The sequence below is a fragment of the Lissotriton helveticus genome, chromosome 1_1 (genome assembly GCF_964261635.1).
Source record: "Lissotriton helveticus chromosome 1_1, aLisHel1.1, whole genome shotgun sequence".
Taxonomy (NCBI): domain Eukaryota; kingdom Metazoa; phylum Chordata; class Amphibia; order Caudata; family Salamandridae; genus Lissotriton; species Lissotriton helveticus.
This window is the reverse complement of record NC_136057.1, coordinates 1,103,976,489-1,104,120,667: the sequence shown is the minus strand read 5'-3', so window position 1 is coordinate 1,104,120,667 and position 144,179 is coordinate 1,103,976,489. Positions and strand designations below refer to the sequence as shown.

Below are 144,179 nucleotides of genomic sequence, written 5' to 3'. Positions count from 1 at the left end.
TTGGCAACACCCCTGACAGTTATTTTTTTTTCTTGTGCCTCAGTCATGATCATCTTCAGAGCTGCCGCCTGTCTGCCCTGTAACAGCTGAGAACTGTACATTACATAGCAGTCTGTCTTCTCACTGACAGTAAGATGTGTTAGTAGTTGCTTGCACTAACCTGTTTTGGGTCAGGTGACTGTGAGAGCCACTGTGGTGCTTGCCAACGTAACTTTTCAGCGCGCAAAGCAACACAGAGTCAGAAGAGCATGCCGGGTAGCTCTGTGTGACAGGCTGCAACTGGTGTGATGGGGCCACCAGCGGGGCTTGGCAAGCAGTGGGCAATATTCAGGACCGGGGTGCACCGCTCAGTAATACAGCTTGTGGTTTATGATGTGACTCGTCTTAGAGTTCCTTGTTGCTCACATGGTTGTCATTTCTGATATGTATGTTTCCCTCGTCTTCATTGCTTGAGTTTGCCTGCGAGAAATTGTTACTCATAGCCCTTGAAATGTCACTCATAATTACACTGAAATTAAGAAAATGTCACACACAGCAATCTGAAACCTTGGCAGCTATGTTTGGGGGGGGGCTATCCTGGTTAATTCCTACAGCTGAAATGCTTTAGCTGCAGTGGGAGGCAAGGAGCCCCCTTTTCTAAAACTGAAAGCAACTATTTTGCAACTATTTACTGCAAGTGTCTGGGAATGTACCCTGCATTCAGACAACTTGCTCCTCATTCTCGCCCTTCACTTTCATGCTCACCCTGCACTCACAGCGATCACAATTCCCGCATACTGACCCCCATGCACTCACACCATTCACCCTGCATTCAATGATCACGCTGCTCTCACAATGCACTTCCGCGGTTTTCCCTGTACCTCAACCTGCAGCCACACAAGCACACTACCCACCCTGCACTCATGTGACACTTCACTCACCTGTCCCCCTCACTGCTCAATCTGCAATCTCACTTAAACAAGCCCATCACTAACCATACATTCATTAGTCCTACTCTGCACTAACATACACATCCAAATTCATATGGTCACCTCACTCACCCTGCAGTCACTCCACGTACCCTACTCTCACACTGTCGCATACCTCACTGTGCACTCACATGAGCAGTCCTGCCACCCTCACAGCACAGAGGGTTAATGTGCCTGCTACAAAGAAGGTGTACCATGCAGATCAAAGAAATGAGGGTATATGTTCAAGGAAGTTGCGGAGTGAGGCGTTTAGCAGTCATAGGTTAAAGCCTCTCTCCACCACTTCAGAAACGGAAGGCTGCACAATATTTACAACAATATGGTGCAGCCTTGCGTTTCCCCTTAGCAGTGTAGTGCCAATGCAGACACCATTGCACCATAGTTCAAGGGTGTCTGGGTGCAGGGAAAATATTGTTTATGTTCAGGAGGGGGACCTTCCTGTACATAAACAATCTTTAAATGCCATTTGTCTCACTTCCATGTGTGCTGCTTAATGCAGCACACACAGAAATCACAAAATGGATTTTTTTTTAAGAGTACAAATACAAGGCATTTTGCTTTTTCCATGTGTGCTGCACAAGGCAGCACACATGGATGAATAAAAAATGAGGAGAAATAATGCATTTCTCCTAGTTTCACCAGCTTAAGACCAGGTTTTCCCTGTTCTTAATTTTAACGCTGCCTCACTTTTACGCTGCCCTTGTAAATAGGGCGCAACATCAAAATCAGTGCCTGTTGCAGTGGAACGCCCACTGCAACACCCACTGCCCACCATTTCACGCTAAGCATAGTATGAAAGAGGGCCGTATTTACAAGGCAGCGTTAAGCCAAGTTAAGTGGCTTAACTCTGCCGTGTAAATACGGCAATGCCCCTGTCACCACCACAACGTCGTAAAAAGTGACGGTGTGGTGTCTATAGGTGCTTGTACATATGCCCCTATAGGTCGATATTTTTTCCGTCGATATTGTGTCAGTGATCTGTGCTTATTAAATTATTGTAAGAAAAACAAAAGAAGGGCCAATACTGAGCCTGTTATTCAACGTCCTTATCGAAAGTACCACTATGAATAAAACATACCGGTCTGTGATTTAGCTAACGTCACTAGTTGTTTTATTTCTTTAACACTAGTATGCATTTAATTTTTGATTTTTGAACTCTTTTTTCGCATGTACAAATATTTCACCAAAAAGCAACACAATAGGTTTACATATATACAATATTTATACAAAACACATCCTACCAAAACCATTCATACATCTCACATTCCTATGTACACCAAAAAAAAACAATGTAAACTCCTGTCAAAAAAATATCTACAAGTTGCTACATAAATAGAATGAATTACATAAATTTTGCAGCTATTTAAATTCAGTGCAACGAGAATTAACTTCACTAATTATCAAATTCAAAGTGGTGTTAAATGAAGTTTGACAAGAGAGTACTGTCCAACTTAGGGCAAGTCAGGTCGGTCCTGACTTGCCCTAAGTTGGACAGTACTCTTTCGATAAGGACGTTGAATAACAGGCTCAGTATTGGCCCTTCTTTTGTTTTTCTTGCATTTTTGGCTTAGCCTTACTGTTCATTAGCCAAAGCCCTGTTTTGTTTTTCTCTCTATTAAATTATTGTGACAGGGACTTGAAAGTGGATAGAGAACATGGCCCTATTACCCACCAAGGTAACAATATTTCTATCTTTCCGGACTTCACCCCCACGGTACAGGCCGCACGGAAAGAATTCCTGCTAGCAAAACTCTGCCTCGAGCGCACTGAAATCCCCTACGCAATGCTTTATCCGGCAAAACTGAAGATATCCCACAATGGCCAATCACACTTCTTTTCTGATGCCAAATCAGTGCTTAAATTCTCTAAACATATCTGCCCAGGGCGATCACCCCCCATACACCCATGCAAGCAAAGGCTAGGGTCAGTGACAACGATTGAGCATGGAAACTTACTAAAATGACACTAACTGCCGTGCCTCAAATCCGCTCTCATTGTTGTCGGACTCTCACTATATCCTAATACCCTATGCTTCGTCAGCTGTAACATACTGCTCCTAGGCTGCGATCTGCAGCTGCCCTCCGGCGCTGGTGTGTACGCCTGGCCACCCTGCCTTCGCGCAGGGCAGTTCGCCGGCAACCCATGCCCCCACAGGGAGAACTCCCAGGACTTATTGTGTCTGCTCTTGGTTTGGGTATGTCTGGGTGGGGGGAGGCAGGTGGCTCTCAACCTAATTGGGCAGTTGGAGTGGGTGGGGGAGGGACGCAGGTTTATGCATGTATAGTTTGTTTGCAACCGCTGGGTGTGGTGTTATATTGTTATGTCTTTTTCCAGCAGAAGCACACAAACTACAGCTCTCGATGCACAACAGAGATTCACAGCGCATCATGCTCCTTGAATGTAAATTATGGCAATTAGTGCATCGTATTCACAATCAGTCCTCCATCGTAGGTCCTCCTATCACAAGGGCAACACTTGCACTCCATTTGATGCATCTCTATTATGCCACAAATTACTGCACCAGCTCAGTATAATTTTTTAACTTGGAATGTCTGAGGCCTCAACAATCATAAAAAAGCACGACTTATACATGCCTACCTAGCGAGGCAACAAGTGGACATTTGTTTCCCACAGGAAACCCACCTCCAGCCTGCAGACACCAATAAGCTGTGACATAAGCGATGGGGAGAATATCAGTCCTCCACTTACTCTAGTTATGCAAGAGGAGTAGCGATCTTCAAACGCAACGGTCTGGATTGGACATTATCACAGGCACATATTGACAAGGAGGGATGGTATATTATCCTAAAATGTTTTCTTGGGGTACACAATTGATCCTGACCACATGTATTGCTATAGGCACTCTTGTGGTCTGACACCTTGGAATGACCTTTGACTACCATTATTTTAACCAACTTTGGTGTATTATTTTATCCTAGCCTGAATGTACACTATCCTGCATATGACTTGCTTCTTTTAAAGGTTTATTTCTTGTACTCTTGCAGTCTTTCAGTGGGAGCTGCTCCGGAGTAGAACAGCCTTGCCAAGAACAGAACGTGTGGGATATGAATTTGAAAGCATGAGAGAGAGAGTGAGGTGTGGACTGTACTTTTTGGTCTCGAAGTGCAGTGTTATGAGCAGTAGTGCACAAATGTGCTCTGTGTTGTACATTGAGAGATGAAGTATGTGATGCTATAAGCGGTGGTGCACAAATGTGCATTGTGTTGTACATGGGTAGAATTATTAAGTTCTTACTATTGACTTTGACATGGCCTCATGTCATCCTGAATTTTGCCTCTGCCTCACTTGAGCTTTATCCGCGCGTACAGCCATGCTTGCAAGTTGTTTGGGTTAATCACGTTCAAGGATTATTTTTGTGAGAGATTGTTTAATGTACCCTGGAAGGCTTTCGTTAGCTTTGTCAAGATAAAGGCTGGAATATGCGAGGCTGTAGAGGGAATGTGGGAACTCCTTCCTGCCATAGAATGCTTCCTTGGAAGCTGGCCAGTCCTGGTAAGATTCCTTTGGTGCGGGGGAAGATTTCTCGAACCTTCTAGTGTGAGTTTTGAGACTATAAAGCTGGTGTTTGTTGACAGTTGGGTCGGGTGCTCACTTACAGAGTAGACGTACTGTTGTAAGACAAACGGAACTTGAGTCCCGGTCGAGAGCCCAAGCCAGCTGTGAATGGGCCCCCCAGCAAGAATTGGCAAGGATGTCAAGTGAACGATCGGGTAAGGTGATTGTTGTCTGACTAGTGCCATTGTGATGTCTGTTCCAGTGGCTGTGGTCATTTGAGGTCTTTGAACTTTGAGTATTGCCATTTGTGATGTGTGGCTAGTGGCTATGATCATTTTAGGTGTTTTCTTTGTGATGTGTAACTGAGTGAGGTAGTAATTTGATGTATTCAGTGTGTATGTCAGGGTTTAAAGGCCGGTTACGCGCTGACTGTCTAAAACACGTTAACCAGGAAGTAAAAACCCCATTGCAAACTACATTTCCCGGGAAGCCTAGCGAAATCACGTTGCACGTAATTCAAGCGCCACGCCGGATACAGAGTAAAGGGAGACCGGTGACTGCCAACGCTGCCGTTTATCCTAACGGATAGCTTTGCAGACAACTCCTACAGACTATGGTATATAAGGCGGTAAGAGTGCCTAGTGCACCTATCTTTGAGCTGCCTTCTCGGGAGAGAGGCAGCGGGGTTCGATAACCTCGTCCTCCTCTTCCGAGTGCATCTCCTCCGTTGGTCGAGACCCGCATTTCGCGGTCTCTTGCAGGGGAGGTTTAAAGCCCACATGGGCTCTAGGGATATTCTTTGTGTTTCTCCTCCGGTGGATGAGACCGACTTCTAGTGGTCTTTTAATGTGGAGAGTTTCATTATCACGTCGTTTTCACGAAGCTGTTTGGTTCGTTTTGCTTCCTTCAAAAGAACAGTTCTCGCTTGGAAGGCATTGTGATCTTTAACAGAGCAGTTACCTAGAGCGATAGAACATTTCTGTTCTCCCTCGTCTGAGGAAACTGAGGGAACTGTGATAATACAATCAAACCTATGAACCTTTGCATTATAGGCTAAGTTAAGACTGTGATAACATTAGCCTGTTATTACTTTATTCACTACTAGCAGCCCGTCCCGACGTTGTCCGGGTATGAAATAGAACGTGTGTAATGTGTGTATTTGGCAAGGGCAATTTATTTTAAAATCTCGCGTGAGACAACATTTTTCGTTTCATTAGAATCGGGACGGAGAAGGCCCAGCTGCAGCCCTGGTTGATGTTAGCAGGCGCGTGTAATTGGTGTAGTGATCCGCCGCCTGAGCCGGGCTACAGCCCTGGTTGATGTTAGCAGGCGCGTGTAATGTCGTCGGATTGGTTGTTCCTTTTTCTCTGTTTTCATTCCCAGGAAAGAGATATAGAAACGGGGTGTTGCAGTCAGTCTCTGCCTTGTATCTACAGTTGCTACCACATGTATTCTTAGGTATGTGATAAGGGGGACTATAGAGAGAGAGAGAGAGAGAGAGAGAGAGAGAGAGAGAGAGAGAGAGAGAGAGAGAGAGGGAGGAAAGCAGGGAAGGATTTGTTTCACCTGTGTGTTCTCTTTTCTTCAAAGTTTCATGTTGGGAACTTTCATCCGCCCTACTCTCTTCTGGCAGCAAACTCTCACCCTTTTTACTTTTCAGGTAGGTTGTGTGAGGTCCAGTTTTATAAGAATGTGGTGATCTCTCTTGATTGTGATACACGTATATTGGTTTACACTTACCCTGTGTTTCTGTGTCCCCCTCAGATCTCCCTCCAAGCTGTTCCTACCCTTTCCTTCCCTCGCTTGACTACCCCAACAGTCTGTGTGTGTTCACATTCCAGACTTGGGGCAGTCGAGAGGTGGACCCCCTTTGAGCATCAGCACAATCCCGAGAATTCTGGAAGGAGGAGTCTGACAGAATAATCGGCCCAAGAATTATTTCCTCCTGATTGTGCTGAGACCAAAGATAGCCACCTTGGAGGATGTTATGGCGGCTTTGGTGTTGGTACAAACGGAGCTTGCAGCTTCGTGTCAGGAGACAGCAAACATGCAAAGTAGAGTAGACAGAATGCAAAGAAACCCTCAAGCAGTTGTACCATCCCTTCAATAAAACCTTTCTCCGTCACAGAATCAGAACATTTCTTCATCTCCTTGGATGTGGGGATTGATGAAGAGCAGAAATCAATAAGGCCATGGTGGATTCAGGGGCCACAGGATGCTTTATGGATAGGGACAAAGCACTGCGATTAGAAGTACAACTTCTATGTAAACCCAACCCTGAATTGGTGTATGCTGTTGACTGCAAAGAGCTGGAATCAGGACCCATTAGCCACAACACCCTAGAATACGAGCTCTCCTTTGATGGCTACCACCATGAATGGTTATCCTTCAACATAATTCAAGCCCCGCAGTAAGGGGTAATATTAGGCCTCCAGTGGTTGCAAAAACACAAACCCACCATAAACTGGGCAACAAAAACCTTGCAGCTGAAATCCCCCTACTGCTAGAGCCATTGTACTCAGTCACTTACCAGACCTTCTCAAGCATTGGCCTCTAGGCACCACATCGCAACGGTTGCAGAGAAAGATGTGATTTTTACACAAGTGCTATGAAGCCTATGCCGATGTATTCAGCGACACCCAGGCAGAAGTGCTCCCTCTGCACCGAGAATATGATTGTCGGATTGACTTGACTCCAGGAGCAGTAATCCCATGTGGCCGGATATATGCCCTTACCGTACCAGAGAACGAATATCTATGGGCCTATCTGAATAAAAACCTAACATTAGGATTCACCCATCCCGCCAGGTCGCCTGCAGCATCTCCCCTCTTTATTATCCCGAAAGCAAATGGGGACTTACGATGCTGAATAGACTTCAGGGCACTGAATGCCATCACCATAAAAAACAATACCCGCTTCGTTGATCCCGGTTCTTTTAGAACAGGTGAGAGCGTCTGGCATCTATACAAAGTTGGACCTGAGAGGGGCGTATCATCGGGTCCTTATGCGCCGAGGCGATGAGTGGAAAACCGCCTTCAAGATGTGGTATGGTTTATTTGAATACCTCGTTATGCCTTTTGGGCTATGTAATGCCCCTGCGGCGTTTCAATTTTCCTTAAACAATGTACTCAGGGAATATCTAGACCACTTCGTTGTGGTTTATATCGACAACATACTGATATATTCTGCCAATGAAGAGGAACATGCCGTCCATGTGTGCCAAGTCCTGCAAGCCTTACGTAAACACCAACTATTCTGCAAGATCACAAAATGCGAATTCCATGTGACCACGGTTGAATTCCTAGGGGTGATGCTCACCCCTTCCAGCCAGGTGATGGAGGAAAGGAAAGTCAAAGCGGTAGTCCATTGGCCACGTCCCCACAACGTTAAAGACATTCAAAGCCTGCTAGGATTTGCAAACTTCTACAGAAGATTTATTTGACAGTTCTCTGACCTGGTAGCACCCCTGACTCGATTAACAAGAAAGAAAACGCCAGAAGTCCGCCCACCCTTGTAATCAGCCCCTCAATCTGTAAAAAAACTGCAAACATTTTAAAAAATAAATTCAGCAGTTCTGTTCAGAAAGTTCAATATGGGCTCAAAAGTATCTACAGCTGGATAGCTAAGGTAGTAAATTAATCTTCTTTATATGCAGGCATAACTATTAAAAATACAGACACAAATCTTTAACTAAGACTCTATTCTAAAAGAGTTATGCAGGCCCACTATGACAAAATACACAAAAATCTTTTTAACGATTAAAAAATTCAGTTTTATTACTCCATCAGGAAATTATTCAGTGTTGATTACCTTCGTTTTCAGCTCATGTCTATTCATGGTGGTTCCTCCAACAGAAATCAATATTCTCTTACGATTTAATCTTTGCCAAATATGCCCATTCAGGAGCTGAGCACTTTTTATTTGGCACACTTACTCTTGTTGATCTCCTGATTTCAAGCTTTTCAGAGTCTTTGTCATTCAGATCTGTCACTGTTTGAACTGGTCATACAATTTTTCTTCAAACTGCCAACTTCTTTGCAATGCCTTTTTTCCTTCTGTCTCACCACAGAAAGGGAATAGCACCTAAAGTACTTCCAATCACACCAAGATAGGTTCTCGGTTATTCCTTAACCTACCCTTAGAGTCGCTGTATTTGTCCTCATGCAGAAAAGAATAAACACCTCTGCCCCAATTTGTTTGTACTCAGCTAGACTATTGAGGGTCTTACAGGACTTCAACTTATAGGACTTTGAACTATAACTTAACGTGATGCCACACTTCTATTCAGCAGGCAACCATATAATATTATCTTGAGATTTTGGATTTCTATAAATTCATAAACCTTATACAAAAATATTTACAAATAGATTACATTAAATCACAACATCTCTTCATTAGGAGCACAAATAAAACAGCTCCAGCAATTCACTCAACACATTACAATGCAATACAGTTTTCCACGTATGTACAATACAAAAACACAAAACTCTATTGAAAACAAATGACCTACTCAAAATCACACGTCGCAATGCAACATACGTTGTCACAATCTGCATAACACAACTCACCATATAATACAGCTTATTTCACAAAAAGCTCTATTGAAACTCCTGTAACTCAACTCCAGACAACCTCACTAGGTATACAATCATTAATCCACGCGATTTATAGGTTGTTGTAATAAAATGATGATTGCTGAGTCCACTTGATAATTAAGATCCTTTATTCAGGTTCCTTCCAGGTTAGACAGATAGGTTACTTTATAATGTAAGTAGATAGGAAAACCCCACCAGGAGCTCGCTGTCGTTAGCTCAGCCTCAGGTGATCAACTGCCACAACAGGGAATAGAGAGGTACTATCAGCTAGAGAGACATCCTGGCATTCTATGATGTCATATGTATTGTAGTATTGTCTAGCCAGAGAGGAACAGTGACGATAGTATTTACTACATATCCTATCTCTTTATAGAGTTATATCAGAACAAAGGAATATTCAGTAACAATACCTCATATGTCTCAAATAGTAAGGAAGTACACAATTTAGAACAACTATAATTAGTAGTGTACAATAAAAGATGACTTTAACATGAGGTATTATTATTTGAGAAAAGAACGAAGATTCAATATTATGACATCATACTATGACATCATATACCACATCCCCTCTCCTTAACCAAAGAGTGAGGATTTTGAAACAAACCAAGACTACCCTCAACACAACTCTTGATGAAGAAATGTCGACACTTAATGTATGACAAGATTGTAACTCGAAATCTCACCTAAATGTAGCTATGGCCATTAGCCACAAGAAGGTAGACTCAGATAAAACATAGTGTACACACAATCTTTACCAATAACAGGAGACGTTGAACCTCTCCTGAGAAGGGTATTCTGCAGGACAGTATGGTTACACTGCAGGGTAGCATGGGTGTTTTTTTTTTTTTTTTTTTTTTAACAAAGTTTCCCCTGAATAGGGTACACCGCAGAGCAGACTATGTATCTCTGGGAATTAAGGCATTTAGTAGCCATTAATACTATAGGCGTTGACTACCCATCAAAAACACAAAACCTCCTTTGAAAAAGGGTACACCGTAGAGCAGACTAAATATCTCTGGGAACTTTGGCATGGAATAGCCTTTAATACTAATTAAACTTACTATGAGCGTTGACTACTCAAAAAGAACACATAACATCCCCTGAAAAAGGGTACAACACAGAGTAGATTAAATATCTCTGGGAAAGAGGGGTATGGACTAGCCATAAATACTTATGGAACATACTATGGGTGTTGACTACCCATCAACATCCCCAAACAACCAACCATGGCATTGACTATGACAGACACTAACGTCACCAGGAGAGGGTATAGTGCAGTAAGGACTATAACCCTGGGACAAGAGACGGGCATGTACTATCCACAAACATCAACATCTCCAGACTAAGGTATAACTATGGGCATGGACTACCCACATAAACCAACATCCCCAGAAGAGGGTACAACCATGGGTATGAAATACTCACAAAGATCAACTTCCCTAAAAAAGGTACTCCACAGGATAAAGACACTAATCTTGGGACAAGATATGGTGCATGTACTACACGCAAACACCAAGTACATGGGGCATGGACTACCCACACAAAAACATTTTCTCTTAGAAACAGTATATGTTAGAAAACTAGTCCTGACAGTAGAAGAGCACTCCAAAACGTGGGAAATGTACTACCGTCACAGACACCTCCACCAGTATTGACCACCACCACACTATATTACGGCACACTTTACAATTAGGCACAATGAAATTTACCATGCTAAAAATATACTCCTAAACAAAACAAAACTGTGTTATATATTGCACATTTAAATGTAAAAATTAACATTAGGCGTTAAGAACTGCTACATGACTAGATTAATAACATTAGCTCCGGTGAGCAACTTCTCACCCGGGTTCTTTGTACTCTGATCCTTGCATTCGCTGTGGACTTACATCAGCCAAAGAGAAAGTGAAGAATTCCAAGAGTAAAGTCCTTTCCACTCCGTTGTTCCACTCTTCCCTTAAACAAGACGTCATGGTTAGGATCATGAAGGGAATGCAGAGTTTTCAAAATATACACAGGTGTGTATATCACCGTGAGTTTTGTGCTTTGACTGCAATCGCTACAAGTGTTAATTGTTGTTAAAGCGATTTAAACAACTCAACGTGTGGAAAAGTTATTCAAATTCCGAGATCGAGAACAGCATAGTTCTGAAGAAGTAGACTTACTTATATGCTCACGCGAAGAAATGCGTCCCGGATCAGTTACTCTACTTGAGTAGTATAGTCATGGCAACCTAAAATGGCTTCTCGTGCGTTGCGCGCTGACGCATGTATGAAAACTGCTTGGAGACTGGTGACAACAACTTGCGCGTCAGGAATGAAGAGAAGCGCTGTAATTGGCCGTGGGCTGAAGTGTCACGAAGGAGTTCACCAACACCCTCTGTACATTCCAGTACGTCATCAAAACAACACGGACAGAGGCACGAAGAGACTTGGCGAAGAACGAGGTTTTCCAACGGAATCACAGGGTTACAGTTGAAGCACTCGTAACGGGGTAAGCTACTGAGATATTTCATTAAAGTCACTTGTGAACCTTGGCAGACTGAGAAGACGAACTGTAACGGATGTGTCGATCTTCACTGCGCACAGTAAATGAGTCTCTCAGCTTTACGGCAATCATGTAAAACCGCGCATAAAACAGGCTTTTATCTAACAGTACACGGAAGACTTTACAAAACGGCTCTCTGTTCAACAATGTCGTTGGAGGCACGGACCAATTAACACCTCGACTTTAAAATTAAAAAAAAAACTTTTCTTCCACGTAATTACGCTTGCCCAGACACACTGTAGATTAACTGAAGCAGTTCACTCACTTGATGGTAATGTCCCTCAGGTTGATCATCACGAGCATATACCAAATAAAAGACATACCCAGGGTGTAGGCTGTCCGGATGTGATAGGACACTGGTGGGGTCAGCTGGGTGTTATCTTTTGTCCGAAATTAGGTTTTCTTGTTAATTCTTGTTTCTTTGAGTTTCTTCCTTTAACTTGAAAAGTCCTTTATGTAGTCTTTACCACGCGTAGATTCCTCCTTTTAAAATCGTCGCCAAGTTGTAATAAAATGATGATTGCTGAGTCCACTTGATAATTAAGATCCTTTATTCAGGTTCCTTCCAGGTTAGACAGATAGGTTACTTTATAATGTAAGTAGATAGGAAAACCCCACCAGGAGCTCGCTGTCGTTAGCTCAGCCTCAGGTGATCAACTGCCACAACAGGGAATAGAGAGATACTATCAGCTAGAGAGACATCCTGGCATTCTATGATGTCATATGTATTGTAGTATTGTCTAGCCAGAGAGGAACAGTGAAGATAGTATTTACTACAGTTCTCTAACTCGTAGAAGAACACATTTTCAATTACATTTTGCACCAAAATTCTTATTCTAATTCTATTCCATTGTTTCTTCTACTATTACCCACATTACTCTGCCAAAACTCTGTGATGTTCACTAATAGATGCAAATGGCCAATGTGCAGGATCGGGACTGGTTCGTCCCAGAGGGTGGTGCAAAAAATAAAACCTTTGCAGAGCAAAATTCTAATTCAAATCTATAAAGGTTTATTCAAATTTTAAGAATCTTTACAGAAAGCAAAAAGTAGTTAGTAAGGTTCAAATTAGCATCAATAATACATAAAATTATGTCCAATTGCTAGAGATCATCACATAAGGGAATTAGCCAGAACCAAAATATAGTTCAACCAACAAAGAGATAGCCTACTTCTACTAAGTTCACAAGGCAAGGGATAATCCAAATATAAATCAGAGTTGAGTCCAACATAGAGACTGCACGGTGTGAAAGGCAGGGAACGTCTAATTATAAAATCAAAAAGGAAACTGACATAGGGGCTGCTCAGTTTAAAAGCAAGGAAAAGCCTCGCACATCCCAGAAAGACCACATTTAACAGTTTCAAACAAGTGGAAAATGACCCACTGAAGTGAAATCATAGGTCTGGTCTAACAAAGATACATGACATGAACCTATCAGCTTTGAAAAAATGGTGCTACATAAGATACTTTAGAAAACTCCTACATCAAGAATACGTATTGGATACCCTTTACCCTACAAACAAAAAGAATGTGATTGCCTTATTGACACAAACAAACAATAAGCATTTAGAAATAAATGAAATACAGTTGGTCCTGGAGGAAGCAGGCTTTGAAAGTGTGTTACTTGTGCGGCACATCTCCTAGTACATAGCTTTTCTCTTGAGGGAAACAAATTCATACAATGTATTTAACCCCTTCGCTGTTAGGCCTCCCCCACCCCCATGCTTAGCCTTGTTTTGGCTATTTGGGTTGGTCTCGCTTTGGCCCCTGTAACCTTATTTACAAATAAGGTATCCACATCAAATTTGCGTCTTTTTGTTTCAACATCCTGAGGATTCTGAAGGTACCCAGGGTTTGTTGATTCCCCTGGAGGGAACCGAGAAATTAGCCAAAATACAGCTAAATGTTTTTTGGGTAAAAAGTGCTGCAGAAGAAAGCATCTTTTTTCCCCCTGCAAATGTTATCACCAAAGGCTTTGTGTTGCTAAAATCACCATCTTCCTAGCTTTTAGGAACAGGCAGCGTTTGTCAGAAAACCAACATTTTCTGCACAGTTTTGGCATTTTATTAGGACATAGCCTACTATTCCTATTTTATTTTTTATGCTTTCAACCTCCTTCCAGTTAGTGGTAGAAATGGGTGTGAAACCAATAATGGTTCCCGGAAAGCTATACATTTCTGAAAAGTAGATAACATTCTGAATTCAGCAAGTGGTAATTTCTGTAGATTCTTCAAAGTTTTCCTATAGAAACTAACAGTTGAAATAAAATAATATTGAAATTGAGTTGAAAAAAACAGCCATTTGTGCCAACGGTTTCACCTGTAATTTCTTCTAAGTATGGTACATTTTTTAAAGCAATATACCGTTATATATGTTGGATCCTTCTGGTTGTGGTGATATATAAGAACCCGAGGTACCTAGCGTCAATAACGGAGCTGTGCCTTGCAATGAGTTTTCAATGTCTACCGAGAAAATCATTATGTAAAATATAAAGAGTGAAAAATAGGTATCAAGAACACCTATGTATTTCTGAAATAGGAATTTAGAAGCAGTAGTTATTTGCACATCTCCCAATTTGTGGGTACCCATACTAGCATGTGAATTAGAGGACATTTTTCAAAATGACTTCTTTTGTACACAAAGGGGTATATTACCAAGGAATAGCGATATTTATCGCAAAAAGCGATTAGCGCATTTTTTTATCGCTGCCTATCGCTGGATATGTTAGCGGAGAAAACATGCTATTAGCAAAGTTTTTCTCCATTGTGCTAAAAATATCCAGCTATAGCGCCGAAATGCGTGAATATCGCTGAGAATACAGCGATATTCACGCATTAGCGACGAAATGCTCTTAGCCATGTTATCCACCTCCCATTGGATAACATGGCTAATAACTGGTCTGGGCAGGTGTTAGTATTTGGAGATATTCACACTTAGCGCGAATATTTCCATCGCTACACCTGCCTTGCTAATAGGCGAAAGAGATGTTAGCGACTGCTTTCAGTCGCTAACTGGTTGGGTACGCCCACTTTGCATGTCATTAGCGATAAACATCGCTGATATGCAAAGCGGGCCCCAAACCGCTCGCTATCGCCTAAAAGCTGTCGCTAACATCAGTTAGAGGGGGCGTGGCCGAGCCAGCCATGATGGCGGACGCACTTCCCTAGTGCTCCGGTCGGCTGCCCGCAAAGCTGTTGCCTACCATCGCACAGACGGCCATGAACCGGCCGAAATACATGCTGATCCTGTGAAGGACTCCCGAGGACGCCTCCGGTGCCCCCAACAGTCGCAGAGCCACTGCTACAGACCCAGGGCGACACGCGGCACCTGGCGCCGGGGCTCACCTAAAATGGCGGCGCCCAGCTCCTGATACCAGGGAGTCCGGAATGGTGGAACCCGACGCCCGGTGACACTGTGCGGCGATCCCGATGAGCACCGGGGACACCCTGAACGCCGTATATGTACTGCCGCCCCAGCTACAGTGAACACGTTGATGTGGGGTTGCATATCCGGCAGTGACAAGCCTTCCATGATCCCGGCCCGCCCGGGCGGCCTAGTGCGTTGCCGATGGCCATGAACCGACCGCAGAAAAGGCTGACCCTGTGACGGACTCCAGAGGACGCCTCCGGTGCTCCCAGCGTCGCCAAGCCACTGATGCAGGCCCGGGGCGGTGCGCGACAACTGGCGACCAGGCTCACCTAAAATGGCGGCGCCCAGCTCTTAATACCGGGGAGTCCGGCAAAGTGGATCCTGGTGCCCGGTGACACGGGGCGGCGATCCCGGTGGCTCCCGGGGACACCCTGGGCCCCTGCCACAGTAAGTACATTGGTGCGGGGACGCGCACACACCCTACGGCGGCAAGCCTTGCTTGATCCCGACCCATCCGGGCGGCCCTGTGCGCTACCGACGGCAGTGGTGCACCCCGCAACCCCGTAAGTGGACAGAGAGGCAGCAGGGGAACACTGCGATCACCCCCTGAAAGGTAGTGGGGCGCCGAATCTACCGGGCACCCCCGAGTGAATAACCCCTCCCCCCACTTGCGGCCTGCCGGGGAGGAACTCGGGGACGCCATACCACGACAGGCGCCAGTGAGGGGGCCCCATGAAGAAACTGCACGGCGCAATGCAGCCCAGTGTGCCCCACGTCAACCCGCTTGGGCACGAAATAGGCGGCGGCGATTGAGGCCAAGTGTGACGACCACCAGTAAAGGGCCCGAACGACCACTCTCAGGAGTTGAACCCCTATGGGTGCGCAGGGCCGGGAGCAGACAGGTGCCAGAAGTGAGACCACTATGACGCCCTATGTGAAGGGGATCCCGCCTCCCCCACTTAGACGACAACGACAGCGCTGACTCACGGCAGAGTACAGGAGGCCACCCCGACATAACCTGCTGAGCCGGCGGCCGGGTCCGGCCCCCCCGTGGCTCCCACCTCAACGGCGACTCGGGGGAGCTGGGCCGAACCATGTACAAAATGGCGGCAGATGCGGGATGCGTCTGATGGCCGAGCGGCGACACACGACCTGAGCCGGGCGATTCCCCCCAGCGACGCTGCCGCGGAAGACACAAGCTGAAGGGCTGTTTCGGCATTGCAAACGCAATAGAGCCCCTACTCATCGGGGTCCTCCTCCAAGGACACACCACCTCCGAATACCACCCATTCGGAGGGGGGTGAAGAGAGCCACCAGTCCGCGAACAGCAGCGTGGACCCTCCACAGCACACGGAATCGGAGACACGCGGTCCCATCAGAGAGGCGGAAACAGGACGCGCCATCCCGGAAGGAGCCCCAAGATCCCGGGAGGCAGCGGAGTTATCGCCGAGCCAGTAGGCCACCTGTGACAGCAATGGGGAGACCACAGCGGGCATCGACCACGTCGCCAGCACCGGCCCGAGTCGATCACCCTCCCCGGGCCCCTCGAGGATGCCGCAGACCGGAGGGCCGCAACAAGACGAGGATATGTCGACCAAGCTGGATAATGTACTAGCAGCCATCGAGCACTCACGGCTGTCCATGGAGAACAAATTCAGCTGACCACAGGAAACTGGCAGATAGAGTGGGCCAAGAAGAAAAAACGCTACAAGAACTGAAACCGCAGGTCCAACTACACCAAGAGGCCATCAAAGAACTCCAGAACAAAGTCAAATTCTTAGAACACAAGGCAGACGATTTGGAGGGTCGCTCCCACCGGAGCAACATCCGTGTCCTCAACCTGCCGGAAGGAGTGGAGGGGGCAGACCCCATACAATATATCGAAACCTGGATAAAAACATTCACTCAGACTCAGGACCTCACACCCTTCTTCTCAGTGGAGAGAGCGCATAGGGCTCCAGCCTGACGACCATCTGCAGGCTCCCCACCCAGGCCGTTTCTGCTTAAACTGCTGCACTACCAAGATCAGGATGCAATCTTACGGGCGGCCAGGCAAGCGAGAACACTCAGAGTGGAAGACAAGCACGTGATGCTGTTCCCAGACTATTCTCAAGCAGTGCAACACCAACGAGCCACATTCCAGGCGGTAAAACAAACCCTGCGACAGCACAAGATACAATACGCGCTCCTCTTCCCGGCTCGCCTTAAAATGATATATGGAGGCTCTACGCACTTCTTTACGGATCCAGCGGAGGCACGGCGTTGGCTGGATCACCACAGCAAGGACCTACCGGACGAAGGGCCACACCATCGTGTCCCCTATCCAACAAACGGAGACTACGCTCCAAGAAGATGGCCCTCACACAGCAGAACCGCCCGTCGGTTCCCAACACCAGAAATTCTCCGGACCTGGAACCAATAATAGCGGACAGGCGGAAGGCCCTACATGCGGCGGCAGAGACCCGGCATGCGATGGATGGATCGGAGGAGGTCCGGGGCCCGCACCTCTTCACGTCCGAAGACGAAGAACGTAGCAACACGCGCACCTCAAGGGAGGGCTCTGTCTCCCCACCACTGGTAACCCCGCAAACGGCTGACATGCTCCTTTGAATGACAACGAGCAGAGAATGCGGTAAGACCTGGACACCCCAACAAGGTGGACGCCGGGGGGCATTGCAAATCATCAATGAAGGTAATGGCAGATGCGAATCCACCTACAGATACACCGCGCAGTGGGCAGCCAGACCTTGAGCCCTCGGCAGCGACACCAACCCACCCCCACACAAAACGAACTAGAGACAGTACGAGATGTACAGTGGAGAGGTGTGGCGCCGCGGCCAGGGCGACTGACGCTGGAATCTGGGGACCACGGTTCGATCCCCGGCTCCGGCGGCAGGTTAGCCCAGCACCATGTGACTCTGGGCAATAGCTCGCTTAATCTTCCCGACGGCCCCCCAGCGCCTAGAGACCCTTACGGGTGATTGTGCGCTTTACAAATGTGGACTTTACTTATTGTGCCAAGCAATAGGCCCCTTCAGTTCGGACGGTTTCCCAGACATTGTTCTTAAGTTCCCCCTTTTTCCACCTGTTCCTCATACCACCGCGGTAAAGAACAATTGGTCTGCGATTGGACATGTGGGGAGGGATTATACGGGAGGAGGTGGCCCTAATCATGGGCCCAGGGGTAGAGGAGTGTTGACCTGTGAGACTAATCGACGGACATGACGAGAATCCCAAACACAGACATTACATTCATCACACTAAATATGAGGGGACTATATATGGCGAGTAAGCGCTACGCAGTATATGATTACCTGAAAAGACAACAAGCACATATAGCCCTTTTGCAAGAGACCCACTTGGCGATGACAGAGGCTGGGCAACTACAGAGAAAATGGAGGGGCATTGTCTGTGCTACTGGGTACACCGCATTTGCCAGAGGGACACTGATCTGGGTCAGGCCGGGTATTCCATTTAAAGAACAGACCAGGGTAGTGGATAAGGAAGGGCGATATGTGTTGCTGGAGGGACTATTGGATGGGCAATCAATTCTAATAGGCAGTATTTACGCCCCTAACATAGAACAGAATGTATTCTGGAACCGCCTCACAACAACACTAGCGCATCACGCCCACGCCCCGTGGATATTAGGTGGAGATTACAACTGCGTCCTAGACACGACCCTAGACCGCTCCCGCCCCCCACCAGCACACTCACCACTTTACAAACAGACAGAACTTTTTAATATATGGGTGAAACACTGGGCATTGATCGACACATGGAGGGCACTACACCCCGCCTCGAAACTGTACTCATTTCATTCCATTCCTCACGACCTCCGAGTGCGCCTGAATAGATTTCTTTGCTCAGCGGCGTTACACACTAAGGTACAACATGCGGACTATCTGGGACGGGTGCTCTCGGACCACGATGCCCACTCACTGACTCTTAGGTGGAAACCGCCACACCCTCCAGTGCCTACATGGAAACTCCCTCTGGAGTGTCTTACGGATCAGGTATTCACACATGATCACGGGGGACACCTGCAGGAGCACTTTACACTTAATGCAGGGACGGCATCCTCTAGGCTCATAGAATGGGATACACATAAAGTAGCGGCGAGGGATCACTGTATACAGCAAGTAGTGGGTGTGTGCAGGCTCCTAGAGCGAACACTGCAGGACTCGGAATGCACTTTAGCATCCCTACTAAAAGCAGACGACCGCGGTGCGGCCACCCCGGAACGCGTAGCCGAAGCCAAAACAAGATACACGGAAACACTGAGAGATCTCCGCAAATACAATTTCAGGGTCTACGCAGCCAAGGTACACCGGGAAGGCAATAGGGGAGGTACACTTTTGGCCAGGCTAGCTAGGCAGGACCTCGATCTGAAACCCGTCACAGAAATTAGAGATCAGACTGGACGGCTCCAAACCTCCCAACTTGCAATCCTACGAGTCTTCTACACATATTACTCTTGCATATATAAGGCCCCACGACAGGGAGACCCCCAAGCAATGGACAGATTCTTCCGCACTCTGACCATCCCCCAAGTCTCGCCGGAAGATAAGTAAGAACTAGAGCAAAAGATAGGTCCAACCGGGGTAAAAAAGGCGATAGGAGCATTAGCCAGAAACAAAGCCCCAGGGATGGATGGCTTCCCCCTCGAGTATTATAGTCCCTTCTCGACTCACCTGATCCCACTAACGGTCACCATGTTTAATGACGTGCTCGAGGCGGGGGTGTTGCCGCGATCCCTTAGGGAGTCGATAATAGTTACATTCCTGAAACCACACAGGGACTCCACACTCCCGTCATCCTATAGGCCGATCACGTTACTTAATACGGACTGCAAAATCTTAGGCAAAATACTAGCGGGAGATATACCCAAGTCCGAACTCCGTTAGTCCACCCCGATCAATATGGGTTTGTTCCAAACCGCAACACGTCCCACAACCTCCGTAGACTATTTCATGTCCAGGACATGACACGGGAGCAGTTCCCCAACGCAGCATGCCTCATATTAGACCTCGAGAAGGAATTCAACACCCTCTTATGGCCGTACTTATTCGAGGTCCTTAGAAAGTATAATATTGGCCCAAGCCTATCAGCATACACAAGGCTCCTTTACACGAGCCTCACGTCCCGAGTCCGGATGGGAAGCTACATCTCGTCAGAGTTCGCGGTGGAGTGAGGGACGAGACGGGGGTGCCCGCTGTCGAACCCCTAGCAATACGCCTGCGACAAGAAGGCAAGGAATGGGGAATCCCCCTGGCAGACACGAGACACTGCGTGTCCTTGTACGCGGACAACCTCTTAATATATGTTCGGGATGCTGCCAGCGACCTGACCAGTATCTGGAGAACACTGGAGGACTTCACGGACTTCTTGGGCCTCAAGGTCAACTGGGAGAAATCCTCATTGTACCCGCTAAGCCATCATATGGCCCCATTCAAGGCCCGAATAGGCCCCCAATTACTTGCGTGGACTGCAGAGGCCCCCCGTTATCTGGGAGTGCGGTTATATCACACCCCAGCGGATCTATATGAAGGAAACAATCGTAAAACCCTGGCTGGGCTACGATCAGCAGTAGGCTTTTGGAAAACGCTACAGTTGGCGCCCATAGGCCGGGTGGCCCTGGCAAAAATGATCATGGTCCCCAGACTACTGTATAATTACGTAAACCTCCCGGTAGTTCCGCCGCGATCATTCTTTAAGGAACTGGACAGTCTCCTCACAGAGTTGGTGTGGGGCGAGGGACGACGACGAGTTGCATTGTCAACACTTTACCTACCCTCCACGGAGGGAGGATTGGGAGCGCCGGCCTTTGAAGCGTACTTCTTAGCGGCCCAGCTCCAATGGTTGTCATATTGGACAGCGGGGCGACACGTGGGAGAAACCATCACTGCAGACGACCCCATGCCACAACCAGCAATCCACCGAATGCTGCTCCCAGGTACCAAACCTATACGTACTCGACCCCTTCAGTTATCCATAGCCCGCACCTGTATGATGCGTATTCACCGCATGTCCAGAGCACAGCCACCGTTCTCACCCTTGCTACCACTGGTGGGCTTCCCACGAGGAGACACATACTACACACAGGAAACACTTCAGGTCTGGACTGAGTTGTCAGTCACAGAGGTGGAATCATTCTTCGAAGAGGGACAGTTGAAAACATACGACCAGATGATGGAGCAATATGATCTTCCCCCCGGGCAATTCTTACTCGACAGGCAATTAATAGAGAGCAGTCATAAATACTGGAATCCCAACACAGGGGAACCTACGCCACACCCAGTGATACACACGATCCTGCACATGGGAGTGGGGCGCCACCTGGTTACTTGGCTGTACAAGGCAGTGCGTACACTGATCCTTCCATCCCTTCAACCCCTACGTCAGAAGTGGGAGACGGACATAGGCAGAGTGGTCCACGACAAAGAATGGAGCATGGCCCTGGAATACCCCAAAAAGGTCTCTAGGAATGCAAGATTCCGTAACATACAGTTTAATATCCTCCATAGAGCCTATCTCACACCACACCGACTGCATCGCTTCTTTCCGGATATACACTTTGCCTGCCCCCACTGTCAAACCCCGGTAGCATATTTTAAGCACATGTTCTGGGACTGCCCCACACTCCAAGGGTTCTGGAATACAGCTCATCGGACCCTCGAGGAGGTGACTGCCATCACAACCATGTCTACATGGGAAGCATGCGCGCTCGGAATCTTCCGCAGGCGGAAAACCGAGAAAGTGAAGTATCGTTTCCTATCACTGGCCATCCTCCTGGCAAAGAGGAGATAGCCATGCATTGGAGGGCCCCCGCGGGACCACCGGAAGCAGCCTGGATAGGCGCCGTACATAAATGGGGTAAACGGGAGGAGGAGATACTCCGGGAGGAGGAAGTGAAGGGGCACCGCAAACACCCTATATCCCTAGATTGGGCCCAGTTAATGCACGAATTCACACGGGTGACAAGTCCACCAGAGACACAGACAGCCTCGCAGTCCCAGACCCGAACAGCCACTCAGGTCCCTACACCTCACTGACACAGTCACAAAACTTCCCAAGCGCCGCATGGCTCCACACCCCGTGACCCCTGCTATCCAGCACACGCTACTGACTCCCCACATGCTACAGTGCTATGCACTCTAAGAAAGATACAGCCCCACCCCAGCACAGCAGATCACCTGCCCCCCCCCCCAGACCCTCCACCCCACCAGGTTAACCCCAAAGGTTGAAACAGTTAGAAATTTAGACTGGAGGGGATATTCCCCCTACCAATAGTTTATTGGAAAGACCTATAGACAGAACGTCATGACGACACATGCAGACAGGTATCATGCCGGCCTCGTCGTCACTATCTGGGACGACTGAGTAAAGATCAACGTACCACAGGGTCATTACTACACTAAGCATAGTAGGTCGATCACCACGGACAGTCTCTGCTCGCCTCAGGGGTAAGCTACTGACACTACAGGGGACTATTTGGTGAATATTAACGGACCGAACAACTTGAATAGGCTGATCAGCACATGTACACGGTATGAGAAAGGCTATTCGGCGTGTACTGATACTGTGTACCTACGGACATGTACCACTGTACTGCATAATCACTGTCATGCTGATTGTAAAATGCAAACTAAAACCCAATAAACAAATTTAAACAAAAAAAATAACATCAGTAAGCGACAGCTTGCTAATAGGGCGATAGAATTATCGCCGCTTAGCGGCCGCAAAACAGCCGCTAAATCGGCGATAATTACCTATCGTCGCCCTTGGTAATATGCCCCATTGTCTAATATTTGGAAGGCAGAAAGGCATAGAAAGTCAATTGTTAATAACACTTGTTCTACGATTCTGTGTTCCTCTAAGTCTCCCAATAAAAATGGTACCCCACTTTTGTGGGTAGGCCTGGTGCCAGTGACAGGAAACAGCCCAGAATGCAACATGGGAACATCCATTTTTCCAAGGGAAAACTGACCCTTTCTTCGCAATGTACCTAGCTGTGGATTTTAAACCTTAGCTCAGCCAGTACTTAGGAAAACCGAGCAAATCGGTTCATTTGTTTAAAACGAGATATCTAGGGGAATCCAGGATGGGGTGACTTGTATGGCTTTCATCAGGTTCTGTTACCCAGAATCCCCTGCAAACCTCAAACTTAGTAAAACAATTACCTAATTTTCCTCAATTTTCTGTGATGGAAAGTTCTGGAAACTGAGGGGAGCCACACATTTCCACTCACCCAACATTCCCCCAAATCTCCCAATAGAAATGGTACCACACTTGTGAGGGTAGGCCTAGTGCCCGCAACAGGAAACGGCACAAAACGCAACATGGGCGAATCACATTTTTCCAGTGAATAAAGGCCCTTTTTTCGCAATGTGTCTAGCTGTGGGTTTTGAACCCTAACTCAGACAGCACCTAAGGAAATCTAGCAAACCTACAAATGTTTAAAAACTAGACACCCAGAGAAATCCAGATGGGGTGACATGTGGCTCTCACCAGGTTCTGTTACCCAGAATCCCTTGCAAATCTCAAACTTTGGAAAAAAAAAGAATTTCCTCACATTTCTGTCAGAGAAAGCTCTGGAATCTGCAGGGAGCCACATACTTCCACCCACCCAGCATTCCCCTAAATTGCCCAATAAAAATTGTACCTCACGTATGTGGGTAGGCCTCGTGCCCGTAACAGGAAATGTCCCAAAATGCAATGTGGACACCACATTTTTCCAGTGAAAACTGACCCTTTTTTTGCAATGTTCCTAGCTGTGGATTTTGAACACTAGCTCAGCCGGCAACTAGAAAACCCTTGCACCCCTAAAAAAGTTTGAAAACTAGACACACAGGGGTATCCAGGATGGGGTTACTTGTATGGCTCTCATCAGGTTCTATTACCCAGAATCCCTTGCAAACCTCAAACTTTGCAAACAAAAACACATTTTCCTCACATTTCTGTGATGGAAAATTATGGAATCTGTGGCATGCTGCAAACTTTACCCGTCCAGCATTCTCTCAAGAGTCCCAATAAAAATGGTACCTCACTTGTGTGGGTAGGCCTAGTACCCGCAACAAGAAACGGCCCTAAAAGCAACGTAGGCACATTTCATTTTTCCAGTGAAAACTGACCCTTTTTTCGCAGTGTGCCTAGCTGTGGAGTTTGGACTCTAACTCAGCCACCACCTAAGGAAACCTAGCAGACCTGTATTTTTTAAAACTAGACACTCACAGGAATCCAGGATGGGGCGACTTGTGCGGCTTTCACCAGGTACCAGGTTCTGTTACCCAGAATCCCTTGCAAACCTCAAACTTTGCAATCAAAAACACATTTACGTCACAGAAAGTTCTGGATTCTGCAGGGAGCCACACATTTTCACCCACCCAGCATTCCCCTAAGTCTCCCAATAAAAATGGTACCTCACTTGTGTGGGCAGGCCTAGTGTCCACGGCAGGAAATTCCCCTAAACCTGCTGTTGACACGATTGCAAAACGTTCTGGTTTTGTGAGAGAGTCACCTGCATTTTTGGTCCCGGGCTCGGCGGCCTTCTAGGGAAATCTACCAAACCCAGACATTTCTGAAAACTCGAAACCCAGGAGCGTCCAGGGAAGTGTGGCTTGCATGGATCTCCCAATATTTTCCTACCCAGAATCCCCGGCAAACCTCAAATTTAGCTAAAAAAAATCTAATTTCCCTCACATTTCTGTGTGAGAAATTTGTGGGAGGTTTGTGGGATAACTGGGCTGACACACATTTTCTACCACCCAATGTTCCCCTAGGCCTCCCTGGAGACCCGGGGGAGTCCAGGGAGGTGAGGCTTGCGTGGATCCCCCAATGTTTTCCTACCCAGAATCCCCTGCAAACTTCAAGTTTAGCTAAAAAAAAATCACATTTTTTGAATATTTCTGTGTGGGATCACCTCACCGGCACAAATATTCTACCACCAAGCATTCCCCTCGGACTCCCAGTAAAAATTATACCTCACTTGTGTGGGTGTCCAATGCAGAGCCAGCCTAAAATGTATATAAAAAATGTATAGCACTCAATCTCTACATTTCTGGCCCTTTTCAGTCGCAGGCTCTTGGCCCACCCACACAAGTGAGGTATCATTTTACTGGGGAGACTGAGGGGAACACGGTGGTAGAAAAATTGTGACGGCGCAATGATCCCACACAGAAAAATGAGGACAACTTGATTTGTTTAGCTAAATTTGAGGTTCGCAGGGGATTCTGGGTAGGAAAGTGTTAGGAGATCCATGTAAGCCACACCTCCATGGACTCCCTTGGGTCTAGTTTTCAGAAATGTCTCGGTTTGGTAGTTTTCCCTAGTTAGCCGCCGAGCCCAGGACAAAAAACGCAGATGACTCCCTCCCAAAGCGAGGTAGTTTTGAAATCGGTAATTTTTAAGTCTCCAGAGTACGTTCGTTTTCGGCTATTTCTTGTTGTGGGCACCAGGCCTACCCACACAAGTGAAATACTGTTTTCATCAGGAGACCTGGAAGAACGCTGGGTGGTAGGAAATTTGCATCGGCAGGGTGATCCCACACCTTTCGCATACAGAAAAGTGAGGGAAATTAGATTTTTGTAAGCTAAATTTGAGGTTTGCAGGGTATTCTGGGTATGAAAATGTTGGGAGATCCATGCAAGCTGCACCTCCCTGGACTCCCCTGGGTGCCTAGTTTTCAGAAATGTCTTGGTTTGTTAGGTTTCCATAGATGGCCGCTGAGCCCGGGACAAAAAATGCAGGTGACTTCCTCGATAAACAAGGTAGGTTTGCGATCGATAATTTTGAAGTCTCCACAGTACGTTCTGGGCCATTTCCTGTCTCGGGCACTAGGCCTACCCACACAAGTGAAGTACCAATTTTATTGAGAGACCTGCGGGAACGCTGGATGGTAGGAAATTTGTAGCGACCCGATGATCCCACATCCTTCTCACACAGAAAAGTGAGGTAAACGTGATTTTGCTAAACTTGAGATAAACAGGGAATTTTGGGTAGGAAAATGTTGGGGGATCCAAGCAAACCCCACCTCCCTGGACTCCCAGGTCTATTTTTCTGAACTGTCTGGGTTTGGTACGGTTCTTTAGATGGCCACCGAGCCCAGGAATAAAAACCCAGGGGACCTCTTTGCAAAGCCAGGTTGTTTTATGCTAGATGGCGGGGCACCTGTGTTTTTGGTCTTGGGCTTGGTAGCCATATAGGGAAACCTACCAAACCCAACCATTTCTGAAAACTAGACACCCGGGGGAGTCCAGGGAGGTCAAACCTCAAATTTAGCTAAAAAGGTAAATTTCCTCACATTTTTGTGTGAGAAAGTTGTGGGATCACAGCAACAGCATACATTTCCTACCAGTCAGCATTCCCCTTGGTCTCCCGATAAAATAATACCTCACTTGTGTGGGTGGGCCAAGTGCCTGTGACAGGGAAGGGCCAAACACCTGTAGAGATTGATGGGGAACCAACGTGGGTCCAAAAGGGCAGTTTCTTTAATCGATTTTAGGCTGACTCTGCTTTGGGCACCCACAAAAGTGAGGTATCATTTTGATTGATAGACCAAGGGGAACACTGGGTGTTAGGAAATTTGTACTGGTGCGGTGATCCTACAGCTTTCCCACACAGACTTGTCAGAAAATATGACTTTTTAGCTAAACTTGAGGTTTGCAGGGGATTCTGGTTAAAAAAAACACTGGGGGATCCACACCGCCTGTCCACGCACACCCATGCGTGTCGGGTGTGCTGGATGAGCGGTGGGGTGGGCGGGGCTGGAAAGAGGGAGGTGGGGTGGGTATAGGTTTTAGGGGTTTAAGGGGTAGATAAGGGGTTATTGCCCCCATCTGGGGCAGAAAGATTGTGGCAATTTTTTTAGGGAGTGGGAGAATTGGCATGCCCATTCTGGGCATCCCCCACCCCTTAACTACAAAAAGAATTGTCCCTGGCTGCCTAGAGGGCTTTCCACCCGAGGGGACAGATAAGGGGCTATTATCTGCAAGGGGGGGTAGAAAGACTGTTGAATTAGCAGGGGTGGGGGCTACCGAAAATGGGCATGCCAGTGCACCCACCTCTATGTATAAAAAATAAACATAATCCCTGTGGCTTAGTGGGCTTTCTGCCCCCCCACCGGGGAGGGGGGGCTGATCAGGGACGATTGCCCCCATCTGCCTCCCAGAGCGGGCAGAAAGACTGTGGCAACCACCACCTCTCTATGTACATAAGTCAAAATCCCTGGTGCCCAGTGTGCTTTCTGCCCCCATTTTGGGCAGCCCCCACCCCTATAGGCACACATAAAATAAATCCCTAGTGCTGATTGTGCTTTCTGCCCCCCGGGGGGTAGAAAGACGAAGAAAGATTGAATTATGTCCAAAAAGTGGGGGGAGCAAATGCCCTTGCCCAAGGGACCGCTCTCCCCTCCCTGGTGCCTAGTGGGTTGATCCCTGCTTGGTGATCGACCAAGGATCCACTAGGGAGGGTACCACTGGAAAGGGGAGATTCTTCAACTTTCCAATTATACTTCTCCTGTCTTGCTATGTGCTCGGGGGGCTGAGATAGCCCCAAGAGCACTTGTTGGTAAGAATACCCGAATTCCCTTCCTGAGATGCTGTAGTTTGCTTTAAAGAAAAGAAACAAACAAACCTGGTGATAGTGAGATGTAACAATCCAGAAATGTAGTCCACAATGAAGTACAGGAGGCAGCAATTTAATTTAAATTAGGATGAATTCTAGTTACTCTTAATCTGCCTCAGTGTATTTGCTTTATGCTCTTTCAACCACTTTTTATGTAATATTTCAAGTTTCTAGAGCCAAGGCCTGCTGCTGCTAGATAATAACGATTCAGAAAAGGGGGTGGTGATGAACAGAGTGTCTGAATTAAGCAGACCACTCTTACCCAGTCCAAAGATCAGGGCTTGATCCATCACCGTTATTTAGCTCACTGCCCCATCCCAGCTCAGAACCTGGCTATATGCAAATTAGTCTGTCCCTGGCCCAGTGCATCATGGGAACAGGGCAGACCAAACTACCAAGCCAATTCTTCACCAGAAAGGATACAAGCTACCGGGGACCGGTTTCTGGCATTTCAGCCTCGTCGGCCCGGCTTGCTTGAATCCTGATGGAGCAGTGAGCAAGGGACTCATGTCTGAGTATACCCTGCCACACCTATAGTGGCCAAAAACGATTCAGAAAAGGGGGTGGTGATGAACAGAGTGTCTGAATTAAGCAGACCACTCTTACCCAGTCCAAAGATCAGGGCTTGATCTATCACCGTTATTTAGCTCACTGCCCCATCCCAGCTCAGAACCTGGCTATATGCAAATTAGTCTGTCCCTGGCCCAGTGCATCATGGGAACAGGGCAGACCAAATTACCAAGCCAATTCTTCACCAGAAAGGATACAAGCTACCGGGGACCGGTTTCTGGCATTTCAGCCTCGTCGGCCCGGCTTGCTTGAATCCTGATGGAGCAGTGAGCAAGGGACTCATGTCTGAGTATACCCTGCCACACCTATAGTGGCCAAAAACGATTCAGAAAAGGGGGTGGTGATGAACAGAGTGTCTGAATTAAGCAGACCACTCTTACCCAGTCCAAAGATCAGGGCTTGATCCATCACCGTTATTTAGCTCACTGCCCCATCCCAGCTCAGAACCTGGCTATATGCAAATTAGTCTGTCCCTGGCCCAGTGCATCATGGGAACAGGGCAGACCAAACTACCAAGCCAATTCTTCACCAGAAAGGATACAAGCTACCGGGGACCGGTTTCTGGCATTTCAGCCTCGTCGGCCCGGCTTGCTTGAATCCTGATGGAGCAGTGAGCAAGGGACTCATGTCTGAGTATACCCTGCCACACCTATAGTGGCCAAAAACGATTCAGAAAAGGGGGTGGTGATGAACAGAGTGTCTGAATTAAGCAGACCACTCTTACCCAGTCCAAAGATCAGGGCTTGATCCATCACCGTTATTTAGCTCACTGCCCCATCCCAGCTCAGAACCTGGCTATATGCAAATTAGTCTGTCCCTGGCCCAGTGCATCATGGGAACAGGGCAGACCAAACTACCAAGCCAATTCTTCACCAGAAAGGATACAAGCTACCGGGGACCGGTTTCTGGCATTTCAGCCTCGTCGGCCCGGCTTGCTTGAATCCTGATGGAGCAGTGAGCAAGGGACTCATGTCTGAGTATACCCTGCCACACCTATAGTGGCCAAAAACGATTCAGAAAAGGGGGTGGTGATGAACAGAGTGTCTGAATTAAGCAGACCACTCTTACCCAGTCCAAAGATCAGGGCTTGATCCATCACCGTTATTTAGCTCACTGCCCCATCCCAGCTCAGAACCTGGCTATATGCAAATTAGTCTGTCCCTGGCCCAGTGCATCATGGGAACAGGGCAGACCAAACTACCAAGCCAATTCTTCACCAGAAAGGATACAAGCTACCTTAGATAATAAGGCAGATCAACCCCTAGATTTTAAAAGATTCTAAATGATAATACTAGCTTTGTTAAAAAGATTAATTGGATATTCACTGCAACCTCAGGCCTACCTACAAAGTAATGCTAAGTTTTCAACTTATTTTAATAGTTCCATTAGGAAGATTATCTTTGTTTCATATATTGCAAGTTCCTCTATGGAATATTGGGTCTCTCCTTCCATTTGATAGATAACAGCAAAGCTGACATTCACCAGGGAAGCAATGAAGAATGGCAGAGTCCGAAGTGATGACAAGTTAGCAGAACATCTTAGTGACTGAAGCCTCTTCCTACTCGAGTTTCTGGAGACAGAGACTCTCTGGAACTGTTCCCCTGGAATAACAATTTGAAAATCTGGTTTGTTTACAAAATGAAAAAAACAGCATGTCACCCAACAAGTATAGCAACTGGTTTGCCTGCAGTACTTTACTACTTTAGGGATATTGGGCCAGATGTAGGTGGCCAATTATCGGTCGGTAACGGCCGAATTCGGCCGTTACCGACCGGTATTTGGCTACCGAGATGTAGGGGGACTGTAACGCTGCAAATCGGTAATTTTACCGGTCGGTAAATATACCGGTCGGTAAATTTACCGACCGGTATATTTACCGACCGGTAAAATTACCGACCGGTATATTTACCGACCGGTAAAATTGATATGTAGGTGGGACTCTTCTGAGTCCCACAAGGCCTACAAAATCGGTATTTTACCATCAAATTGTATTTGATGTTACAATACCGATTCAGGTGTGCATGCACATGTGTGCATGCACACCTGTGCCATATGACAGGCAGACCTGCCCTTAGGGCAGGTATGCCTGCCATATGGCCCCCGAACCTTTTTTGGGGGTGCCAGAGGGTGTCAAAGTGACACCCCCTGCACCCTTGTCAAAATCAGTATTTACCGATCGGTAAATACCGACCGGTAATGCCCCATTCATTCCTATGGGCTTCAAAGCCCATAGGAATGAATGGAGCATTACCGGTCGGTATTTACCGATTCGGTAAATACAGATATTTACCGATCGGTAAATTGGAACATCTGGATGTTCCTACATACCCCCCCTTCTTATTTACCGATTCTTATTTACCGAATCGGTAAAATTCGGTAAATAAGAATCGGTAAATAAGTTTTACCTACATCTGGGCCATTGTGCTGAACATGAGTGATCTTTTTTGATGGTTTTTGCAAAAGAAACTAATGGAAAATATTGCCAAAAAGCTAACTTCATGTAGCAGGAAGAAATATACGATGTACAAGTTAGAACTGTCTTTAACATTTGTTTCAGTCTAAATGGATCTTCTGTGAATCAAAGGAGGTGGGGAGGTTTGGTCCCTAGACATGTGCTTGCACTAAAAAGGTCTCCCCACCAATACAGATTTTGGAGAAGCTGAGAATACAAAACAACATGGTTGAGGCAGAGCACAGATTTTCAGAAATTGCATGGGGCTTTTCTCTATAAGATAAGAAGTCTTTGGGCTATGCCATAAAATTCCTTATAAACTATGCACATTGCTTTCATTTGTACCTGACACAAAAGGGAGAGCCAGTATATAGTTATGAGCACTGATATAATGTGCTCCCTGAGTCTTGCATGTGGGAATGAATGTGCGGCCGCTGTGGCTATCATGCATCTGTCAAAAAGTAGGCAACTTACATAGGTATGGCACAACGGTACTAAAGGGATGACTACCTGCATACAAACTAGGTGGGTAGTCTGATTCAAACACTTCTTTGTGGTTCTCTGATTGAAGACACATATGTATTGATATCGGGCACCATCTTTGGAATCAGGGAACACTCATCATTGATAAGCACTCCTGTCTCGTTTAGCACTCTGCCAAATGTGGGGACTCTTCCATAGACACAAACTGAATGGTACAGTTTCTGCATCCATAAAAACACCACTGTAAGTAAATGTGTTATCCACTGCAAGGTGGTTAACAGTGAGGGTGAATTAAAGAGACAAGGGGCCTAGATCTTTTGGTTAACTAGCAGGTTTGTTCTTACTAGACACTCTTAAGCACTGCTTAAATAGGAAAACCATAAATCATAGAGTACGTTTGAAAGGTTGGAGCATAGTTTGGCTTAGCGAAAAGGTGACATTATTGTGAATACTAGGAAGAAAAGCAGTCACCCAGAGTCAACATAATCTCAGAGTTGATTTGATAAACATTTTAATGCCATTATGTGAGAATGTAGAAATCAAAGTAAACAAATACAGCAAGAATGAATTCATGTAATAAATGAAATAATGAAGAGAAGTGTTAATAAAGAAAAACATCTAAATTACATTAAGGCATTGTAGCGTAAAAATGCTTTGCAACCATTAAAGAAGGGGTTAGAGTTAAATTTAGTATTAAGATACAGGTTACAAATATTGCTAGGGCTGGGGTTATAAGTGGGGCTAAGGAAAGAGTTAGAGTTAGAAATAAAGTTCGGATAAGGACAGCCTTATCAGATTCGGAAGCAGAGAAGGAATTCAAAGTCAATCCACCTCATGCTCTCCAGGGTCCAACCATCCTTCATTCACAATTACAGATCCCTGACTGACTTCCAAAAGAGAAAAAATGAGAGAAGACTGAGAAACAAACAACCTTTGGTGACATAGCCACAGATACAGGAGTGTTGGATTGCCTTGAAGGACTGGTGATGATGGAAAAATACTAGACTATGGAACCTCACCTTAAGGAAGAACAAAAAGCGGGAACATATGCAGTCTGTAGGCACAATAAAGAAAATATATATAAGAACACAGGAGCTAACCAGCACTGGTGGAGAGATGTATTGTGACTAGTCAATGGGGTATGCATGGAATTCTTACTCAGTAACCCAGTCAGTGCAGAGTTGTGTAGCTTGGTCTTGCACGTCTGGAACGTATGTAGAAGTAACTCAAAAAATGCCCTGAAGAAGTAGAGCATGACAAAGAACCTGCCACCATAGGGGTGTTCGAGGAGGAAACAGAGCAACAAATGAAGGGATGCCAAAAACTGGGGGGTGGGGGGACGTGAGCCAGAGAAATGAGCCTTAACAGCTGCTGTTTTCAGATATCGTCCTGGAAGGGAAGTGGCTTCTTATGCTGACTCTGCTCTATCTTCCCTGGAAGTGTGACACACTGGAAAGGCTTGGAGTGGCTGGTGCAATGGAAAAAAGCCTGATGTGACCCAGAAGTATTAGTCCTTAAGCATTCTTGCCCTTTATTACTCGTTTGTGCTGTTATTCTCCACTCCTCTGTGTGACACTCTCTCCATCTCGTCTGCTGCTGAATCTCTCTACCCTCTTACTTGGGCGTAATCTAAGCTTTTGTACATTGGATAGGTCAAATACACCCTTGCTGCTCCTTTGGAGACCCGAGGACCTGCCAATGTGTAATGGTTAGTCAAACGGTTACGGTATGTGAAATAGGTCAAAGGTTTCAATGGGGATTAGAAATGATGCCAAACTTTCAAGATTATTCTTGATTATCTGTTCTAATTTCTTACTTGTGATTTTTGAGCCAGATGCACAAAAATTCCATTTACAAAAAGTGGTTGCAAATTGTGCGCCCCCCAACTTTTTACAAATATATTTAGATTTTGCAAACTGACCTATGTACTAAAAGGTTGGTTAACAAAATCACCATTTGTAGGGGGTCGCAGAACGACCTGACTCATTAATATTTATCAAGCAGGTCACAATTTGCGAACATTGTTGATTGGCTGAAATCACAGGGATGGTGGCTTGCAAGGGCATCTGACCACAACCTTTGTGATTGTGTTTCAAAACAGATGTTATTTTATATGGCAGCCCTTAAACGAACCGGCACTATTTTAATAAAAAAGTTTCCAGTTTTGGAAAACTTCAGGGGGAGCAGACAATGGTTCTCTGAACCATCCCCCTGAGGCCTCCACCCAGATTCCCAAAGTGGAAGGGGTGCCAAAGAGACTGCTTCATCTTTGTGAATCACTTACCATCTCCTTTCAGGAGTCTGTACCTTTTCAATAATTTGCAACCAGAATTAAGGTTGCAAAAGTTTGAAACATTCTATGCTGTATCACAATTTGAAAGGAAGCCCCCTTTCAAATATCTTCTAAATTTCAAATCGGTATTGGTTGCAAAACCAATTTTATAAGTCAGAAACCTCTTGTTGACTCATTAAATTGATTTTAACATTACAATAATGGATTTTGTGGTGGCAAATGCAGTAATTTTGCGAATGCGGTAATTTTGTGAATCGCACAGTTTCTGACTGCAAAATTGTTTTGTGGAACTGGTGCACTGCTTGATTATTGGGTAGTTATTATGGTGTTGTTCGAATCATCATTATTCGTATTTACATAGTTCAGTTTTAATAGCCTCTAGGCTTCTAGCACACTGCGGGATTTTTAAAAACCCTGTTTGGGTGATTTGAACTAATATTTATTTTGTGTGGAAAAGGTTTTTGTGTATATAATAAGAGATCAAGATAGCACTTGAGGTGACCGAGTATTTTAGCAATTGACCTATAAAAAGTAGTGGCTTGTTTTTGTGTGAGATTCAAGTAGTTCACGTTTGGGGTCACCATGAAACACACAAAAGTTGATGCGGGGAATGCTTGCAATTCACCTAACCACTGGCCATCCTGCCTTTGCTCACCATGCCACCTCAGTTTGCACCCAGTCATATGTAAATTAGCCTTGACCCTGCTCTTTCCATGTTCAGCCTGAACTGCAAAGCCAGGTCCTCACTGAACTGGAACGCAAGCAAACTAGGACTGGTTTTGCCCTGATAAGGGCTCATCAGCCAGGTACAGCTTTGTTCCAGTGGCACAGTGAGTATGGCACCTCTATCTGGGCATAGTCTTGCCACTAAGGGCGGTACAGCAAACACACAAAAGTTGATTGGAGGATTGCTGGCAATTTGTCTAACCACTGGCAATTGCTCGGGGTAGCATTCCAATGCATTGTATTTCTGCCCACCTCAATTTGAACCCAGTCATATGCAAATCAGCCTTGACCCAGCTTCTCAAGGGAACAGACAACCCTGAGCTGCTGAGCAAGATCCTCACCGGAGTTGAACAAAAGCAGCCTATGACTGTTTTTTAACTTGATAGGGGCTCATTAGCCAGGTGAAGCTTGGTTCCAATATCAGTAGGCACAGGACCCAAGTATGGGCATGCCCTTGCCACTACGGGCGCTATAGCAAACAAAACTTGATGGGAGGAATGCTTGCAATTACTCTAACCACTGTCAATCGCTCAGGGTAGCATCCCAACCAGGTCCACAGCTAATGCAAACCAGAAACAAAGCAGGATAAAACTATCATGTTTGTTCTATAAATGCATACTATTGTGATTCATTCGAATAACAAGACATCCCTTTTACACAATGGTAAGGCAAAATCTATCTGGAATCTACCAATTCACAGGAATAGAAACAAGATGTATTTAAGCTATATAAAATGGTCTGCTGCACAACAAATGAAACATTGCTTTCCATGTGTGCTGTAAAATATTCATAATGCGTGATGAATTATTATATAAGCGCCTACCTTTACATCAGATTCCTGTTGACCCACTTTTCATCAGAATAACAGCTGGACACACTGCTTAATAAAAACCTTGATTAGTGGCTTTCTTCATCAAGCACTGCAATTAATCCAGTGTACAAATAGCTTACAGTCATAGAAAACAAGACTTGGCAAAATCAAAAGGTCAGGCTTGCATTTTGAGTCCTGGCTAATACATTTAAAATAAACATGCTGCAGCGAAGAAGCAAAAATTATTACTTTCTTTATAAATGCAAATAATTTAATGTGTTATAATTCAATGTACTTTTGATATATATAATTGTCCTGTTTGCATTACAATAAAAATTCCGCATAGGGGGCACAAAATAGGCAACTGCATGAGATGAGAGAGAAGTGAGACATATTTACAAACAGCATAAATGGCGTTAGTGTCTATCACGCACCACCTGTATCAACAAAGGCGTGCCCCTTTTCAGATCACTAAATATAAGCCTTGTCAAAAGCTGCACTTGGACAAAGTGGGGCAGATTGCATTTTTTTTTTGTTTGCGAATTAAATAAAATATTTGATATTTTGTGCCTTTGTTAGATGTACACTAGCTTCCATAATTATGATTCATAAAACCTTAAAATCCATGTTTAATTTACTCCTCTAAAAAATAATAAATAGCGAACATGTGACTATTGGCCATGTTTAGAGTTTGGGGGATGGGATACTCCATCACAAATATGGCAGATATCCTTTCCACAGTAATTCAAGTGCAGTATAGCCAAAGGCACTTGTATCACTATCTTTAATGCATTTGCAAGTTCAAAGAATAAAGCTGCACTGGGGCCGAGTCACAGAAAAGCGGGAATGTATGGCATATGCATATTTATTACACTGATTTATGCCTGCACATGCAGTTCACAAAACTTCCGGTAGTAGGTGATGGAAATGTCCAAATTGTGCTCCTTTCCCTGTATAGGCCTGTGTTCCCTATCCCTTTTATGTGCAGATTGGGTATTTTGCAGGGATTCCACAGCTGCAAGTTTAGGGTGTGGAAAAATAGCAATTTTAAAACTATCATTTGAGTTTCATTTAAATTTTGAGAAAATAGATTTTCCATTAAAATTCCTCTCTTCCTGCAACCAGGTGCAACAATAGTGGAAAATGCACTGGAAATATGTGCACATGCACATTTCCAACTGTGTGAGTTCTTCTCTTTGGCACTGAATTTTACTGTCCACTCCCATAGCCCTCGTCTTTACACCACAGCTTCAACATATCTGGGCCCTCATTACAATTGCAGGCCTAGATTTCGAAATTTCAAATTTGTGTGATAATGAACACATCCTTGCAATTTTCCCTTGACAGATTCTGGAAGGACAAATCTGCCGGAATGTGTTTGGGGGCGAAATAACTGTAAAAAGACAACATTAGCGGACTTCAGGGGCATAGCAGAGCAGCGCGAGTAAGACGCTGGCAGTGTGATTGTGAAACCTGCAATTTTTAACTAACTGTTTTGTGTGATTTTACGCTTTCAGAAGTGTGTCACTAATTTTTAAACTTACCGCTGGTGGGAAGCTTGATTTCTTTAGGGGGATACAGATATTGTTGGGTTGATTGTGCTAACCCCTTGCAGTGTCCCGGTCCGTCCCCGTTCCGCCACGGCTTTTGTGTGCCGATTGAGCGGAGGGACGCGACTCCTCCCCCAGCTGGCACTCAGAGTTAAAAGCCACACCTGATCCCGCCGCGCTTGGTGAGAGCAGCGCGAGTAAGACGCTGGCAGTGTGATTGTGAAACCTGCAATTTTTAACTAACTGTTTTGTGTGATTTTACGCTTTCAGAAGTGTGTCACTAATTTTTAAACTTACCGCTGGTGGGAAGCTTGATTTCTTTAGGGGGATACAGATATTGTTGGGTTGATTGTGCTAACCCCTTGCAGTGTCCCGGTCCGTCCCCGTTCCGCCACGGCTTTTGTGTGCCGATTGAGCGGAGGGACGCGACTCCTCCCCCAGCTAGCACTCAGAGTTAAAAGCCACACCTGATCCCGCCGCGCTTGGTGAGAGCAGCGCGAGTAAGACGCTGGCAGTGTGATTGTGAAACCTGCAATTTTTAACTAACTGTTTTGTGTGATTTTACGCTTTCAGAAGTGTGTCACTAATTTTTAAACTTACCGCTGGTGGGAAGCTTGATTTCTTTAGGGGGATACAGATATTGTTGGGTTGATTGTGCTAACCCCTTGCAGTGTCCCGGTCCGTCCCCGTTCCGCCACGGCTTTTGTGTGCCGATTGAGCGGAGGGACGCGACTCCTCCCCCAGCTAGTATCACTTCCGGGCCAGTCCCTACTTGAGGCGATGTGCTCCCGGCCGCGCAGCGGACGAGCGCAGCGGGCGCGACGAAGGCGCGCCGAAGTCGCGCCTAAGTCCAGCCCGTCTGCGCCCGTCCGCGGCCGGACTGCGGCCAAGGCCAAGCATGCTGCCCCTGCGGGGGCGGAACCCGATAGGACTGTCTGGTCGAGGCAAGATCTAATGGCCATTAACCAAGGGGGGTCTTGTAAAACTCACTCTCTTGTGGAGGCCACGCTCCCACTTATTTGCTCAGAATGTGGTAGTGCGTGGGCCAGGGCCGCTTCTCCTTCCAAGCAGACTCCAGGGGCTGCTTTAGCCCAAGTAGCTAGAGGTCTCAGAGCGGGACTTGTGAACTGTAGATCATTGCCTCAACACAGCACTGACATCTGGCTGCTTTTAGAGAGCCAAGCCTGGGACTTGCTGTTTTTAACTGAAACTTGGTTGAATGAGCATAATGTAACAGCCATTTTTCTAGCTGTACCGGCGGGCTTTTCTATGTGTATCTCTAATCGCGATGATGGCAGGCGCGGGGGTGGGGTGGCAGTAATTTTCAAAGACTGCTTCTCCTTATCTTCCGCAACACCAGTTGTAATCCCTGGAATGGAATGTTTATACTTCTGCCTTCTCCTTAGCCCTCAACTAGCCATTGCTGGGATGGTGGTCTATCGTCCCCCGGACTGCGCTGAGAGCAGCACTGCTCGACTTTTAGATGTAATTACGCTGAATGCGCTGAAACACGAGCACTTTTTGGTCGTGGGAGATTTTAATGTCCACATTGATAAGGTTGACAACACAGCGGCAGAGCACCTGTTGGCAGAAATGAGTGCTGCAAACTTGATGCTCCATAATAAAGGTCCCACACACAGATCTGGACACACACTGGATTTAATTTTATCCACATTAGAAAGCATAATTGTGGATGATGCACTTCCAATAGCATGGTCAGATCATTGGCTTATACCTTTCACACTGGTATTAAAAGATGTAGTGCCTAGGAAAAGCAAACACTCTTATATGAAGAGGCAATGGAAAAATCTTACTCCGGCCACCATGAGTTTGATGCTGTCCCATGATCCGCCTAAGCGTACTATGAGTGCCAGCGTGGATGCCCTGGCACTAAGTAACTGGATTAGTAATATGGTAGAGGCTGTAGCGCCAGCAAAAAGGGTGACAGCGCTGAGATCCTCCCCCACTGCCCCATGGTTCTCAGCTGATTTACGACTGGAAAAAAGAGCTTGTAAGAAACTCGAAAGGCATTGGAGATTAAACTACTGCCCTCTAGCAAAAAAACAATTTAAAGAGGCTACCAAGCTGTTCCATAAGCACATTAGGAAAGGAAAAAAGAGCTACTATGCTTCCGTTGTTCAACAGGCAGAGAACCCCAGCAAAGAAGTGTTTAAACTGGTTCAATCCTTTGTGAAGCCCCAATGTATTGAAAGGGACATTCCCTCATCTGTAGCACTCTGTGATAAGATCTCTATATATTTTGATAACAAAATACAGATGGTCTATGACTCCTTTGGCCCGCACAAACTTACGGCCAAGGAGGATAGAGAGAGTGGGGGTCGGTCCCCAGTCCCCTTGAGGAAATTTCTACCAATTCAGTTAGATGAGGCAAGGCTAGAGATTACCCGGTGTAAGTCTGGCTCCCCTGAGGACCCATGCCCACCCAAATTGTGGGTTCCTTTAGCGGACGCTATCGCACCTATGCTCCAACATATCTGGAACACATCCATAGATACTGGGGAATTTCCGGAGAGTTGGAAGCATGCGACGCTCCTGCCACTGAAGAAGAAGCCAAACGGGGATGCGGAGGATTTAACTAACCTCCGTCCTATCTCTCTGCTGGCAGCCCCCGGGAAAATGCTGGAAAAACTAATTCAACGCCAGCTGAATGCTCATGTCGAATCTAATAATATTCTTCATGAGACTCAGTCCGGGTTCAGACCCGGCTTCAGTACGGAGACGGCGCTGATTGAGGTGGCTGATTCTTTGAGGTGGTCGTTAGATGCAGGAGACTCGGCTATGCTGATGCTCCTGGATCTCTCGGCCGCGTTTGATACGGTGGATCATGTTAGGATGGTCCAACGTTTGGCAGAGATTGGCCTGCAAGATCAGGCACTTGGCTGGATGCAGTCCTATCTGTCAAATCGCACGCAGAGAGTCACTCTAGGTACTTGCACTTCAGAGCGTAAGCCTTTGAGATGTGGGGTCCCGCAAGGATCTGCCCTAAGCCCCCTTTTGTTTAATGTCTATCTTGCCCCTCTTTTTTCCCTCATTGCCAACTGGGGAGTCACTGCAATATCCTATGCTGATGACACCCAGTTGGTTTTCCCCTACTCAGAGGTTTCAGAAGCGGCATTTGCAAACTTTAAGGGGTGCCTTCAGGATGTGGCATCCTGGATGAATACTAATAAGCTGAAACTGAATCCGGGAAAAACGGAAGTGATCTTCTTTGGTAAAGGCAGTCACCCTCCAGCTGAGCTATGGTGGCCGATTGAGATGGGTACCCCACCCCCCCCTCCCAGTGGGCAAAAAATTTGGGGGTCAGGTGGGATGAAAATCTCTCTTTTTTGCCCCAGATCCATCAGGTTACAGGATGCTGCCTGAGCAAAATGAGGAACCTTCGCCCAGTCCTGAAACTCTTGCCTGAGCCTTGCCGGAAGATTGTGATTCATGCCACCATCACATCGAGGCTGGATTATGCTAACGGTCTGTACAGCGGTCTTCCAAAATACTTGGTCCAAAGGCTGCAGACGGTGCAAAATGCAGCAGCTAGGCTGCTTAAGCATATTCCTTTTAAAGAGCATATTTCCCCCCATCTTCGAGCCCTGCATTGGCTCCTGATAGCCAGTAGAATAAAATTTAAAATTCTTACTCTGGCCCACAGGTCCCTTTATGGTACCTGCCCTAACTATTTGAGAGCCCGGCTGCCCAGATATACACAGACTCGCTCCCTTCGCTCAAATGATCAGGTGCTATTGAGTGTGCCACGAGTTAAAAGGGCCAGATTAGGAGGCCGGACCTTTTCAGCCAACGTGGCTCGGCTATGGAACTCCCTACCTCCTGAATTGCGAAAGGCCCAATCAGAAACAAGCTTCAGGAGACAGCTTAAGTCGTGGCTGTTCTCGGTGCCTCTCTAAGCTGCAGACCCTCAGTTGTTTTTTTTCTTGCTATGCCCTCACAGCGCCGGGACGCCTCCTAGCTGAGGCAGCTGTTCGCGCTTTAAAAATACTAGTATTATTATTATTATTATTATATTAACAAGACAGGAGATAAAATTATCGCCGCTTTAGCGGCAGAAAACTGCCGCTAAAACGGCGATAATGGGCTTGATAATATGCTCTATGGAATTCAGATTGAAGCCCATGTTAGATGTGAAGGACATCTAACATGGGCTTCAATTGGAATTCCATAGAGCATATTATCAAGCCCCTTATCGCCGTCGGCGATAATTTCATCGCCTGTCTTGATAATATGCCTCTCACTTTGTTAAATACTGATGTACATGTTATGCCTCATTTGCAAGTTGACTCGAAAGGTGAAGTATTTATCACACATGGTAAATATCTCACTCCTGAGGAGGATATTTAAGGACCCTCTTTTCAAGTTGCCTGGTTATTTGCAATACGTGCGTAAAACTCATGTTACTGCACATATCATCATTAGAAGTTTGGCAACTAACACCACACACCTGCAGTTTCGCCCCAGTAAATTTTAGCAGGTCAAACCTGAAACTTTTTTGGAGGGTGAAAAATGTCTTAAAATTATTGGGACATGCAGATTTTGGTGCGTTAAGCATCAAAATCTGCCAGTTATCCTCTTTCTCTTGGTCAAACTCCTAGGGCCCCATTAGGATGTCGGGCGGATCGCCACCGCCATGCAGGCGGTGGCGATCCGCCCGACATCCTTCCCCGCTCACCACCCATTTCTCCCCGCCATATTACTATGGCGGGGGAACGGCGGCGGAAGGAAAGACCGTCTGCCGCTTTTCCGCCCGGTCAACAAGTTGACCGGGCGGAAAAGGGTTTCATATGGTGGCAGTGTCTTTTAGACACCGCCATCCATATTAGGATGTGGGTGGGAACATGCTTTTCTGTGACGGCGTTGCCGCCACAGAAAGGCATGCAGGAATGTCTTGTGTGGGCCCGTTGCGGGCCCCCAGGGACTCTGGGGGAGTGGGGGGTGCACATGGGGGGTACCTATGGTACCCCCCCTTGCACTTCACTGTACAACGTGGCAGGCACCGCCCGCCACAATGTTAAAAATGCGGGATGCGCCTGCCAGTGTGGGGGGCGCATCCTAATGGCCCCCACGGGACCGCCGCCCTTATGCGGGCGGTCCCGTTTTACGTAGGGATGGGTGGCGGATCCTAATGGGGCCCCTAGTGAGGAGCTATATATCAGACCAGAAAAATTCAGACCTATTGTATTTAATTGTATCTGATCCAAATACTATCAGACACACACCAAACCACTAGTAATGAGGGCCCAGGTGTGGTAAATGCCTCACCCTATTCCACCTAACTTGTAATGAGGATGCTTGTGACATAATATGAAAGCTCATCACACTTTGTGGAAATTACGTATGCATAGAGGATACCACCTAACTACATATTACCCAAGGTACAATGCAAAGTATGGCATTATTTAGAATTTGGCGTTGGACGAGCGAAACCAACCCAGGAGCCAAGAGGAAGACCACTGCTGCACTGGAAAGAAAGAAGTCTGGACTGGAAAGACAAACTAACAAAAAGGTTAGAGAAGTAGGTAACATGTCAGCAAATGTATGGCCTGTGAGGAACCGAACAGGGAAAAAAGAACAAAGGTGAAGTCAAGTCGGGTGGGGATAGCAAGGAGTCACATCAACAAATGTTGCCAGACAAAGGAGCTCAATTTTACTCAGGCCAAAATACTCTGTTGCCGTTATTCACCTAGCAGTGTGACTGAGTGAACTGTCCTCTGTGGTTGGGACTGCAACTCTGAGTCTGGGAAATGTAGTCTTACGTACAACACTGTAATTTCCTTTGCCCTGTGTGTCATTTCTCCCATCCCATGTTTGCTCTCTGCTGTTTCTTACTTTGTTTTGTTACCTAGCACCCTTCTTCTTCTGGCCCCTACAAATGATTCTCTTCTCTCTTCTAGATCTTAGGCTTAGACAGGTATCTCTTATGGAACTTTGAGATAAATCGAGGTGAATGTACAAATGAAGCTGGTTCCCACCTCACACCCCTTACAAGTCACCAAATACTGAAGTTGTTGTTTGTACCTTCTAGAGTCCAAAGGCCAGATGGACCAACCGCCAATTTGCGAGTCGCAAATTGCATCGTTTTTGCGACTAATAATTTGCGACTCGCAAATTAGGATGCACAACAGTGTCTGAGACACTGTTTGCGATTCCCAATGGGGTCGCAAATTGCATACCTCATGCATATTGATGTGGCTGTCGCAATTTGCGTCCCCATTGGGAATGGTTAGCACTCCCAGGGATGGTGGCCTGCTGGGGTCAGCAGACCACCATGTCTGGGACTCCTTTTAAATAAAGCAGTCTTTTTTTTTTTTTAAATGTGGCCCGTTTTCCTTTAAGGAAAACAAGATGCATTTAAAAAAGAAAAATGAAACTTTTCAGTTACATTTTTTTAATGGCAGGCAGTGGTCCCTGGGACCACACTGGTCCCTGGGACCACTGCCTGCTCTTAAAAATATTTTCTCATATACTCACAAAGAGGAAGGGGTTCCCTGGGGACCCCTTCCCATTTGCGAGTGATTTAACACCTACTTGAAAAAAGAGGTCGCAAAACAATTGTAAATGGCGTGGTGACTCGCTATTCGGAAGGGACGCCCCTTCCTAATAGCGGGAGTCGCAAATGCAATCTTGTGAGTCAGTAACTAGCAAAATAGCATTTCTACATATCATAACCCTTTTTTGCGGTTGCAAACGGGAGAATCTCCCATTTGCAGCCGCAAAAAAGGGTTGTACATCTGGCCTCAAAATAATCATCTACCAGCATAGTGGGAGGAGTACAAATGGTATTTGAACATGTATTTTTAATGTGGGCACATGAAAGGGCACATGAAAGACTGGGTGAACCTTCACATTAGGAGAGTGAGCTTGGCTGTTGCAGTGCCACTTTGCTGCTTTTATCTTCCAATTGAAAAAGGAAGTTCCTTCTGCACATTACAACACACTCAATGGAAATCTGCAAAAAAGTGTGAAACATCCAAGTAGAACATACGTATAAGTATAAAAAGTAGTTGCATGATTTTATATGTAAATAACAAACTTATAAACATTTTAAAACTGTGATTATTTATACTATTATACTACTTAGAAACACAATGACAAAAAAAGCAAGAGATATAACATCCCAAAAGAAGGAAAAGCAATTACTGGGACCGCTGTACTAGCGGTGGCGGTCCCACCACCACCACTGGTCCACCGTATTTCGAGTGTGGTGGTGGTACCGCCACAAAACCGCGTTCCTGCTGTAGTAGTGGTCTTTAAAGGGCCTGAATATGCTGGTGGTGCCGATGCGGGCACCACAGAGCATATTCCGACCTGAATTTTCACCACCCATTTCATGGCGGGAATTTTACAACCAAAGGTGAATTGGAAATGTATCAAATATTATTCTAATGAATGCTATGGGAGGGCCACCTCAAAAGATGATGTTGTAATTAATGTAAGGGAAAACTATCACCTCCCAAATGTTACAGAAATAGAAGTAAGGGAAGTATTGCAGGGTATAAGAGAGGCAAGCACTAATTCCCAAGGGTCCACAAACTAAATCTAAAAAAGAGATACTCCCTAAAGTCCCTGGACACATCACAGGCCAGCTATATCCACCTCACTATACCCACTTTAAAACTTATAATTGCATGAACTAAAAAAGCCACCAGCGATACTCCTCCAGACCCTATGAGATACCAAGATATAGAAATACCTGAACTCTTAAAAATTACACATAATGAGGAACCTTTCCTGTTATATGACAACCTAAACAATGATAGACGAATCCTAATATTTTCAACAACTTACTAAAACTAAGCCAATGTAAAATCTGAATGATAATGGGGCATTCAAAATATGTCCTTTACCCTTCACTCAGATATACACCCTACATGGGGAATATCAAAACACTTAATATCCTTTTTATATATGCCCTCATAGCAGATAATAAAATAATCAAAGTAGCACTGACTACGAACTCATAAGACATATTAAACAGAAAACAAATGACTACTACCCACAAAATATAATCATAGAGTTGGACAAGCCATGATTCAAACTATTTTTAAACATTACCCCCAAACAGACATACAAGGCTGTTACTACCATTTCAATCAAAGCATATGGAGACAGTTCCAACAATCGGCACTAAGGGTCTGATTATGAATTTGGCCGTCTAAATAACGAGTTGGCTTTCCAATGAGATGAGCATGGCGGTGGGACCGCCTGATTCAAGTCGACTAAATTGAAGGATTTGGGGAGAATACTCACCAGTTTCAGTTTCCTCCCTTCAGTCACTGACGTAGATACCTTCCTGCAGGGTTTGCCTTCACAGCAGCATGAAGATGCCCCCCTGTTAATCCCAGCACCATGTGGCAGGCACCTTGAGGTGCCTGCCACATGGTGCAGGGATTAACAAAAACTCCCAGGAGTTTGTGCTGCGGCCGGTTTCCGATCACAGCACAAGCTCCCATAGAGAAATGGGAGCTTGCAACCACACCATGTGCGTTCACATAGTAATTGCCGTGTCAGGAACGCTGGCCGGAGTTGGTCGGTCCCAAGACCGCGACAATGTCAGTCGGAGACAACTCCGACTGACATCGTAATAAGCCCCACAATTTACAAAACAACCACAAACAGTATTATAACTAACTTCTGGACCTCCCCACTAGCACCTTACTGTGACCAGGATCCCGGAAAATAGACTAAAAATGACAGAAATAGACTACAAAATAGAAGGTAGCGGTAAACAAAAATGGCAGCTAAATGAAACTTAAAAAGAAAAATCTCCCAATAGAAATTATTGGGAAAAGAAGTTAGAAATGTCGAAAAATGTCAAACAAATCGTAAAGTATGAATTAAATAATATACAATTATTTAACATATGCTAAAAAACATTATGTTGAAAATATGTATATGAAAAAATGTAAACATTTAAAAAAAAAGTTTAACAATAGAAAAAACCCGGGAAATTGAACCTCATACAATACTATTTAAATATGATTTACTTTGTTTATTTAATCTTAAAAATATATCAAAATTGTTTTATCTCTATATAAATATTTTTTTCATTAGAAATATATGTTTAACATTTTTAAAATATGCATTATTACATAAACTGTGAAAAATGTGATGAAAATTGCAAAATGTGTTGCTTTTGTTTATTTTATGAACATATGTAAGTAATAATGTTTTTATTACAAATTTACAACTAACTACTTTTTTAACCCATTCTGTGCAGAGGACGTTCCAGGCCTTCCTAGCATCTGAGTCAGGAAATCCCTGTGGTACAAGCATCAGACAGATTTGCTTTCAATTATTTCAGCCTCGGGAGCTAGGGAATAGCTTCCTCAGCTCCTGAGCCTATTTTTTTTCTCTAAAAGGATGATCGTCGGGCGTGGTGCGCTGATGTCATTTCAGAGAAAGTGAAAGTGAAATGAGCCGATTGACTCATTTCACTTTCTCTGCTTCGGTGCTGAGGGGCATATCTCAGCCCCTTGAGTACCAAAGCAGATGGGAGAGGTATTGTTGGAAAGTGTAGAACCTCCCCTTTCCAATGGTACCTTTCCCTAGTGGATCTCTGCATAGAGATCGATGCAGGAGGGTGAACCCTAAGCAGGGAACCACTCCACTAGACACCAGGGACTCTTTTATTGAGGGGGGAGCTGGCCCCTTGCAATGGGTTAGTGTTCCCTCCTCCCCTGGACCAAAAAGGTTTTCTGCCTAATACTACTATACTTGTGTGACATGGCCTAGTGCTCACGACACACACAAATCAAACCGGGGTCAACAAGAGTCTCTTCACGAGACTCCCATTGACCTTGGTTTCATGCTTGTCTGTCGCATTTACTAGGCCTAGCCACATAAGTGACGACCGACATGAAAAGGCTGTCCAATAGGGATATTTGATGCCACCAAACAGGGCCCCCGTCTGTGGTGGGCCATGGCCCAACTGTTTTTACTACAATCTAAATATTTTATACAAGGTGCTCCTCAGTAAACTGTTATATACACATTCAATAGTCTGTATATTTTAAATTTGACCAATTTTTTTATAAATTAAATAATGTTATTATTTATACTAAAATATTTTAGTACATTTAATATAATATATACATTCAAAATAATTATTAACTATTATTTAGGTTACATTTATAAAGGTCACAATATTAATTTGCACACCATTAACATAATTAACATTACATTTAAATGTTCACTTTTTTTAAATCTCCCCACACTTATCCCCTAATAACCCAACACCCCACTACTACACATTAATACAACTGAAAATGCAAAATTTCAAAAGTTTCACAAATTGTAAAATATGTCATTTAACACACAAATAAAAAGAATTATTAAACATATAAAATTAAACACACTACAATACATAAAAAAAATACAGTTTCAAATTATATATATAACAATATTTTCTATTTCAATATTTTTTAAAACAACATTTAAAACAACACATAAAACAATATTTCTTACCTTTATTATTCCTATCAACAATATTTTTAAGATCCCTATATTCTTGACCCGATATTTTGTATCACAATATTTTTTATTCAATATTTTGGCAAACACCCATGTATGCATTAGTCTGCGATAAGCCACCTTCAGCAGCGTGCAATGGACAATCCTCTGATGTTCTGTAATCGAAGGGCTCATCCAATTGAATAGACCGACAAAGAGAATACGGCATGGGTAACCTCCAGAGGGGGTTATGACCCTAATTTCAACAAAGATTGTGAAAAGGGTGATACCTATAATTGTAAAATACAAATGCTTACTGGTTTGCAGCATATGCCTGTCGGACTCAGACATTAACTATGATAATATGGTAATTATGAATGTTTACATGCATTGAGGGAGCCCTGAAGAATATGGGATAGAGATGGGGAAATGTAAGAAGATGTGGACAGCCTGTGCGGAATTTATGACAATGATATGCTTATACTGATAAGAGATTTTAATCATAAAATTAACCCAAAAAGGATAGATCCCTAGTTTTCAGAAATATTGCGTTCATATAACATAAGGATGGCTAATTTTCCCGATAATATACCATCCCGACGTGAAATTGGCAAAGTACCTGGGCACAAAGGGCTTGTTTGGTTTGAATGACAGGATAGAGACTGACTGCCCTGCTAAGCAAAAATTCAAGGTTGGCACACAATGCTGTCCAATTGATTATATTTTTCTTCAAGCCTGGAACTTTGAAAAAAATAAAAGGGTTTTGCGTAACTCAAAGCGGGGGAAGCAACCATGACTCTATGAAACTTGAATTAACCAGAAGTACAAAGAGCCCCCAAGATGTAGTAATCCCTTTACATCTAGATTGCCTTAGGTGTTTAACAAGATTAACTGATGAATGTGTGACAACATTAGCACATTTTCAACAGAATTTAAAACTGGGAGAAGTCAGGATACGGAAATTGGAATGGTACGAAGAAAGTATTGGACAAGTGGTGTAATGTCTAAGGGTAAATCTAAATAATAAAAAAAAGTCCAAGGAGATTCAAATTACCCACTGAAGGAGTATGAAGTGGGTTAGTGAAGAACGCAGGAAATTAAAAAGGTTGATAAGAAAAGGAGAGAGAAGCCCCAGAGTTAGATATGATATGGGCAGTCATACTAATCTTATCAAAATGTGGAAAGCATATAAAACGTTAGTGAGAAATCAAAAAAGAAATTGTAAAGAGAAGTGTTGGGAGATCCTGCTGGGTGTAATCGTATAAAAAAACGCACCGAAATTTTGGAACTTAATACAAAAAGCTTCAGGAAAGATTCAAGGGGCTATGAGTTGTGTGGTGGAAGAAGCTGCATTGGAGGAGTATTTAGGGGACCTGTATGACAAAAGAATAGAGCCCAAAGAAAGAGATACAATACTGTGGTTAGGGGTGGATGCAGATATAAAAAGCACTCTTTACAGTAGAAAATTTTAAACTTACTAGAGTGAATCTAACTTTTGCAGCTGGACCAGACAATCTACCTGCGATCATAATAAAGACACTATTGGAGAGGTGGGCTGAAGTGTTATCCCAAATGGTCTTGATTATATTAAACACTGGCCAAATCCCTGATAGTTGGAGGGGAACTATAATTTGACCATTACATAAGAAAGGAGCTATGAAGGACCCGAACAATTATAGGCTGATTAACCTCCAGGATGTGGGAGAGAAAGTATTAGTGAAAATAACATTGGGAATGCTGAAGGATTGTGCCTGTGGAACAGTGTGGTTTAAGGAGGGCCACTCCACAATTGACCACTGTTTCACCTTATGGTCGATTGCTTGAATGTCAGTCGAACAGAGAGGGAAGCTGTATTGCTGTTTCATAGATTTCCGAGCTGCCTTTGATTTGGTAGACCGGAGGTGCTTCTGGGAGATCGTGAAAAAAATGATATCGCTACGGGGCTACTGACTATAATGCAGGAGCTACATAGGCAGAACTGGGCACAGGTTATTAAGGATATGGAAGGGACACTGACTCGGAAAATAGCAATTAATAACGGTTTAAGGCAGGGCTGTGTGCTGGTCCCCGAACTCTTTGCCATATTCTTAGCAGATTTGCCTACTGTGTTAGAGGTGGATAAAAGCGCAAGTCCCAGAATGAACAGAAAACAAATAATGTGTTTGCTGTACGCAGACGACTTAGTTATCGTAGACCAGACAGAGATAGGCCTCCAAAGAAAGTTGGATGCGTTTAATTAATATTGTAGGTCAAAACACTTAGGGGCCGATTTTGATGCAGTCAGAAACGGCTCCGACCATTGGTCGGAGCCATTCCGAATGCATCGAAATGTCCTATTTTAAAACCCCCATTTTGATGGGGTCAGTCGGAAAGGAATCCAAACCAAATTTCTGAATGGCCTCTGACAGGCTCGTAGAGCCTGGCTGTTATTTGGAAATCCTCCATCAATCCCTCGGGTGGCTCTTTCCGGCCGAGAAATTATGATGGAAGTTTTCCATAGCCTTTCTGTGCCGGCCTTTCCGACACAGAAAGGCTGTGGGAATCACACTTTGGGGGCCCCCAGCAGGGCCCCATGGGTGAAAGGCCTCTGGGGGGGCTGTGCCCCCTGTTGATCCCTGCACCCGGTGGCAGGCACCTTGAGGTACCTAACAGAGGGGTCCAGGGATGAACTGCACCTCTACTCTTTACAATGATAGCATGCATTCTGTTAGGAATGCATGCTCCCATTGCAACGGGCTGGAACAGACGAAAGGAGGACATTTGGTTCCAGTTCCCAAACAATGTCGGCCAGACTCCGGTCTGGTTTGAAAGGTCCCTGAAATGGCAGACACACAGGGAGGCCCTTAAAGTTAGGGCCCACATATCTGTGTGTGGTCTGAAAAAAATGTAATTGTTTTTATGGAGAGGTGTCCCATAGCCCATTGATGAAAGCTTTTAATGCCATGATAGCCCCACAATTACAATATGGAGCAGAATTACTCTGCTTAAGTGGCAAAAGTGGGTGGGATACAGAGGAAGGGAAATGTTTAAAGACCCTAATGTCCTTACCATGTTCATCCATGGTCCAGGCAATAAGAATGTAGCTGGGTATGATTTCATGGAATATACAGGCCCAAGCGGCATTCAATCAATCAATCATATAATTTATAAAGCACACTATTTACCTGTGAGGGTCTCAAGGCGCTGGGGGGTGCTGCTACTGCTCGAAGAGCCAGGTCTTGAGGAGCATTCTGAAGGTTAGCAGGCCTTGGGTCTGCCGTGGGTGAGTGCGGAGGGTGTTCCAGGTCTTGGCGGCGAGGTGAGAGAATGATCTTCCGCCGGAGGTCGTTCTTCGGATGCGGGAGACGCAAGGTCTGCGGAGCAGAGGTGGTGGGTGGGGGTGTAGAAACTGAGTCGTCTGTTGAGGTACGCTGTTCCGGTGTTGTGGGTGAGGAGCTTGAAGGTTATCCTCTTGTTGACGGGGAGCCAGTGCAGGTCTCTCAGGTGGGGTCTGATGTGGCTCTGGCAAGGTATGTCAAGGATCAGGATTGCAGAGGTGTTTTGGAGGCATGGGAGCCATTTCAGGAGTTTAGCCAAGGCTCCTGCTTAGAGGGTGTTTCCGTAGTCCAGCCTACGCTGACGAGGGCCTGGGTGACCGTTCTTCTCGTCTCGGTAGGGATCCGATAGTAGATCTTGCAGAGCATGCGGAGGGTGTTGAAGCAGGAGGAAGAGACGGCATTTACCTGTTTAGTCATGGAAAGGGTGGAGTCGAGGATGATCCCTAGGTTACGTGGGTGGTCGGTGGGTGTTGGAGCTGTTCCCAGTGCGGTCATTCCAGGCCGAGGGGGTGGATCCAAGGATGAGGACCTGGGGTACACCGCAGATGATCTCGGTGGCCTTGGAGCGGAAGGGGGGGAGGCGGACGCTCTGTGTTCTGCTGGAGAGGAAGGAGATGGTCCTGTCTAGGGCCTTCTCTTGGATCCCGGCGTAATGGAGGCATGTGCATAGTGTGTGGTGGCAGACCGTGTCAAAGGCAGCTGACAGGTCCAGGAGGATGAGGACTGCGGTTTCCCCATTGTCTAGCAGGATCCTGATGTCGGCGGTGGTGGCGATGAGTGCGGTTTCGGTGCTGTGGTTGCTGCGGAACCCGGACTGGGACGGGTCTAGGATGCTGTTTTGATCGAAGTAGCGGGTCAGTTGTTTGTTGGCGCCCTTCGCGATGACCTTCGCCGGGAAAAGGAGTAGGAAGATGGGTCGGAAGTTCTTGAGATCATTGGGGTCCGCCTTGGGTTTCTTGAGTAGGGAGTGTTTCCAGCTCTCCGGGAAGGTGGCTGTCTCCAAGGAAATGTTGATGGCCTTTCGGAGATGGGGTGCGATGGTGGTGCTGGCTTTGTTGAAGATGTGGTGCGGGCAAGGGTCTGACGGAGAAATGGAGTGGACAGTATTCATGATCTTGATTGTGTCATCGTCATTTATGTTGGTCCAGGAGAGCAGGCGGCTGGTGCAGATGGTGGTTGTGGGGGCGGAAGTCTCAATGGTTGTCGGGGTGGTAGTGATGTTGAAGCTGTCGTGGATGTCTACGATTTTGCAATGGAAGAAGGAGGCCAATGAGTCGCAAAGGTCTTGCGAATGTGGGATGTCATTGGTTTTGGAGCTAGGGTTGGAGAGTTCTTTCACAATGTTGAAGAGCTCTTTGATGTTGTGTGCGTTGTTGTCTAGGCTGTTGTTGAAGTAGGCTTTTTTGGTGGATCTGATGAGGTGATGGTGTCTGCGGGTGACGTCCTTGTGGGCTGCATAGCTGTCCGGTGGTCGTTCACGGAGCCAATTCTTCTCTAGCTTTCAGCAGGTTAGCTTGGAGTCCTGGAGGTCTTCAGTGAACCAGCTGGCTTTCTTGCTGATATGGCTGTTGGAGGGTTTCTTGAGCGGGGCGAGGGTATTGGCACAGTTGTCGATCCACTGTATGAGGTTGCGGGCAGCGGAGTCGGGGTCGATGGGGTCGGCGGGTGGGCTCTGGGCAAGGATGGTGGTTAGCTGGTCTTCTGTGACTTTGGTCCAGCAGCGGTGAGGCATCTGTTGGGTACAGTGGTATGTGGTGGGTTTTCGAAAGGTGAAGTGGATGCAGCGGTGGTTGGTCCAGTGGAGTTCGATGGTGTGGTTGAAGGCAAAGTTGGGGCTTGCGGAGAAGATGGGGTCAAGCGTGTGGCCAGCAGAGTGGGTGGGAGTAGTGACGAGTTGTCTGAGTCCAAGGTTGGCGAGGTTGTCTATCAGGGTGGTGGAGTTGGTGTCGTTGTTGTTCTTGAGGTGGAATTTCAGGTCCCCAAGGAGAATGTAGTCCATGGAGGCAAGGGCGTGTGAGCTGACGAAGTCGGGGATGGAGTCGCTGAACTGAGGTCGGGGTCCGGGAGGTCTGTAGACAAGAGTTCCTCTGAGGGTGGTGTTGGGGTCGGTGTGTATCTGGAAGTGTAGGTGTTCGGCATTGCTGAGGGTGTCGTCGGTGTTGGACGAGACTCTGAGAGGCTTTCTGTGGATGATAGTGATTCCCCCACCTGATCCGTTGGTGCGGTCCCTGCAGGTGATCTTGAAGCCTTCCGGGATGGCTATGGCGATGTCAGGTGCAGAGGAGGGGTTCAGTCAGGTCTCTGTCAGGAAGGCGACGTCAGGGGAGGTTAAGTCGAGTAGGTACCAGAGTTCAATGGCGTGTTTGCGGGTGGAGCGGGTGTTAAGGAGAATGCATCTGAGGTAGTTGGGTTCTTTCCTGGTCAGTGGATTGGCGGGCTGGATGCTGGTGAAGCTGCAGCTCCGGCAAGTGAAGGGTCCTTGCGTGCGTTTTGTGGTGGCCAGGAAGCAGGGGTGCGATCGTCCGGTGTTGAGTGCAAGGAGGGTGCTGCCATCGTAGCGGTGATGAGCATCATGGCGTTTGCGGGGGCCAGGGGTTCTGGCACTGGGCCCGGTCCAGGCGCGGATGAGCGCAGGGGGGCTTGCCTTAGGCGTGCCTTCAGCACCCATCACTGCTACGATGCCAGCATCCTCCTCGCACTCAACACCGGACGATAATAAGATAATAAGATTTTGGAAAAGGCTGGGCCTGGAAGAGGATCAGAAAATTTCCCAATGGTGTAAGAATGAGATCCAGCACAATTAACTAAAATGGACCAAAAAAGTTAGAAAGAAATCGGAATTTCTATGTGGGAATTTAAAGTGTGAAAATACGCCAGCAGACATTACAACCAGAAGTTAGTAAGGGGCTGATTACGATGGTGGTGAACCAGCCACTGACAGGCTGTCAGTGGCAGGTTCACCGCCATCATGAGGCGGTCGGAAACTCCAACCAGCACGCATCCGATGGGAAAGAGCCCATCGGTGAGGTGGAGGGCCTCCCTATCCCAGAAATGGTGGCGTGCCTACCAGGCACCGCCTTAGGGATTACGATGGTCCATCCCCGCCAGCCTTTCCATAGCGGTTCACCCACCATGGAAAGGCTGGCGGGGATGGACTTTGGGGGAATGTGGTGTGCCCCCCTTTCCCTCTGGCACTATGCTTTCGGGTTTGTGGGCACCGGTGGTGCCCCGTACATTTCTCTGCAGCATGTAGTGCCGGCCACATAGTGCATTTCCCTACTGTGTGGTGCCTGCCACATAGTGCAGGGAAAGCAAAACCTGCTGTTTTTCCATTGCGGTGGGTGCTGCAGCCAGCAGCAACCACCGCAATAGAAAAAATGCCTTCTGCGGCTGCCGTGGTGGCAGACGCATTGTAATTTGATATGTGGGACTGCTGGATTATAGACGGGCGATCCCCATCTCCGGGAAGATGGCAGACAGACATAAGTACTTCTGCCATCGTAATCAGGCCTTAAGAGTGAACTAAGAATGTTAGTGAAAAAGCGCTCTCGGGAAGATTGGCAGTATCTGAGAGAGAAAAAATTGGTGGAAGTTATGTTAAGTGGCTGGCAGAAGGAAGCCTGGTTCTCATATTTGGATAGATTAAATAATTGATGGCTCAAATGTTAATTATTAAGATTAAGAATTGGTATCAATCCATGGATAATAAATGAGAGAATAAAAATGGAAATGATGCAATATGATGGGAATTGTATATGTTTGTTCGGTACAAAATGTGATAATCTGTACATACTAGTGGATTGTTTAAAAGTTTTACCATTGTGGAAATTGCTTCTATGTTGCATCTTTGTAAAATATGGAATCATGTGCCACACCGAAAGCCATAGAACTTCTTGTTGATATGTGTAGTCTTGATATTGCAATAGCTATTGGAAGGTACATGGCAGCAGTAAAAACGTTTTACATGGAGAAATGAGATGAACAATGAAAAGCTATGCTGGAAATAAGGAATAATAGGAAGGGGGTAGGATATAACAGAGGAATTTTAGATAGGATAACTTTTATAGGAATTTTCAAATTATTTATCCTTTCATTAAGTAGGTAAAGAAGTGGTGAGATTATAACTCATATATAATATGGGGTATGTGCAATGAAGTGTTATGAAAAATTGTGCTCTTCCTTTTTAAGGATTTATTGCTTTTATAATGATTAATAAAATTATTTATGATATAAGAATTGTATAAAAATTGATTGTTTTGTGTTGTTTAAAGACATGATCTAAATAATCATTATCTTGACGTGACATGAGTGGGTACATGAGTATCTGAGTGGATCTGTGAGTGCATGGGTCTCTCAGTGGGTTTATGACTGGCAGCGTGAGTGTCTGAGTGGATCTAGGAATGGGTGTATGAGTGTCTCAATGGGCCTGTGAGTGAAGTAAGTGAGTGGGTAAGTGAATGGGTGCATGCATGAGCATCTGAGTGGTCTGTTAGTGGATGCATGAGCCTTGACTAGGGGAGGGAGTGGGTGCAGGTATATCTGATTGAGTTTGTGAGTGGGTGGTGAGTTTCTGAGTGTGTGTGACTGACTGAGTCCATAGTCTCCGAGAGGGTCTGTGACTGAGTGTGGGAGTGACTGTATGAGTCTGTAAGTGGCTGTATGAGTGTCTCAGTGGACCTGTGAGTGGGTGTATGAGTGTCTCAGTATATCTTTCAGTACATACGTGAGTGTGTAAGTGGGTCTATAATTGGGTGATTGCCTCTCTGAGTGAGTCTATATATGGGTGCATGGCTCTCCGAGTGGGTGCATGAGTATTTGAGTGGTACTGTGAGTGGGTGCAAAGGTGCCCAGGTAAATCTGTGAGTTGGTGTAAAAGTCTCTAAGTGGGTATGAAACTGAACGCATGAGTCTATGACAGAGTCTTTGAGTAGGTGCATGAGCCTCTGAGAGGGTCTGTACATGGGTGCGTCACTGTCCGAGTGAGTCTGTAAGTGGGTGCATAAGTACCTGAATGGGTTTGTGAGTGGGAGCATGAGTGTCTGAGTGGGTATGTTACTGGATGTGTAAGTGTGTGAGTGGGTGTATGAGTGTCTGAGTGGATATGTAAGTAGATAAATAAGTCTGTGACAGTGACCGGCAAGTGTGCACATATCTATATATATTTTATCTATATATTTTCACTAATGTTCTCAATGACTTTGTGATATTCGCGATGTCCCTGCAACGCTACATGGGGGCCATGCTGGCAGTCGCAACGTCGTCGCGAATATTGTGCATGATTAAAAAAATACTTTTTGTACACATAACTTGTGTCACTAACACACCCATTTCTCTAACAGGGGGTCAGAGTATCTCCACCCTGAACCCTTATGTTAGCTTTCACGCAAATTTTCAGCCCCGGGAACTGTTTCTGGACGATAAAATGGTGGGCACAACTTTCTGTTCAGGTTGCGTCCAGCCAATCAGTGCATTCCCGTTGGCACGTGCATTCATGATTTATCGTGAAACCACAGCGAAATATCCACGGTCAGAGGTATATCTATACATTTCGGCTTACATTTCTCAAAAACTACTGGACGGATTTGCACCAAATAAAAAAACGCACAATCTACATAACAACATCTACCTTTCTGCCTAATTTGGTGTAAATATGTCCAGCGGTTCGTGCTGTAGGATTGACTTCTTTCCTATGGTAATTACCATTACAATGGAACACTTTTTTATGGCCCCTATTTCTCGGTCCCCAATGCAGGGTTCCCCTCCAAACTTTACATGACACACAGAACCTACACTGCCACTTTTTGGGGAAAATGTCATGAAGATTGGTCTAACGATGCCAAAATTATATGCAAGTCTAAAAAAACTTTTCCTATGGAAACCAAGTCCTAACGATAACTGTCTACTGGCGACTGCCAGTAGGTTAAATATATATTGTGCACTTTGCTGAATAAAGAAGCCTCCCTGCACACCCCTGTTGTGGCCTCCGCTTCTTCTTTGGAGGAGTCTTGGTGATATATATATACATATATATAATATATATATATATACAAATCAATTCTCTTTCCCAAACGGCAAAGGAGATCAAAGGACACAGCAGGGTATTGCAGAGGTTTGCTTTATTGGAGTCTCGCATAACCGATTTCGGCATTTGCCTTCGTCAGATGCCCCTTTCCAAAATGCATGCTCCCCATCTCGTGTTGTTCAGTGGGCTCCTCCTCCTAGTGGTTTAGAAGCCTCACCTGCTTCCAATTCTGCCTGCTTGCGCCAATATTCGGGGACTACCAGTCCCACAGTGCAGAATTCAGACAGTTCGGTGCTCAGGGAAACCACAGCGTTGTTATGGCAATGCCCTCCTCTGATCCCATTCTTTCTGCCTTGAACTTTCTAGGCACACCAAGTGGGAGACGAAAATGTTGTCAAAACGTCTCACCCAGCAATCTGGGTCCACAGTACTACCGCAGCTTTTGGGCGCCTGGTAAGTGATCGTGGCGGGTCACGGTTTTAGTCCAATACCTTGGCTATCGTCTGAGTTTGCCCATGTTTCCGTGTCCGCTTTTTTGAAAGGGTCCTTTGTGCGCTCACAGGCAGGGCACTCTATATGCAAATCAACTTCTCTTTCCCAAACGGCAAAGGAGATCAAAGGACACAGCAGGGTATTGCAGAGGTTTGCTTTATTGGAGTCTCGCATAACCGGTTTCGGCGTTTGCCTTCATCAGATGCCCCTTTCCAAAATGCATGCTCCCCATCTCGTGTTGTTCAGTGGGCTCCTCCACCTAGTGGTTTAGAAGCCTCACCTGCTTCCAATTCCCCCTGCTTGCATCAATACTCGGGGACTACCAGTCCCACAGTGCAGCATTCAGACAGTTCGGTGCTCAGGGAAACCGCAGCGTTGTTATGGCAATGTCCTCCTCTGATCCCATTCTTTCTGCCTCGAACTTTCTAGGCACACCAAGTGGGAGACGAAAATGTTGTCAAAACGTACACCCAGCAATCTGGGTCCGCAGTACTACCGCAGCTTTTGGGCTCCTGGTAAGTGATCGTGGCGGGTCACGGTTTTAGTCCAATACCTTGGCTATATATATATATACGACGACGCCTGGCTGGCGAGGGGGCTCCAGGCGATCGCTTTCTAACCACAGCTGGAGATTACAGGGATAAAGGAGAAAAAAAGAAAAAAGAACAAATAACGCATCATGCGATAAAAAGAAGGGGCAGGAATACAAGTACCATCAGGCACTGTGACATTAGCACAGCCCATCCAGGGGCGTGTCACTCATTTAATGAAAGGCGCTTCCTGCTACCATCCTGTGAATCAGTTCGTCGACCTTTGAGAAAGAGGGCTGTTGCCTTCGAAACGCGTCAGGATTTAAGACGAAACAGGACTACTCCTAATCATATTTCCTTGTGCCTTCAGGCTACCCAAGCGTACTGTTGGGAAATAAAGCTTTCTGACCTGGAACCCCCGCGAGTGTGACCTGTGTTTTTGCACGCGAGCGTCCATACATGGAATGGTCCCATCACCATTCTCTGCCGCACCCGCCACGGAAGAGTGCAAGAGCGCCTTGATGGGGAAATGAGCTGGGCAGTAACACTGCATAGCGCGGAGCACCGCCATGCGACGACCTGGAAGGAATCGTGAATCGACAGGCATCCAGCTGGTTGGGATTTGGATATTGATCCGTACCCTGTTCCTTCACCACGACGCCGCCTGGCTGGCGAGGGGGCTCCAGGCGATCGCTTTCTAACCACAGCTGGAGATTACAGGGATAAAGGAGAAAAAAAGACAAAAGAACAAATAACGCATCATGCGATAAAAAGAAGGGGCAGGAATACAAGTACCATCAGGCACTGTGACATTAGCACAGCCCATCCAGGGGCGTGTCACTCATTTAATGAAAGGCGCTTCCTGCTACCATCCTGTGAATCAGTTCGTCGACCTTTGAGAAAGAGGGCTGTTGCCTTCGAAACGCGTCAGGATTTAAGACGAAACAGGACTACTCCTAATCATATTTCCTTGTGCCTTCAGGCTATCCAAGCGTACTGTTGGGAAATAAAGCTTTCTGACCTGGAACCCCCGCGAGTGTGACCTGTGTTTTTGCACGCGAGCGTCCATATATATATATATATATATAAATACATATATATATATATATATATTACCTACTGGCGGTCGCCAGTAGGTAGTTATAGTTAGGACCTAGTTTCCATAGGAAATCCGCAACATTCTATTGGGAATAACTTTGGCGCCGGTGGACGAATCTTTGCGAATTTCTCAAAGAAGAAGTCCCGTCCGCTCCTTCCCTGAAAGTTTGAGGGGGATTCGTCAAATGGGGGCTGAGATAAAAAGGGGGTCCCAAAACGTGTTTTCCCCATGTTATTTTCCATAGGACGATTAGACAAGGCTACAGCCCGAACGGCTGAATGGAATTATAAGAAATTTGGCAAAAAGGTAGAGTCCGGCTCACAGATTACGCTTTTCTTTAACCGCATGCGTGTGGGCGGAATTCCGCTCGTACGCTGAGATTTTTAAAAGCGCACTTTACGTGACGAGCTGGGCTCGTCATCAGCGTGCGAGGAGGCTACCTCATGACGAGCCCAGCTCGTCATCAGCGTGGAAGGGGTTAAATGGTGTAAATCCCTCCAGTAGTTGCTGAGAAAATTAAAGTTGAAATCAATGATATATCTATAAGCACGCACAGGTGCGCGCGCTAGTGCGCGCACCCCTGTGCGCGAGGCGGAATTCTGATTTGCTGTTTGACGTCTGTCAACATTCGATTCGGAGGAAATCAGGAAGTGTTGACCGCCATTTTGTCAGTGCGAGTCAACATATTGTAGAGAACAAAGGGACAGAACATGAAAAGGGGACAAGGTAGAGACTCCCTGACCCCCTAGGGTTTCTCAGGGGGTCCATTAAGGACCACCAAGGCCAAAAAAAAAAATTTTTTTTTTTTTACAAAATCGCGAGGTGCGCGCACCTCAATTTACAAGACTGTGAAAAACTATAGTGGAGATCTTGGAAAGGGGGCAAGGTAGAGACTCCCTGACCCCCTAGGTTTTCTCAGGCGGTCCATTAAGGACCCCCAAAGCTAAAAAGAAACATTTTTTATTTTCTAAAAAAGTTGCGGGGTGCGCGCACCCGATCGCGCACCACTATTTACAAGACTGTGAAAAACTATAGCGGAGATCATGGAAAGGGGGCAGGGTGGAGACTCTCTGACCCCCTAGGTTTTCTCAGGGGGTCCATTAAGGACCCCCAAAGCTAAAAAAAACATTTTTTATTTTCTAAAAAAGTTGCTGGGTGCGCGCACCCGATCGCGCACCACTATTTACAAGACTGTGAAAAACTATAGCGGAGATCGTGGAAAGGGGGCAGGGTGGAGACTCCCTGACCCCCTAGGTTTTCTCAGGGGGTCCATTAAGGACCCCCAAAGCCAAAAAGAAACCTTTTTTTTGTTTTCTCCTTGCAAAAAAGTTGTGAGGTGCGCGCACGGTGCGCGCAAGGCGACAAAAAAATGGAGTTAAATTACAAGTTTGAGTGTTTAGATGTTAGTTGGCTCTAAAAAAAGCTGTTGTGTTAATTGGGTGTTTTTTGTACCTACAAGTAAGTACCGATGCAGAGTCTTATGTTACAGAGGAAGACTCTATTCCCCTCATCGGTGAAATGTACACCATCTCTCCTATAGATGCCTTGCATGTTGTAACGCAAGTTGTTGTGGTATATAGGACCCATGCCATAGTCTCTGAGGAAAGCAGAAACAGATTTATTCACATGTTTACTTGCTTTCTCAATCTGTGGACAAAATTGGTTGGACCAGTTCCATTTTTGCCTTTGGCATACATTAGAATATACCAAGGCAGTTTTTGGAAAAAGGGACATCAATTGCCCAAAGATGTCCTTTAAAAGCATTTCCAGACCTACCCCAGTCAAAGTGCCCAGGTCATTGCCACCACAGTGCACAATTATGAGGTCAGGGTGTGGTAGATGCATAAAGGATTTTACCAATGGTATCAATTGGTGACTTCTCAATCCTCTCTGTCCAATCCATACAATGTCCACATTTGGTAAATCAAGGTTGTAAATACCTCTGATAGCTGCATATTTTTCACTCCAGTGGACAAAGCTATGACCCACAAATCAGACTTTTGGCATCTTGAAGGTAGATGTGCTTGTATTCAGATGAGTTGTGGAAATGAAATGGCAGTTTGAAAGTAGGAGTTATGAAAAAAAGTCGTTGAGATTCAGTGCACTTGAAAAACAAGAAATGATTGGTGCTTTCTTAAAATTCAGCACTGAAATTTAGGGTGCATGCTTTTTTTTTTGTTGAAAGAAGTCATTTCAAGGGTTGAGAAAAAGTAATTTCAAGAAACATTGCACATGATTAGCTGGTACATTGAGAGGTCAAACACCCTTGCTGCATTCTTTTGCAAAATAGTATATTGAACTTTTGAACTGTGTGCTGGGTTAGGAGGGAGTTACCATGGTAACAGGGTGAATGAGCACTGGGGGGATGGGTGAATATTATGTGAGTTTCAAAGTGTTCAAATGTACAACCAATTAAAATGTGCACTTTGGTTTTGAATTTGTGTGGGAAGAATTTTGATTGGTTATGTACAAGAATATGGGTCTGAAATGAGAAAGAATCTGTGCCATTATTCTGAGGCTCCAGTGAAAGAAGCATTATTCAGAGATTCTGCTTAAGAAAATCTGTTGTGTGTGACTGACACTGTTCTACATCTTCCAAAGCATTTTTAAAGGTGATTAATGATTATTTTAATAAAGATAGACTGCTTTATGCACTATGGGGAAGATTAAGAAGCATATTGTGCTTCTTTATACTTGCATTGTGTGTCATGTTTTTATGTAATGCTGTTTAAAAATAGAATGGTGCATATTGGAAATGTATTTTGAAAATGAGTTAGGTTTTTGCTTTGTTTTTGTAGTGGTCATTTAAATGAGCTGTGCTTTGTGTCAAAAACGATTTACTATGGAAAATGTTTTCTGGTAAAAAGTCAGTTTTTTAAATTTTGGTCAAGGATTACACTGAGTGTCTGTTTGAAATATGAAATTATATTTTTATAATTTTCAATAATGTCACCTGTGCCTTCTAACAGTTTGCCTCTCTTAGCTTAAAGGGTATTCTGTGCCTGTGTCTCATCTTACTCTGTGCCTGTGTGTTATCTGAAATATGATTCGTTTAATGAAGATACACTGCTGTATGCAGTATGGGGAAGATTAAGAAGCATATTGTGCTTCTTTATTTTTGCATTGTGTGTCATGTTTTTTTGTAATGCTGTTTAAAAATTGTATGGTGCATATTGGAAATGTATTTTGTAAATGAGTTAGGTTTCTGCTTTGCTTTGTAGTGGCCATTGAAATGGGCTGTGCTTTGTGTCAAAAACGATTTACTATGTAAAATGTTTTCTGGTAAAAAGTCTTGTATATATATATATATGCTTATATATAGGTGGGCTGTTTTTGGCCAGTAGAGACAGTGAAATAATATGAGCAGAGACACACATACTGCTTGTAGAGACAGACATGGTAGATTATATGTAACATCCTGGTCAAGTGCCTAAAATCACACTGTGAGTCAAGCTTGATTTTAAATGGATCTGGGTGAATAATATGCTTAGTTGATGTCTTTAAAAATATGGAAGTACATGTTTTTTAAAGACATGGTAGATTACATGTAACATCCTGGTCATGTGCCTAAAATCACACTAATGGGTGAATCAAGCTTCACTCACAGTGTGATCTTAGGCACATTACAAGCATGTTACATGTAATGAGAAATGAATGTTATGTCTTGCTTATATATAGGTGGCCTGTTTTTTGCCAGAAGAGACAGTGAAAGAATATGAGCAGAGCCACACATACTGCTTGCAGAGACAGACATGGTAGATTATATGTAACATCCTGGTCATGTGCCTAAGATCACACTGTGAGTTAAGCTTGATTTTAAATGGATCTGAGTGAATAATATGCTTAATTGATGTCTTTAAAAATATGGAAGTACATGTTTTTTTAAAGACATGGTAGATTACATGTAACATCCTGGTCATGAGCCTAAGATCACACTGTTAGTCAAGCTTGATTCACCCATCAGTGTGATCTTAGGCACATGACCAGCATGTTACATGTAATGAGAAATGAATGTTATGTCTTGCTTATATATAGGTGGCCTGTTGTTTGCCAGTAGAGACAGTGAATTAATATGAGTAGAGACACACATACTGCTTGCAGAGACAGCCATGGTAGATTATGTGTAACATCCTGGTCATGTGCCTAAGATCACACTGTGAGTCAAGCTTGATTTTAAATGGATGTGGGTGAATAATATGCTTAGTTTAGGTCTTTATACATATGGAAGTACATGTTTTTTAAAGACATGGTAGATTATATGTAACATCCTGGTCATGTGCCTAAGATCACACTGTGAGTGAAGCTTGATTCACCCATCAGTGTGATCTTAGGCACATGACCAGGATGTTACATGTAATGAGAAATTAATGTTATGTCTTGCTTATATATAGGTGGTCTGTTTTTGGCCTGTAGAGACAGTGAAATATTATGAGCAGAGACACACATACTGCTTCCAGAGACAGACATGGTACATTATATGTAACATCCTGGTCATGTGCCTAAGATCACACTGTGAGTCAAGCTTGATTTTAAATGGATGTCGGTGAATAATATGCTTAGTTGATGTCTTTAAAAATATGGAAGTACATGTTTTTTAAAGACATGGTAGATTACATGTAACATCCTGGTCATGTGCCTAAGATCACACTGTGAGTGAAGCTTGATTTTAAATGGATCTGGGTGAATAATATGCTTAGTTGATGTCTTTAAAAATATGGAAGTACATGTTTTTTAAAGACATGGTAGATTACATGTAACATCCTGGTCATCTGCCTAAGATCACACTGAAGGGCGAATCAAGCTTCACTCACAGTGTGATCTTAGGCATATGAGCAGGATGTTACATGTAATGAGAAATAAATGTTATGTCTTGCTTATATATAGGTGGCTTCTTTTTGGCCTGTAGAGACAGTGAAATAATATGATCAGAGACACACATACTGCTTGCAGAGACAGACATGGTAGATTACATGTAACATCCTGGTCATGTGCCTAAGATCACACTGTGAGTCAAGCTTGATTTTAAATGGATCTGGGTGAATAATATGCTTAGTTGATGTCTTTAAAAATATGGAAGTACATGTTTTTTAAAGACATGGTAGATTACATGTAACATCCTGGTCATGTGCCTAAGATCACACTGTGAGCCAAGCTTGATTTTAAATGAATCTGGGTGAATAATTTGCTAAATTATATATAATTAAGTCTTTATATTTTTTTGGAAGGACCAGCAACATAATATTATTGGTACAATGGAAGAGCATCAAGAAAACGTTGCTTTGAATTTTATTTGGACATCTCAAGTGATTTATTAGAGGAAGTGAAAGATGGACTTTTTCCAGAGGAAAATGATACTGGAAATGAAGATTTCTATGATGAGAGTTTGGACAGTGCTTTTGTTGAAGTGGTAGAAGATTTTGAATTGGAAGATGAAAATTTTGTTTATGATGAAAATTAAGGGCCCTATTATGATGGCGGACGGACTTGCGTCCGTCCGCCACCCCTGCGTAAGAGGGACTGTACGCATGGGCAGCGGCGGTCCATCCACGGCAATTAGGATGTGACCGCCACCCTGGCAGTCACATCCTGTATTTTTTACATTGCGGCGGGTGCTGCTTGAAGCAGCACCCGCCGCAATGTAAAAAATGAAAGCAGTGCATTTACATGCACAAAGCAGCAGGCACCGCGCGGTGCCTTCCGCTTCGTGCTCGCAAATGCAGGGGGGTACCATAGGTACCCCCCATGTGCACCCCCACCCCCCCCTTCACCCAGGGGCCCGCTACGGGCCCCCGAGGTGAAGATCCACATGCTTTTCCTCGGCGGAGCATCCACCGCGGAAAAGCATGTTTGCACTGCCATCCTAATATGTCTGGCGGTGTCTGAGAGACACCGCCACCATATTAGGCCTTTTCCGCCGCGGTTGTAAGCCAACCGCGGCGGAAAAGCGGCGGACAGAAACCAAGACCCACCAGCCATCCTAATGTGGCGGTGGGTCTTTGGTGGCTCCGCAGAGGATTTTCCGCATCCTCCGGGCCGGCGGTGGCTTCCGCCGGCCCGGAGGATGCGGAAAATCCTCCATCGTAATGTGCCCCTAAATACCGGATGAAGTCATGTTGGAAGTTATTTTTTTAATATTTCTTTTTATTAATGTTGGAAGTTTTATTGGAATATGAAATGTTTGATGAATACATTTATAATTTATAATAAAACATTTTTCGAGTCAGTCTTCTTGTAGTATTGATTGTTCATGTGTTTAATCAAAATGAGAATAAATGTTTTGAAGGTGTGTGTTAGAGATTAGGGTCAGAAACATTAATTCCACTATGACCCCCTACACCGCCTGAAAACCACTGTACTGTTCTTAACCCTGAAATATTATTCTCAGCAAATACGTCTATAATGTTGACACAGCAATGCACTGCCATAAAGTCAGAAACAGCACTCACTACATGATTTCCTACTCTGTTCAGAGACTGTTGCTATGCCTTAATTTTACTTATAAAGTGAACCAGTGTTTACATTATTTAGTGGTTATAATTTCTATGTTATATGTTAGTAGAGGTCAATAATATTTTTTTTCTTTATTCACAGCAGATTATAATTTTGAACAGAAAGAAAAATCAACATGCCGAACAAAAATGAAAAAAGAAAAAAACAAAAACAGACATACTATTCCAAGAGAAAACAATTAGAAGAATTACGTAATCAACAAAGGACGGACCAAAAGAAGAGTGCTCCTGGTAAGACAACCAAGGATTTTATAAAGAAATTATCTCAAAGGAAAACAAATTTGGATAATGTGGGAAAGGAAAAACACTTGTCAGTATCTACAAGGAGAAATCAGAGAAAAAAGAAAAATGTTTCCCAACTCTGTGGTGAAAAAATTAATAGACGTACTAATCAGTTTGCGGAAGTCAGGAAGCGCATGTTTTATAATAGAATTTATTATAAATTTATTAAAAAATGTAAAAATTTCTAAAAGGAAATCAGCTTTTTAAAAGAAAAAAATATATATTGAGAAAATTGTTGAACGCGCGTTTGAGACAGTTATTTGTTTTAGTAATTAATAGAATAAATACACTGAATAAGGCAATCAAAGTTTTAAAAGCTAAGAGTAAATGGAAAAGACAAATAAATAGAAGTCATTTTTGTAAAGTTTTTTCTGGAAAATGGATGCATAGTTCAAGTTGTGAGCCATTTTTTAATGAAGAGAGTTACTTTCAAAGTAATGATTTGTTGCATGCAGTTGACACCAGTGGTCGAGCATATTAGGTGAAGGACGGTTGTCCTATTGAAAAAGAGAAAATTGTGCCTAGAAAATGCAGAAGAGGTGATAGCTGATGAAGTTTTAGGGAAACGTCCTAAGGCTCCTGTGTACACTTGGAATTGTAGTAGTATTTGCAGTGTACGACAGGATTCAATTGATTCCTTTTGCAATTTCTTACGGAAGTATGCTAAGGAAAGTAAAAAAAAAAGATTATAACCCCTTCCAGGCTGATGACGAGCTCAGCTCGTCATGAGCGTAACCTGCCGTGCGCTCATGTAACGCGGTATTTTTAAAATTACCGCGCACAGCGGGGAAAAGCCGCCGCAGCGATTGCGATAATGTTGCAAGAATTAGACCGTTGCAGAGTGAGAGAAAAAACAGGTCTGCAAGGGCATTCTCTCTTGTCTTTCTAAAAAAATATGCCAGAGTGTTTTTCACCATTTCAGGATGTTAGCAGTGCACCATACGGAAGTGAGGAAATTAGTGAGAAAGTTGTATTATGCAAAAAGTCCAGCACTTAAACTCAAACAGTTAAATAGTGCTCTTTGCATGGATCTGAATTAGATGTTAAGAAGATCTGTGAAGAAATTGAGGTTAGTTACTTTGGTCCAGAAGAAGACAGTGCAGAAACTGATACAGTAATAGATGGAAATGTGGTAGAAAATGTCCGGAATTTTAATACTGAAAATTTTGAACAGGAAATAACAAAGTTTAAGGTCATTGCAGGTGAAAACCCAAATTGTCCTTGTCTGTGTTGTCGACGCACTCATTACAAAAATCAAACCAGGTTAGTTGATTTATATTTAAAAAGTGAAGAGGAAAATAATAGTGAGTGGAAAGATTTTGCAACTTATTTGTTGGTAGAAAATTGTTTTGATTTGGGTTCGTATTTGTAAATATTGTTATAATAAATTAAATGATAATAGAATGCCTGCTAGAGCTGTACATAATAATCTTGAGTTGGTGAATATTCCATCTGAACTGAAGGATTTAAATACCTATGAGACTATTCTGATTCAATGTGTGCATCCATTTCAGGCTATTGTTCGTATGGAGCCTAAGACAGGGAAATTAAATCCTTCAGATTTACAAAGAGGATTAATGGGAAGAGTTGTATATTTGCCTCTTGATTTAAAGAAAAACATTGAGACAATTGGTGTTGAAAATGTAGAAGAGGAACCTCTAGTTATTCTAGTTAATGGTGTGCCTACAAAGAGTAAGAAAATCTGGCAAGATTTAGTGGATGTTAGAAAAGTCAAAAAGGCAACGTTGTATTTGGTCAAAAACAATAAATACTATAAAAATGTATACATAGGAGAAGAGGAAATAAATGAAGAAGAGGATAATAATTTGTCTGCTGGACAAATTGAAAAAGTGGATGTGTCCAGAAGTGAAGAAATTTATGAACATTACAGTGTTCCTCTACTGCATTCCAAAGAAGCAATGGGGAATGCTATTGAATTTTTTCAGCTGAAAAAAGCAAAAGGAAGTCCCATTGGTGTATGGGAAGAAAGCTTGGAAGCTCGTTGTTTTCCTCAGTTATTTCCAACAGGTCAAGGTGCACGATATGATGACCGACCTATGCAGATTCCTGCATCTGAATACCGGACAACAAGATTATATGCAGAAGATCCGAGATTTTGTCAATGTATTTCATATTTGTTTCATCTTCTGTTTGAGAGTGACTTATCTGGACTTTCTTATGCAGTGAACCATATACTAAAAAGTGGAGTAAATCTGCAAAATGTTTCAGCTAGGGAGTTTATGGATAAGTCCAACAGAAAGACACTGTTTTGGATTCTCACCTAATTAATCTAATGGCATGTCAGCGTGGTACTAATGTGTATTGGTACCATCGTCATGGGGATTTGAAATGTATGCTAAGAAACTTAGGAGCACCTACATGGTTTCTAACTCTAAGCTGTGCTGAGTATGCTTGGGAAGATTTACTTGAATTTCTTCGAGAGGCAAATGCAAACATAGAAAATATAGAGTACAAGACACCTGGAGAACTGTGCTCTTTGGATCCAGTTAATGTTTGCAGGTATTTTAATCATAGATTTGAAGCTATGATGTCTTTTATTACAAACAAAAAAAACCTCCTCTTGGCGAAGTTCTGGATTTCTTTTGGAGAAAAGAGTATCAAGCGAGAGGTGCTCCTCATATTCATATGCTATTATGGATCAAAGATGCTCCCAAATTTGGAACAGACTCAGATGACACTGTACTGTCTTTCATTGAAGAATATGCAACATGTGATATACCCAAAAGTACAATTGATAAGGACTTAAGAGGGAAAGTGTTACGATTTCAAAGCCATCGTTGTGGCAAATATTGTCGACGAAAATTCAAATCAAAGGATAAATTCTATAACAAATGTCATTTTGGATTTCCACGACCAGTAATTTCAAAAGGAAGAGTGAACAATTTTATGTCATCTTTGCGACATACTGTCACAAGAAGATCACCAAAAAATACCTACAATTTAGGAAGAAATGAAGAGTCCAAATACATAAATGACTATAACCCAGTCATTTTGTCCATGTGGAATGCTAACATGGATATTCAATATGTTTCAGACAACTCTATTGCTGTGGCTCGATATGTAACGTCTTACATCACCAAATCTGAAAAGACGGAACTAAAGGATATGTGGGAAGACATTTCTCATGAAAAGAGCCTAAGTAAGAAATTGTATACCTACAGTTTGAAGATGTTATCTCATTGAGAAATTGGAGCATATGAATGTTGTGATCGATTATCATCAGCAAGTCTTTATGCAAAATCTAGAACAATCATTTGGGTGAGTTTAGGTCTTGCAAGTACACGAAACCGAGTTTTGAAACCTGTTCAAGAAATTGAATATTTAGCAGAGAAAGAACCAAACAGTACAGACATTCTGAATACAAACATGTTGGATACATACTATCCAAATAGAAGTAATATGCTTTAAAACATTTGTCTGTATGAAATACTACAAAACTACACTTTTAAAAGGAGTATTACAGAGGATATCGATAAAGGTGTATATGCTGTGATTGGATATGAAGGATGTCTGGTGAAACAAAGAAAAGGATATTTGATTAATCACCGAAAACTGAGTGGCGAAACTCCTGACAAAAGAGAATTTTACTATTGAGCTCTTTTGCAACTCTTTAAACCATGGCGTAAAGAAGAGGAACTACTTGGTGACTTTGACAGTTATGAAGATTCATTCAACGCATCTAAAAATAGTATAGAATGTCCTGTTTTTAGTAATTATCTGCAAATGTTGAACGACGAAATAGAGCAAGAAGCAACAATTGCAGCGGAGATTGCTAGAGACAGTTCTCAAGATAGTCAAAGTTCTGCTTCGTTGAGTCAAGATCCACCAGGACAACCAATTATCCAAAATGAAGCAGCCACTGCCATGGATGAGGTGGAAAGAGCAATGGAACAAGTTCAAGAGGATGTAATAAACTTAGAAGAATTGGAAAAACAACTTAATCTTGAGCAAAAACAAATATATGATGAAGTGACAGAGCAGATTGAGCATGGTTTTCGTCATGAGAAAAAAGAATGCTCATGTATGTCATTTCAACCTGTCCGACTATATGTGAGTGGAGAAGCTGGAACTGGTAAAAGTTTTCTAATTAAAGGAATTGCTACATATCTACAGCAAAGAACTGAGTCATCACTCTCTTGTGTTGTTACTGCTCCAACTGGGTTTGCAGCACTCAACATTAAAGGCATTACTTTACATCGTTTATTGATGCTGCCAGTTGAACATGAAAATAAATTACAATACCACAAGCTATCTGGAGAAGCTTGTTGTGAAGTTTCTAGAGTCCTTAAAAAATGAAACTTCTCATTATTGATGAGGTAAGCATGGTATCAAATTTAATGCTTGCCTTTGTGCATTTAAGAATGCAACAGATTCTTAAAACAGAGTCTGATGTGTTATTTGGAGGCAAACACGTCATAGTTTTTGGAGATCTACTGCAGCTAACTCCTGTAAAAGGACAACCTGTATTTAAAACTGTTACACATGAAGACACCAGAAAGTGCCTGGGAAGTATTGGAAATGTTAATATATGGTCACATTTCAAATATACTGAACTCATTCAAAATATGCGACAACCAAAGGATGCTAAATATGGAAATATTCTTCAAGATATAAGAATTGGAAAACTAAGTGAACATGCCAAAGAAACTTTACAAACACAATTACTTTCCAATTTGTTTCCAAATGAAAATAATGTGGCAGAGAAAATATATAGTAAAGAGGCAGAAGATAAGTCAGTTATATGCTTGATGCCAACTCTAGAAGAATGTTCAATGAAAAAATGTTGAAGTTAGAAAATCAAGAAATTAAGAAACTGGAAGCTAAAGATAGAATAGAGCATGAAGGAAGTACTATTATTTTGTCAGAAAGGTTGAAGTTAAAATTGGATTCTTTAGAGAAATCAATATCTAAAACTGCTGGTTTAGAAAAGAATCTGTATGTATGTTTAAATTGTCAGATTATTTTACGAAGAAATTTACATGTGGAAAGAGGTTTGGTGAATGAAGCAATGGGTAATGTTGTTGGTTTTGTGAATTACCCAAATAGAGATGAGATTGAATTTTTAAAAATCAAATTTGATGGAATTGAAGAGGTACAACAAGTCAGTCGTTGTTCAAATCGATTTTTGCTTGTGAAAGATTTATATGCCCGACGAAAACAGTTTCCTGTTTGTTTGGCATATGCGGTGACTATTCATAAATCTCAAGGTTTAAGTGTAGATAGTGCTTTGGTAAATATTGGAAGTACTGTGTTCAAAGAGGGTATAGCCTATGTTGCTTTATCTGGATTGTATTTGATTGATTTTGATGAGACAAAGATTAGTGCAGATCTAAATTGTGTGAAGGAGTATAACAGGTTAAGAAGAGAATATGCTCATAGTTTACCTCAATATCCTTTAATTGAAAACTGTGTGGTAGGTCGAAAAAGGAGATATGAGGAAAAATGTAGTGAAGTAGTAGAGAAACTAAATAAAATAGATGAACCTGTGATTGGTAGCAAAAAGAAAAAAGTTACTACTGAAGAGATTGTTGGATTTAAATTTGAAAACAGTTCTGGTGTCAACTGCTCTGCAAATTTAGTGGTTAATGTTGTTTTTTTTCTTAAAAGTTTACAGCAACAGATTGTTGAAAATCGGGACCAAACATTTTGTTGTTCATTAAATTCTGTGTTTCCGAAATGTAGCAGTGATAATAGTGAAATAGCAAATGTTTCTGAACTTCGAAATGTTTTAGACATATGTGCTGGACTAAATACATTTTCCCAGAATATTCAGCAAGATTGTCAGGAATTTATTATGTATATGGTTACAGTTTTACAAGATGAAGGTGTACATATTGATAGTCTTTTTGGCCTTTCTTATAAATGGCAACATCAGTGCGACAATTGTTCATTTTCAAGTTTTACTGACATACTCACTGAAAGATTTATATATTTAACATTACCAGACTGTAAAGCAGTGTCTTTCAATAATCTAGTTAGAGATGCGCATCAAAACATGGTCTGTTCTCAATGTAACTCAGAAATGTTATCAACATTATTTATCCGAAGATATGGACAGTATGTAATCTTAATGCTCCAACGATGCAGACCTGATGGAACAAAATTGACAACTTCAATTAAAAATGTTGTAGCTTCTCAACTATCAATTTCTGGAAGAACTTTTGTAACTGTAGCAATTATCTTCCATGATGGTCCTTCAACAACATCAGGACATTACACAGTTTATTTGAAATCTCCAACAGGCTGGACACACTGTAATGATAGTCAATTGACTTTTAAAAAACGTGTGCCTTTTGACTTACCAAATTCTTATCTGGTGTTTTTGCAACCCAAATTTCAGTAAAATTACTTGGCGTAGGAAGATTACTGCTGTTAAGAAAAGATACTCTGTTGTTCAGAAGTATCGTGTGAGTGAGGGTGACCAAATTTAAAAATGAAACTTGTATTTGGCATAGTGATAGTATCAGGTACAGGTTTAAGTAATGTTTGATGGCACAGAACACGTTGGAACTTTTTATTCTAAAGGTCGGGAAAAGAATGGTTAAGAGTACACTTAAGTAATTTGCAAAAAAAGGACTTTACTCATACTACAATGACTACTTCAGATAAATGTTGTTAGAACATGCTTGTACGGAAGTTTAATGAGAGGTATTTAAAAATAAGTGATATTATTTTATTACTTTGTGATTGTTGAAGATGTAGCATTCTTACACAAGAAATTGCGATTTAGAGAAAAACATTTAAGACATGTTTTTTTCAAATATTTACATTATGTAATCAAATGTTGTCTGGGCTTTTTAAACAATCATTTTGATTGTGGGTTTTTTCCCCCTGCTGTCATATGATGAGTAGTATTGAAGTCACTGTTTATAGTGAAAATCAATATATTCTGAGAACAGCAAAAATAAACCATATAACATATTGTACAAGTTATTTTGTTTTTGTATTCAGAAATATTTATTATAACTGATTTGTTTATTCTCTTCCACAGATATTACATTTATACGGTAAGTATGACTAATAAAAAATACTTTTTCATTACTTTTTTAATTCTGTTTCTCCCTATCCTACCCTCACTCCCTCTCTCTTATCCTCACTCCCTACATCCCCTCACTTTGTCAGTCCCCTTCTCTCACACTCACTCCCTTTAACTCATCCACATTTCGTCATTTACCTTTCTTTGCTCCTTCCCTGAGTCCCCTTCTGTTACTGTTTCCTTCACTCCCTCTGTCTCTTCACTTTCTCACTCCCCTTGTCTCATGCTCACTTGCCTTTATCCACCCTCTATCACCCCTCTTTACTCACCCTCCCTGCCCTTCTCTCACTCTCCTTCACCCCGTTCCCTTACTCCACTTCCCTCACTACCCCTCATTCCTCATTCCTTCACTCCCCTTTCCCTCTCTCCCCTCCACCACTTTCCAGCTCCCAGTCACTACTTCACTCCCCTTCCCCTTCTTTTCTTCCTTTGCTCCCTCAGTAATTCCCCTACCCTCACTCACCTTACTCCACTTCACTCACTCCTTCTCTCACTCCTTCTGTCCTCTCACATCCTCACTCCCCTTCCCTCACTCTCTCACTCTTCGCCTCACTCTCTCACTCCTCTTCCATCACGCTCACTCCCTATAACTCACCCACACTCCCTCACTTACCTTGCTTTGCTCCCTTACTCAGTCCCTTTCTCTCACTCTTTCCTTCACTACCTCTATGTCCTCACTCCCTCGGTCCCCTTGTCTTACACTCACTCGCCTTTAACCACCCTCTATCACTCCTCTTTCCGCAACCTCACTGCCCTTCTCTCACCCTACCTCACCCCGTTCCCTTACTCCACTTCCCTCACTTATCCTCATTCCCCATCCTTAACTGCCCTTCCCCTCACTCTGCTCCCGCAGTCACCTTTTCACAGTCCCTCTGCTTCACTCCCCTTCCCCTTCTTTCCTTCCTTTACTCCCTCAGTCATTCTCCTTCCCTTACTCAACTTACTCCACTTTACTCACTCCTTCTCTCACTCCCTCTGTCCTCTCACTTCCTCCCTCCTCTTCCCTCACTCCCTCTCTGTTACCCTCACTCCCTCTGTCCCTTCACTCTCTCACGCCCCTTTACTCACCCTTACTCACCTTCCATTCCTCACTGTTGTGAATGCACCCTCACTCACTTCCCCTTCCCTGTCACTCACTCCCCTTTCCTAACTCCCCTTTCTTCCTTTAGTTTTGATAACTCACATTCCTTTAGTATCTTACTCACCTTCAGTTAATTTCTCCCTCCCCCTCTTCCTCTCTGTCACTGAATCTATCTGCTTCATTATCCACTTAGTAATTTGCTCTCCCTCTATTTCTTTTTCCCTCTCTCAGTCCTTCACCATTCCTTTGTTTCCCTTTCTGTGTCCTTCACTCCTACTTTATCTCTTACTACCATTTTATGACTTTTAATCTCCTGCCTTGTTTCTTGTATTTTGAAATATATATTATAAATATTATAACTTACTTTTTTTCTCTTCCACAGATATTGAATTTAGTAAAAATATGTAATTAAGTTAACATTACTTATAAGGTAAGTTTGACATAAATGACAACATTTACTTTCTCATCACTCTTTTCTTTAACCTCACTACTGTTCTTTTACCCTCCCACACCTCCATTCCCTTACTCCGCTTCCCTCACTTATTCTCAATCCCCATGTTTACTTCTCTTTCCCTCACTCCCCTCCCACACTCACCTTCTTTCAGACCCCCTGCTTTATTTGCCTTCCCCTCTCTTCCCTTCCTTCGCTGCTTCACTCTTTTCCCTTCCCTTACTCACCTTACTCCATTTCACTTACTCCTTTTCTCACTCCCTCTGTCCTCTCACTCCCTCACTCCCCTTCCCACACTCCCTTTCTCTTAGCCTTAGTCTCTCCGTCCCTTCACTCTCTCACTCTTCTTCTGTCATGCTCACTCCATATAACTCACCCACACTCCCTCACTTACCTTTCTTTGCTCCCTTACTCAGTCCTTTTCTCTCACTCTTTCCTTCACTACCTCTATGTCCTCACTCCCTCAGTCCCATTGTCTTACACTCACTCGCCTTTATCCACCCTCTATCATCCTTCTTTCCTCAACCTCACTGCCCTTCTATCACCCTCCTTCACTCCTGTACCCTTACTCCGGTTCCCTCACTTTTCCTTATTCCCCATCCTTAACTGCCCTTCCCCTTTCTCCCCTCACACACTCACCTTTTCCCAGTCCCTTTGCTTCACTCCCCTTCCCCTTCTTTCCTTCCTTTGCTCCCTCAGTCATTCCCCTTCCCTCACTCACCTTACTCCCCTTTACTTACTCCTTCTCTCACTCTCTTTGTTCTCTCATATTCTCACTCCTCTTCCCTCATTTCCTCTCTGTTACTCTCACTCCCATTGTCCCCTCAATGTCTAACGCCCCTACACTCACCCTCACTCACCTTCCGTCCCTCATTGTCATGAATCCTCCCTCACTCACTCCTCCTTCCCTGTCACTCACTTCCATTTCTTTACTCCCCTTTCTTCCTTTAGTTTTCCTAATTCACATTCCTTTAGTATCTTACTCACCTTCACTTCATTTCTCTCTCCTTCTCTTTCTCTCTGTCACTGAATGTATCCATCTCATTATCCTCTTAGTAATTTGCTCTCCCTCTATTTCTTTTTCACTCTCTCTAACCTTCACCATTCCTTTGTTTTCCTTTCTGTGTCCTTCACTCTTACTTTATCTCTTACTACCCTTTTATGACTTTTAATCTCCTGCCTTGTCTCTTGTTTTGTGAAATATATATTGTAAATATGATAACTTACTTTTTTTTCTCTTCCACAGATATTACATTTAGTGAAAATATGTAATTAAGTTTACATTACTCATAAAGTAAGTTTGACATACAAAATTTACTTTCTCATCACTCTTTTCCTTAACCTCACTATTCTTCTTTCACCCTCCTTCACCCCCGTTCCTTTACTGCGCTTCCCTCACTTATTCTCAATACGCATGTTTCCTCCCCTTTCCCTCACTCCCCTCCTATACTCACCTTCTTTCAGACCTCCTGCTTTACTTCCCTTCCTCTCTCTTCCCTTCCTTCGCTCCTTCACTCTTTTCCCTTCCCTTACTCTCCTTACTCCACTTCACTAACTCCTTCTCTCACTGCCTCTGTCCTCTTACTTCCTCACTCCCCTTCCCTCACTCCCTTTCTCTTAGCCTTACTCTCTCCATCCCTTCAGTCTCTCACTCTTCTTCTGTCACACTCACTCCCTATAACTCACCCACAATCTTTCACTTATCTTTCTTTGCTCCCTCACTCAGTTCCTTTCTGTCACTCTTGTATTATCAAATATATATTATTCTCCCCTTGTCTCACACTCACTCACCTTTTACCACCCTCTATCACTCCTCTTAAGTCACCCTCACTACCCTTCTCTCACTCTCCCTCACCTCCCTTCCCTTATTCCACTTTCCTCACTTATCCTCATTCTCCATTCCTTCACTGCCCTTTCCATCTCTCCCATCCACCACTTTCCAGCTGTCAGTCACTCTACTTCACTCCCCTTCCCCTTCTTTCCTTTCTTTGTTCCCTCAGTAATTCCCCTTCTCTCACTCACCTTACTACACTTTACTCACTCCTTCTCTTACTTCCTCTGTCCTCTCACATCCTCACTCCCCTTCCCTCACTCCCTCTCTCTTAGCCTCACTCTTTCGGTCCTCTCACTCTCTCACTCCTCTTCCATTACGCTCACTCCCTATAACTCATCCACACTCCCTTACTTACCTTTCTTTGCTCTCTCACTCAGTCCCTTTCTGCCACTCTTTTCTTCACTACCTCTATGTTCTCACCCCTTCACTTCCCTTGTCTCATGCTCACTTGCTTTTATCCTCTCTCTATCACCCCTGTTTCCTCAACCTCAATGCCCTTCTCTTACCCTACCTCACCCCTGTCCCCTTACTCCGCTTCCCTCACTTATCCTCATTCACCATACTTTAATCCATACTTCACTCCCCTTAGTTTACTCTATTTCCCTTTGTCCGTCCCTTACACTCCTTCCCTGTCTCTGCCCCGTTCACCTTCACTCACTCACCCTTCCTCACTCTGTTTCTCTTCGTGCCTTTCCCTTATTTTTTCTCTCTCCTTAACTCACTCCCCTACCCTTAGTCCCTTTCTTTTAGACACTGTTTCTCTCTCCTTCCATCACTCATCACACTCTCCTTTCCTCCCTCACCATACTTTCCTTTCCACAGTCATTCCTTCAGTCCCTTCCTCTCCTTCACTCAGTCATCTTAGTCATTGATTTATACACTACACATTCTGTCCCTCTCTCTCTCTCCCTCTCTCTTCCTTTCTTTCACTTTCTGTTTCCTGCACTCCTACTTTCTTTTGTTTTATGAAATGTATATTATAACTCTATTTTTTCTTTTCTTCCACAGATAGTATATTTTTAAAAGAAATTTACTATTAGTTTGTTACTATTTGTAAGGTAAGTATGACAAACAAAAATACTTTTTCATCACTCTCTTACTTCTCTTTCTCTCTTGGTCATTGTTAAATCTATCTCTTATTCGCCTTCCTTAACTCTTTTTACTTTCCTTTAGTTTCCTTTACTTATTCCCATTATTTCCCTTCTTTCTTCTTTACAGTCTTTCTGTCATTATTAATACTGTTTTTTCAGCCTCACTCACCTTGTCTAACTACCTTTTTCTCTCTCTGTCCTTTACTTGTCTTTCCTATCTTCTACTATCACTAAGTTTATCTTGCTTTTTTCCATTACTCCTTTCCCCTCACTCTTATATCCCTTCCCGCACTATCACTGCCCTTTACTCAATCTCACTCCTCTTCTCCCACTTCATGTTCTCTTCTCTGTGCATCATTCCCATTCCTTTTCTTCTTCTCCAATTTCATCAGTACCCCTCATTTTCTTTTCCTCACTTCATCTGTCAATCTTGCTCCCTAATTTCTTTTTCTCATTCCCTTCTGCTACCTCCTTTTCATTTACTCTCTCACCCATATTTTGAATATTTGTTTCTCCCTCTCTTGTTGTGTGTTACTCAGTCTAACTTCTCTTCCTGTCTGTATCTCACCCCTTTTCTCTTTTCCTTTTTCTTTCCATTACGCTCCCTCACACTCTTTCACTCATTTAATTCCTCAAGGGCAGATTTAGAAGCCCATTGCGCCTCTTTTATACCGCCTGTGCGTCACTTTTCTTACGCAGTGGCAGCGCAAAAGAAGCGCCATAGTGCAGGGAGATGCATCACGTTGTAAAACCCTGCACCACATGAAACCATTCTCAGGTTTCATGTGGGCATTTCCACGCAGGGGTGGGCGTTCCGTCACAAGAACCCCCTTGAAAAGTGATTCAGTGAAATCTACAAGATTTCACTGAGTCACTTCACCGACGCTGATGTGTCAAAACATTGCACCTGCTGAAGCAGGTGTAAAGGTTGATGTACCACGTTACAGATAGAGCAAGTTGGAAAAGTGCTGGAGTTGCGTCCTGCATGGAACACAATTTCAACACTGTACAAACTTTCAGCCCTAGATGTGACACGCATCTGTTTAATCCTGTGCCATGGTGCACCGCATTGCAAATGTGGTGCATCATGAGTGGTGCAAGGATTAACTTGTGTGTCGCATCTTTCCAGGCGCATCTCTGCTATTTTGCAGAGATGTGTTGGGTAACATAAATCTGTCCCTCTGTTCCATTCCCTCTCTACGCTATCCTAAGTCCCTTCATTCCCTTACTCAATTTTTTAATCACTTATTTCCCACTTCTCACTTTCACTTGTTATGTTATGTTATGTTAAGTGACATTTATAGAGCCCACTGACACCGAAGGTTTCCTGGCGCTGTGAAACAGAGTGAGTGAGGGAAGGACGTGAGTGACAGGGTTTAACCGAGAGGGGGGAAGAGGTGGGTTTTAAGCAATTTCCTGAAGTTGAGGAGAGAAAGGGTGGATTTGATGGATAGAGAGAGGAGATTCCAAAGTCCGGGAGCCAGGTGGGAGAAGCGGCGACCACCGAATTTCTTGGTTTTGACTTTGGGGGTGACTAGAAGATGACGGTGGGCTGATCGGAGATTGCGCATTGGTTGATGGGGAGTGATTAGAGATTTGAGGAACGCGGGGCAGGGACAGTGGAGGGCCTTGAATGTAAGGCAGGCCACTTTGAAAGCTGCCCTCTGGCCGATTGGGAGCCAGTGCAGTCGGTGAAGTAAAGGTTTGGCCGATTGCCATCTAGGAGTTCCATGAATGAGTCGGGCCGCTTGGTTCTGAACTACCTGAAGGCGGTGTAACAGGGATTGTGGGAGACCGTGGTAGAGGGAATTGGAAAAGTCCAGCCGGGAAAGCACAAGTGCAACGACCACTTGGGTAAGTGCAGTGGATGGAAGTAGGTGGCGGACTTTGCGAATCTTCCGGAGCTGGTACATGCAAGATGAGATTACTGCACCCACTTGGGCTTTAAGGGACAGTTCTGCATCAATAATCACTCCCAGACTCTTCACTGATTTGGCCAGAACTGTTGGGGGGCCGAGCTCCGCAGGCCAGAACTGCGGGCCCCAATGGGCATGACTGAGACCAGGAAGAAGGAGCTCGGTTTTCCCGGGGTTTAGCTTCAGTTGATTTTGGTTCATCCAATGCTGGAGATGGATCATAACTGCGTGAAAGGTTTTGATGGCAGAGGGTGAGTTGAGCGGGAGGATGAGCTGTAAGTCGTCGGCGTAGTTATAAATGATGATTTCCCATTTCTGGAGAGAGTGGATCAAAGGCTGGAGGTATAAGTTAAAAAGAAGCGGTGAGAGGGAGGAGCCCTAGGGGACTCCACAGGTCGTGGGGGTTTTAGCTGCCATGTAGGGGCCCAGACGAACAGCCTGAGTTCTGACAGTTAGGAAGGACTCAATCCACTTGAGAGCGGGATCGTGGATGCCTGCCTGTCTGACACGGTGGAGAAGAATGTTATGGTCCACCATGTCGAACGCGGCCGATAGATCCAGGAGCACGAGGGCTTGGGGAGACCCCGCGTCCGCATTCCTCCTGAGTGTGTCCAGGACTGCCAGGATGACCACCTCAGTGGAGTGGGCAGGTCTGAAACCAGCTTGGTTGGGTTCGAGATGACCTGAGGATTCGATGAAATTTGACAGGCATCGGGTGACATGGGCCTCCATTAATTTTGAAAAATAGGGGAGGAGGGAGATGGGACGGTAGTTCGACGGTTCCAGGGGGTCGGCGCCAGGTTTTTTGAGGAGGGGCACGAGAGTGGCCTCCTTGAGAGAACTAGGAACGATGCCGCTGCTGAGAGAGCCATTCAGCAGGGGTAGAATACAGTCAGGTAGATTGAGGCAGATACTACGCAAAACAGAGGGTGGACAGCAATCATTAGGGGAGCCGGATTTCACTCGAGTGGCGAGATCCACTAATGAGATGGGGTACAAGGTGGGAAAGGTGGACAGGGTAGAAGTAATGTCAGTGAAGGTGTCCAATGGGTGAGGATGGGGTAGGGGAGGTATAGAGTTTTTAATTTTTGTGATCTTTTCCACAAAAAAGAGGTTGAGGGAATTACATGCCTCTTGAGTAGGGGTCTGGGCGGGGAGGGTTCTATCATCCGTGGTTAGCTCGTTCATCACTTTGAACACTTCTTTAGATTTGTTGGCCGCTGATGAAATCCTGTTGGAAAAGTGTTCCCTTTTAGCTAGGGTGATAGCGGTTTTGTATGCACTGCATGCCGACATGTAAGACTGCCTAGCTGTGTTGGAATAATCACGTCTCCAGGTACGTTCCAGCTGGCGCGTTTTTAGTTTTTGCTGTTTAAGGTCATCCAAGAACCACCTGTGGGAGTTGGGATGCCTCGTGCGGGGGAATTTGATCAGGGGGGCAAAGAGGTCGCTGGCCGACTTCAGCCACGATCCGATGTCTAGTTCTATTCTTTCGATGTTGTCAGAGGGATTGAAGACTGAGTGGGTGTCCGCTAGGGTGATAAGAAAGTTCTGAGAATCATATGTGCTCCATTTTCGAGAGGAGCCTCCGGCCATTAAAGGAGCCGGGGTTCGCCCGACGACAGTGACGATAGTGTCTACCAGGTAGTGATCTGACCAGACACAGGGGGATATGGCTGGCTGGGACAGAGCCAGATTACAGGTCCAGATCTGGTCCAGGATATGGCCCTTCATGTGAGTGGGTTGGGTAACCTGTTGGTTGAGGTTCAGGCTGTAGAGGGTCTCAAAGAGCTCAATAGCTTGGGGACCGGCATTAGTGTCGTTAAACCAATAATTAAGGTCTCCGAAAAGGGCAAAGCTGGGATACTGCGTGAGTACGTTTGAGAGTTGTTCACTCAAGATGGTTGAGAAAGATGGCATAGAGTGTGGAGGCCGGTACAGGAGGAGGAAGGTGAAGATGCCGGCGTCAGTTTCCACGCTAATGAGTAAGTTATCCACCTCACTTACCTCCCTTTTATCATCCTCAAATCCCCTTCCCTCGCCATCTTTCCATTTCTTTTACCTTCACTCCCCTTACCCTACTCTATGTATTTCTCTTTGTCCTTTACTCTCCTTCCATATGTCCATCCTCACTCCCCTTCTGTCACTCCTCCTCCTTTACTTTCTTTTCCATACTGCTCTTCCCTTAATTTTTAATTTCCCTTAACTCACTACCCTACCTTTAGACACCTTGGGGCAGATTTACACGCTCTTTATGCCTCTTTTGCGCCGCCGTTGCTTCACTTTTGTGATGCAGCGGCGGTGCTAAAGATGCGCCATGGTGCGGGCTATTTACAACGTGATGCATCTGGGGGATGCGTCACGTTGTAAAGCCCTGCGCCTTAAGGAGGCGTTCCGGTGCAGGAGGGGGCGTTCCTGCGCAGGAACGCCTGCTAAAAGTGGCTGAGTAAAATCCACAAGATTTCACTCAGTCACTTTTAGGCCAATGCTATGTCAAAACCCTGCGCCTGCTTGAAGCAGGCATAAGGCTTGACGCAGCATTAGTTGAATGGGCCCCCCAGGAGCATTGCTGGAGCTGCATCGCTCATGCGACGCAACTCTAGCAATGTGACATGTTTACGGCACAGATGCGTCACACATCTGTGCCGTTTTTGCCCCATGGTGCGCCACATTGTAAATGTGGCACATCAGTGGTGGCGCACGGGTGGTTTTGCTTGTCGTAGGTTACTTGGCGCATCCCTGCTGATTTGCAGAGATGCACCATGTAACGTACATCTGCCCCCTTGTTTCAGTCACTCTTTTACTTCACTTTCTTCAGTCACTATACTTCCTTTACCTCACTCATTTGCTCAGTCCTTACTCCATTTTTGTCATTCATTTCAGTTAGTCATTTATACACTACACATTCATTCAAAAGAAAGATGAGACAGTGCGTAAGAAATAGAGCTCTTTTTGGAAAAATTAGTTAGTTCTGAAAAGAACTTTTTTTTTGTTTTGTTATTTTGTATTTTTTTTTTTCAAAGTTTTATATTTTTTTGGTTTTTTTGAAACGCAAACTGAAATCCTGAACTTCAAAAGTGTTCAACAGGAACAATAAAAAACTGAATTTAAAAAAAATTATCGCCTTTTCGTGCACAAATGCTCCATGATGCGCTTTTCAACAAGCACAAGGCTCTGTTCTGAGTACACGAGAATTTCGAAGCACTTGTTGCACCTAATGTGCACTATCTTTAAATATGGCCTCAGGTCCAGTTTGGCAGTTGAGGGATATGGAGGTGTTGCCGAAGAAGTGCTGGCCACAGCTGGTGGCAGTTGTGTGGCCAGGTCTCTGGTGGATGCCTTTGCAAACTGTGGAGGATGAACTTGCCTCACATGCCTAATCATTGTATGGCTGGCGAAGGAATATTTTTTGGAAGGGTTTGCCCTTGAAAGAACTCTGTCACAAAGGTTGCATGTGACCTTCAGCGCATTCACCTTTTTTTGGTCCTCTGGATAGCGAAAAAATTGCCAAATGAAGGATTCTTTGACTCGCCGATGAGGAACACGATGTTGGTCTTCAGATTCTGATGAAGATGAATCTTGTCTGGCAGCCATTTCAAGTTCTTGTCAGTGAAGCTGGAGAGGGTCCTTCTTCCACAAGACTGAAACAGATAGTGAGGGAAATGGGTGGGGTTCCTGAAGATTCTAGAACTGAAACTACTATGAACCAATGAAAAGTGTTGTTTTTGTGTCACATGACTTAACGTGCGCTCGGGTGCGCGCATGGCGCTTATAGCGTTTTACCCGATTTACATGAAAGTTTCAAAACGTGAGAAGGAGGCAAGGTAGACATTCCCTGACCCCCTAGGTTTTCTCAGGGTGTCCATTAAGGACCCCCAAGGCCCAAAAAAACATTTATTTTTTTTCTAAAAAGTTGCGGGGTGCGCGCACCCGATCGCGCACCCCGTCTCAAAATGGCGTTTAACTCGATTTACATAAAAGTTTCAAAACGTGAGAAGGAGGCTTGGTAGACACTCCCTGACCCCCTAGGTATTCTCAGGGTGTCCTTTAAGGACCCCCAAGGCCAAAAAAAACCTTCATTTTTTTTCTAAAAAGTTGCGGGGTGCGTGCACCCGATCGCGCACCCCGTCTCAAAATGCCATTTAACCCGATTTATATAAAAGTTTCAAAACATGAGAAGGATGCTTGGTAGACACTCCCTGACCCCCTAGGTTTTCTCAGAGGGTCCATTAAGGACCCCCAAGGCCCAAAAAAACCTTTATTTTTTTTCTAAAAAGTTGCGGAGTGCGTGCACCCGATCGCGCACCCCGTCTCAAAATGGCGTTTAACGCGATTTACATAAAAGTTTCAAAACGTGAGAAGGATGCTTGGTAGACACTCCCTGACCCCCTAGCGCTTCTCAGGGGGTCCCTAAGTAACCGTGACAAGCAAAAAAAAAAAACACATTTTGAAAAAAAAGATATTAAGTGGTGCGCGCAACCGGGCGCGCACGTGGTCATAAAAAATAAATATTACCATTATTTACGTAAGGAAACACCTGAATATAATTAATTTTTCATTATCATTTTTAACAAAAAGTATACCATACTTTCATTAAGCCCTTCGCTGCGGCAGCAATTCCGCTGCAGCGCTAAGGGGGTGGGGCGGCCTCACGGCGCTCCCGTACTTGTGACGGAACCGCTCCGTCATGGCCTTTGGGTGGGCTGTGCTGGTGACGGAGCGGTTCCGTCATGGCCCCACCCGTTCTTTAGAACGTCAGCGCAGGTGCGAAATCTGCGCCGCACAGGCGTGCCGGAGCGGTTCCGTTATAAGCGTGGGAAGGGTTAAAGGATTGTTGTACATCAAAGAGCCGATGTTCATCGTATATCAAGAGAGATGAAACCATGCACACATTTGACCACAATTGTACAACACAAGGTATAGTTAGGAATTAGCATTTGAAAAACCTTTGAAATTCACTGAAAAAACCATAGGTTTGACACATGTTATAGTTAGCTGGACATTTCACTCATATAAAACCATTGAAATTCCCCCGTTATAGTTAGTTCAGCTAACTATAACTCGCGCGCCCGCAATGCACTGCTGATGACATCACATATTACATCAGTCATGACATGGTCAGTGACATCACTCAGACAGCACTGATGACATTTCAAATGACATCACTGATGACATCACTGATGACATCATCCTTGTGGAAGAGTGGCAGACCTTCTCTCACCCTAATATAACCTTTACTACACACATTCAAAAATAGAAAATAACATTTTCAATACAAAAGACATACCAATGCCACTTACAACACACCTATTTAGTAATTCCAAGATCTATACACACATCCACTCATTCATCAACAGACATATACAGTCACTCAAACATGTACTCACTCATCATATGTACTCATACACTGATACATCCTGATCATCCTGTTACACACAGACACTCATCCATAGAGTTACTCACACATAACTCATATGTACTAGTTTAAAACATATGTACTTACTCACAAATACACTATTAAAACAGTCATTCATTCACTAACACACCCATATATACACTCATCCATCCATACAGAAAAAAAAATTACCTATATAGCTACTCAACACACACACTCATCCACCCATACAGTCCTGCACATATGCTGCCTTCAACACGTACAAGCAGTAAGTCACTCATTCATGCATCTATGCACTACGTAAGACCTCCCAATGAAGCATACAGACACTCAAACACTCAGACACTCCTACTGATAATCAAACAAACAATAACCTATATAGACACTCATGTATCACTCATATGGCTACTCACCAACACATTTAGCCACTTATACAGAAAGTGAGAGACTGATACAGAAATGTATATATTTAAACATTACTCACTAACCCATGTATTCATTAAGATACACTTAATCAGTCAGTTATACAATCTATTTTTCACTAAAAAAGCAGCCATTTATACACTTATATACCCATTTCTTATTCCATCAACCTTCAGATATACATATATAAAACATATTTAATTTTCAGAAAAACACCCATTCACTGGATGATTTAATAAGTGATGTCATTTGAGATGTCATCAGTGATGTAATGAGTGATGTCACTGACCATGTCATGAGTGATGTAATATGTGACGTCATCAGCAGTGCATTGCGGGCGCGCGAGTTATAGTTAGCTGAACTAACTATAACGGGGGAATTTCAATGGTTTTATATGAGTGAAATGTCCAGCTAACTATAACATGTGTCAAACCTACGGTTTTTTCAGTGAATACATATATAGTTAGGACCGTGTTTTCACAGGAAAAGTGTTTTTGACTTGCCTATATCTTTGTCGTTATTTGACAAATCTTCACAAAATGTTCCCAAAAATATCTTTCGTTTTGGGACGTTCTGTCAAGCTGGGTCAGAGAAAAAGGGGGCATAAAAAAAGTGTGTTTCCCCTGTTAATTCCCATATGGATTTTTAACACGACTACAGCCCGAACCGTGGACAGAATACACCGAATTTGGCAGAAAGCTAGCTCTTGTTCCAGAAGGAGTGCTTTTTGTTATTTGGTGTAAATCTGTTAAGTCGTTTTTGACTTATTAAAAGAAATCCGAATTTATATATCTAGGGACGCAGATCCTCCATTAATCCTTTATGTTGCTTCGCGAACTCATGTGCCAACAGGAATGCCATGATTGGCTGGCTGCAACCAGAGTAGAAAGTTACAGCCACCATTTTAGACGTCGGGGAATGGTCCTGTATAGAATAAATCAAGATGAAGTACAGTAGAAGGGAGTAGTGTAGATGTACCCCAAACCCCTAAGAGAAGTATAGGGGCCTTTGATGGACCCCCGCTTGAGAAGAGAATGCCAAGAAGCCTTTTATTTTCACTTGCAAGGATTTGTGAACTTGTTGCAATGCTCAGCACAGCTCCCCCTGTAATTTCACGTGAGATTCGCAAATTCTGCTGAAATTGTTTTTAAAACATACTCAGACATTCACTCAGACACTCACGAACACATTGACAGACCCATACAGACACTTACGCACCCACTGACAGATCCACTCAGACACTCTGACACCCACTCACAGACCCACAGAGACACTCACACACCCAGTCACAGACTCACTCAGACACTCACACAGCCACTCACAGACCCACTCAAATACTCTTGCACCCACTCACAGACCAATACATATGATCATGAACCCAGCCACACACTCACTTATATATTCATGCACACACTCATTCAGGCACTCATGCATCCACTCACACACCCACTCAGACACTCATGTACCCACTCACACACCCATTGAGACACTGATGCACTCACTCCAAGACCCACTCAGACACTGACACATCTGCTCAGAGATCCACTCATGCACCCACTCACAGACTCAGTCAGACACTCATGCAACCACTCACACACACTCACCATCCACTCACAGACACACTCAGAGAGACACACAGGTACGTAGAGACCTCCAGACACACTCACGCACCCATTCACACACCCACTGAGACACTCATGCACGTACACACTCACTCTCAAAGGTTATAGGCCACAGTTAGGAATTATTGTTGGGAATGTTCCATCCCTTCCACAATCTGCAGCAGGGGTGGAGCTGCGCGGGTTCAAAAACATCTGCTCGGACAGAAGGAGTGCTTTGCATTCTAGTTCCTAGTGAGTGTTCCTTCATGTCCAAGTCACATAGCTGCTTCCGGGTCACTGTACCTCCGGTCCTGTCGTCTGACTCCTCGCATCGAGATCTTCATCGGCGTTCTCAGCAGGGAATCCAGCTCGCTCACAGTTATCCACACAACATTCTTGACGGAGAATAATAACTGCTTCCTAGGCCTTCACTCGGCGTTCTCAGTGGGAGGCTGCAGACTGTAAAAACAAACAAGAAATTCCTGCAAAAAATCACTGTGAAAAGGCAGTAATGCACATACAAGTTCATGTATCTGTATCTAAAAAGGCTTCTTAAAGGTTTACCTAAGATTATACTTATCTGATTGAATTTCCTTGGCTGATATGGGCATCTGCATTTCTTATTTTATGTATTTCTGGCTGTAATGAATCAGACATAGTCGGTGTTCAGATCCCTGATTTAAGGAGATAAAGATTACATTAACCTGCACATTTTTTGCATATTTTGGTGACATTTTACTCAGGCCTTTTTATTGGGGGTCGGTGATCAGGCCACCATTTTCTTTTGGGATGTTTTCTTTTCGGTGTCCCTTACAATGGTAAGCACATTATTTCGTACATCTACATTACATAAAATTACAGTGTACACTTAGTAATTCTCTCTGTCTGTACTATCCATCTTTTTTAATACAGAACTAATTGTTGGTTCCTGAAGCATTTCTGTTGGACACAAGTGGAAGAGGGGAACAAATCAGGTAGTCAACATTGAGATATGTGTAGTTGATGTTTATACCATTGTTCCAAGTTACCCTGAGAGTTGTCTATTTATGAATCTTTACTTACAGGATCGCATACGTTTCCAGTGACAAATCCTTTCTGCCCGGGTTGTGCTGAGGGACCCTCGTTACCTTTCTCCTTCCCTTGTTTGCCCTCTCCCCCCTGCATACTGGTTTTGCTTTGACCCTGTTAGGATGACTATGTGATAGTGGGAAGTCAGGACCTACTCTTCAGTCTCCTGCATATCGTTCCTGTGGAAACTTCAGGTGAGCCTTAATAATTATAGTTAGGAAATTATATTAAAAAACTGTAGAAATTCCCTAAAAAAACAAAGGTTATAGTAAAAAATAACATTAAAAAATGTCACTGACCATGTCATGAGTGATGTAATATATGAGTTCATAAGAAGTGCATTGCGGGGACGTAAGTTGTAATCAGCTCTAGTGACTATAACTGCTTAATTTCTATGTTTTTTTATGAGGGAAATCTAAGCATAACTAAAACGTTCCTGTAACCTTTTTGTTTTTTCAGTGACTTTATTACCTTTTTGTTTTTTCAGTGAATTTTATAGCTATACAATCTTTAGGTCCATCTCATGCATACCATTATATTTTTCCCATCGCTTTATATTTGGTTTCACTTTTTTGTATATTCTATTAATGTATTTCATTTCTATAAGAGGAAAAGATGTTTAGTATTTTACTCATAGTCCGTTTGGGGGCAGAGAAGAGAATTCTAGCAGAAACCTGTCCTGGAATGTAAACCCGTACAGGCTGACATGCAGCTTTGTGTAAACTGATTTTACACCTATGATGCGGACCACCTAACCACGTATACCAGGTATGGGTTGTGTTGCTAATCCCAGAGATCACTAATATAGCCCTTTGCTTGCACAGTAATGATATACATAGACAGATAAATAATTTGCCATGGTGAGGTTGTTTATTTTATACAGCCTGCTAGTAATCATTGCTTAGGTGTATTTGCCTACTTATTACAGCACATATACTTCATAATAGGCTATGATAATATCAATAAATGTATTGCAAACTTTCTTCTTGACATTCCTTTGTTTGCTAAGGGCATGCAGAGTGAGAAATGAAAGGTGATCTGTTTCCACAGTTCCCTTAGAGACTTAAGGGTCATGTTCTAGGTTTGCCAAAATCACCTGTTACTCTGGGAAGGTTAGGAGTTCAAGTGAGGCACTGCGAGCTAGCAAGAATTTGGACCAGCAGATACTGATGTTGTAGAGAGACTCAGTCCCTATATTCTGGTGTACTGTTATCCCATGGCACAGTTCTGCTTACCAACAGAATTCCTGTGGCATGGCGCTACCAACAATTGGTTTATTTAGTGGATCTCCTGAGTAGTTCATGTGTGTGCTAGCCCACCCTCACACCTCCTCCGGAGACGTCCACGGTGTTTGGGATTCATCTTCCACAGTATTTTAGGAAGCACCTAATTTTATCTGTTAGTTGTTTAAGCTTGAACTTTCCAAAGGATTACCCATATTAGTATTTGTATACTGTTTATTAATGGTGCCACCAGTCCCCATAACAATAGCTGACAATTGCAGACTTCCTGTCTATGCGCATTTAACATTCCAGAGGTAAGTGATTGTTTGATTCCCAACCAGGACCACAGACTAACCTAAGTGATAGCTGCTCATGAAGGTGTTGCTTCTGCACACGCAGATGTGGCAGCCACAATTTAGTTACTACATCAGCATTATTGGTGGCATGGTTTATATAAACAGGCCAAGAAATATGTCCCTTGTTGTGACATTTGTCAACAAATTAAAAGCTCTACCATGGCTCGCCCACCGCAGATAGTCCTGTTGGTTTCCTACAACCTTTCGACTGGATTTATTTTGACCATTGTGGCCCTCTTAATTCAACGGGTGTTTTTACATTCATCCTACTTGCAGTTGATTCTTGCTCAAGATTCCTCTAGGTATGGCCACAAAGTTTGGCGGATGCTGGCACTGTTATTAAATTGCAAGTCTTTATCGGAACACATGCATGCACTACATTCCACCCAGGGATACTTTGGGAGGGCAGTTCTGATAGACAGGCATGGAAGCTGAATGTACTTCTAAATGATGAAGTTTTAATATAATTTGGATAAACCAAAATGCAACATCAGGCTGTTAACATCTCCTTTTCTTCTTTTCTTTACTCTCTTTCCAGAGTCTTCTTCTCTCCACTGGCACCATCCAGAGGCTCTGAGAAAGAGTCAGAAAGGAGCGGTAAGTATTTATTCTTTAACTAATTATAGGGGCTTTATCTACCCTTCACCACACCATCTGTGGGAACCGTGGCAGGGCTTCAGTGGGATAAAGGTAAAAGACCAAAACCAATAATAAATATGTCCCCAATAAAAATCAGAACGGGAGAGTTCATTTAGTCGGATCTGCTCCTTTTTCGTTGGTCCTGAGAGTCCAAAAGGGTGATCCTAAACACTAGCTTTAAGGCTTATGAGACCTCTATTTCATATAATCCATAGGTTTTCCTTACCTTACGGAAAGCAGGGTAATTCCTATTAAGTCATATATGATTTCCTGGTCGGTGTTTTACTTCTGCACGCCGGTTCTACTCCTCTCGAAATTGAAAGGTATTAATATTGCCAATGGGTTTTTGTTATAGGCTTTGGTGGGAAAAAGGGAGAGGTTTATTGGAAATTCGATCAGTGCTCCCCTTCTGTCACTGTGCCCTTCCTCCCCTCTAACCCTAGACACTGCCCACCCGTCCCGGAATAAGTCTCCCACTTTGCTGCAACTCTCCAGCTTTGCTGCCGCACTTTCACGTCCTCCTTAGGCCTCCACCACTCCTTGCTCCTCCTCTCTAGAACTTCCTCGGACTCGCCGTCCTCTCAGTGTCCGGGCCAGGGTCGGGTCGTCCAGCTGGCTGGATCACCGTGGTCTCCTTCGGCTGATCCAGGTAGGCAATGGGTGACTCCTCTCCTCCAGTCTGGTCCTTCTTTTCTTTCTTGTTTTTTCATCTTCCGGGGTCAACTTCTCCTTCCGGGTGCCTCTCCTCTGAGTCTCTGTGCTTCTGCAGTAACGCTTGATAGGTGGATGTTACAGTAGAAGGGGAAATGCATGTTCTGTGTTTGTCTTTGTAGGTAGAATCTGAGTTCCGGTCATCAGAAGAGGAAATCGTCTCAGGGATTGTAGGTAAGTAAAAAGGGTGAGGTTTGTTTTCTTTACATCCCTCTTCCCTAGCTGTCTTACTAGTAAGATTGATTTCCTGGGGGTATCTTGACAAGAAATCTATGTTTACTTGTTCCATCCCTTTTCAGTATTAGATGTGAAAATGGAAAGGTTGTAAGGCCAAAAACCATCTCGAGAGTTTTTCATTTTTTCCTTTGTTAAGCGATAGCCATTCAAGAGGGGCATGATCGGTGAATAGTGCGCACTCCTGTCCTTCTAAATAATACCTGAAGGTCTTGATGGCCCATTTAATGGCTAATGCTTCCTTTTCTATGAATGCATAATTCTTCTCCCATGGAAAGAGTTTACAGCTTATATACATGATTGGTCTTTCTTCCCCTTGTAAGTTTTTTTGTGACAAGACAGCCGTAAGACCTCTATCCCAAGCGTCAGTCTGTAACACGAAAGATTGAGAATAATCCAGACTGGTTAGCACAAGTTCTGAGATAAGGGAGTTCTTTAAGGCGTCAAATGCAATTAGTATCCCCTAAGAGGGTTGCCATACACAGTTTCAGTTTTTATGGATTTTCTAAGTAAATTATTCTGAGAGAAGTTTGGAATAAATCTCCGATAATACCCCAGGTTACCCAGAAAGGCTCAGAGGTCTTGTTTGGTCTTGGGAAAGGGAACATGAGAAATGGCAATTACTTTATCGGTTTGGGGTTTGATAACTCTTTCTCCCCCAAAAAATCCTAGGTACTTGATGTTTTGAGCAGCTTGATGGCTTTTAGCGGTGTTGATTTTCAGGCCATGGACATCTAATGCTTGTACAATTGCATGAAGATGGTCCAAATGCTGGTTCCCTGAGTCACTATAGAGGGTTATATCATCTATGTAGCTGAGGTCCCATGTAGGCCAAAAGGCAATACAGTGAATTGATAAAACCCATCAGGAGTAAAGAACACTGTTTTCTCCTTGTCCTTATCTCTAAGAGGGACTTGCCAATAACCTTTGCACAGGTCTAGTGTTTCTAATATATTTGGCCTTGCCCATTCTTTTAATCATTTCATCTAGATCGGGTAAAGGGTAGGTGTCAAATTCCAATATCTTGTTGACCTCCCTGAAGTTTATACAGAACCTAACCGACCCATCCAGTTTAGGCACTAAAACTATGGGTGAGTTCCATTCACTTATCAATGGTTCGATGATGCCCATGTGTAGCATCAGCTGAACCTCTTAATTATGGTACATCTTCTAGCTTTAGGTATACATTATGGCCGTAAACGCACTTTTTCTCCGGGGAGGGTTTTTATGGCATTCTCCTTTAAGGTCGTTCTTCCAGGAAGAAGAGAAAACACCTCTTTTAAGGGTTGGAGTTTATGTGTCAATACTTGTTTTAAGGGCTTTGGGAGATCAGTATCTATTCTCTGGTCATAGAGGAGAACGACTTCTTGAAAAACCCCCACCAGTACTGGAAAAGCTCCCTCCTATTTGTTTAGCACATGTATGTGATACGTTTGAGATATTCCACAGTTAGGATCAAGCTCAATAAGGTATGGGACCGAAGTCACTTTCTCGAGTATCACGTAATGACCCTGCCGCTGACCCAGCAGCCATATATTAAAATTTCAATTAATTACACAATTTACATAATTAATGATCAAATAAATAATTAAAAATTAATTATGAATTAATTATAATTAAAATACTTCCCACCTTGCACCCCTACAGACCCCACAACCTGCACCTAAAACTTAACTTAAAAAATAAATTAATTACACAATTTACATAATTATTTATCGGTTAAATAACTAATAATAATTAGAACATAATGAATGGTTAATTATAAATAAATTACTTCCCAACCTGTACTACAAACCCTACTACCCCCGTGACACTAAAAATTACGATAAACAATGAAATTAAATTTAAAAACAACTAAAAATGTACAAACTATATTAAAAAACATTAACAATAATGATACAAAAATTATAACATATACAATCGAAATATATACTAAAATACATTAAAATATTTTTAAAATGATATTCTTAACAATAATATGTTCACAACAATATTAGCAACATAAATATTTTTAACATTGGTATTAACAACTCAACTTAGATATTTTTGTAAACTATATTAATAACAGATATTTTTGACATCGATATTATTTACCTTAGAAAATCAATGTTTTTGTCAATGATATTCCTGCATCACAATTTTTTTTTTTAACTTGTCCCCGCAAGAGCAAAGAAATATATGCTGACAGAAACCACGCTAATATATATAGATTTGTATGTCAAACTGATAGCCTTGAAGGGCTTCTTTGTCAAACAGTTAGCCTTAAAGGGCTATGAGTATTGGAAGGATACCATTGCAATTAAATAAATTTAGGACGCCATACATTGGCAGGTTCAGGGAAAAGAAACCTTATTTCGAGCCTGCCTAATTACTACAAAAATGTTTTTTCTAAAGGGCACGGTTTAACAGAATTCACCCAACAATCTTTCCATTGCCAGATTTCATAATTGGCAACATTTAATTTTTTTTTAGAATCAAGCATTTTATTATGCGGCCAGTTAGCATCATACACAGCCCAGCTGCCTACATCGACTCGCCGGCAGGGCGTAAGCAAGCAATAAGTAAACACAGCATTTGGGCCTACAACCCGGAGGGCGGTCCTGCTTAGTAAAAACCATAGGCACCCCCCACCGGCAAAGCGGAGTCCGCAATTTTCATAGAAGAGAAAACCAACAAGAACCAAAAAGAAAACAGAGAAAACACCCCCACGCCCCCTCCACCCATTCCCCCCTAGCCGATCCCCCCAATCCCTCCTCTCCCTCCCTCCCCACTCCGCATCCACCATCTGCCAAGCTAAGTGCAGCACACCCACCCCTCTGACCCAGACAGATCCGTTCCTAGAAACTAGGGCACCGGTATAACACCCATCGGACCCAGGGGAATGAGCTGTAGAATTTGTAGGTACGTCGGACATGTAACTTCTCTAAGCTCCTTAGACAAAAGTCGCAGAAACGGGGCCCACAGAGTAGCATATTCGGACCCCTTGCCATCCATATTCAAGTAGAGACGTTCCATCGCCAAGGCATGCCACAGGCGCATCAACCAGTCACGCACATTAGGGACGTCCGGGGAGCCCCAGCGCGCCAACAGGACCTGTCGTGCTGTCAGTAGTCCTAGTGCAATTAGTCGTCCTAGCAGCGTGCGCAGAGGGAAACAAGAGGGATGTGGGAGGCCCAGCAGTGTGTGCTCAGGGAGCCTAGGCAATGTGATCTGGAACGCAGCATCTAGTTCATCAAGAACCGTTTTCCAGTATCGTTCTAGCTTAAGGCAGCGCCATAACAAATGCAGGAGATTACCCGACATACCGCACCCCCTCCAGCAGAGACTAGATTTAGCCTTGTCCCAGGATGCAACGCGCGGTGGTGTATAGTACCAGTATGTCGCAAGTTTGTAGGCCGACTCCGTACCCGCCGTGTTAGCAGTAGTGTGATGCGCACGATAGAATACCCGTTCCCACTCTCTCTGTGAGAGTATACGCCCCAGCTCTACTTCCCAACGCACTTGCGCCTTTGTACGCTGCCGCCGCGGGTCACGCAAAATCATGGCATATAGTTCAGAGATAAGGCTCCAATCATCTTTTTTGCGTAGGAGCCATTGCTCGAAAGCCGTGAGGGAGCGCGACATCAACGCCACATTAGCTGGATGCGTCACCCAGTGTGCCACCTGTGCGTAAGAAAAACCATCCGACACGTCCAGTAGGGAATGTTCCGACCGTAGCTCCGAAAAGGGGACAAGCCCCTCCAGATCAAAAAGCATACCCGCCCTCTTACAACCCTTCTCCCGCCAACGGTGGAAGACCGGCGATGCACGGCCAGGGGGGAAGGCGGGGTTGTCTACAATCGGCGTCATGGGTGAAGGGAAGGTCGTCCAACCCTTACGGAGTGCTAATTGATCCCACGCCTTGAGTGTTGGGGATGTCACCGGCGAGGAGTATAGCCCCCACGCCCTATCTTTGCGAGGCAGCCAGAGTTCCCGCCAGATGTTGCAACCTGCCACAGTCTGCTCCATGAACAGCCAATGCTTACTCGATTCAGACCTGTTCCATTCAACCATGAAGCGAAGGCAGGAGGCCTGAAAATAGGCCGTGACATGGGGGAAGCCCAAACCGCCAACTGCTTTCGGGAGTGTGGTCGTTGCAAACGCTGCCCGGGGACGCTTGTTGTCCCAGAAAAACCTATTTAACAAGCCCTGGAGTTTCTTCAGAGCACCCCTCGGTGGTGTGAGGGGCAGCATTTGAAAAACGTAAAGTATTCTGGGCAGAAGAGTCATTTTAATAGCCGCCAACCTGCCAAACCAGGCCAGGTTGAGGCGCGACCATGCGGCGATAGATTTGCTAGTTTGTTCTATCAGTTTGGTGTAGTTTAAGGAAAGCGTCTGGGACACAGTCGAAGCAAGGCGGATGCCCAGGTACGTGATGTCAGACTGCGTCCAGCGGAAGACAAAATCACGCTGCAGGTCAGCCACGTCCTCCGGCGGGACGGAGATGTTTAAGATTTCAGATTTGGTCAAATTAACCTTAAAGCCCGCCGCGTCATGGAAAGCCCGAATCTCCGCAGAGAGGCAGCGTAAAGAGGCAGCGGGGTTCTGTAGAGCCAGAATAACATCATCAGCGTACAGACTGATTTTATGCTCGTCAGCTCCAAATCGAATGCTCACAATGTCGGGGTGGGACCTGACACGCTGGGCAAAGCGCTCTATATAAAACGCAAATAGGAGCCGCGAGAGGGGGCACCCCTGCCGCGTCCCCCTGGTGATAGAAAATGGTTCCGACCTACAGCCATTGACACGCACGACCGCCTTCGGAGACGCATATAGGGCCTGAATCCAGCGCAAGAAATTACCCTTAAGACCAAAAGCCTGCAATACTCGGAAAAGGAACCCCCACTCAACCCTGTCAAAGGCCTTCTCCGCGTCGATGGATAAGAGGAAGACCTGGGTCTTTGCGCGGTGGACTCCCTCCAGCAGGTGCAGCAATCTCTTAGAGTTGTCACTACCCTGGCGGGTAGGAACGAAGCCCGACTGGTCCGGTTCAACCACTCCATCCAGGAGAGGGCTAAGCCGTGCCGCAAGGATGCCCGCAAAGAGCTTGACATCGACGTTGAGGAGGGAGATTGTCCGGTAAGAACTACAATCAGCGGGGTCCTTGCCAGGCTTAAGTATGACCGTTATGGCGGCATCAGACATAGAGGGCGTGACCGAGCCCGTGTCCAGGAATGAGTTAAAGAGGCGGGTCAAAAACGGAGCCAGTTCCCGGCAAAAAGTTTTATAAAAAAGTGCTGAGAAGCCATCGGGCCTGGGGGATTTAGCCAACTTTAGTCGGGCAATGGCAGAGGTAACCTCCTCCACGCGGATCTCCACGTTCAGGTCCTCAACAGCATTCTCAAATAAGGGCGTAATGCCAGCCGCCTCAATGTACCGGTCACCATCTACGGGCGGTGTACCCTCCTTTGTGTACAAGGTTTGGTAAAAATGGCGGAAGGCCGCCACGATCTTGGAGTCAGTGGTACGTGACACGGATTGGTGGTCGCGGATTTCCGTGATGGCATGGGATTGGGCCTGAGCCCGCAAAAGATGTGCAAGCATTTTACCCCCCTTGTCCCCACTCAGGTAGAACTTGTGACGCAGGCACAGCAGTGCGTATTCCGCCCTGTCGAGATCCAGATGCTTCAGCATGCGCCTCTTGGTCTCGAGCTCCCTCCAAACCCTGCGAGCCCCAGTACGTTTATGGACAGATTCCAAGCCCCTCACTTCCCCCTCCAGCTCCTCTCTTTTATCTCTGCGAAGCTTGGCATACGTGGGTGCTAAAGCAATAAAGTCCCACCTAACCACCAGCTTCAGTGCCTCCCAAACAGATGCTATCGCCGTGTCGCCAATTGGGTTCTCGGCGAAGTAATGTGTGATAGTGTCCCTAATCTTCGCCACTACAGAGTCAGCTTTAAGCATGGAGTCGCGCAGCCGCCAACCAGCTGAGGGAGGTCGCATGCCGCATAGGGTAATCTTGACCGTCAGGGGCGCATGATCCAAAAGGGATCGAGGGGCAATGTCCGCGTCTCGGAGGTAGGGCAGCAGTGCTGAAGAAGCCAGAAAGTGGTCAAGGCGCGCGTATGTCTGGTGTGCGGCCGAGTAATATGTCTACCAGATGGGTTAAAACCTTACAACGCAGCCGGGAGCTGAAAAGGAGGGCAACTCCGTTCTTCTTAGCCGGGCCCGAGGACCACAACTGAAGTGGGAATCTCCTGTCTTGCATTCGACGCTCATCCTTGTGGAGGAGGTGCGTCTCCTGCAAGAGGCAAACATCTCCTCCAGATTGCTCAAGGAGGGACGGGACAGCAGAGCGTTTCACTGGATTGTTTAGCCCCTGGACATTGAGGCTCACCACTTTCAGCTCCCTAGCCAACCCACTCCAACCAGATCAGCATCGCATGCTCTCCAGAGCAATTCCAGGGCAAAGCACAGCCGAACCACATGCCTTGCGTACACACCAATCGGCATGAAGGGAAGTAGCAAAGATGCACATTCATACACAAGCGGCAGAGATCTGATGCGGAGTCCCCCCCCTGCCCCCCCCAACACACACACCGAACCCCCCCCCACAACAGAACCAAACAGGAGCAGAAAAGAACAAAGTGAGATACAGAAGTTCGTAATACAGGCCACAAAGCCAAGGGGAATAGGTACCAGTCCACAGTCTTCCAATTACCGATACGGGACTCACTCATCCAGTAGGACGTACTAGAGTACCTTCAGGGGATGCCCCCCTCCGACTCCGGCAATGTACCCTCCCGGGCCTCACGGCACCTCCGGAACATCATCTGGTGTCGCCTCCGTAACCAGAGCCATGGAGGCTACAGCTGCACCCCTCTCCTGGAGACATACTGAGGGATCAGGCCCTTTCTTGGGTACAGAGCAGCCCACTTTCTGCCAATCCGCCGAGCGGCTCCGTCGCCTGAAGGTACCACTACCGCCAGCAGACTCTGTCTCCGTGTGTTCTATACCGAGGAGGTCCATGGCAGCTGTGAGCGAACGAATCTGAATCAGTTTTTTTTGCCAGCGGAAAATGAGTCGGAATGGATGACCCCACGAATATGCGATGTTGCGATCTCGCAGATGTGACGTGACCGGTTTGAAGTCCCTACGTTTCTGCAGCGTGGACGCCGCCAGATCTTGGAAAAGCACTGGATTATGCCCACGGAACTGCAGAGGGACGACCTCACGCGCCATCCTGAGGATGCGTTCCTTCAGTTGAAAATCATGCACGCAAACAAGGATGTCCGTGGTGGTGCCTGTGTGCCCTTAGGCAGACCTACACAATGCACTCTGTCCATACGAATATCCGACACCTCCTCATCCTGCAGGATCTGCTTAAAGAGGGCCTCGACATACTCAAGCAAATCCGCTCCCTCACCCTTCCACGGCACCGCTCTGATTCGGATATTGTTGCGGCGGGACCGGTTCCTCAAATCCTCTGCATGTGCCTGAAGGTCGAGGTTCTGCTCGGTCAGCCTGATGACGTCCTGCTGCAGCTGATGTATGTCACCCCCTGTCTCAAGATCGTGCTCTTCCAGCGTGGCTACTCGCTCTCCTATGTCATCTACGTCCCTTCGAACCTCCCGCAGGTCCGCGGCCAGCTGAATACACAACCCCGCAATGTCCTCCTTGATTGCCGCAAAAGGTTCCAGCATAAATGCTTTGGTCGCATGCTCCTCCGCCTGACTCCGACCCGGGGTCTTATCAGCTACCAGGGACACGGCCTGCACTGTACTCTTCGGCAAGCTATCCTTGCCCTCCTTGCCCGGGTTATCTTTCTTCAGCCTAGCCGCCGCCATGGCAGATCACAGGGGGGCCCTCCTTCTTAAGACGCCCCGAGCCAGGGGAGACCGCCGCACTACCCGCACAGCAAGGCCCAGGCGCCCACGAGTCCAGCTAGGCCTCACATCAGCCACACGTGCCGCACTTCACTATAAGGCCTCCGAGCTCGGCACCACCCGGGCAGAGAGGCCGACACCGGCAGTCCTTTGCTTCAATGGGGCACTCCACAGGACCAACCGGCACCCAGTCGATCAATGTTCAGGGCCGAAGCGCTGAAGGAGACAGCGCGGGGGTGGGGGCACAGCGCGCTCCGACCAGGGCCCACCAGCACAAGCGATGGAGGCCTCCGTAGGCCCCAAAGGTCCGGGCTCCGGGCGAGCAGCTCAACACCACCGTGTGTAGGGCAGCGCAGCCGGGGGACACCTCTCACGCACCTGAATGGCTGAGTACAGTTCCAGCCCCCACCGGCAGGGAGAACTCGGCATCCAAGCCCTGAAGAGCCGCTACGATCCGCGGCCGGTCTTTTATGGGGCGGGCCGCCCCCATGTCCAAGGTCGCCGGCACTGGCACCCGCTGCAGCGCCCACTGGGCGGCGGTCCGTCACCCACTCCGCTCCTCCCCTCAGATTCGTCCGGGCCGCACAGGCCCAGAAACCGCGGCCTCACGTAGTCCGCCGGGCCGGGGAATGCGCTCTTCCCCCACTGGGCGCTCAGTTCACTCTACTCGACCGGGGCGCCACCACAGAGCGCCGTCTGGGTCCGCCCCCCTCTCCGGTCACCTCTCGAGTCGCCGATGGGGTCCAAGGAATCTCCTCGTCCAGCGTCCTCACTCAGGAAGGCCCCGCGGCAGCCCCGCGCACATGCCGGAGATCGCCACGCTGCGGGCCGCACCAAGAGCCGCTCCCAGTTCGCCGTCAGGCGGAAGGCTGTGCGCCGGTAACAGGGCACACCGCCTCGAGGAGAGGTAGAGGCACACAGACGTCGGGAACCGGGCTCCGGAAAGGGTGTTTTACAACGCTAAGAACGGCCAGGCGTCGGAGGGACACAAAAGCACGTCCTACGCCGCCGCCATCTTGGCCACGCCCCCTTAATTTTTTTTAAATTAAAGAACAGCTCAATCGCATGATGCATAATGGTACATTTAACTCTACATTTCAGGTCCAAATGGGTGGTTATTGTGGCCAGTGGCCACAAATGGTTGCTAAGCTAATTTTTTTTATTCTACACCAAGGTTTGAGGCAAGAACCCAACCCTTGTTATTCTCATTCTCAACTCTCAGGAATAGTCACCACCTTTTCGGGAGAGAAATTGTACAAAGAATGGGTGGAACATTCAACACCGTCTGCAGTAAAACAACATGTTTCCCTCCTGTCAGACGACATGGACCTATCTGATTTCTTTTTGGGTCCAAAGTCTCCGTGTTCTAGAAGATTCATTTATGCCACTTATAATGAAATTTGGATATACAACAAATGGAAGCACATGCACATTTAAGACAAATTGATCAAGATAATTTAGATAAAGTACTTGCTGATGTTGATAATAGCATTAATACGTTGGCTTCTTGCATTTACAGTTTGAATAACATTGTGTCGTCTGTTATCGATATTATGCAAAATGGCATGTCTTTTTTATACCAGGGGCAAAGTCAGCTTAGATCTATCCTGCAGTTTAATTGGACACTTCAGGTCCTAAGAAATTGCCACATGCCATGGCGTCACTTAAATTCTACGCAACTATTCTTGCCTTTCAACCTCACACATAAACAGCGACACATGGCCTAAAAGGATGCCACATACACAATGTTACATATCGAGAAGTTAGAACAATTGCCCTTTACTGTAGCTGAAACACACACACTTCGCAGTATGGTCAATTCATGGCGTAATATCTTTGCCAGTTTCCACATTCCAGTTCACATCTTGCATGAAACATTTCCCGGGAGATAGATATGAAGCCCTGAGTGGGAGCTGTATTCACAAATTGTGGTCACTTCCTTTTGACTACCTATGTGAACAGGCGGACAAAGAGGCATTCCTTACTGGAACTGAATGCAACTCTTCTGTCCGCCACTCACTCATTTGCAAACGCGTTACCATGCATGTAACACTTTGGTAGTGAATTTGACCTGTTTTCTAAAAGGAATACCTACCCCTTCAATTCTCCCTCTTAACACTGTCCTTTCCAATGGAAGTAATTAATGTTAAGCAACCAAGATTATTGTGCAATGAAAACAGGAATCCCATATGTCCTTTATGTTTCCCAGATAGTGACCTGCTGAAATGACATGCTTTTCCTTCCAACGCACACAGTTGTTCTTTTTTAAAGATTCTTTTTATTGAAATAAAACATCAGCAAAGAACTCAATAGAGAGGATCGTTCAAAACTGCAGACTCTACATCAGGGGGTTCCAGGATAGACAATAAGTACAATTGAAAAGGAACTTCACGGGGAGGGGGGATCATCCTGCGCAGCATTACAGGGTGGTGTACAAATCTCTTCTCTGTGACGATTCCTAAGACCCCAGACCAGCGACCACTTTCTGGGGCATCCCCTTGCAAGATACACCGTTTTCTCCCTAAACATGCACCAATCCAAGTTGCTTTCCCACGTTTCCAGAACGCACGCAGTTTTTGATTGTTTGTTATGGCCTTCCAGTCCAACTTTCAAGGCAGACATGAACAAGCTTAGCCGACCCAAACCCTTATTGTTTCAAAAGGATGTGGCATTAACATCTGCCTGAGAAACCTTTCAACTGCAGGGTGCAAGGACATCCAGCGAAATACAGTCACTATCAAGCACCACTCTTCCACTGCATTTCTGCGAGCTTGGCCATCACATTTTTAATGCTTCCAATACTGCAGTTTTAGCACACTTTTTAAAACAATCAGAACTGGGGTAGTTAGTACCTTCCAGAAAGTCTTCAAAGTGATACCAGCCCTAACACATTTCCATTGTTTTTAGGGGCATACCCTTGGTGCTATTCCTCATCTGCAGCATTTGGTTCTATTTTTGCTACTCCACAATGGGTGTTCCATTTCGAAGCCTGCTAGTAATGGGCTACCACTGGTCCAGCTGTGCCATGAGAAAATGGCACGATTCTTTGGAGTACCTCTGCTCCAGGAACTAAACACTGACTCTTCATTGTCATTCCGACTGCCTGGTTTACCTGCATACAGCTTGTGTTTAATTGCCTGGGATACAGAATTGAGATTTATCTGCCGGGAAACATCCTTTACAACGCAACTTTTACCACGCAGTGCCTTTACGACGCAACTTTTACAACGCAAACCATTACAACGCATTGTGCTGGGGGGCGCTCTAGGATAGGGAATAGGTTTAATTTACTGTCCAACACCTTCCCTACTATCCACGGGGACTGGAGTTGGAATAGTAAATTAAACTATTCACTATTCAGCGCCCCAAACCACTATGTGTTGTAATGGTATGCGTTGTAAAAACCGCGTTGTAAAAGCATGCGATGTAAAAGCATGCGTTGTAATGTCATACATCCTTATCTGCCACTCTTTTTTATGGTCATATTATATGATTATACACAAATAAAATATTGTACTGTAATGGATTGTGTAATTTGATTTATAAGTAATTTTTTATTAAAAAATTTGGATACAATTGCACATTTGGGTATTTTATTGTTGTGTTTTCTCCATATTTTGCATATTTTTCTTTTATTGTACATCTATGTTTAGTTCAATAAAGTTGATTGCCTAGGATTGTTACTTTTCATACATTTATTTCCCTGTCCTAGGAATCATTTTATTCATGGTTCAGGGGGGGTCCTTGTTTTTTTCAATTGTGTCCCCTCGAGTGGACATTTGATGTTTGCCGTGCACTGCAATTGCCTGTTCCTATTGACATGAAGCGGTTGATGAATCTGATAATGAAGGTACCATACATCAAACTTTTAATATGTTTTTGTATTTTCAAAAACAAAAATCCCAAAGCGGGATTTTGTTGTACAAAATACAAAAACTAATGACTCCCACACCTGGGGGAGAGGAGTTGGCCTAACCGTTTGGGCGGTCGACCTTGAATCTGGGGAACCGCGTTCGAGTCTCTGCAATTACGCTGAACATTACTGTGGTTCTGGGCAAATCACTTAATCTCCCTGTGCCTAACAAAAATAAATGTGTCCTCATGTAATGCAAGTGGTGCTATGTAAAGCGTTCTGATACCCGATACCGGGTCAAGTTCGCGCTATATAAAACTCTGTAAAAAAAAAGATGGGAGTTGTCTCCCATGGTGTAGGGGTAATTTTTCAGTTTTCGCTGCCTCTTACTACCAGGTTATACCTCGTGGTAAGGGACACTGAAAACTGGCCATTTGACGGCCCATTGTACATCGGGTAGGCGCTTGAATTGCCAAACCTCAGACACCCCTTACTCCATCTGGCTGTCAGAGGATGATGTCAGCGATGGAGATGGAGTGGTCTCCATCACTGACATACTCATGGTCAATGTAGGAAGCTGGCTCTGTATATACTATATCAAAGTGAGGTATAGTGCGCACAGAGTCCAGTAGAACCCCAAAGGTAGGCAGAGGTAAAAGTAGATAGCACCTTACTCTCTTGGCAGTGTGGTCAAGCAGTAAGGCTTTATCAGAGGGTAGTGTTAAGCATTTGTTGTACACACTCAATCAGCAAATTATATCACACACTCAAAGACTGAACTTCAGACCAATTGATTTTGTATAAAAATATTCTTTTAATTATTTTATTTCCTAGAACCAAGCAAGCCTGGCACAGGTAAGTGATAACTACTTTTCAGTAATAATACAGTTTTGAATTGCAGGTGTATATATACTTTGGTTTGGTTACAGTTTGAATTACTGGTAATGCAATACAGTGGAATACTGTACATATACTTTGTATTGGCTTTTCAAAAGTAAGTCATGTGAATTACTTTTCAGATTAATTTTCTTACACACTGTAGTATACTTTGATACTACACTGGGACATTTCCCGTAAACAGGTAAGCAAAAGCGTTTTGGTTATTCGGTTACTGTGTTAAAGATTTTCATAGATTTTCCAACTCCACACTTAGAAACTTTTCACAGAAATGTTATCCTATGGAGGAAAACAGTGTTATTGTTTCAAAGATAAGTATTCGGTTGTGGGAGTTGGTATTCTGGGGCTAGACTCAGAGGTCTCCCAGGGTCAAGTATGCACTCTTGTTACACCCTCAGTGGGACTAGGGCAGCCGGGTGCAGAGTGCTGAGGCCCAATGTTATCCCAATGGGGGGTAGGGGGCCTCCGGTTGGTGGCTGCCTACGGGGATGCCACGAGGTTGTGGGAGCAAAGCTCCTGGACTTAAGCTCAGGGCAAAGGGGGGTTTAAAACAGCACCAAAGGTGCACCCTCCGCGGCACTGGGATGGCCGGGTGCAGAGTGCTGTTTTGGCTTCGGATGCCCTGTTACTTTCAATAGGGTTTCTCCGGTGTGAAAACACACTGCAGGCTCGGGACGAAGGTCTTCTGGGTGCGACAACCAGTTTGGATGCGGGAGGTTGGCTAGACACCGCTGGTTGGGCCATCCAAGGCTCGGGGGCGTCGGGTGCAGGGGTGTCTTTTAGGGTCAGATCTTCTTACCAGCTCCTAGTTGAGGTTGGGCGGACCTTCTGGATTTAGGCTGTAGGCGTCAGCTGGGGGATTGAGGCAGGTCAGGGATGTCTCGACTCCAGGTCAGGATCGCTGGGGAGACCTCCTCATGTTGTTGGGCCACTCGAACTCGGGCCGTGTGCGTCAGGTGCAGAGTGGTGCAGACTTGCGGATTTCGAAGGAGCTGGAGTCTGTGGGTGTATAAATCCCGTGTTCACCGGAGACAAAGTCTTTTCTTTGGAAGGCAGGGCAGGTCCTCGGGGTTCTTGAGGTTGCTAGCTTCAGGACACACTGGAGTTTCGCTTCTGTAGGTTCGAGGTGGGGACAGGCTGGTAGGGCTGGGGCCAAGTCAGTGGGTGTCCTCCTCTTCTTAGTTTCGGCATGGCTGTTCGGTCCTTTTTCTTTTCTTCTTGTAGTTTCTTGTCTGAGGAGGCAAGGTTCGGGGGTGCCCCTAAATACTGGATTTAGGGGCGTTATAGGTAAGTAACGGTTGGGACCAATGAATCCCTTCCTTGAGGTGGGCACACCCCCTATTATGTCACCCTCCAGAGCAGGGCATATGCCTCACTCTGGTTGGCTAGGGTCCCCATCTGTAAGATGGCAGGGACTGGGAGTTGGGCTTCACCTCGCCTCCCCCACCCTGAGGGGTGGGGTTGGCAAAGGTGGGCACACCTCTCTTCCTTACTAGGGCTTCCTGCTGATTCTCCTGCCCAAAGTGGTGGTCAGAAGCGGTGGGGACAAGTTCCTAAAAGAAGCAACAGGCTTGAGGAAGCTCACAAAGGCGGAATGACAGCACCCCACTTGCAATGTCTAAGAATTAACTAAGACACTGTAGGGGTACAGGGCTCATGCACCTGTCCCCTGACCACTGGTATAGTGCACCCAGCTAGAGGGGTGACAGACCTATGCCAGGGCAGTGGGTGGTAGGCATAGCACACAGGGATGTGTGCAATGTCGATTCTTCACTTTGTTCTGCTCCAAAACACGCAACCGGCAAAGTCAGTGTGTGAGTGTAAAGGTACAGGATCTCTAAGGGTGGCACAATCAGTGCTGCAGCCCTTAGAGGCCTTCCTTGGTCGCAGTGCCCTGAGTACCTTGGGTACCATTTACCAGGGGCTGATCTGTGGCCAGATAGTGCCAATTGGGGTTTGTCTTCAATGCAGTTTTAGGGAAAGAACATAGGCCCTGGGTACCTGTTTGGCAGTAGCCCAGGGCACACTCAGTCAAAGTACATGAGCAGTTCATCAAAAGGTGGGGGGTGGGGCAAACATGTAGAAAGAGAGTATTTTCTCACAGTCTGCCATTCTGCAAATCAGGTGTGCAGAACTTCAGTTTGGCAGAGAGGGTACTCCGTTGTCGTTGCGATGGTGTACCCTCTCCGCCAAACTCTTAATCAGCCCCAAAGTTACTTTGCCGTCTCATCGAGATACTGTGACCTCACTCACCATGTTCACAGCAAGCAATGCTAATCAATTTGCTGCCAATTACCTCCCATGAGTGCCTTGGCAGAACGACTGGGACACAGCCACGGCTCGTGCAGGGCATTACACCGGGCGGTGACGTCAGGCAGAGGAGGGGCAGGGTGGGGGGTTGTACAAAAGGGGGTGGTGATGGACGGGGTATCTGAATCAATCAAACACTCACACCCAGTCAAAAGATCTGGGTTTAATCCATCACCGTTCTTTAGCCCACTCTGCCACCCCAGTTCAGACATGGCTATATGCAAATCAGTCTGACCCTGTGCCTCATGGGAACAGTCCAGCCCGAACTGCCAAGCCAGGGTGGGGGGTTGTAAAATGCGGGATATAGACGATGTCAGGTAAGTACCGGAAAAAATAAAACGAATTTCTTTGCGCGCGCTGCATCACCAAATGTGATGCAGCGCGCGCAACAAAATTATTATTATTTTTTTTTAGTACTTACCTGACATCGTCTATATCCCGCAATATTACAACCCCCCACCCTGCCCCTCCTCTGCCTGACGTCACCGCCTGGTGTAACGCCCTGCACGAGCCGTGGCTGCTGTGACACATAAATGAAAGATGTTTTCAACAGAGCTACTAGTTTGTACATATAAAAAAATAAAAGAATGCTTTGATGTGTGTGTGTGTGTGGGGGGGGGTGGCTAGGTAATTTGTTAGAAATATCTATTCTGCTAATGTGTCATTTAAGAAATGTTGTACTGCACTTACCTTCTTTACTTATGGGTTCAGTTTCACTTTGGAGTTTGGAATTATCCTGCTAGAGGATCCTGTCAACCGAGCTGTTTGGCAATTGCTGCTGAACACCTGAGAAGTATGTTTTTTTTCTGGTAGTGGGCTTCCAATTTCACAACAAACTACATTTGAAAGGCTCTTTGGCTCCCGTTCAATCTAGTGTTTGGCTGAATGAAAGAGACGAATGTCTAAAATTCACCTTCACTGCTGATAAAAAAGAACTAGACTTTCTTGACATAACTCTGTATGTGGAAAATAATAAGATGAAAACCAAGACATACTACAAACCAACGGCCAAGAACAGTTTATTATCATATAAAAGCTTCCATTCCAAACCATTAAGAGAGAACCTGCCATAAGGTCAATTTTTGAGACTAAATCGTAACTGCAGCAAACTAGAATATTATAAGACCCAAGCCAAAGATCTGACAATTAACCTGGCCAAAAGAGACTAGCCAAAGAAGAACATACAGAAGTGCCAGAAGAGAGCGAGACACCAACCACGAGAGTGTCTCCTGGACATTCTCCCTAAAGAAAATGAAGAAAATTCAATTACGATTGTTACAACCTACAATACAGCAACTAACGCAGTGAAGAAAATAATTAGTAAAAACTGGAAAATTATCACATCAGGGAACTTGAACTAGCAAAAACCTAGGTTTGCCAATCGCAGAACCAGAAATTTAATAGACTTATTGGTCCATACGCGACCCTAGATAAGAACTGCAGTTGGAAGCATTACGAGATCTTGAAACATGGTTCCAATAGCTGAACATTACCCTTGTGGTTCTTGTACCGTATGCAAATTAACATCAGCAACAAAAACTCTATCATTGTCTGAAGACCTACTCTGGACTCAACGCCAGCATACAAATTGTAACTCATCACATGTAATTTACATGATCACATGTCCCTGCGGAATTAAATACATCGGGATGACGTGTCGAAAAGCCAAAGTGAGAATTGGCGAGCATAAAAGTAACATCAACACAAAAAAGTAACTACAAAAATGAGCAAACACTTCCTTGATTTCAACCATAAAGCAGAAGAATTGGAATGGACAATCATAGAGATGCTAACCACCAAGGACAATAATGCAGAGAAAATCCTGTTCGAAAGAGAACAAAGATGGGTGGATCGTCTAAATACTAATAGTGAAGGAATGAACGACGAAATACCGTGACATCAACTCTTTTGAAAGATGATATAAAGGGTCAAAGCACTATTATCTAAATCATCCAAACAACAAGTATGCCTCAACTAACGTCCTCTGGAATCAATAAAAAGTGCCAAGAAATATTACACCAGGAACAATACGTGCATTATGAACCATACCTATGATAAAGCACATACCTAATACTTGCGCTATACTGAGCAATATGTGGTCCCAGCAAATGTTGAGATTAATAACAACACCCTTCTATTTTTTGAATATTAGTGACTTTTAGAAACTCCTTACCAACTCACAGTTGATGTGGTAAATACTCATTACACAATTAACCTTATTAGTCACACTAAAAATTATTTTTGTTTTTAATAAGTGTTACGAATTGACAAGAAGTCTTCTTTCTGAATGTCTAAAACCCCTATAATTTTTCTGCGGAGTCTCTTTTTAGTGTTGATAGGTGCCACTAACAGAAAAAGGACTCAGGAAACACCGCCCTCCACTTCCGGGGGCAGAGACAGCGCAATCAGGGAAGTCCCGTATAGCTGGTAAGAGCCATAACGCCGAGAGAGACACGAGGAAAATCCCAAGTAAGATTGGTACTAAAATGTAATAATTTTTACATTACAGGCAACGGAAAAACTTTCTCTTTAACCCCCGAAGGAAGCAAATTCCCAAGATTTTAGAGGTACGGTTTGGTTATTGGTCACTAATTTTTAAACGCAAGCATATATAATGACGTAGCATGCGTACTAATGAAACACGAAACATATTGCTCACATTATTGCGCAACTGAAGAAAAACATTTATAGAAACGTTTACAGAGAGGTACTGGTTTGTAAGTTTCTAATCGCGAACATTACGAGTAACGATGCACAAGTACTCGTAGATCAGGAATTACGCGCGAAACATATATCTTACCATTTACGTAATTCAACTCATGAACTCGTTTGGAAACACGTATATATATCAATAATGAAACACACTGTAGATATACACAAAAACAGTGAGTATCGGCATCAGTGGATGTCGGCATCAGAGCAAATAAATGACTACTGTATATGCGATGCCTAGCCTCATTGTGCAATGCGAAAACACATATATACCCATGTTTGAGTTATGAACATTGTAATTAGAGCTATGAAACATAGTAGAAATGATGTAAAAAGCATGAACCACGCATATTACCATTTAACATCTGTTGGCATAGTTACAACGCACATTTGAAGACGATGATAACTATATACAATCATAACGAAATTTCTTTTTAATGTATGGTGGAGATAAGATAAATTTGTATGCCTCAGTAGAATGTTCACAGTTTTTTTCACATTTAGATATCAAAACAAGTCACTTAATAAGTGGTTATACAGAAAAGAGAGTAATTATAGGGTTGAAAGGATAACATGAGATCAAGGGCCAGATGTAGGAAGCGTAATTCCGGTAGGTAACGGCCGAAATCCAACTAGAATTAGGCTACTGAGATGTAGGTGCCCATATTGCTAATTCGGTAATTTACCGATTCGGTATTTTAAGGAATCGGTAAATTAACGATTTCTTAAAATACCGAATCAGTAAATTACCGAATTAGCAATGTAGAGAGCACTCAAATGAGTGCTTTCCCCTTTTTGGGATTCGTTATTTACCACCAACTACAAGTTGGTGGTAAATAAAGAAAAAAAAAAAAAGCAATTTTATGCAAATTGCTTCAGTGCCATGTTGCAGACATACATGCCCTTAGGGCATGTATGTCTGCAACATGTGCACCCATACACAATTGAGGGGGGCAACAGGGTGTCAAAGTGACATCCTTCCACCCTTCAATGTTTCCCCCAATTACTGAATTGGTATTTACAGATTCGGTAATTGATAGGAATGAATGGCAATTACCGAATCTGTAAATACCGATTCGATAATTACCGAAACTTACCGCTTCGGTAATTTTTTTCGGTAAAATTACCTACATCCCATTTGCCTGTTCTTAAATACGGAATCAGTATGATTCGGTATTTAAGAATTGGTAATCTGGGATTACCTACATCTGGCCCAAGTTATTTTCTCAATTTCAGGTACTACTGGCCTCAATAGAAAGAGGGTGGAGAACTGAATCACCTCTGTGCTACACAAATCATGTGAGTACACTTTTTAATTTCCATCTCGGTCCTGAAGAAAGCCCCATAGACCCGGCTGGGCACAGTGGGACTGAAACATGTTGGCCAACCGTTATGTATATAGGTGTTACGATCCCCTGAGCGCCTCAAGAGGGAGAAACAGACTGTGTGCCCCTGAGGTACGGAAAACAACTACATGTGCCAGAATGCCTAGCGCCTACTGATGGGCGGTGCTATATAGGAGGAAACTTCCTGTTTGCCTCGTCGGATATTCTTGCTTCATAGACCGAGTATTAGCTTTCTCTCTGACCGGGAGTTCATTGTTCATCTGTCCACAGGATTGCCGTCTGGATCTCCGTACGGCTCGCGGCTGAATTGTGTATCAGCAATTCCGCCGGTTTGTTTCTACCGCGCCTGCATTCCTCCGTTGGCGAGCCTTCTTGTATCGGCTCATGCGGAGGAATCTTTGTTCCTTTATTGGGAGTTTACCGCGTCTGAGTTCCTCCGTTGGCGAGCCTTCTTGCATCGGCTCATGCGGAGGACTCTTGGTGCCTTTGGTGGGAGCTTACAGCGTCTGCGTTCCTCCGTTGGCGAGCCTTCTTGCATCAGCTCATGCGGAGGACCGTTGTTTCTGAAAAGTTCTGATTTCATCTTTGCCCTCTGTTGGTGAGTGTCATTTCCGAGGTTCTTGCAGAGGACGAAATCCAGCCATATACCCTCATCGTCTTACCAGGCTTGGTAAGAGTATTTCCTGTCGTTCGAGTCTGCGTCTTGCGACTCCGGCTGGGAATCATAGTGAAAATACATTGCCTCAAGTACCAGCTGAGTTATCGGAAGAAATCCTATTTCAGTGGCTCAGGTACTGTGACTTTATTTTCTCTCAACAGGGTGAAGTAACAATTTATTATAATTATTCTTATTCAACGTGTACCAAAGAAACACGGGGCTGACAAGACGCTATACTAGACCTTCCCCTCTACTCGCAGGTACTATCACACAAGTGTCCAAAACATACATAGTCAAGAGATTATATGATAGAGTGGAAGGGCTGTTATCTTTGTGTGTTACAGGGGGACATAGCTACATTCGTATCCTTCTCGGGATTGGATGATAAAGAGGTGCCATAACCTTCCATGCTGTGACCTTAGTTTCCTTTACAGGTAGATGTTATTACTGGTGGGTTGTTGTGGTTGTGAATTATTTGGTGTGTAGAAACAGGTACCAATGGTCTTGTTGTTTGTCTTTCAGATCTCCCTCCCTGCTGTCCCCTTCCTTCCCTGCGGTTTTTGCCCTCGCTTGATCCTTCCTTAACCCATGGCTATTACAGCAATCTGGGTTTGGATAGATCAGGGGGTGGCCTTCTTTTAACATCACACTGATCCTGAGGACTGAGAGGATAACAGAATATCCGACCCAAGTAATACTTCCTCCTGGTCAGTGGTTGTTAAAATGGCCTCTCTTGATGACGTGTTAGCCGCCCTAGTGCTGGTACAGTCGGAGTTGCTTTCCTCCAGGCAGGAGACAACGGAATTACGTAACAGACTTGATACAATTCAGAGGAATCCATTTAATGCAGGGGCATCGAGTACCACCCCTCCTAGTCTGGTGGTGGTGGAGATACCTGTCTCTATCCCTTTAGCTAACCCTGAACGCTTTAAAGGGGATGCAGGCTCAGTTCAGGTCTTTCTCACGCAGGTTATGTTGCATTTTTCTTGTAAGCCTCGATCCTTTCCCACCAATCAGGCAAAGGTTGCGTTCCTCATTTCATACTTAGCGGGGGACGCAGCCCAGTGGGCGGTTCCTTTGATTCAAAGAGATGACCCTGTCATTCATGATTGGGAAGCCTTTAGGGACGAATTCACAAAGGTGTTCGATCGAAGGGCGGACTCTTACACCGCTGATAAAGAATTGTTGGGGCTCCGACAAGGTACACAGGACATCTTGACTTATCTGAATTCATTTCGGAGGCTGGTGACGGAGACTAAGTGGCCTGAGGCCAAACAAGCCTCTCTGTTTCACCAGGGATTGAATGATGTTATGAAAGATATCATTGCGCAGATCGATCCTCAGCCGGTTGCGTGTGAGGATTTAATTAATCTGGTTCTGCGTTTGGACCATAGATTAAGGGAACGCAAAGGTGATTCTAAGACCAAGAGCAGAACAATCCCTTCATATGGGCTTTCGAAGGCGGTTGACACTAACACAGCCTCTGGCTCTGAACCCATGGATGTGGGGGCGGTTAGAGCCGCTTTAACTTCGACCGAGAAAGAGCTGCGTCGTAAAAACGGGCTCTGTCTCTACTGCGGCAAGAAAGGTCATTTTGTTAGGGAATGCCCTCTTAAACCCAAGATGTCTAGGTTCCGTCCTACCAGAGGCGTTTCAGCCGCAATAGAGGAGCCATCGTAAAACTAGAGGACTCCAAGGTGAACGAAGGGGTTCCTTGGAGTCAGGCTTGCATCCATTCCTTGTTGAAGAATGTTGTGGGGGCGCAACATCTGTTTATTGAAGTAATGTTATCCATACAGGGTACATGGATTACCATGCATGCTATGGTGGACTCGGGGGCCACAGGCATGTTCATGGATATGACCGAGGCAAAAAGAGTAGGGATACACTTGATTCCTAGACACACTTGCGATGAGATATATGCGGTGGATGGGAGAAAATTGGAACTAGGCCCCATCAGTTATCATACGGATGAAACAGAAATGCTGTTCGGGTGCCATAAAGAAAGGGTCATGTTCAACATACTCAAAGCCCCACAGTATGGTATCATATTAGGCATCCCTTGGTTGAAACGTCACAACCCGGACATAGATTGGGATACAGGTACCATCAATATGAACTCCTCATACTGTTGGGAACATTGCTACGAGGTTAACAAGAGACCCTCTTCCGCTTTGGCTTGCGGAGAGTGTGTGGCCACTGCAGCTGAAAAGGATGTGCTTTTGCCTGAGGTCTATGTAGAATACAAAGGGGTCTTCGACGAAGTTCAAGCTGAGGTGCTCCCTCCACATAGGCAATATGATTGTCAAATTGACCTTGTCCCTGGGGCTGTGGTTCCCAGTGGACGTTTGTACGCATTAACTGAACCTGAGAACGTGCATCTGAGGGCCTATCTGGATAAGCTATTGGGACTGGGTTTCATTCGTCCTTCCAAATCCCCGGCTGCCTCCCCTCTGTTCTTCATTCCTAAAGCGAATGGGGAATTGAGGGCGTGTGTGGACTTCAGGGCGCTAAACGCTGTGACAGTTAAAAACAGGGATCCCCTTCCTCTGATCAATGTATTATTGGACCAGGTGAAGTCAGCCACTATCTACACCAAGTTGGATTTAAAAGGCGCGTATCATCTGGTAAGAATGAGAAAAGGGGACGAATGGAAAACCGCCTTTAAGACTCGGTACGGTCTCTATGAGTATCTGGTCATGCCGTTCGGGCCTTGTAATGCCCCGGCGGCTTTCCAGTACTTCCTAAATGAGGTGCTGCGAGAAATACTGGACCACTACGTTATCGTCTACATAGATGACATCCTCATCTACTCCGAGTCCGAGGAACTGCACGTCCATCATGTCAAGTCAGTCTTGCATCTCCTGCAGAAGCATAGCCTCTACTGCAAATTGAGCAAATGCGACTTTCACGTATCTACTGAGAGATGTCCGAAAGAAAGATCAGAGCGGTGAAAGATTGGCCTGTTCCACAGAACGTGAAAGACGTTTAATGCTTCATCGGTTTTGCCAACTTTTACCGGTGGTTCATTAAGCAGTTCTCTCAGGTGGTGGCTCCCATCACACATTTGTTGAGGAAGGCACAGCCGTTTGTATGGAATCAGGGGGCTCATGAAGCCTTTGAAGCATTGAAGAAAGCCTTCGTGTCTGCGCCTGTATTAGCTCATCCCAATCCTGACAAACCCTTTATTGTCGAGGCGGATGCCTCTGATGTGGCGCTCGGTGCTCTCCTTTCGCAAAGACATGAGCTAACCGGTCAACTTCATCCTGTGGCATATCTGTCTCGGAAGTTGAACTGGGCCGAAACCAATTACTGTATCGCTGAAAAGGAGCTCTTGGCGATTAAGGTCGCGTTCACTGAATGGAGACATTTCTTGATGGGGGCCAAACACATGGTCACTGTATATACCGACCACAGAAATCTACAGTTTATGACTGCTGCAAGACACCTCACTCCGAGGCAACTTAGATGGATGCTGTTCTTTTCGGAGTTTCATTTCATTATAACCTTCCGTCCGAGGGTGGAGAACAGGAAGGCTGATGCCCTGACACACCAATCATCCCTTAAGTCCTCTGAAACCGGTGTGGAAACTGCTATCATCGATCCAGCCAAGATGGTATGTGTTATACAGCCGGATGCGTTTCTACAAGGAGTCCGTAAGGGTGTGAACACCTTTTACTGGAAGAACTGGTTGCGCAGTCATAAGGAATGGCAAGTTAAGAATGGCTACCCTTTGAACCAAGGATGGTTACTGATTCCTACAGTGCCTCTTCGAAAACAGGTGTTTCAGTGGTGCCATTGCTCTCCCAGTGCCGGGCATATGGGTCTGGAAAAGACGGTAGATCAAATCAATCGTCGGTGTTGGTGGCCATCCATGAGACCCGATGTCAAGGCATGGATATCGCTGTGTGATGTCTGCGCTACTGTCAAGGCTGATCATCGTCGCCCCGCTGGTCTTCTGCAACCAATGCCTGCGCCTTCTGTTCCGTGGGAACGCATATCCTTGGATTTCGTGGTGGGCCTGCCCAAGGATCAGGGATGAAGGCGGTGATGGTGGTTATTGATTTTCTGACTAAGATGGGGCATTTCATCGCCTGTCCTCAGGTACCCACAGCAGGACAATTGGCGCGTTTGTTGATGGTACACGTTGTTCGACTGCATGGCCTGCCTACTGTGATCATTTCGGATAGGGGTTCCCAGTTCACGGCGAGGTTTTGGAAGTCATGGTGTTCTTCTTTGCATATAGAGATGGCTCTATCCACCAGCTTCCACCCACAAACAGACGGGCAAACGGAGCGCCTTAATCAGATGCTGAAGCAGTTTCTGAGGTGCTAATTGGATCGCAGCAAGGACAATTGGGTGGACTACCTGTGGCTTGCGGAAGTGGCGTGTAACAACGCAACTCATAGTGCCACGCGGGTCTCACCCTTTTACTGTTCCTATAGGCGTCATCCTCACTTTCTTCCTTTTCTTCATCCCTTCCAGGACGGCGGGGTGCCGGAGGCAGCGAAGAGAAGAGGGCGGCCTGGCCCTTTGTATCAGGTGGGGGATTGTGTGTGGTTGTCTACCAGGAATATCAGGTTCCAGAAGCACAGCGTGTTCAACCCTCGTTACATTGGTCCATTTCCTATCTTACGGCGCATCAACCCAGTGGCCATAAAATTGAAGCTACCGCAACACCTGAAAATCCATCCGGTGTTCCATGTTTCGCTGTTGAAGCCTTCTTTGTCTTCCGTAAAGCGCCTCCCGCCGCCTCTCGTGGTTCAGGATGGGTTGGAATACGGGGTGGAGAGTATCCTTGATTCGAAGCGGCAGGGGCATGGCCTTCGGTACTTGGTGTCCTGGAAAGGGTACGGGCCGGAGGAGAACACCTGGGAGCCACCCTCTTCAACATATACATGAGCCCCCTTGCATCCATCGCACGCCAACACAACCTCAACATCATCTCCTACGCAGACGACACCCAGCTGATCCTCTCCCTCACCAAAGACCCAAACACCGCCAAAACCAACTTACACGAAGGAATGAAAGAAGTAGCCGAATGGATGAAGAACAGCCGCTTAAAACTAAACTCGGACAAAACGGAAGTCCTCATCTTAGGTTCATCCCCCTCTGCCTGGGACGACTCATGGTGGCCTCCGGCCCTGGGAACAGCACCCATACCTACGGATCACGCACGTAACCTGGGCTTCATCCTGGACTCCTCCCTCTCAATGACCAGACAAGTCAACGCCGTCTCATCATCATGCTTCAACATCCTACGCATGCTCAAAAAAATCTTCCGTTGGATCCCCACCGAAACAAGAAAGACGGTCACCCATGCACTGGTCACAAGCCGACTAGATTACGGAAACACCCTTTATGCCGGAACCACAGCCAAACTACAGAAAAAACTCCAACGCATCCAAAACTCCTCAGCCAGACTCATAGTCAAGTCAAGTCAAGTCAGTTAATTTATATAGCGCGCTACATACCCAGAGGGTCTCAAGGCGCTTGAAGAAGGGTGGGGAATTACTTGTCGAATATCCAGGTTTTAAGTTGCTTTCTGAATGCTAGGTGGTTCTGAGTGAGGCGAAGGTGAGTGGGAAGTGAGTTCCAGGTTTTAGCCGCCAGGTAGGAGAAGGATCTTCCTCCCATGGTGGTTTTGTTGATGCGAGGTACAGCAGCAAGGGCTTGGTTGGAAGAGCGTAGCTGGCGGGAGGGGGTGTAGAAGGAAAGTCGTGAGTTGAGGCATTCGGGTCCAAGTACTCATACTAGACATCCCCCGCCAAGCTCACATTTCCGGTCACCTGAAAGACCTCCACTGGCTCCCCGTCAACAAGAGAATAACGTTCCGTCTCCTCACCCACGCACACAAAGCCCTCTACGACCTAGGACCCGAATGCCTCAACACGCGACTGTCCTTCTACACCCCTACCCGCCAATTACGTTCGTCCAATCAAGCCCTCGCCACAATTCCGCGCATCCATAAATCCACCATGGGGGGAAGATCCTTCTCCTACTTAGCGGCCAAAACCTGGAATTCCCTCCCCACCCACATCCGCCTTACACAGAACTATATCTCCTTCAGAAAGCAACTAAAAAGTTGGATATTCGATAAGTAAAGCACCCCCCTCCCTCAAGCGCCTTGCGACCCTCTGGGTGAGTAGTGCGCTATACAAATTTCTGAACTTGAACTTGAACTTGAGCCTGCGTCTGGTGTCCATGCGCCTCGTCTGGTGGCTTGGTATCATAGGAGGTTCCCTTCACGTCCCGGCCGTCTTCGGCGCTCTCGGTGAGGGGGGATGTACTGTTACGATCCCCTGAGCGCCTCAAGAGGGAGAAACAGACTGTGTGCCCCGGAGGTACGGAAAACAACTACATGTCCCAGAATGCCTAGCGCCTAATGATGGGCGGTGCTATATAGGAGGAAACTTCCCGTTTGCCTCGTCGGATATTCTTGCTTCATAGACCGAGTATTAGCTTTCTCTCTGACCGGGAGTTCATTGTTCATCTGTCCACAGGATTGCCGTCTGAATCTCCGTACGGCTCGCGGCTGAATTGTGTATCAGCAATTCCGCCGGTTTGTTTCTACCGCGCCTGCATTCCTCCGTTGGCGAGCCTTCTTGCATCGGCTCATGCGGAGGAATCTTTGTTCCTTTATTGGGAGTTTACCGCGTCTGAGTTCCTCCGTTGGCGAGCCTTCTTGCATCGGCTCATGCGGAGGACTCTTGGTTCCTTTGGTGGGAGCTTACAGCGTCTGCGTTCCTCCGTTGGCGAGCCTTCTTGCATCGGCTCATGCGGAGGACCGTTGTTTCTGAAAAGTTCTGATTTCATCTTTGCCCTCTGTTGGTGAGTCTCATTTCCGAGGTTCTTGCAGAGGACGAAATCCCGCCATATACCCTCATCGTCTTACCAGGCTTGGTAAGAGTATTTCCTGTCATTCGAGTCTGCGTCTTGCGACTCCGGCTGGGAATCATACTGAAAATACATTGCCTCAAGTACCAGCTGAGTTATCGGAAGAAATCCTATTTCAGTGGCTCAGGTACTGTGACTTTATTTTCTCTCAACAGGGTGAAGTAACCCTTTATTATAATTATTCTTATTCAACGTGTACCAAAGAAACACGGGGCTGACAAGACACTATACTAGACCTTCCCCTCTACTCGCAGGTACTATCACACAAGTGTCCAAAACATACATAGTCAAGAGATTATATGATAGAGTGTAAGGGCTGTTATCTTTGTTGTGTGTTACAGGGGGACATAGCTACATTCGTATCCTTCTCGGGATTGGATGAAAAAGAGGTGCCATAACCTTCCAGTACCGTGACCTTAGTTTCCTTTACAGGTAGATGTTATTACTGGTGGGTTGTTGTGGTTGTGAATTGTTTGGTGTGTAGAAATAGGTACCAACGGTCTTGTTGTTTGTCTTTCAGATCTCCCTCCCTGCTGTCCCCTTCCTTCCCCGCGGTTTTTGCCCTCGTTTGATCATTCCTTAACCCATGGCTATTACAGCAATCTGGGTTTGGATAGATCAGGAGGTGGCCTTCTTTTAACATCACACTGATCCTGAGGACTGAGAGGATAACAATAGGATCTAGTAACGGGATCCAAATCTACACAAAAACTCTTTTAATAATTCTTGAATCACAATTTTTATTAAAATCTTTGCTTGTGATGGTCCAAGGATTTTTAAACTCACAACTATTTTCTGGACACTGCTACATATCCAGTGGTTACCTCTGGGTGGAGGTTGCATACAACTAGAAAAACCCTATGATGATGCACCCACGCTACGTAAATTGGTGGAGAATCAAGATATACCACCACACCGCTTATGTGCGTGTATGAGGGTTTTTTAAGCAGGTCACCAATAACCTAAAAACCCTGGTGCTGTAGTTTCAAGTGATCCATTCTCCATTTGATTGTTGATTATATAGCCTGGAAGCTGAATGGATCCACATTTCTATCTCCCCCACCTTGATTGATGAGTTTGGCAATTAGAGACATCAGGCTCATGATCGACCAAATTATTTTCTAAATTTAGCATTTTTTTGTTGCAATAACAAGCGATTTTGTATTTCGTGCGGGGTTGCCCAAGGCACTGCCAATGACCATTGTATTTGCACATTGACATCTAAACAGTGACTGTATTATAAAATATTCCATTGAAGCTTTACATTTCTCCCTTCTTCTTGCTGCATCTTTCAGAGACAATGAAGAATAGTTTGTCTGGGGCACATTTATGCTCGGCACGTGCTGCTTTCCTGACAGTCATATCCTCGAGCCATTCTACTCAAAACCACATTACACGGAGAGTTCACCAATCCCTTTCCAATTATTTTTTTTTTAATTCAGACAGAGCGATCTTTCATTTACTCTGAACTTAAGGATGTCTTTAAAGCGAGTAGCTTGTGATCTGGGCATCCAGTCACATTCTAACCATATAATAATATCAAGACTATCTTGTTAAAATGAATAAAAACGTTATTTAAATTACAATAACAAAAACATGTAAGAAAACGTAAATATAAAGATAATACTGAAGGCACGCAAGCTGCCAGAGAGAGGTTAAAAAAATTAAGATAATACTTAAGGAAATCCATTAAATAGTGGCGGCATGTTTGTTCATTTTTGGTTATCACTGACTTCGGCATTAGGAGTAGCATTATAGCTCGAGTTGGTGTGGTTTTAGGGCCTAGGATAAAGTTACTGATGAGGGCTAGGGATGTGAAGTGATGCAGAAATACAGAATTGGGGCTAGGGTTATGTTTGGGATTAGGTTTAGTTCAAAGTTAGACTTAGGGTGGAATTTGGGGTTGTCGTTAGGGTTGGGTTAGCATTAGGGTTAATACAGGTGTGGGTGAGTGGTTTTCCTGGTGTTGGCAATGCAATATAAAACAGATTTACTGTGGCTATGGATTTCTCAAAATTAATTTCATAGAATTGTTTCCTTAACACTACATACGGATAAGTCCATGGATGTCAATTCACCTAAATTAATGGGGTGGCGAAAGACACATCACACGCCCTTTGACCCCCACTTTCAATCATACCCACATACTTAAACATACACACACATTCCTACATATACATTCGCTCACATACATAAACACTCTCAGCCGCAAGCATGCACACAAGATACATTTAAAAGCATTTTTTACTTACCTCAGTTTCCATGGAAGGGCATATTCTTGCCTATTGTAATACATTTTTATTACACAATTAGTGAATAATTTATTTTATTTATTCACTATGAGTGTAATAAAAAATGGACAGAAAATAAAGAGTGGAGCACTAGCTGTGATACTGGCACTGGAGTTGCCACCTCTGAAGCCAGGGGTCACAAAGGCAGTGCTAGGGATAGCAAAGGGCAACCCAGTGGTCGCGACCCCTAAATGACTTCCATGGACTCATCTGCAGGTTATGCAGACAAAATATGCTTTGAAAAAGTTCCACTGCTTATCTAGTCAGAGAGAAACACGTCAGTGATAATCTGTCAACTAAAAAGGTAATACTGTAACCAAGTTTGTCTTCTTTTATGCTACGGACGACGCTCCATCTCCAAACCACACAGTGTCCTCTAGATTGTGATATCCTTCCAGTATCTATAGCTAGAGACACCTCTAAGGGCACTAACATTAATATAAATAATTAATGCGAAGAGCCTGCTGACTGTGCTTTATGACTAGGATACAAAGTCATATCGAATACATATTGGGCCTGATTCACAAAGGTAAACTTACACTTTTGTGTAGGTTTACGATTGTTTGCAAGTCACAAAGGAATTTTACGAGTAGTATCTTTACAACTCGTGGCAGAAACTCTGCATATAAAAAGAAAGGCAGTAGAAAAGATACTATTCCTAAAATTCCTTTGTGAAATGCAGAAATCCTAAATTTACACAAAAGTGTCCGTGTATCATTGTGAATCAGGCCCATTATTTACATGATATATAAGACATATTTAATAGAAGATATAAAAGGTAAAGTCGTGGAATGCATATATTACTTTATAGTGTCATGCCTAGAGTGTGTTTGAAGCACTGCTCCATCTTGGATCTCAGCAGATGTGGATCATTTCCCTTCAGATACCCCTCTGTCAATGTTCCCAGTCTACAGGCTTTCCGAGCTGTTAATGTACATGCCTAAATAAAGCTATCTGCAAACTATGCAGTTCATTGACGTCATCCTTAGGCTATGTGATTATTAAAATGGTTTATGCAGGTGTGTTGAGAATCACACTAACTTCTGTCAAACAAATTATATGTGTTACTGGCAAGCGTTTAAAGGGGCATGTGTTTATGGCAGTCACAAATCTAGAATGTTACAGGACTGGAAAAAAGCAAACTTTATCTGAAAGTGTCTCTTATCTGTTACTGTCGAGCACTAGATGGATGTGCTCTAAGCACTGTTCTGTGTGCAATAAATCACCAGAGGACCCCTTCTGAGGTGTCCTCTGCTACTGCTTAAGATAAGCTTTCTTTCTTTCATTGACACTCAAGGCCTGATTATGAGTTCGGCGGTCCGACCGCCCGAAAACAGCGTCCCTTGCCACCAGTAGTCCACAGCATTTGCAGTCTTTAGACCACCGTATTACGAGTTGACCACAGTGCCTGGGGTGTGACTGCGGTGGTCTTGAGTGGTTTTCCGTGTCTATCAATGCCTCTGTATACATTTTAAATGCACGTGTTGAGTGTACACATATGTATTGTACATGTGGAAAAATACCACCTACCCATTGTCGGAGTCAGGCCCATAAGTGACCAGTCCAGCAATGGGCATGTGGTTAAAAAATGACTCACCTGTAAATCGCCACAAACAGGGTTTTATTCTTTGGGATGAAGATGCTGCTGTGAAGGGGTGACCTAAAGAAAGGGATCCATGTCGAACTGTACCTGGAAGAATAGGAGATGGCTAAGTATGCACCTCAAATCTTTTCTTACCACCGACTTGAAGCTGGCAGGCAGACCACCAAGGTCGACTTGTCGGAAAGCCAACTGGTAATTTGGATGGCAGTGCGGCACCTCAGTGCTGCCCTATGGCAGCTGCCTTTCCCGACCGCGACCCTGGCGGTGTGCTGGCATTGTCTGTGGGTCAGTCGCGGTCTTTGAAAACACAATCCACTGATCTTGTAATATGGTGGTCGGACATCCGAGCTCACTGCGGCTAGACGTCCACTGCTAGTACTGCAGGCCGCGGACCACCAAGCTCGTAATATGGCGCTAAGACTATCAAATTGGAAGCATGCCTTACTGGGAGATGCTCCACAAGGACTCAGTGAGATACATGCTCTGACTCGCGTCATGACATTTTGTAGCATATTTTGTTGGAAAACGAGTAGAAGTAACTGGGTAGTATATAATAACACCATTTATCTTTCACTCACACAGAGAATGTGCCACCCCTTACTCCTACTTATAGAAATGCAGCAGAGGCAAAGTAGAGCCCATCAGCACTGAATAGTGCACTGTCCCGTCATAGATGAAAGGCAGATGGATCACTGGAAAAGTTGTTCCTTCCTTAATAGTAAACATCGTACCTCATTCTGCAGCATACAAGTATTGACACCATCAGCAAGAGGATTTATATCTGGCTGTCTGAGTGCTATCACAATCTTCATTGATGTGTTTGAAACTCGCAACGTCCTAGGCAGGGTATGCACTGGAGATTTGCTCCCTTACTAGAATGGGTACCTGAGTATTTTGGCATTTGATTAGTTCTGCAGTATTCAAAACCAGCTCGATTTAACAGTTTTAGCTCCACTGAAGGGTTCAAATGAAAGTAACCTCCAAAAAAGAGAGAGTTTCCCAGATGAACCAGAAAGGACTGGGTAGTACAAGAAGTAAACAAAAAAAATTCCTTTCTGTGTTTCTCAGTTAAATTCACACCAATTCTACTATTTCAAAATTTATCTCAAAACTTATGACCATCTCGAAAATTCAATAAGCACTTCACATATTATTACAACACCTGTAGGTTCATATTTATCATAATTTTATTTCTTTGAAAACAAGATTGTTTCATTTAAAATCACACAATATATTCAATACACAGTTGCTGTGAGATCTTTCTTACAATACAAACAATTATTTGTATCGTGTTTTTGATTTAACTTTATATTCAGTACCTTCCTTTGTATACAGCAAATAAACACTATTACATCATAAGTTCATACAATACAAATATAATAAAAATATTATAAAAATATAGAGTCCTTTTGTCAACGCATTTCGGTGTCTTTTTTTTAATTCAGTGAACACCTTCTTCAGGACTGAACAATTAAAAACATCATTTCTTCAATATTTAGTGTATTGGGCTTTCAAGTATTCAAGCAGTAGACCTTCTAATGGCTTTTGGTCCTCTCAATAGGAGTTTCAAAGAGACATCATATTCGTTTTTTTGTGCACAACGGTGCTCTATTGTCTCCTTAGTTCCTTGGGCTAACCGTCTTTTTCATTTATGACAGTTGTGTATTTCTTTCCAGGGGGTATTTTTCAGTTTACCTCAATCCATGTGGTGCCACCTCTTTTCATAGGATATATATGGCACCTTCCAGTATAGTCCTTCCTACACTGCAATCGTCTCGGCAGTCTCCTCCAGTCTCCTCCAAAGGAGGAGACTGCCAAGACGATTGCAGTGCAGGAAGGACTTGCAGTGCAAAGAGGACTATACTGGAAGGACTCTATATTTTTATAATATTTTTATTATATTTGTATTGTATGAACTTATGATGTAATAGTGTTTATTTGCTGTATACAAAGGAAGGTACTGAATATAAACAAGTTAAATCAAAAACACAATATAAATAATTGTTTGTATTGTAAGAAAGACCTCACAGCAACTGTGTATTGAATATATTGTGTGATTTTAAATGAAACAATCTTGTTTTCAAAGAAATAAAATTATGATAAATATGAACCTACAGGTGTTGTATTAATATGTGAAGTGCTTATTGAATTTTCAAGATGGTCTTAAGTTTTGAGATAATTTTTGAAATAGTAGAATTGGTGTGAATTTAACTGAGAAACACAGAAAGGAATCTTTTTTGTTTACTTCAAATGAAAGTAAAACATCATGCCATCTGGGGATTAGCTCCATGAATTTGGAATTTCACAAACTGTTTAAATGAATAGAGATTACTTAATTGAAGTTTGAGTTGTATAATCTACTAAAATCAATATTGAAATAAGAAACAAAAGAACTGCATGTACCACAATACAATGCGGGATTACTGAAAGCATACACAAATGTGGCACGTTCTTTGTTGCTGTCAGAAAGCACCAATTTTGTAGTATTGATCTAACAGGAGTGATGTATTTTCCACATCTCTCCAACCCCACGGCCAAACATACACTGAATTATATGTTGGTTAACAGAAAAACCCGAAAAAGCAGAATGCAATAAGAGAGAATATAGATTTTTCACAGCCTGGTGGGCAGAAAATCTAGATTTCATTAAGGATACTGAGGCTAAAATTATGCAAATCTCCTTTATTGCTCAGCAACAATGAAGAGATCTAGGACTTCGAAAAACATTCGAATATAGTATAAAGTCCATGTGCATGTAGTCTTCTCCCTTCTTTGTGCAGCAAACAAGATAACTTTAAAAATCTTTTTTGATAACTTTAGAGAAGACATTCAAAGAGTCTCTGAAACATTTAATTTGCAAGACAAGAGAACAATATTAAAATATATTCCCAGGGTGGGATCAATAGAGGAGGGATAATCTTAGCCTCCGTGTCCACCAGGCTGTGAAAAATCAAAATTTTATGGCATGACACTGAGGCCAACATTATGCAAGTTTAAAGTGTGTTCAACACATTATCAATCACATTTGATACAGGTTTAAAATAACATTTGTTTTGAAAATGCATTCATTTGACCAATCCCCAGCCCTAAGAGTATCTTAAAGGCCACCACCCAGAATAAAGGCTTTGGAAGCCGAGGCCCTTCTAAGAGAATGAGCACCAAAAAAGAGAATGAGCACCATTCCAGCTTCTTTCATAACATCCTTAACCCATCTAGCTACGGTGGGGGAGGAAACAGCTCTATGGGAAGTCCTGTGAGATATTAATAATTGATCAACAAAAAATCCTAACCTTAAGTTTCTTCTTTTGTACTCCAACAAACTCTTCACTAAACACAAACTTTTGTTCTGTGGAAAAAAGGGGTAAAAAACAGAAGTTGATATAGTTTTAGTTCGTTTTTTTAGAAAGAAACAGACTCCCTCAGGTTGATAAGCCCTACTGGTGACATCTAAGGCTTTAACATCAGATGTACATCTGAAGGAGACAAGGCACAGTAAAACAGTCAATTTATAGGACAGTTTCTTTAGTGAGAGAATAGAATTCTCACCCCAATTGGCAATTACTTTAAGAACATTCCTTACGTCCCATAGTGCAGAAGATTTGGGCAAAGGTGGATTTCAAACATGCATACTTCTCATGAGTTTTTTAGTTAATAAGTTTTGGCCTACTGAGGTACCATCTACCACGCAGTGCCCTGCTGCAATGGCTGATCTGTAAACATTAACGGTTCGATAGGCCAGGCCTGAAGCAAAGATCTCACCAAGAAAATGATAACTTGAACTACGTCAGCTGAAATGGGATTGTAATCCTGTCGCAGGCACCAAAAAACCCATTTACGCCAAGCCAATCTATAAGCTTTCCTTGTTCCAGGTGGCCAGGACTCTGATATGAGTCTGAAAGTGCTCTCCGAAAGTCCCGGGAGTTGCCACTGTCTCCTGAAATCCTCCATGCCATCAATGACAGGAGGCCCTGAAGAACAAGGGTGTAACATTCTCCCTGAGGACCTGTAATTATTTTCTCGAAGGTAGGAATGAGAATTCGAAAATCCACACTCATCTCCATCAGGATGGGGAACCATGCCTGAGATCTCCAGAGGGGAGTTATTACTGCCACCAATTCCTTGTTTCTCTGAACTTGAAGAAGTGGATGTGGAAGCATGGCAAAAAGAGGGAAGGCATAAGGTCTCATACCAATCCAATTCTGAAAGAACGCATCTTCCCCCAAGGCCAGAGGGTCCGGCCTCCAGCTAAAAAATTTCAGCAGTTGAGTGTTGACTCTGTCTGCAAACAGATCTATTCCAAAGGGTCCCCATAGCAACTGGATGGTTAGAAAAACCTCTCTGTCCAGTTTCCAGTTGCTCAAATTCCTGGAGAACCAGTCTGCTACCCTATTGTTCAAGCCCGGAATATGTACGGGAATCACTGAGATGCCCTTACTGATGCAGTACGCCCAGAAATTCTTGGCAATGTCTGAGAGTCCTTTGGAATGAGGGCCTCCCATCTTGTTCACGTATCTCACAGCAGATACGTTGTCCATGTGAAGCATGGCTTAACACTTGGCATGACTTACCCTTGGTAAAGCTCTGGCATTGCAAAGGATCCTGCCAGTAGTTCTAGGCAGTTGATATGTAGTTTCTTTTCTTGGGGGGGCCAGAGTCCCCCTGTCGATGAGTCGCCACATGAGGAACCCCATCCCTCTAGGCTCGCATCGGAGTCTATTATTAAATCTGGTTCTTCCCCAAAGATAGCTCTGCCGTTCCAGGCCTCTGCATTTCTCAACCATCAGAGTATCTCTTTCCTGGAGTCTGAGTCCAGGTAAACTATCTGAGAATAGGATGGGTTTGCTCTGAGGGCTTTGGCTTTGAGTCTCTGAAGGGCCCGATAATATAGGGGTCCCGGATATATGGCTTGGATAGACGAGGACAACAGGCCCAGTACCCTTGCTAAAGTCATTAGTGGGAAAGAATGGATCTTTAGAATTTTCCTTAACTCCTTCCTGAGTTTTCTGAGTTTTTCCCCTGGTAATTTCAAATCTGCTTGGACTGTATTTACTGAAAACCCCAGGAACTGTGTGTCCTGGCATGGAGTTGTTGACGATTTTTTGGTGTTTATAACAAAACCCAAGTGTTCTAAGAGTTTTATTGCAAGGTTTGTGTGTTGGGAAGCCACCTCTCTGGATTGAGCCATTATTAAAATGTCGTCCAGATATAAAATTAGTCTTACTCCTTTGCTTCTTAGCCAGCCTGCCACTGGGTGCAGTCCCTTGGTGAAGCACCAAGGGGCTGACGACAGACCAAAGGGGAGGCTGCAAAACTGCCATAGCTTGCCCTCCCAAAAGAATTGGAGAAACTTCTGATGCGGGGGCCAGATAGGGATGGTCAAATAAGCATCCTGCAGATCTAGGCGAGTAAGCCAATCTCCTTTCCTTAAAACATCTGAGGAGGTGGATTTCTTTCATTTTGAAATGGCTGTAAACCACCCATTGGTTTAAGTCTTTTAGATTTAAAACTGGCCCCATCTTTTTGTCCTTCTTTTCTATTAGAAAGACATTGCTGACAAAGCCAATTTATTTTCCCTCTCGGATTGCACCTTTGGCAAAAAGGCCTTTTACCTCTTGAGTCACCAAGGCAGAATCTTTTTGAGAGAACCGTATTTCTCGAGGGAGTCTCTCCTGGATGGGTAAATTTATGAATTCTATCTTGTAACCTTTGATGTTATCTAATACCCAAGGGTCTCGGCTCACCATGGTCCAGTTCCCACAAAAAAGGCCTAGCCTCCCTCCCACCTTTATAAGGGTATATGAAAGGTCTTTGGTCAGTCTTACCTGCTGAAAAACTACTTTGCCTTCTGTTACCCTTGAAACCTCTTCCTCTGAATCTTTGTCTTTGGGGATAGAAGGAAAACTGACCTCCAAATCCAGATTGTGAGGATCTTCCTCCTCGAGCCATGAAGGGTCTTGAAGAAAAATGTTCACGGCCGGGGAACCAGCCCTATATTCTCCCAGCCCTTCCAAAAATTCTGTTGTTGAAGACTTTTTAAATATCTTTTTGAGACTTTTGAATGGAGTCGAAAGCTACTACATATTTAGCCATTTCTTTGATAAATTCCGCCCCAAAGAGGAGGTCTTGAGAGGAAGCTCCCCCTTCTTTGTTAGCTAGCTCGACTAGCTTTGGATCTATTTTTAAGAGAACACTCTTTCTTCTCTCATTAGAGACTGCAGTGTTTGCATTACCGAGTAGGCAAATAGCCCTTTGTGCCCATTGGCGCAGCTCTTTAGAGTCTATGGGTGTATTGTTAAGGTAGGCAGCTTCTGCTAGCTCAAACATTTTCGTTAGAGGGTCCCTGATATCCAAGAGTTTGTCTTGGCAGGAATTAAGGTCCTTGTCAAGTCCTTTTCTTGGGTCTCTCCCGGTTTTGGAAATGAAAGCCACCACTTTGCTATCCGATCCGGAGTTAGGGTTATTTTATCAGGGAGAGGGGCGAGGACATTCAGATCTCAGTCGAGATCTGACCTCTTTGAGGATCTCTTTGCAGAGCCAAAAGGAGAGGTAATCACCTATGTGTTGGGAGGGGACCTACTCAGGAGAGAAGGGGTGTTATATGAGGAGGGGGTCAAACATATACTCCCCAAAGGGATCAACAATGCCCATTTTAGACCCTGAGGCCCTTGATGGCCTCGCCTTCAGTATCCAAAATTTCAGCTTCCTCCTCAGAGTTAAAGTCAGAGGTGTAGGAGAGATCAAGCTCATCCTCCTGCCCATCGTTACTGTCAATAGGGATAAGTAAAGCCGGCAATTTATGTTGCCCATCTATTGTGCTCGAGGCACTGTCATTGTCACCGCCAGAGCATGAGGTCAAAACGGTAGGGTTGGAGCTCTTAGGCTTTTTGATACCTTTTGGAGGGTTGTCGTTAATTGGCCTTTTCCTTTCCGCCATTGTATGCTCTGTGGGCTCCTCCTGAGGTCTTGCGGATGGCCAGCTTTTTTTAGATAGGCTTTCTATTTTTGTATTAATGGTGTCATCAAGAGCCCCCATTACCCTATCTAGGGCCTTATTAATAAGTCCTTCTAGTTTATCTTCCATGGAGCTGGTTGAAGGTTCTGAAGACATAACTAAGGTTAAGCTCAGACACAGAAAGCCTGCTAGAAGGTTAGTAAACTTCCAACTGTCAAAACACGTAGGAGTGTTAAGCGCATGAAATGGCTGCCTTAATTGTTATGGTAACCTAACTTGGTTCAACAAAATGGATGCCATGGTTTGCTCAGGATCTTTCCTTTAATTGAGGGTATTCAGGGATTTAGTCCTTTCTCTGTTACTATGGTCCTTTACCCGTTTAAAAACAAAATGCATGTGGGTAGAGCAGCCCGGACGGTAATTAGCGGCGTAAGCAAGAAATCCAGTTTGTCAGGCTATTCGTTTTTAAAGTTTTTATATGCTTGGAAAAGAGCCTCTGATTTATCTAAACGAGACCTCCAAGAGCCCGTTTCTTGATAGGGCTCGTACGGAGATCTCCGTTGTCTCCTGTTACCACAGTGATCCTGCACGGCCCGCGCCGAGCTTCAGCTGAGGCTGCGGGGTTACCATGGAGACTCAGTAAAAGCATGTCTCTCAGCACGGGATCAGCATTTGAAAGACGCCGGTCCCGAGTGAGAAGAGCTTTCCTCGGCCTGCATGAGCTGAAGAAAGTTAGCAAACACAGTTGGACGGAGGCGAGATTGTCTCCGTCTGACTTCTAAAGTGCACAAGTATCACAAGGCGGAGACGGAAGCTCTCCGCCTCGTCAACAACACAATACGATTTGGAAAACAGTGCGAGGGGGCGATGGGAGGAGCCCAAAAAAGGCAGGTACAGTCATGGATAAAGAAGGCAGGCACAATCATTAAGAGTCCCAGTATAAGGGGAAAGAGCGCCTGCAGTATAAAGCACAATATTGTAAAGATAGAACTCGGTGCAACTCACGAACGGGAAAAGGAAAGCAAAGTCAAAAGAAATGTCCCAGTTGTACTGAGCCAATACGGTAAACTGGATGTGAGTCAAAGGCAAAGCGATAACAAACTGAACAGTGCTAACAGCACCCAAAGTAATTTGAGGAAGTCTTGGCCGATGCTAACAGCACCCTTACCACACTGGGACCGGAGTTCTCCCTCGTCCTTACACCACCGCGGAAGGCTCAAAATAATCAGCAGCTTCTTCTGATCCAGAAGGGAATATAAACCCAACAGTAGTTCCTTCCCCCTTCGTAACTCATTTACGTTATCGCACATGGCAGTGTTCAAGCATAACCTGATGGGATTTGACAGGCAATTTCTAAAGTATTTTTGCAGCATTTAAACAATAATAAAATGAAAACACAACATAAGAAATATCACACATGAATAAGAAAAGTAGAGTGGATTTTAATAAATGATTTGACACTAAAAAGACAAAAAAATATATATCAGTAGGAATAAAGTTATTGATTTTTAAAGTTTAAAGTGAAAAATAGCAACTATAAGATAAAAGCGTCAACTGCAGACATCTAGTCACGCGAGACAGGGGACAAAGTCGAACATTTTGGCTGACCTGGATGAAGCGCGGATCAGATATAGGAAGTGGATTGGGATTGGTCTCCAGTTACCATTGGACTTAGAAGAATTTTTGAGGGCAATGTCTGAGAAGGTGATGTTCAATGGGGTAAGGCAGCCAGCAGTGTCCGAGGAAGAGGCATATTTCAGGAGCAGCAGGATGAAGTTGCATCAAAGATTTCTACATTCGTACTTAGACTCTTTTATGGAAGTTGAAAACCTCCAGTGGGACGAAGCATCAGGCTGTAGCCAACTAGGGCTCCCGGAGGCCGGTTACTCCTTCTGAGAGTATTCGCTGAACAGGATTTGTTGCTGCAGTGAAAAATGTAGCGGGAGCTGCTGCAATGTCAGGCCGACCAGCAATGCACCTTTGGAAGGAAAGGTGAGCTTCTTAGGTCCCGGTCTCCTCTTGGTTCGCAGAGAACCTTTTAGCAGCAAATTTCCTAAGTCTCACGTTTTGATCCAGGAAACAGGCTGCAGGCACCAAATAGGACAAAAAAATGGCAACTTTCTAAATATGGCTTTTTCAGTATTTTGACTTAAAATCCTACTTTACCATTAAAGAGGATTTTAAATTACAATTCCCTAAACACTAAACATGCCATTTCTACCTGCTCCCAAACAAAAGCTGTCACTTATTAAATATAATAAGATAACACAATGCTATCATATGGGACAGACAGGCCTCACAGTAGTTAAAAACTAATTTGCTGGTTTTCACTACCAGGACATGTGAAAAGTCAGTGTCCAACTTTTCATATACAATGAACGCTGCCCTATGGGCTGTCTAGGGCCTACCCTAGGGGTGACATATGTATTAAAAAGGTAGTTTTAGGCTTCGCAATTGGGTAATTTTGCCAAGTCAAGTTGGAAGTTTAAAACTGCACAAAGGCTGCAATGTCAGTCTTGAGACATGTTTAAAAAGGCTACTTAAGTGGATGGCACAATACATGCTGCAGGCCCTCTAGTAGGATTTAATTTGCAGTCCCTGGGTACATGTAGTACCACATTACTAGTGACATATAAGTAAATGAAATATGCTAATTAGGTGTAAGCCAATTTTACCATGTTTAAAGGTGGGAGCACAGGCACTTTAGCATTGCTTACCAGTGGTGAAGTGCACAGTCTTAAGGCAAACAAAAACAAATTCAGCAAAATATAAGGGGTGAAGTCCAACATCTGTACTTCCAGTTTTCAGGAATACCAGGCAATAATAACCTCCCCCTGATAAATTAGGAATAGCATGCAGTAATTGGTGTTTACTATTTGTGGGTATTTTTTCACTGGGATATTTTGTCTGATTTCAGCAGGTGAAATATTTGGACAAAAACATGTGTGCTTAGTTATTCTGCAGTGTTCCTGCACCCCTTGTAATTCTGATACAGCTAATAACTTCCATTACCAGCTGCAGTGGTATTATCAGACCACTTCTAACCAGACCCTTTGTGCTTTAATTGTAGCATCTATGTGTGACAGTGTGTGCATATGGACCTCATCTGTAGGAAATTATGTATAAGCATATGCTCTGGGGAGACTGAGACCGAGATTCTCAAAGGTTTAGCGTCAGGTTAGCGTTACTTTTTTAACGCAAACCTGATACCAAACTTGTTTTGGGATTAACAAGCCAATACACATTGGTATTTGTGTTGGTATGTATGGAAAAGCAACGCAAAGCAGCACAAATCGTTGCTTTGTATTACTTTGTGCCAATGGGGCATTACATGGGTGGTGCATGGGCATTCCCATGCAACCACCCATGCTTTTTGATGTTAAACCCTATTCACTAATATTGGTAGACAGGGTTTAGCACTAAAAATTAACTCCACTGTAAAGAAGGCGTTAAAAGGAGAAATGTTGTCATTTCACTTTGCTTTCTCTGACTTTGCATGTGTGCTTCACTGTGCAGCACACATAGTAGGAAAAGCTTTGAAGTGTGCCTACGCATAGTATTTTGTACTGGAAGTGTGTGTATCCTTCTTGTAGAAAACCTGTGGTAGACTCAGGCACGCACCCTTGAATTATGGCGCTATGGTGTGTGCCCAGCACACAGCAGCTGAAATCAGCACCGGTGCTAGGGAGAGGGGAGGAGAGTGACATATCTCTGTGAATATGGTGCTCTACTGCTCTCTCCCTGTCACGCAATGCAGCACAGCCTCTTTGGGTGCTGCGCGCTGTGTTGCCTGACAGCTTCGAGGATCTGGGCCTTGGTCTCTTGAGCACAGTCGCTAGAAAGGGGAGGCTGGAGGCATTATAAGTATTGGCACTAGTTAGACTTAGATAAGGTTAGCACCTGAGGAAAGTGCCCTGAAATAAAATAGAATTTTTTTGGGAAGCCACTTAATGTTTGATAAAAGTAGCACAGTAAAATTGTTCTAAGTCAGATAGCTATCTGCCTTATCGGGGCCAGAGCTCCGCGGGTAAAGCAATCGTTGGAGCATATATGCTAACAAGTATACGTTTCACACTGCTTTTATAGGTTTTCATTGCAATGGAGTAAATGGAAACAAAATACGTGTTCGAAACTGACACAGTCATGCATATCCCTGGCACAGATCAGCTCTTTCTTGTGAGGACCCAGCTTTGTGTCCTTGAAGATGTTTCAAACCTGTGCCAGTAAGGGCTGGTTTCAGCTAGATTATTAGGTATCACTTAAGCCAGCCAAGTCTGAAAACATGGTTATCATCTCAAGATTGAGGCCTAACGCACAGCACAAAAACACGGAAGACGAGCCAAAGTGCACAATTTAGATAGATGCACATGCAAGTTAGAATTCGCCTTTACAGCACTATAGTGCAAGTAAAAAAATAATTCTACTATCTCCTTTGTTTTTGCCCCTCTTGCAAAAACCTAAATGATATTTACTGCATACATTCCTAAAACAGAATCGCATGTGGTTTCGATCTCATTGCAGCTGCCCTTTTCATCAGTTTGTAAAGCAAGTAGAGGGCCAGAGCCTTTATTTCTTATAGTCGAACAGTGGAGGAACACAAATGAACGAGAACTTAAAGTAAATGCAAAATAAATGAATAAATAAAACTTTGCAGTGCTAAACAGACCTTCATGTAGGTTGGTTTTCTGAGGCCCCCCGTCTTCCTCACTTGTCTCAGCAGGCAGCAGAAACATGAAGGAAGTTGGCATCGACTGACTTCTCAATGGAGCAGTAAGTGGCCAGCCCAGGTCAGGTACCACCAGGGCCTTCAGTCTATGAGTGAAAAGGCTATAATGAGGTGCAGCCCCGATTTCAGCAAAGAGAAGGGTGTCATCCACCCCTTAAACACCATCTGGTACACTACAGAAGGATAGTCTTTTGCTATTAAATGTGGTGCTCGTCTAACTGATAACTGTTCACCCTGGCTCTCAGATCAGATATTGACTCACACATCTTGGCTGAGGGTAATGGAGGCTCCTTGGTGCCTCCTTGGAGATAAGAGGTACCCATACTGGCCTCTAAGTAATACAGAACCCCAGATAAAGCATTAAGAGGGCAGGAAGTTCGGAGGGATTGGGAGGGAGAGCATACAATCCCCAGAGATACTCTCCCTGTTGCCCCCTCATCTACTTTAACCCGTTATCCTCAATTCATCATTCTATAGCCAGCAAGAGGATCATTGTGGGCTCATTTATATTAGAGAGAAAGTTAGCATCGATTAATGGAGACACAGGCATTGCATTTGGATGTGAAAATTGCTTCTGGCCCCAGTAATCCAGGTGAAGGCACCATGTTTTAGTTCATTTTTAAGGTTACTGATTGGGACTGCCTTTGGGAACAGCGTTTGTCTTCACTTCACATATTTACTATTTACTCTCAACATCATGCTACTTGTGTCCTTGGTCCTGTTCAGGGTGTACCAAATTCGTCATCCTGTTATCGCCATTCCTGGGATGTGGGGAAAAATGATTAACTTATATGATGTAGAACCACCATTTCCGCCTGCCACGCTGCGGGCCTGATTCACAAAGGTAAACTTACATGCATGTTGCCAACTACTGAAAGTGGTGGGGCGGGCAAATGGGTGAGTGCTGTGCTGACTTGGGGAGAATTGGCATGCATGCAATGAATAAACTAAATTGCCGACATGCATTACATTGTCATTTTAAAGTTAAAATGTTTAACTTTAAAACGTTAATGTAATGCATGTTGGCGATTTAGTGTACATTAAATGAAGTAAAATTAAACATTCACTTACATTGCTGCATGTCCTCGCTCCAGTCCTGGTGTTCTTCTCGTCATCCAGCGTGAGCCCCAGCCATCTACCCTAACCTGTCCAGACGCTGCTGTCACGCCGTTAACCAGCATAAGAGAAGTGCCAGAATTGCATGGAGCGATCTCTCTCAGCGCACCCGAAGGAACTGGAGACCTGTGCTTGCGCTCCCCCTCCTGGGTTGGAGAGGTTTAAAGTGCGCATGTCCGGCTGACCGTCACAAGACAGACAGCCAAAGTTACATGTGCACTTTAAAATTAAGTGCCCAGCCCACCACTTCTTCCTGCTGCTGCCACTCAGCCGCAATGACCCCGCTTCGCCCGGACACTCGGCTCATGAAGGAGTATTGAAAAATAAAATGATGATAAATGAACTTTATTACCATTTTATTTTTTCTCTCTGGGGCATTTTTATTTAGTGGGGCAAAGCACTTCCACCCAAATGGAGGAGCCGCTCCTGTTAAGTTTACTCTTTTTCGGTATTCACAAAACTGCAATAAAGATGGGACAGGCCTATCTATTTATAAGTGGTGTTCTTCACCCCAACTGCTAAGTCTCCCCAGTCGTAAACTTACTATTAAACGGCAGTTTTGTAAATAACAGAAAATGTAAACTTACATAAACATGAAGTTTACCTTGTGGTCATGTCATCTGACGTTTTAATGAATAGCGGAGGTCGCTATTGCTTTGTTTGAGAATCACCATGTGTCATCTTGTTGAAACGTACTGAAGCCCAGTTGTTGATTTTAAAAACTTGCTTCACAAATAAAGAAAATGTACATTTCTTTATTTAAGTGGTGGAAGCGTGCAGCAACAGAATTTGTCAGGTTACAGAGAACTCTGAGTGAAAACACTATCATTTTATTGGGCTTTTAAAAAACATTTTTTCAGTGAGTGAGTTTTGCAGGAACCTGCTGCATGTAATCACATTTGTGTAATAATATCTGAAAAATCTCATCCAGGTGCAGGATCTAATATTATTGCAACCCGAGGGACGTATGAGAGTTTGGCCATGGGTGTATGTCAGTTGTTGTGTCTTTAACTGGATAAAATTACATCTCCTTGAGAAACCAAAATGCCGACCAGGTGGCACACTATGGGAATCACAGAAATGTACTTAACATGTTCCTTTATAGAGAGCCCCCACTTTTTTCATCCCACTTAAAGGCCTTTCTGCACATATTTCTATATAACTGGTTGCAGCCAGCAGCTGTGGGTGATTCTGAAGTCTGGTTAGAGCATTTTTTTTCAATGTTAAAGCTGCATGCAGTGGAAGACACTGGGCAAGCATACATTTTAAAGGGCAAAAGTTGTCATGCTGTGCAATTTATACATTGTAGTAACTGTTGAACATATTAATGCAGAGAGTTATGCAGCAGTTTTTAATGTGTTTAATATTTTAAGGCTATACGTTCCCACTGCTTTATAAGCTTCGCTTTATTACGACATTCATTTGCTTTGAAATGCACCATTTGCCAATCTTTTTTTCATTTCTTTCTCAGGAGAGGGACTTACCCTGGACCCCAGGTTTTCCATTAAACTTGTTCATGTTGCTTTCTATATAAAAGTGATGCCCAATGTTTACGCCTCACCACTCTCAAATGTCACCAGCTGCCACTGCTTTATAAGATATGCAAACTGAGGGTTGATTTAACTCAAGCCAATAGTCTTGTGAGGGAAAATGGGGAAGGGAAGAGAAGGAAAAACCACAACCCGGGGGTCTGTCATCTCAGAGTAAGAGAGTTTCAGTAGAGCTTGCCACGCTCATATGGAAAAGGGAGAAGTGTGTGACCCTTGTGATTGCCATACAGCAAATAGACTAAAATGGCAAAATAAACTGTGTGAGTATCAATGTAGGTGCTCATCTGTAAGAATTCAGCACAGGCCCATTCACCTTATGGGTCACCTGGTTCTCCTAATGAAAAGGCTGGTAAAGAACGTAAGAAGTATATCCGGAGACCTTCCCCAATCTCTGGAGCAGAGGGGGAACTGAAAGCATGGGAGTGTAACTAAGTCAAAGACTTAGTTGGGCTGCAGACCGTCTGACACAAACACTGTAGTAGTTTCTGCGAGAAGTGTAAGAAAGGACAATCATAAAAGAGAGGCACTGGAAGCAAAACAAAGGTGCAGGGATTGCAAATACAAACTGAATGAATGGGAACCATACAATGAAGTAGTTGTGAGGTAACTTGTTCCTGGGTCTCTGTTAATTAAATTATCCTGGATGCTGGCTGGAGCGACTCCACATACCGCATGGAACTTGACGGCCTCTGCTGGATGGGGTGCTAGACCATCCATGGTCGTACGATACCTCAGGTACTTCCAGAGATTACCAGGGTCATCTAAGTGATATGGAGGAGGGCTCTTGGTTGTAGGGACTGGGAGGCTCGCCTGACAGGTCAGAGTCCTCTCTGGTGCGATGATTTGCTAACGCAAATGTTGAGGCTGGATGTCTTCCATAAATGGGGCTTGTTGGGTATCACAATGCTTCCTGACCTGTGGTGAAGATGGACCATGTATTCTTTTGCAAACCTTCAGGCCCAATTTTCCCTTTCAACATACACAGTTTCACAAATATCTCCAAGTGCGACACGCCTTGGGCTGCTCCACATCGCAACTCCAAGAGGTACAAGAGTTCAATTCTCTTGAGGCAAAACTGCTGATGGGTGGGATGGGGCGGAGTGCGATCTCCCAGATATACCGCACTTTGAATAACAATGCCCCCAAGAAGCTAGAGAGCCTTTGCCAGACTTGGGAGGAATGGATTGGGGAGATTGGCCAGGTTGAATGACAGGAGCCATCTGTGGCCCCTTGTGAACTTGTGATATTGGTGTGCCTACGCTTGGTGCAAATGCATTTTCTTCACTTGATGCCTTTGCACTGCCACTCTTCTCCCTGATTCCAATTGTGGGAAATGCAGGCCCGAGCTGATTTCTTTCACATGGTATAGCAGTGTCCAAAAAAAACTAGATACTGGTCTATAATTGTGCGCACACTGACAGCAGTTTTAGAATCCCCAGTTCAACTAATTCCCAAACTGGCATTGTTGGGTGTGGTGGGAGGCATGGGAGGTCCTCGGGTGGGACAGAGCCTTGGTGGGCATTGCAACCTTAATGCGAAGAGAGACACTGCCCGGGCGTGGAAAACTCCAGACCCACTGCGATGACCCAATGGCATGCTAGGATGGATTGGTGCAGCAGACAAGAAGAACCAATTTATAAAGCCTGTGGCTGACCTAAAAAATTTGCACAAATCTGGGGTAAATGGTAGGAATTCTTTTCATTGTCTGTCTAAAATGTATGATGCACAATGTATGGTTGATTTCAATGTGGGAGCTGAAGTGCGGGAGTAGTGTGACTGAGACAGGTAGTGTGAGGAATGTGGAAAAACTGTTACTCCTAAATTAATGTACCTTTTTGCGGTAAAATTAATAAAAGTTGTTTATCAAACATATCCCCAAAAAGTATGTGTTATATCCTAGGTTTTTACCTTACATCTTCCCTGTTTCTCTGCCTCTGCAGTTCAGCCAGTGTGAGTGGAATGTTAGTGTGAATGTGATGTCATTGGAATGTTTGGTATGCTGTGAGTGGACTGTCAGTTGGATCCTGGGCTGAGCAGCAGAGAGGATGCTCCTGGTGGGGCTTTGATTACTTATAAACTGGAAAACCTATCTAACCATCTAAGAAGAATAAACTTATCATCTGTAACCTATCCAAGTCTTCTGGAATTCCTTACCAGGATGTAACATAAAGCTGGGTGCAATCCTTTCTTTGCTCTGATTTTAGTCCCTTGTTTCTGTCTGCCCTGGAAGACCCTCCCTCTGTATTTGTGTCCAGTGTTTAAAAGGCTCCAGGAATCAGATCTTGCCCTTTTCTCTGTTCTCCTTGCGGTTCTGTTTCCAGCCTGATCACACGCTTCCTGTCTGCTTCTGATCCTTGTGAAACAAACAGAGGAGGGAAAGCCCAAATAACCCTCTTGAGAAAGGGGTAGTTAAACGAGAAACAAAAGAAAGACTCTAGCGGGACAGATTCATCTAATTCTTTTAGCCAACAATAACACATGAATGTAATTGGAAATGTATAGCATTATTTAAATGCATTATTCAAATACTTATATATTTATACTTCTCCTGATCAAATGATCACATTTTTCATATGCTTGCAAAACATTATTTCAAAATGCATCAATTGTATAAATTAGCACATTACAAGTATTCAAAAATCTTTAGTGTATAGAACACACTATCATTGTATATAATCCACAGTTTTGTTATGAGACGACCAGAATTACATATTTGAACAAAGGTTATCTAGAGATAGTCCACTAAATCTTTGGGCCAACGAATGTATGTATATGTGTGCGAGGCATTCAACAAAAGTTTTCACTGCAGTCAGTTAATACATTTTCTTATGGAACCTTCAGTGTGGGCTTCTCATAATGTATGGCCGACGCGTTTCGACCTATTGAATTTTGGCATCTTCAAGATGAAAACAAGGGAATGTGAACCCACTGGGCCTACAGAAGAAAATACGTATATCCTCTAAATCACAAGCCAGAAAAACAGAGCAAACGACTCTGGAGGAATTCAGTGACAACCATCAAACATGCCCTTGATTGTTGTGTCTGTTGTACTCGGTTTCGGAACATACCCTGGTGCGGGGACCGAGGCGGACAGGAGCGAGCCTAGATTGCCTAGCCAAATTGCTGACAATGTTGAGAGCAGCAGCAGGAGAACCTGTCCATTTACTCTCGAGCCCATCCCTGACAGCGTTTTTGGTTACCTGTGACATTTATTTTAGTATTTGTTTTATGCCCTTTTTAGACAAGCATGGCAGTAATCTCAAACGTCTTGAGAAGTATCAGTGAATGTAATGGACGCTGTCACTGTAGAGTTGTTTGATTTACGAAGAACTCTAGGCTTGTTTTTAGTGGCAGCGTTTCTTTTCGTATTTACTCTTAATCTTCCCTTGTGAGGTAACGTTTTGTGGGTAAAGTAACACAATTGGTGTTTTCTCCTTCAGTGTTAGGTGTGTATTTCGCTTAACGTAACAGGGAAGGGGGACATTGAGAATGGGCTGATTAATTGCATGTCTGTGTGAGGTACTCTCTAATGGGTATATGTGGGACCACAGAGGGTGCTCAATTGAGCTGATTCTCAGAAATGTATTGTTTTCAATGCTGCTCGTTTTTTAATACTTTGAGTTTTTAGAAAAGTTTTTTTCCTAAAGAGGGAACATTTCCTTTTGCCCATTGTTGTTGTCATAGACCTTGAGAAGAGGAGCTTTGATCATTGCAGGTGCGAGTTCAGTGTCGAAAGGGTATGTCGAGAGTATTTCTTGCACATTGTTGACTTGATTTAAAAAGTGTAGTCTCAGGCCACTAAGCTAATTATTAAAGCTTACGCTGTAGGGGAAAAGCATCCGAGTAACCCGACCCGATAACCTAAACATTCTAAAGATGTATTCTAGGAAAATGCACAACCCAGTTTAGCAATGGCTGAAAACCCACAATATTTAGTTCAATTAGTTTACCCATGTTGGGGCACTATATACTCAACGCATTCTAAGTCTCCTCGTGACATAGCCCTTTAAAAAAAAGTGCCCTGGGGTTGTCAATGCTGGCTTTCCCCTTTTCTCTACATGTGTTTCTCTCAAACTGTGTTTGGGTAGGAATTGGAACTTAAGGGGTAGTGGGGTCCATTGTGCTCCCACAAGCTCAAACTCCAGCCTAACAACAGGTTAGTGAATTCATGACATCTAACTATCTTGGTGAGATTTGTGAAGTGTGACAAGACGCTCATTCAGCTGAGACCACAATGTGATACTGTGATCTCAGCCAGCCTGCTGGACTGCTGGTGGATGCTGGCCTAACTGGGCAAGGAGTTATTCTGCTTCAACCTGCAGCATATCTTGAGCCCCTCTAAGGGGCCCAGGACCAAATTCTCATAGACTGCTACTGCAGGCTGCAAGAAAAGGTGCTCTAAAAAGTGACCACACGACATAACACACACTTGTGTGCCATGTCCCCATAAACTGTATGTAAAAAATGTAAATCACCCCTATATCAGGCCTTACAGCCCTAAGGCAGGGTGTATTATATTACATATGAGTTCCATTACTGAAAGTACAAGTGATCGGGGAAGCCATTTTAAAATGTGCTGGACACTAGTAAAATTGAGTTCCCCATGTTTGGGATGTTTGGTATCAAACATCTCATATTAATAAACCCACACAGATTCTAGTGACTGGTTTATTAATACATGCACCCGAGGTCACCTTAAAGGTGCCCCTTGAAAACCTACCAACAACTGGTCTGCCAGCTGACTGGTCTTAGCCAGCCTGCCACCAGATATGAGTTTCTGACCCCCAGGGGTGAAGGCCTTTGACCTCTGGAGATCAGGAACAAAGCTTGCTCGGGCAGAGGGTGTTTACAACCCCTCCCACAGGATAACCTGTGAATTAGCAAGCCCACCACCTTTGGTATGCAAATCTGGCTTGCCTCGCAGGAGAGGATGGCACCCCCTATGTCCAGAGCCCCTTTGGCATCTGGACAAGTGGGAAAATTAGTAGTCAGAGAGGCGTGCCCACCCTCAGGCTTGTACCGCAACTAAGGTGGGCTACCTAAAGTGGATATGACTTTTCAGAGGCTACCGTCTTTGTGATGACAAACTTAGGAACTCTGGGACAGGGTTATGCTCACTCCCCACAGGAAGTGGTCATATAGGGGGCCTAGTGACTCCCGGGGTCAGTAGCCCATTGGCTACTACCCTACACTCCCCTTACACCGCAAAATCTAGTAGTTAGGGGAGCCCCTGCCACCAGGAAATCAGATCCTGCTACCCTAAAAGAAGAAGAAACACTAAAGAGCAGCAAAAAGCAAGAATTGTGGAAGAAGCAACTGACTTGGTGCCAAGCCTGCCGGCCTGTCTGCTTTTCCCAACGATTGCACCAAAGTCGGATCACCCTGCAAACTGCTGTGCCACCAAAAGACTAGGAGAACTGCCAGCACTTCTACCAAGACCCAGGACCTCCAGTGGAGCAATGGAGCTGTTCCCCTGCACCTTGCAGGTACCTAAGAAAGACCTGAGCGGATTCCAAGACAGTGTAAACCCGACACCGGCCAGCACCACTGCAACCATCACTCCAAGCCCGAGTTGAAGTGGGCCAACAGTGCCGGCGTGGTTCACCAGCCCTCCAGAGAAGAAGCCCACCTTGGGTTTGCTAGGAGGGGACCCTCAACGGCACGTGCAGCCTCTTTGTGCAGCCCCCCCTGACTACGAGTGACCCGGTGACGGAAGCCCAATGCCTCTGCACCTGTCCCCAGTGGAAAAGAGGACCTAAGGTGTTCCCACGTCCCGAGCATTGTGAGAGTTGAGCTCACTTGTTGGTTCAGCCTGACTGGTTTCCCAGCCAATGCCTGCAGCCTCTTTGCAATCGGACTGTTCCCCATTAAAGTGAATGGGACACCAGACACCGTAACACAACTCTGCACCCTCATGCCCCAGAATCTCCTGAGTTGACCTGTTAGTTTGTGGCCTTGGACCTTGCCCCATACTCACCTTAAGTCCATGAGACTGGTCTTGTATGTCACTGTGAAATACATCCTTACAGTGTATGTCTCCATGGGAAAACATTACAGCTTCAGAAATTGCACTGAGCGTTTATTTTTCAAACCTGTAAAAATGTAATTGCTTGATTTTGATGTTCTTGGTGCCAAACATTATATAAAGATAAGAGTTACTTTCATAATTTGGTGTTGATCTCCTTTTTGAGTCTGGTGCATCATGTGTTGGCTGTGTGTGTGTGTTTGTAGATGTCTAACACTCCTCTATGATAAATCTAAGGCCGCTCGACCATACTACCCCATAGAAGAGCACCTTGAGATTGCTAGAGCAAGCCCTTGTCCAACCATAAGGGAATACCCGTACTCTTTGCATAGTATACCTCATTTTGGTACACTATATAAGGAGCCAGCTTCCTACAAACAGCCCTGAGAGCATCTCTCAAATGGTATCCTGGAAGAACTCTGCCGCAGAAGATATCCCAAAGCTGAGACGACAATACTGGTGGAGTCCTACATGTGTTAAAAAGGTCGTAATATGCATGCTCCCCTCATTGAGCATGAGCTGATGGTACACAGCATTTAAGACAGTTTTCAAAACCAGTGAGCTCTGTTCAAATAAGCTAAAAGTTGATCAACTGTAGGGGTAATGTGCCTCTCTCAGCAAATTGCTTTGTTGGGAAATCTCATATTGACACAGAATATTATAGCCCCTGGTTGTTTTAGTTTAGGGGCAATCACAAGTGATGATAATCATGGAGTTGGTCCCAACACCTTTTCGATTACTCCCAGCTGCTTGAGCTGTTCCAGTTCCTTCTCAACAAGCGTAAGCAGGTGGAGCAGGACCCTCCGGTGTCTCAGCACAATAGAGCATATGGCCTTGTCTATGTGGAGTTTGAGTGTCACTCCTTTTAGACATCCAAGACCTCCGAACAGCTCTAAGAATTCAGCCATGATGCTGTCAGCATAGGATTGGTGCACTTGTTGGGAGAAAAAGACCAGGTTCAGGTCCTCTGCCGTGTGCCACCCCAATAGGGTACAAGAGACCACTCTGGTCATGTAGAACATGGCTTGTGTCTTTTAGCCCTCGCTCTCAAGAAGGACTTTGATGATGTCCTTCAGGGGAATTTGGTTGTGGCCTCCATATGTGTAAACCCTCACTTTCATGTGCGCAATGGTGGGTCACGGAACCAGTTTGCGAAACTGAGTTGTGCCCATCACATTTACAGAGGCTTCAGTGTTGATCAAGACCATGATCTCAACTCCACCAATCTCCACTTTGCACACAGGCAGCGGTCTCTTGCTCTGATTGTTGCACCCAGTGAAGGATATCGTGAACACTTCTTTGTCATCGCCATCCTACGGGGGACCAACAGCGGCATCCATTTGTTCAGACCGCCCCTTTTCATCTTCATCAATGGACAGCTGGCGGATGGTCGGCCAACCTCATCCCCTGTAGTTGGAACCTGCTACCTGATTAGCACTACGGCACACTTTTGTGAAATGATTAGAGCAGCCACACTTCAAGCATATGCAGGGCTTCTCTTGCGCTGGGCACAAATTCAGCATGCGATGCACCATTCCACAGTTCCCTCAGGTTTTCTTGCTTGGCTTGGGATTGCTGGCTTGGCTGGCCGTGGCTTGGCCGTAGGGCGCTGGATAGTGTCAACATGTTCCTCCTTGACCTTTACTACTTTGGGAGTTGCAGGTATAGATGCCTCTTTGGCACCCTATCCACTGTGGCCACCAGGGTGTAGCAGTTGGATGCTCCACCAACTGATTGATCGGTGGGAGTGCTGCCCCTGGTGCGTGTGCACAATGCTGAGGTATAAGCATCATAGCGTGCTGAGGCGCGGGAGCCACAGCATCCTGTGGCAGGGATGACATGCTGTCTTCTTTGGCAGGCTACCCACTTGTAGCACTTCAGAAACTTCACGTTCACCTGCCCTCATTTGTAGTTTCCAGCAGGGATCTGTGAGTGCACTTTTAATAGAACAGTTCTTGCCAAAAAACATTATCTCTCTCCTTCACTTTTGCAGTGTTCACAGTGCACACAGCTCACAGTTTACAGGGCAGAGGCAGTTATCAGAGTTCTTTTCAGTGTGTTTGTTTTACTTGTGACGGCGCCACCTCTATATTCTTGCCTCTTGCCTCCCAATTCTTGGCAATCACAACAGCTCACTTAAGCTCTCTTCGGCCCAGAATGCACTTGCTTCCAGGCCCAGGCCAAGACAGTGCTGGTGGAAGCTATCAGGCCCCACACACACTGAGTCCAGGCATGCGTACCTGCTGCTCACAGCTGCATGAGCTCATTTGCTACAATGGGGCTTGCATGTGGCCACATACCCCAGCAAGGCCCGGCTCTCAGCCTTGCAACACTGCAGGCTGCCACTCAGGTGCCTGGCCAATACCCATGGCTGCCGAGACATTTAAACGCAAAGTGCCACCTCCACTCTTCTGCTCTGATGAACACCAGCGGAGACGCCAACAGGCAACACAACGTCAGGTAGGGGAACCCCAGGCAACAGCCACACCAACAGGCCATCACATGGCCTAGCAATGCGCCACACATCAGGAGTCGGCGGCAGGAAAAGTGCCGCATACACTCTGCACTCCTCACAGAGAGGTAGACACTCGCACGCGGAGGGAACTCAGATCTCCTCGTCTATGTGAGACTATGTTAGACTCATCATAACCGGGTTTATTGGGACACTATTAGGTCAAGGGCCTACCCTCATAAATGATTGTGACACACACTGCTGGTTACGGTCTCGATAAAGAATGATGAGCGATTCTTGGCCGTTTATTTATACCCTCTAGCCGAACCCGGCCATCTGGTTGTGCGATGGCTACATTGTGGAGTAGAGGCCGGGTGGCACTCTACAATCAGGTAGAGGTAGCCAACAGTCAGCAGGAGACATCATAATGCTTTTATGGTCGAGCCTAGCACAGCGCGCATGCGCTGCTCTAGGAAATTGGCCTCTTGGAATCACTTTCTACAATCTTGTGCGTGTGGTGGCCACACGCTATTGGCCTTTGCGTCTGGCTTTAGCACGCAATTGGCCAAAGGCGTGTGGATGTCCCACGCAGGGTCCAACTGTTTTGGGTCAGG

General features: G+C 44.7%; 1 protein-coding gene across 6 annotated transcripts; it reads right to left on the bottom strand.

Moving 5' to 3' along the window:
* Window positions 1-29,511: 29,511 nt before the first annotated feature.
* Window positions 29,512-127,911, bottom strand: LOC144772229 (uncharacterized). 6 transcript variants are annotated; one of them, XM_078656395.1, is made up of 6 exons: window positions 127,636-127,911; window positions 124,035-124,090; window positions 86,646-86,720; window positions 86,385-86,540; window positions 34,968-35,021; window positions 29,512-29,791 (listed from the first exon to the last, which is right to left on the bottom strand). In XM_078656395.1, the coding sequence occupies exons 1-3, from the start codon at window positions 127,850-127,852 to the stop codon at window positions 86,658-86,660; spliced, it is 336 nt and encodes a 111-aa protein (XP_078512521.1). In that variant the 5' UTR covers window positions 127,853-127,911; the 3' UTR covers window positions 29,512-29,791; window positions 34,968-35,021; window positions 86,385-86,540; window positions 86,646-86,657. The 6 variants fall into 6 exon arrangements, 3 of the variants coding, with proteins under 3 accessions (XP_078512521.1, XP_078512530.1, XP_078512511.1); XR_013599696.1 differs by having other exon boundaries at window positions 86,385-86,720; window positions 126,567-127,911; XR_013599694.1 differs by having other exon boundaries at window positions 34,968-35,064; window positions 86,385-86,720.
* Window positions 127,912-144,179: the final 16,268 nt, after the last annotated feature.

What these genes read in the sequence shown, in the direction of transcription:
- LOC144772229 (XM_078656385.1), bottom strand. Translation starts at nt 127,852, where the DNA reads ATGTCTTCAGAACCTTCAACCAGCTCCATGGAAGATAAACTAGAAGGA. An exon ending in TAACGACAACCCTCCAAAAG is followed by an intron (nt 124,091 to 127,635) that starts GTATCAAAAAGC and finishes TTTTTTCCACAG; the next exon opens with AACAAAAGTTTGTGTTTAGT. An exon ending in TACAAAAGAAGAAACTTAAG is followed by an intron (nt 86,721 to 124,034) that starts GTTAGGATTTTT and finishes GATTCATTACAG; the next exon opens with CCAGAAATACATAAAATAAG.